The sequence below is a fragment of the Puma concolor genome, chromosome A2, assembly GCF_028749965.1.
Source record: "Puma concolor isolate L17-30 chromosome A2, mPumCon1.1.hap2, whole genome shotgun sequence".
Taxonomy (NCBI): domain Eukaryota; kingdom Metazoa; phylum Chordata; class Mammalia; order Carnivora; family Felidae; genus Puma; species Puma concolor.
Window position 1 is genome coordinate 100514689 of NC_141668.1, and position 134274 is coordinate 100648962.

Genomic DNA, 134274 nt, shown 5'->3' on the forward strand with positions numbered 1-134274 from the left:
TGAAAGTGGGGACACAATGTATACAAGCTTCTGCCAGTCTGACTTCGAGATCGTGGCCTGGCCATTGTAGATAACAGGTTGGTTTCCTGAGCAAATAATTGCCACAGATTGCGGGTCCTATTTTGTCTTTGAATTCAAGTTCTACCACATGTAGAGAGGAGCACAGGGCCTCACTGCACTGATCCTATTTGAAAGTTCCCAGGGCCCTGGCTGCTGGTAACTTAGGGCCTTCACTTAATAGTGCCATTCAGTTGTCCTGCCTCCCTTTAGGTCTCTGCTGCTGACAATTTGCCATAGAGGCCTGGCCTGCCTCTCCTATTCCCAGTGACACCTGCCATACCTCCTAAATGTGTCATGCAATTTATTTTTCTTCCTGGCCAGTTACAACTTGACATACGTTTGTCAATTATCCATTCTAATTATCCATTACCCCTCCCTCACTGGATTGAAGTCTACACTTCAAACTAGAGGGTAAGCTACCATGTCTGTTTTGTTCACTGCTATTATCCCCAAGGACCACAAGAGTACTCAACTGAAAGAAGGTGTAGACACATATTGGTGGAATAAATGAAATCCATGTCCATCATTCAGGCAGACTCCATGTGAGGAGAGATGAGCTTTGCACGGGGGACTCCAGGTCGAGCCCAGTCGCTCGTGTATTTGCTTCCTGTGACAACCCAAAAGCCCAGGTTCTGGGATCTTCCCTCATCAGGGGCAGCTGAGTAGGCCTGGGGCATGTCTAGTCCTGTCCCAAACAACAGATCAGAGAATTTCTTGCAACTGCCAGTCACATCCTCCTTGAGAGTTTTTGTACTAGAGTTGTCTTCACCTTGTTACTTTTTCAGAAATTTGTGCGCTCTCATGGTCTTTCCTCGGGGAAACAGCCTGGCCAGCCAGCCCTTACCCTATTACCAATTCCTGGAAGCAACCAGCCATCATCTAGAACCAGGTAGAGGACACACAGGAGAGATACCAGGCTAGGAGGAAAGCATCGCAAAGTTTCACCTTTTTTGTTTTTAATTTTTCTTAATGTTTATTTATTTTTGAGAGAGACAGACAGAACGCGAATGGGGGAGGGGCATAGAGAGAGGGAGACACAGAACCTGATGCAGTCTCCAGGCTAAAGCTGTGTCCCCTGCCTGTGCTTGGATCCCTGTGCCTAGGAGTGCTTGCCAAAGAGGGCGTGTCAGGAGCGTGCTCGCGCGCGCGCGGGCGCGCGCACGCGGGCGCGGTTGCTTCCAGGCCGGGGGCGGAGCGCAGAGAGGGCTGAGCTGTAAGTGCTCCCCGTACTGGTTCTGCGACCTCAAGCCGCACGGAGACCCCACCTCCCCCCACCCGGGCCTGCTGGGAACTAACGCCCTCCCTGCCCTCTTGACCATCTCACGGGGGACGTGCTGCTGACTGGCGCCTGCGACCTGGTAGCGGGACACACCCAGAGAGGACTCGGAGCCATGAGCCGCCAGCCCCGGAGGGTGGCGGCCCTGCTGCTCGGGCTGCTCCTGGAGGTAGGGGCTGAGGTGGGGGCCGCGCTACACGGGGGCACCTCTTGGATTGGCTCGTGGAGCGCAACCACTGCCAGGGGCTGAGCGCGGTGCGATGCCCAGATGCCCCAGAAGACCATCTGTGAGAACCCTAAAGGTCCAGGGGCTGAGAACCACAGCCTCCCTCCAGTACCTTCATAAGTCCCAGGGCTGAGTATGTAGGGATCCTGGTAACAAGGTCCCATCAGGGTTTCCGCCTGCCCCTCTCTGTCTTCCCCTTCCATTCCCACCCGACCCCGCCTGCCCTACCCCACCTCCCCTCCCTTGTGCTCAGGGGTTCTTGTTGCTCTCCTTTCTCTGGTGGTCTGGAGGACTCAGGAGTGACCTTTATGCATTGTAGCCATCCCACCCTGCCCTTTCCCTCCAGGAGGAGGGCCCCAGATCCAGTGGGGGGTTAGGCTCCAGCGGGGGGGGGGGGGGGGGGGGGCGGTGGTCCAGGAGCTGCGCAGGCGCAGAGTCAGGCCCGCTGTGTGCAGTGGGTTGGAGGGTGGAGGTGCGAACATGCAGACCTGCAGTTGTGGGAAAACGTCAAGGCAGGGCCAGGGACGTCGCAGCCAAGAGCAGGAGGAAACATTCCTGCCTGTGAAAATGAAGCACAGGGACCTCAGATTCCAGAGAAACATTCCAGGGAGAGTCAGGGTGGTGGGCCTGAGTTGCTGGAGGCCAGCCAGGGACTGTGTTGAAAGGGTTGAGAGTGGAAGCAGCAAGTGAACACAGGCCTCCTGCCTCCCCCCTCCACACCCGCTGCCCTGCCCCGCCCAGTCCCGCCCCGCCCCGCCCCTGGTGGGAGTCCCCATTAGCACTCCCTGTTGCACCCTCTGATGGGGAGGGGGAGATCCCACCCCGCTTTTGGCGAAAGGGGGTCCTCTATCTTGGGAGTCAATGGGACTCTGGGGTAGGAGTCTGGATTAGGGGAAGTGCAACTCCCTGTTGAGCTCTTCATTTCTGAAGGCAATTTGCATTCAATCAATGAACTCTGAGCAAATGGGCCAGGAATAAGTGGCGCTTCTGTGTTTTAGAGGGTGGTCCAGACTCTTTCCTACTTGGAGATGTGTGTTGAAGAGAACTGGGTGTTGTGGATGGAGTTCAAAGTCATCTTTTTGGGAAATGTTGGGTGGGAACGTCTTCTTTGCACTCTGGCGAGGAAGGTGGATGGAAAAGCTCCTTGTTCCAGGCAGACTTGTGAGTTTTGTTCTTCCTATCCGTGGGGCGTGGTGCTTCACGGTTCCATAGAGCACCTCCTGTCTTGCATTCGTTCCGTGTTTCAAGAGTTTCAGACCTTAGGAATCACATCTCCTCTGGGACTCACCAGGCAGCACGAGGGAGAAGTGACTCAGAGCCCACCAGGTCCCTAGAAGCCAGTGCGTGTGTACTTGAGCAGGCAGTGCTCGTCTCTCAGCCTCCTTTGGAAATGAGGTCTTGAGCAAACGCTCTTTCATTGCATGGGTTCTACCTCTGTCAGGTTGTTGGGGTTTGTGTTTGTGCGTTACACTTACAGTGCGTTACACTGTGTAAGTGTCTGCGGTGCCATGTCCTGTATGGAGTCCTGACCGTGTTAGGGACCCAGTTCTTTCCAAAGGCACTGTTTTCTTGCATTGGAATTTCTCATTTCAACAGAGTTTTCCAATCCTGTCTCAAAGGCTGAAAACATCCTGAAGGCAGCACCGTGACCTTACTGAAAGCAAAAGTCTAAGAACTGAGGCTTTCCCAAACTTACATATCAATCTGACTGGTACTTTATGTTTTCAGTAAGATGGTGTGGTGTAGGCCACTTTCAGCAGCTGAGGCTCCTAAGCATCTATTTTGTCCCCAGGGGGTGAGTTGTCTCTGTCAGGAATTAAGGAGATTATTATTATCTTTAATATCATTATTTTCATTATTACCATTATTATTATATTTTGCACAACCCATTTCATGGAATTTGATACATGAGCTAGATATCTGAGACATTTTCTTCTTAAATTAGTTGCCCTGAATTTCATCTAAAATTGGTTGTTGTCAGAGTACCTTTGATGCTTTTCAAGTCTTGAACCGCCTCCATAAACGTGCTGTCCCGGTTGCCATATATGTGAGGAGGCAGAGTCTCTTGACCTGAAGCACATCAAAGTATCCAGGGAGATCTTTGGCAGCCTCTCACAGTCCACTGCACCCTGGCCTGGTTCGTGGCCTTTGTTTCTTTGTTCTGCTTGCACTGGTTTCATGGTACTTGTGGAGCAGTGAATCCTGCACCCCCTGGGATAAGGTGGTTCTTCCATTGTGGCCCTCCCTGCAGCACTCTGTTCTGGCACTCTGTTCCTAGCCGGCACCACCCAGAATCAGGCAGGGAGGTTTTCTTTTTACCAGCGGGAAGTCCTGAGTAGGGAGGGGGAGCCGGACACTGTCTGGGGAAGGACGGGATACCTCCCCTGCCTCACCATCCCCAGCAGTTCCCTTAGGTGCTGGCCACGAGAGGACTGCCTATGCGTGTTTGTTTTCCTTGGTCTTACCCCACCTTGGTAGAGGGCTTAGCCTGTTCCAGGCACTGTTCTGAGCACTTTAGAGATCTTGGCTGTTGACACAGAGTACCTCGGCAAGGACTCTCGTCCCCATTAGTATTTCCAATGGAAGATGTGAAAGAATGTGTGCCTGGGGTCACTGCTGTGAAACGGGAGGACTCGAGGCATGAAGCCAGGCAGTCGGGCTCCACGTGAGCGTGCTGCACCGCTGGCTTTCCCACTGCTGCCTGTTGAGAGGCAGGGAAAGCATTTGCACGTAGCGTGCATGTCCTGAGAGCAGAGGTGGGTTTGGAGACGTGAGTGTCCCCTGAAGCAGTGAATCCAGCAAAATAGGCTCTAGGGACTGAGTCACGCTTTCTGTGGGGAACCCTATGATTTCACATCCAGCCTGAGAGACTTTGGAGAGTGACATGTGGGGCTCTTAGTGAGTGTGGCGGCACAGCGGGGGGCATGGGTCAGCGGGACCTTCCTAGGACACCCCCCCCCCCCCCCGGTGCTGTGGTGCCCCTGAAACCCAGGCAGGGCTGGAAGGAGGAACAGGCTGTTGATGGCACCATTCCTTCCGCAGGGAGGCTTCTTGGGAGCTGGTGACTGAAGTGACCTTTGCTTTGGGGTGAACTCAGAGTTCCCCCTCTGAATTGCACAAGAAGCGGCTGAGGGCCCTCATTTCACGCGGTCCACACTCCCCGTCGCCCCGTGTGCCAGTCGCCAACGTCGCAGGCGCCCAGGTCGTGAACGTGGTCCCCCAGTATGGGAACCCCAAAGTCGTTTCTGCGTCCTCAAATGCTAACGTTCTCTGCTTGTGTCCTGCACCCTGGCTGGTCCGAGACCCTGAGCACAGTGCCTGCAGGAAGGGTGAAGGGTGCGAAGCTGTCTCCTGGTAGGTAGGGTAGGTAGCTGTGGTGAGGTCGTTCCCGGTGGCCTGCACTCAGCTGCAGGGCACCTTGGAACCCAAAGCCACCACGTTTCCAATGGGACAAAGTGCGCTGCAAGGGGAACCTGGGGAGTCATCAGGCCCTAAGGGTAGGCAGTCATGACCTTTATCCGTGGGGCTTTTGATCAGAGAGCCCTCTTTTCTAGATATTGTCAGGGCAGCCTCTTTGGAAGACAGAGGACAGGTTGTGGACACTTGTATAGCATCCTTCCCGTTGGTATGTGTCGTAAGGGCTCTGACCTTGCGGAAATGGGCGTGGATGGATGGAGTGGACTCCTGAATGGAAACTTCCCGGGGCGCCTGGGTGGCTCAGTGGGTTCAGCTTCCGACTTGGGCTCAGGTCATGATCTCGTGGTTCCTGATTTCCAGCCCTGCGCTGGGCTCTGTGCCGACAGCTCAGAACCTGGAGTCTGCTCTCAGATTCTGTGTGTGTCTCTCTCCCTCTCTGCCCCTCCTCCACTGGGTTTCTCTCTCTCTCTCTCTCTCTCTCTCTCTCTGTCTCTCTCTCAAAAATTAATAAACATTTAAGAAAATTAAAAAGAAAAATTAATATAACTTTCCCCAGGGTAGGTGCTAGGCATTCTGTCACATCCATTCATTCACTGGATGAGTAATGAACTCTACTGGGTTATATTATTATTATTATTATTATTATTATTTTAGGCTTTTTTATTTGTTTTGAGAGAGAGAGAGAGAGAGAGAGAGAGAGAGAGAGAGAATGTGTGTGCCTGTGAGCAGGGTTAGTGCAGAGAGAGAGGGAGATAGAGAATCCCAAGCAGGCTCTGCCCTGTTAGCTGTTTTTTTAATGTTCATTTTTGGGAGAGAGAGTGAGAGACAGGAAGAGAGAGAAAGCCAGTGGGGGAGGGCCAGAGATGGAGAGATAGACACACAGCATCTGAAGCAGGCTCCAGGCTCTGAGATGTTAGCACAGAGCCTGACAGGGGGCTTGAACCCACGAACCATGAGGTCATGACCTGAGCTGAAGTCAGAGGCTGGCTTAACCAACAGAGCTATCCAGGCGCCCCAACTACTGGGTTACTTTCCTTAAGGGAGTATCTTTCTAATTCTGCCCTGGATCCCAAACTGGAAACCTTTAAGTGAGGCTCCCATGTGTCTGAAAGTTGTTCCCACAAAAGGACAACCCTTCTTAGGCTTGAAACTTCCAGAGAGTGTTGGAAAGTGAATGTTGTTTTTTGAAACTAAGGAAAATAAGAGGATTACTAAGTAGTTTCCTAAAGTTCTGTGTATTTTGATGTCTGGGAGTCTAGAAATTAGAACCAAGTCATGTTTAAGTGTGTTTTTGTTTTTTTGCCAAATACTTCTTGTGCCCTGGGATGCCAACAATTGTGGCAGCCCTTGGATGCCAATTCTCTGAAATAAACCTTTTCAGCCCTCCCACTCTGTAGAGTGGCAACTGGCCACTCTGTAGAGTGGCAATCCGGGCAACATGGGATTTCAATGAAAAAGAGGACTGTAGGGAGTTTGTTATCGCTGGAAGCTCCATAGGTGGCTGGGAGCTGGTGGATGGCAGTTGAACCTAGTGGTAAGGCCTTGTTCTGAAGCAGGGAAAACCTGTCTCCAGGTATGTGAGGAGGGCCAGGGGCCTTGGGACCAGACTTGGGGCTCTAACTGGCCCTTGCTTTCTTTTGGCTTGTGCGCAGCTATAAGGCCAGCTGGGGGGAAGTGACTCTAGAAGTCTATTGATTGGGCTAGTGGTCACTTGATTATCTAGCCATGGGATGACAAGTAATGTTTCTAGAATTCACGTTAATCATCTCCTGTTGATGAGGCCTCTCAAATGCCACCCTTCAGGAAGCCTATCTTGATCACCCTATGTAAAATTCCAACCCATTCTCCTCCCAGACCCCTTGCTCAGACCAATTCCCTCCTTCCTGTGTATCTGTTACTTTCAGAATCTGATGCAATTAACTTTAGAGGGGCAAAGGTTTTCTCCATTTTGTTGACTGAAATATCTCTAGCTCCTAGAATAGTACCTGCCACAGAGTAGGACTCAGTAAATATTTGAATGAGTTAATAGATCCTTGAGTAATGACCTTGGGTGAAGGAACTGAATAGGTGTAAGGTAGGAGAGCGGAAGATCATTGATTAGCTGTGGACTCTGAAGCGTGGAGTGCTGTACTAACCTGTACTTCCTTAGCTGTAACCTATTTGGACACCTGCAGTAATGGAAACAATGCATCCACTTTTTGGGCAACTTAATTGTTAAAGTTTTCTGTTATATTGAGGAGAAATGTCTACATTATTTTTAACCTGGCTCTAGTTCTGCATTCTTGGGCTTTTCAGAAGAAATAGAATCACAATGTCAGCCCCTCAGCATTTGAACACAGCTTATTATAGTCCCCAGTGTGTTCTTCTCAAGGTTCATTTCCTTCTGTCATTTCTCCAAGGATGTGCTTTTGAGTCCTCTCATGGTCCTCACAGCTGCCCTTTGAAAAGTCTGTCAAACTGTGAAAATAGTTGGTCCTAGGAAAAGTCCACTCAAAGTAAATCCAGTGTTTTTTTAAAAAAATAATAATGTTTATTTTTGAGAGAGAGACAGAGATGGAGCATGAGCAGGGGAGGAGCAGAGAGAAGAGAGAGACAGGAATCCAAAGAAGGCTGCAGGCTCCGAGCTGTCAGCACAGAGCCTGATGCAGGGCGCGAACTCAACGGACCGTGAGATCATGACCTGAACCGAAGTCCGATACTTAACTGACTGATACAGCCAGGTGCCCCCAAAGTAAATCCACTTAAGGACCAGAATTTTGTAGTTAATAGTGAGGGAAAAACAAAGCCCAAATTATAAAAATAAGTTAGGGGCGCTTGGGTGACTCAGTCAGTTGAGCATCTGACTCTTGATTTTGGCTCAGGTCAGGATCCCAGGGTTCTGAGATCGAGCCCTGCCTCAGGCTCCACATGGAGCCTGCTTAAGATTCTCTCTGTCTTTCCCTCTTCCCCTCTCCCTTGCTTGTGCAATCTCTTTCTCTCTAAAATAAAAAAAAAAAAATTAAAATAAGTGAATTTTATCTAAGTATTCATTTTTAGAATTTTAGAATTTTTTACAATTTTAGAATTTTAGGGGTGGGGGAAGAGATTAATTTTTGTGACAAAAAATATGTGATGAATAATATTCAAGTCTTCACTTGACATTGAAAGTCAGAGGAATGATCATAGTAAATTTTTTTCTTTTTTTTTTTTTTTTCCAAAATTATTTGCTCTAGTAACCAACCCTCCACCCACAACGTACACTTCTAGCTTCTCTTGGTGTTTTTTATTCCTACCATTCTCCTTTGAGCATCTGTTGGGTCATTATTGTGGCTAAACTGCCAGATTCTTTGTCCCTTTCATAGGCTTCATTAGGTACTGCATCTTTGTGAGATCTGCGAGATCATTTTGCTGTCCATTTGTGTGGTATTTGTGTTGTACTTTCCTATGATCCTGTCATCAAAGATTGATTCCAGAGCTGCTTTAGTTAAGTGGGCTGGGTTGTTGGTGCACTGCTAAGAAAGAATGAGTTCAGTGGTAAGTATATTTTGCCATGAAGCCTTTGGCTTGCCTCCTATGTCTTCCCATTATGTCTTATTTGAACGTTCAGGACACTCTGTTCTATAGGCGTGATCTGACTGGCTCTATCAGAACCCTCCTGTGGACCTTGTCATATGCAGATAAGATAAGCCAAGAGATTCACATTGAGTTTTCAGTGACATTGAAATCTTTTTGACAAGGGCTCCTGATAACCCACAAGTCCTCACAACAGTTGTGGAGATGTATACTATAATTTATATTTTTTAAGACTGAAATTGAGGTCTATATATTTATTGTAATTCAACTCACATTAACATTCTTTATCTCATCTTGTTAAACTTGTCAACATCTGTTTGGGTGGTGTCTCAGTCCATTTGGCCTGCTCTAACAAAATTGAACACAGAAATTTCTTTCTTATGTCTCTGAAGGCCGGGAAGTCTAAGATCAAGGCCCCAGCATGGTTGAGTCCTATGAGGGCCATCTTCCTGATTCATAGCCAAACACCTTCTGGCTGTGTTCTCACTTGGTAGAAGGAGCAAGGGGTCTCTGTGGCGTCTCTTTTATAAGAGCACTAATCCCATTCATGAGGCCTTGTTATCTAATCACCTTCCAGAGGCCCCACCCGCTAATACCATCACATCAGGCATTAGGATTCCAATCTATGGATTTTGAGGGGAAATGAACATATGGATGTTAGCAGATGATGACATGACCATGTGTTATAGAATCTCCACTGTTTTCTAATTCTAATTCATAATGCTGCTATTAACACTGGGGTGCATTATGAATAATAGCTTAATTACGGAAAGAGCCCACAAGTCCATTGATTCATGAATGGGTAAAGAAGATACGGATGTATATCTATGTACATACACACAAACACATACACATATGCACAGACAGATACAATGGAATATTACTCAGCCATCAAGAAAAGTGAAATCTTGCCATTTGCAATGAAGTGGATGGAATTAGAATGTATTATGCTAAGCAAAATAAGTCAAAGACAAATCCCATATGATTTCACTCATGTGGAATTTAAGAAACAAAACAGATGAACACATGGAAGAAAGAGGGCAAACCATGGAACAGCCTCCTTACTTATAGAGAACAAAGTGAGGGCTGCTGGAGGGGAGTTGAATGGGAGCATGGGTTAGATGGGTGATGGGCATTAAGGAGGGCACTTGTTTTGATGAGCATTAGGTGTTATATGTAAGTGATGAATCACTGAAGTGTACTCTTGCAACTAAGATTACACTGTATGTTAACCAACTGGAATTTAAATAAAAACTTGAAAATAAAAATAAATAGACAAATAGATAAGATGCTGGTGATGATGTGATAACTAGCAGTTACTAGTTTGCTTAGTATGTGTCAAAAACTGGTTCTTAAAACTGATACTTGTAAGTTTTATCTTTATTCTCTTTTCTTTATCTCTCTTTTCTTTATTCCCTTTTGTTTCCAGCTTTACTAAGGTACACTTGCCAAATAAGTTTTATGTGTTTAAGGTGTATGATGTGATATTTCGATATATGTATGCATTGTGACAACATTACTACCGTCAAGCTAATTAACGTATCAGTCACCTCACATAATTATCCTTTATGTATGTGTGGTGAGAACACTTCAGATCAACTCTCTCAGCAAATTTCATGTCTACAATACGGTTTCATTAACTGTAGTCACCATGCTGTACCGTGGCCGTCCAGACCTTATTCATCCTGCCCTGAATATTTGTACCCTTTGAATAATATTTCCTCATGTTCCTCTTCTCCCATCTTGATGACTACTGTTCTATTCTCTGGTTTCATGAGTTTGATTTTTTAAGATTCCATATATAAATGGAATACTGTCATATTTTTTCACGTGTCTGGCTTATTTCAATTAATATACTGTTCTCCAGGTTCATTCATGTTGTGAAAATGGCCGAATGCCTTTCTTTTTAAAGCAGGGATAATGTTATATTTTTTCCATATAACTTTGCAAAGATACATTCATGCATTGACACTTTGGTTGTTTCCTTAGCTATTGTGAGTAATGCTGCAATGAACATGAGGGTTCAGACATCTTTCCAAAACAGTGATTTTATTTCTTTTGGATATATACCCAGAAGCGAGATCACTGGATCACATAGCAGTTCTCTTTTTTAAAGTTTTGAGGAAGCTCCCTAGCATTTTCCCTAATGGGTGTACCAATTTATATTCCCACCAAGAGTGTACAGCCATTCTCTTTTTTTTTAAGTTTTTGTTTTTTTTGTTTTGTTTTGTTTTGTTTTTGTTTTTGAGAGAGAGAGAGAGAGAACATGAGCTGGGAAGAGTCAGAGAGAGAGAGACACAGAATCCGAAGCAAGCTCCAGGCTCCGAGCTGTCAGCACAGAGCCCAACATGGGGCTCGAACCCACAGGACTGTGAGATCATGACTTGAGCCAAAGTCAGACGCCTAACCGACTGAGCCATGCAGGCACCCCGCAGCTCCCTTTACTTCACATACTTGCCAACAGTTGTTATCTATTGTGTTTTTTGATACTAGCCATCCTAACAGGTTTAAGATGACATCTCATTGTGGTTTTGATTTGCCTTTCCCTGAAGATTAGTGATATTGAGCCTTTTTTCATTTACCTGTTGGCCATTAGTATGTCTTCTTTGGAAAAATATCTATTCAGGTACTTTGCCTATGTTTCAATTGGGTTACTTGCTTCATTGCTATTGAATTGTATGATTTCCTTGTATATTTTACCTATTAACCTCTTATCAGATAATATGGTTTGCAACTATTTTCTGCCATCCCATAGGTTGCCTTTTCAGGTTATTGTTTCCTTTGCTGCACAGAAGTTTTGTTTTTGTTTTTGTTTTTGTTTTTAGTTAGACATAGTCCCCCTTGTTTACTTTTGCTTTTGTTGCCTGTGCTCTTCTCTTGGTGTCATATTAAAAAAAATCTTTGCCGGGGCGCCTGGGTGGCTCAGTCGGTTGAGCGGCCGACTTCAGCTCAGGTCATGATCTCACGGTCCGTGAGTTCAAGCCCCGCGTCGGGCTCTGTGCTGACAGCTCGGAGCCTGGAGCCTGTTTCAGATTCTGTGTCTCCCTCTCTCTGACCCTCCCCCGTTCATGTTCTGTCTCTCTCTGTCTCAAAAATAAATAAACGTTAAAAAAATTAAAAAAAAAATCTTTGCCAAGACCAGTAAAAAGGAGCTTTCCCCCTATGTTTTCTTCTAGGAATTTTGCAGTTTCAGGTCTTCCATTTAAGTCTAACCCTGGAATTATTTTTATTTGCTTGAATTTCTTGAAGCTTGTGTCGTGAACATGAATCTATCTTGCAAAATGTTCCATGTGCACTTGAGAAGAATGTCTATTCTGCTGCTGGTGGGAACTTCTATCTATGCCTGTTAGGTCCATTTGGTCTATAGTGTTGTTCACTTCTGCTGTTTCTTTATGGATACCCTCTGTGTGATCTATATATTATGGAGTGGAGTCGCCTAGTATTATTGTATGCCATATATTTTTCTCCTTCAGATCTGTCAATGTTTTCTTTATACATTTACATGTTTTGATGTGGGTGCTAGTATATTTATAACTGTTATACATTGAATTGACCCTTTATCATTATTTGATGACTTTCTTTCTCATTTGAGAAAGTATAGTATAGAAAGTATAGTATAGTGTAGAAAGAAAGTATAATTTGTCTGATATAAGCATATATATATATATGAGCATAGCCAGTCCTGCTCTCTTTTGGTTACCATTTGCATGGAATATCTTTTTCCATCCCTTTACTTTGAACCTATGTGTGCCTTCAAAGCTGAAGTGAGTCTCTTGTATGAAGCATATAGTTGGGTCTTTTTTTTTTTTTTTTTTTTAATATATTCAGCCACTCTGTGCTTTTTTTTTTATTTGGAGAATTTAGTCCATTCACATTTAAAGTTGTTATTGATAAGAACTTTCTCTTGCCATCATGTTCATTGTTTCTAAATTTTTTCATAGTTTCTTCATTCCTTTCTTCCTTTCTTGTGGTCTTCCTTTGTGATTTTTTGATTTTTTTTTTTTTTTTTTTTTTTACATTTCCAAACCACTTTTTTTTTTTTTGGTATTTTATTTTATTTTATTTTTCAATATATGAAGTTTATTGTCAAATTGGTTTCCATACAACACCCAGTGCTCATCCCAAAAGGTGCCCTCCTCAATACCCATCACCCACCCTCTCCTCCCTCCCACCCCCCCATCAACCCTTAGTTTGTTCTCAGTTCTCAACAGTCTCTTATGCTTTGGCTCTCTCCCACTCTAACCTCTTTTTTTTTTCCTTCCCCTCCCCCATGGGTTTCTGTTAAGTTTCTCAGGATCCACAGAAGAGTGAAACCATATGGTATCTGTCTTTCTTTGTATGGCTTACTTCACTTAGCATAACACTCTCCAGTTCCATCCATGTTGCTACAAAGGGCCGTATTTCATTCTTTCTCATTGCCACGTAGTACTCCATTGTGTATATAAACCACAATTTCTTTATCCATTCATCAGTTGATGGACATTTAGGCTCTTTCCATAATTTGGCGATTGTTGAGAGTGCTGCTGTAAACATTGGGGTACAAGTGCCCCTATGCATCAGTACTCCTGTATACCTTGGGTAAATTCCTAGCAGTGGTATTGCTGGGTCATAGGGTAGGTCTATTTTTAATTTTTTGAGGAACCTCCACACTGTTTTCCAGAGTGGCTGCAGCAGTTTGCATTCCCACCAACAGTGCAAGAGGGTTCCCGTTTCTCCACATCCTCTCCAGCATCTATAGTCTCCTGATTTGTTCATTTTGGCCACTCTGTCTGGTGTGAGGTGATATCTGAGTGTGATTTGGATTTGTATTTCCCTGATGAGGAGCGACATTGAGCATCTTTTCATGTGCCTGTTGGCCATCCTGATGTCTTCTTTAGAGAAGTGTCTATTCATGTTTTCTGCCCATTTCTTCACTGGGTTATTTGTTTTTCTGGTGTGGAGTTTGGTGAGCTCTTTAGAGATTTTGGATACTAGCCCTTTGTCCGATATGTCAGTTGCAAATATCTTTTCCCATTCTGTTGGTTGCCTTTCAGTTTTGTTGCTTGTTTCCTTTGCTATGCAGAAGCTTTTTATCTTCATAAGGTCCCAGTAGTTCATTTTTGCTTTTAATTCCCTTGCCTTTGAGGATGTGTCAAGTAAGAAATTGCTACGGCTGAGGTCAGAGAGGTTGTTTCCTGCTTTCTCCTCTAGGGTTTTGATGGTTTCCTGTCTCACATTCAGGTCCTTCATCCATTTTGAGTTTATTTTTGTGATTGGTGTGAGAAAGTGGTCTAGTTTCAAACTTCTGCATGTTGCTGTCCAGTTCTCCCAGCACCATTTGTTAAAGAGACTGTCTTTTTTCCAGGATATTCTTTCCTGCTTTGTCAAAGATTAGTTGTCCATACGTTTGTGGGTCTAGTTCTGGGGTTTCTATTTTATTCCATTGGTCTATGTGTCTGTTTTTGTGCCAATACCATGCTGTCTTGATGATTACAGCTTTGTAGTAGAGGCTAAAGTCTGGGATTGTGGTGCCTCCTGCTTTGGTCTTCTTCTTCAAGATTACTTTGGCTATTCGGGGTCTTTTCTGGTTCCAGACAAATTTTAGGATTGCTTGTTCTAGTTTTGAGAAGAATGCTGGTGCAATGTTGATTGGGATTGCATTGAATGTGTAGATAGCTTTGGGTACTATTGACATTTTGACAATATTTATTCTTCCAATCCATGAGCACGGAATGTTTTTCCATTTCTTTATATCTTCTTCAATTTCCTTCATGAGCTTTCTATAGTTTTCAGCATACAGATCTTTTACATCTTTGGTTAGATTTATTCCTAGGTATTTTATGCTTCTTGGTGCAATTGTGAATGGGATCAGTTTCTTTATTTGTCTTTCTATTGCTTCATTATTAGTGTATAAGAATGCAACTGATTTCTGTACATTGATTTTGTATCCTGCAACTTTGCTGAATTCATGTATCAGTTCTAGCAGACTTTTGGTGGAATCTATCGGATTTTCCATATCATGTATAATATGTATAATATATACATGTATATATAATATCATGTCATCTGCAAAAAGTGAAAGCTTCACTTCATCTTTGCCAATTTGGATGCCTTTGATTTCCTTTTGTTGTCTGATTGCTGATGCTAGAACTTCCAACCCTATGTTAAACAACAGCGGTGAGAGTGGACATCCCTGTCGTGTTCCTGATCTCAGGGAAAAAGCTCTCAGTTTTTACCCATTGAGGATGATGTTAGCTGTGGGCTTTTCATAAATGGCTTTTATGATCTTTAAGTATGTTCCTTCTATCCCGACTTTCTCGAGGGTTTTTTTAAGAAAAGGTGCTGAATTTTGTCAAAGGCCTTTTCTGCATCGATTGACAGGATCATATGGTTCTTATCTTTTCTTTTATTAATGTGATGTATCACATTGATTGATTTGCGAATGTTGAACCAGCCCTGCATCCCAGGAATGAATCCCACTTGATCATGGTGAATAATTCTTTTTATATGCTGTTGAGTTCGATTTGCTAGTATCTTATTGAGAATTTTTGCATCCATATTCATCAGGGATATTGGCCTGTAGTTCTCTTTTTTTACTGGGTCTCTGTCTGGTTTAGGAATCAAAGTAATACTGGCTTCATAGAATGAGTCTGGAAGTTTTCCTTCCCTTTCTATTTCTTGGAATAGCTTGAGAAGGATAGGTATTATCTCTGCTTTAAACGTCTGGTAGAACTCCCCTGGGAATCCATCTGGTCCTGGACTCTTATTTGTTGGGAGATTTTTGATGACTGATTCAATTTCTTCACTGGTTATAGGTCTGCTCAAGCTTTCTATTTCCTCCTGATTGAGTTTTGGAAGCGTGTGGGTGTTTAGGAATTTGTCCATTTCTTCCAGGTTGTCCAGTGTGTTGGCATATAATTTTTCATAGTATTCTCTGATAATTGCTTGTATCTCTGAGGGATTGGTTGTCATAATTCCATTTTCATTCATGATTTTATCTATTTGGGTCATGTCCCTTTTCTTTTTGAGAAGCCTGGCTGGAGGTTTATCAATTTTGTTTATTTTTTCAAAAAAACAACTCTTGGTTTTGTTGATCTTCTCTACAGTTTTTTTAGATTCTCTATTGTTTATATCTGCTCTGATCTTTATTATTTCTCTTCTTCTGCTGGATTTAGGCTGTCTTTGCTGTTCTGCTTCTATTTCCTTTAGGTGTGTTGTTAGATTTTGTATTTGGGATTTTTCTTGTTTCTTGAGATAGGCCTGGATTGCAATGTATTTTCCTCTCAGGACTGCCTTCGCTGCATCCCAAAGCATCTGGATTGTTGTATTTTCATTTTCATTTGTTTCCATATATTTTTAAATTTCTTCTCTAATTGCCTGGGTGACCCATTCATTCTTTAGTAGGGTGTTCTTTAACCTCCGTGCTTTTGGAGGTTTTCCAGACTTTTTCCTGTGGTTGATTTCAAGCTTCATAGCATTGTGGTCTGAAAGTATGCATGGTATGATTTCAATTCTTGTATACTTATGAAGGGCTGTTTTGTGACCCAGTGTGTGATCTATCTTGGAGAATGTTCCATGTGCACTCGAGAAGAAAGTATATTCTGTTGCTTTGGGATGCAGAGTTCTAAGTATATCTGTCAAGTCCATCTGATCCAATGTATCATTCAGGGCCCTTGTTTCTTTATTGACCGTGTGTCTAGATGATCTATCCATTTCTGTAAGTGGAGTGTTCAAGTCCCCTGCAATTACCACATTCTTATCAATAAGGTTGCTTATGTTTGTGAGTAATTGTTTTGTATATTTGGGGGCTCCTGTATTCGGCACATAGACATTTATAATTGTTAGCTCTTCCTGATGGATAGACCCTGTGATTATTATATAATGCCCTTCTTCATCTCTTATTACAGCCTTTAATTTAAAGTCTAGTTTGTCTGATATAAGTATGGTTACTCCAGCTTTCTTTTGACTTCCAGTGGCATGATAAATAGTTCTCCATCCCCTCACTTTCAATCTGAAGGTGTCCTCAGCTCTAAAATGAGTCTCTTGTTGACAGCAAATAGATGGGTCTTGTTTTCTTTTATCCATTCTGATACCCTATGTCTTTTGGTTGGAGCATTTAGTCCATTTACATTCAGCGTTATTACTGAAAGATATGGGTTTAGAGTCATTTTGATGTCTGTCGGTTTCATGCTTGTAGCGATGTCTCTGGTACTTTGTCTCACAGGATCCCCCTTAGGATCTCTTGTAGGGCTGGTTTAGTAGTGACGAATTCCTTCAGTTTTTGTTTGTTTGGGAAGACCTTTATCTCTCCTTCTATTCTAAATGACAGACTTGCTGGATAAAGGATTCTTGGCTGCATATTTTTTCTGTTCAACACATTGAAGATCTCCTGCCATTCCTTTCTGGCCTGCCAAGTTTCAGTAGAGAGATCGGTCACGAGTCTTATAGGTCTCCCTTTATATGTTAGAGCACGTTTATCTCTAGCTGCTTTCAGAATTTTCTCTTTATCCTTGTATTTTGCCAGTTTCACTATGATATGTCGTGGAGAAGATCGATTCAAGTTACGTCTGAAGGGAGTTCTCTGTGCCTCTTGGATTTCAATGCCTTTTTCCTTCCCCAGATCCGGGAAGTTCTCAGCTATTATTTCTTCAAGTACACCTTCAGCACCTTTCCCTCTCTCTTCCTCCTCTGGAATACCAATTATGCGTATATTATTTCTCTTTAGTGCATCACGTAGTTCTCTAATTTTCCCCTCATACTACTGGATTTTTTTATCTCTCTTTTTCTCAGCTTCTTCTTTTTCCATAATTTTATCTTCTAGTTCACCTATTCTCTCCTCTGCCTCTTCAATCCGAGCCGTAGTTGTCTCCATTTTATTTTGCAACTCATTGATAGCCTTTTTTAGCTCCTCCTGGCTGTTCCTTAGTCCCTTGATCTCTGTAGCAAGAGATTCTCTGCTGTCCTTTATACTGTTTTCAAGCCCAGCATGTTTTTCTGTTACTAATTAGTATTCACTCATTACAACTTGAGAAGCTCCCTTTAGTATTTCTTGCAAAACACGTCAGTGGTGGTAATCTCCTTTAGCTTCTGTTTGTTTCAGAAAGTCTTTATTTCACCTTCATTTCTGGAGGACGGCTTTGCTGGTTAATATATTCTTGATTAGCGTTTCTTTTCTTTCAGCACTTTGAATATATTATCCCACTCTTTTCAGGATTACACAGTTTCTGCTGAGGCAGAAATATGTCTTATGGAGGTTCTTTTGTATGTGATGAGTCTTTTTTCTCTTGCTGACTTAAAAATTGTCTTTTTGGCTTTGGCTTTTGATAATTTAATTACAGTGTGTCTTGATGTAATCTTTGGGTTGATCCTGTTGGAGAAACTTTGAGCTAAAGGAGCCTGGATAGCTATATCCCTCCCAAGATCTGGGAAATTTTCAACCATTATTTCTTAAACAAACTCTCTATCCCTTTCTTTTTTACTTTTCTCCTTCTCAAGGTCCCATAATGCATATATTGATTCACTTGATTGAGTTCTATAAATCCTATAGGCTTTCTTCACTTTAATTCACTCTTTTTTTCTTCTGACTGAAATATTTCACATGACTGGTCTTTGAGTTCACAGATCCTTTCTTCTTGATCGAGTAGTGTTGGAGGTCTCTAATGAATTCTTCTTTTCATTCATTAATTATGTTATTTTCCTCTCTGTTTAAAATTTTACTTATTCACTCATTTGTTCCAATATTTTATTTAAAGTCTAGCTAGTTAACCTATACTGTAATATTGGTTTCAGGAGTAGAATTTAATAATTTGTTACTTATATATAACACCCAGTGCTCATCCCCACAAGTGTCCTTCTTAATGCCCATCACCAATTTAACCTATCTCCCCATCCACCTCCTCTCCAGAAGTACTCAGTTTGCTCTTTGTAGTTAAGAATCTCTTATGTTTTGCCTCCCTCCCTGTTTTTACCTTATTTTATTTTTCTTCCCTTTCCCTATGTTCTTCTGTTTTGTTTCTTGAACTTCACATATGAGTGAAATCATATGGTATTTGTCTTCCTCTGACTTACTACCCTTAGCATAATACACTCTAGTTCCATCCATATCATTGCAAATGACAAGATTTTATTCTTTTTCATGGCTGAGCAATATTCCATTGTATATATACACCACATCTTCTTCTTCTTTTTTCTTAATGTTTCTCTATTTATGAGAGAGACAAAGACACAATGTGAGTGGGTTAGGGGCAGAGAGAGAGGGAGACACAGAAGCAGAAGCAGACTCCAGGCTCTGAGCTGTCAGCACAGAGCCCAACACGGAGCTTGAATTCACGAGCTGTGAGATCATGACCTGAGCCGAAGTTGGACTCTCAACTGACTGAGCCACCCAGGCGTCCCATACATCTTCTTTATCCATTCATCAGTCCATGGATATTTGGGCTCTTTCCATAATTTGGCTATTATTGACAGTGGTGCTATAAACTTTGGGGTGCATGAACTCCTTCAAATCAGTATTTTTGTATCCTTTGGGTAAATACCCAGTAGTGCAATTGCTGGGTTGTAGGGTAGTTCTATCTTTAACTGTTGGAGGAAACTCCCACTGTTTTCCAGAGTAGCTGAACCAGTTTGCATTACCATCTATAGTGTAAGACGGTTCCCCTTTCTTTGCAGCCTTGCCAATATCTGTTGTTTCCTGAGTTGTTCATTTTCACCATTCTGACAGGGATGAGGTGGTATCTCATTGTGGTTTTGATTAGTATTTCTCTAATGACGAGTGAGTTTGAGCATTTTTTATGTATTTGTTAGCCATTTGTAAGTCTTCTGTTGAGAAGTGTCTCTTCATGTCTTCTGTCCATTTCTTAAGTGGATTAATTTTTTTTAAATTTTTTAATGTTTGTTTATTTATTTATTTATTTATTTATTTATTTATTTATTTATTGAGAGACAGATAGAGAGACAGAGAGACAGACTGTGAGTGGGGGAGGAGCCGAGAGAGACGGAGACACAGAATCTGAAGCAGCCTCCAGGCTCTGAGCTGTCAGCACAGAGCCCGATGAAGGGCTCGAAATCACAGGCAGTAAGATCATGACCTGAGCTGAAGTCGGGCACTCAACAGACTGAGTCACCTGGTTGCCCCTTAACTGGATTATTTTTTTGTTGTTGTGGTTGCATGTTCAATTTGATAAGTTCTTTATAGATTTTGGATACTAGCTTTTTATCCAATATGTCATTTGTAAAAATCATCTCCCATTCCGTTGGTTGCCTTTTAGTTTTGCTGATTATTTCCCTCAGTGTGCAGAAGATTTTTATCTTGATGAAGTCCCAGTAATTCATTTTTGTTTTTGTATCCCATACCTTCAGCAACATGTTTAGTAAGATGTTGCTCTAGCTGAGGTAAGATAGGTTGCTGCCTGTTTTCTCATATAGGATTTTGATGGTTTCCCATCTTACAATTAAGTCTTTTATCTATTTTGAATTTGTCTTTGTGTACGTTGTAAGAAAGTGGTCCAGTTTCTTCCTTCTGCATGTAACAGTCCAGTTTTCCCAGCAGCAATTGTTGAAGAGACGATCTTATTTCCAGGGGATATTCTTTCCTGCTTTGTGGATGATCGGTTGACCATACTTTTATGGGTCCATTTCTAGGTGCTTTATTCTGTTCCACCGATCTATGTGTCTGTTTTTGTGCCAGTTCCATACTCTCTTGATTAAAGCTTTGTGATACAGCTTGATGTCCAGAATTGTGATGACTCCCACTGTGCTTTTCTTTTTCAACAGGACTTTGGCTATTCGGGGTCTTTTCTGGTCCCATACAAATTTTAGAATTGTTTGTTCTAGCTCTGTGATAAATGCTGGTGTTCTTTTAACAGGGATTGCATTTAATGTGCAGTTTGCTTTGTGTGATGTAGACATTTTAGTGATGTATGTTCTTCCAATCCATGAGCATGGGATGTTTTTGCATTTTTTATTTTTAGTCTTCTTCAATTTCTTTCATAAGCGTTCTATAGTTGTTAGAGTATAATCTTTTACCTCTTTGGTTAGGTTTATTCCTAGGTATCTCATGGTTTTGGTGCAATTGAAAATGGGATTGATTCCTTGATTTCTCTTCCTGCTTCTCTTCCTGCTCTTCTTGCATTATTGGTGTATGAAATGCAACTTATTTCTCTACTTTTTAAGTGTTATTTGAGAGAGAGAGAGAGAGAGTGCAATCAGGAAAGAGAGGCAGAGGAACAGAGAGAGAGAGAATCTCAAGCAGACCCCATGCTCAGCATGGGGCCTGACATGGGGCTCCTTCTCACGACCATGAGATATCACCTGAGCTGAAATCAAGCGTCAGTCGCTTAACTGACTAAGCCACCCAGGTGCCCTCTGATTTCTATTCTTTGATTTTATATGCTGTGACTTTGTTGAATTTATGTATCAAGTCTAGCGATTTTTTGGCAGAGTCATTTGGGATTTCCACATAGAGTATCTTATCTCTGTGAAGAGTAAAGTTTTGATTTCTTCCTTGCCAATTTGGATGCATTTTATTTCGTCTTGTTGTCTGATTGTTGAGGCTAAGACTTCCAGTACTGTGTTGAACAACAGTGGTGAGAGTGGACATCCCGGTAGTGTTCCTGAAAAACTGAGAGCTTTTCCCCCATTGAGGATGATACTAGTTGTTGGCCTTTTGTATCTGGTCCTTATGATATTGAGGTACGTTCCTTCTATCCCCACTTGCCTGAAGGTTTTTTGTATCAAGAAAAGATGCTTGTATTTTGTCAAATGCTTTTTCTGTGTCTATTGAGATGGCCATATTGTTCTTATCCTTTCTTTTATTAATGTGTGTAGCACCTTGATTGACTTGCAGGTACCAAAGCAGCCCTGTGGTCCAGTAGTAAATCCCTCTTGATAGTGGTGAATGATTCTTCTCATGTACTGTTAGATTTGATTTGCTAGTATCTTGTTGAGAATTTTTGCATCAAAGTTTACCAGCGATACTGGCCTGTAATTCTCCTTTTTAGTGGGGTCTTTGGTTTGGGGATCAAGGTAATGTTGGCCTCATAGAATGAGTTCGGAAGATTCCCTTCCTTTTCTATTTTTTGGAACAGTTTCAGAAGATTTGGTATCACCTCTTCTTTAAATGTCTGCCAGAATTCCCCCTGGGAAGCCATTCGGCCCTGGACTCTTGTTTGTTGGAATATTTTTGATTACTGATTTATTTCTTCAGTGATTATAGGTCTGTTCGAATTTTTTATTTCTTCCTGTTTCAGTTTTGGTAGTTGATATTGTTTGTAGGAATTTCTCCTGTTGTTTCAGATTGCCCAATTCGGTGGCATAGAAGTGCTCATATTATTCTCTTATAATTGTTTGCATGTTTTATTCAATGTATTCTTCTGCTAGAGAATTTCTGTTTGATATTTTTATTTTCCTTTTTGTTGCAATGTCTGTTTGTTCATGCACTTCCCCCCGATTTTGTTGAATTGTCTATTTGCATTTCCTTGTACCTCCCTGAGCTTTCTTAAGGTAATAATTTTGAATTCGTTGTCAGAAACTGCATATATTTCCATTTCTTGGGGCTTTATTCGTTTCCTGTTGTGATGTCATAGTTGCCTGATTCTTCGTGATCCATGTCACCCTGCACTGATGTCTGTGTACTTGAAGCAGTTAAGCACTTCTTCCTGTCTTTACAGGCTGGTGTTAACAGGTACAGGCCTTCTGCTGCTGTGTCCCCAGACTGATGGCACTATCTGTAGGATTGCAGTCGAGCAGAGCTAAGCCTGGTTACCTGACTGTTGCCGGGTCACCGTTGGGTCCAACATTGGCAGGCCTGTTACCATGGGCATGGGTTGCTGTGGATCCTGCCTGTACCTTGGGTGGACAGGACTGCTCTGGGACTATGGTTGAGCAGGTCTTGAGTCTGGTCACACGGCCATTTTCAGGCCTACAGTTGATGAGCCTCTTACCAGGGAGAATATGGATGGCTGTGGCTCCAGCTGTATCCCTGAGCATGCTTCCACCAGGTCCCTAGTTGGGTAGCACTGCCTTCTGGACCAGGGTAGAGCAGGGTGGGAACAGGATCACAAGGCTCTACAGGATCTACAGTTGGGACTGAGGTTGGTAGATCCCCCAGTGGGGACTCATACAGACATGTGTCCTCCAGTTCCCTGAGTATACATCATTGCCCTCAGACCCCCATAGATCAGTCCTGGAACTGAGTCCGAAGGAATCCACAGCTAGGAGTCAGGTCAACAGACCTGCTGCCAGGGGAAAACGTGTGTTTCCAGGTCCCTGGGCCAGCAGGAGTGACTCTTTACCTCCTTATAGTGGGGTTGGGGTTAGGTCTCAGGGCACCTCTGGTGCACTGAGGTCTGAGGTCAGCAGGTATGATAAAGGGGTCACGGATGGATTGTGGCTCCCCGGGGTCCTTTGGCAAATGTGGTTGTTTCAGGAGCATTGTGAAGCTGGGTTGGAGCCACATCCATAGGGACAGGGCTACTTCCAGTCTGTAGCTGGGACCACTGCCCATGAGCATACCACTAGGGCACTGGCCTGCCTTCACCAGGTGATATTTCATGGTCTTAGGCTTCATTGGGGTTTTGCAACTTTCTACTTGGATCCCAAAGTTCCCACAAGCAGACTTTGTCCGTGGCTGGCTGCCAGGTGATTGTGTTGGGGGATGAGCTGGGCACCTCCTATTCTACCATCTTGCTGACGTCCTGCAGGCACTGTTGTAAGCACTTGACGTTTCATCTCTATAACCTTCCTCTGAGTTCAGTGCAGCATTACATCCATGTTGCAAATAAGCCAAATGAAGCACAAGAGATTAAGAAGCTTGACCGAGATTTTCTAGCCAGAGCCAGGATTCTAACCCCATCAGACTGACATCATAGTCTGTTCTTAAATACTGTGCTTCACCTCTGCCTCCAGTATATAAATTTATATCATGATAGAATTTTCTTCTGTTTCAGGTTCCTTGTGGCCTGGCTTGGAATAGGTTCCTGCTGGCTGCCTCATGTTCTGGGTTTTTTGGTTATTAGAGACTGAAATTCAATCTTCTTTTCCTAAGTCATGTGTCTTTATTGTAAATAGGATGTGGAAATCTAGAATACGGTAATTTTGGTTCGTGGTATCTAGAAACAGATAAGCTTAAGAACTGAAACGTGGCTCCAAAAACAGCATGGCTGATTGGCTTGTCTTTGTGGCCTTTTGAGTCCTGTGCAAATTATCATCATCCATTTTGTTGCAGTCAGGGGCTCTGTGCCATGACCGGGGGTCCGGAGGGGTTTGGCAGACTGTGTGGGAGCTGATGATTCCAGACACATCCTGCAGAGGTGTTTGGGGAGTGCAGTGGCTTTCTGCCTCCTACGTGCATGTCTGGTCCCTGCATAGGTAAAATGGGAGGTTCCTGGTACACAAATTCATCGTCTCATCACCATGTACAAAGAGCTAGGAAAGGAAAATCTACCAGGAAACATTTTAGAATACATATAAAAGAAAACAAAAAGTCAGTTTTGGTTCATGAGCTATTTTGAGTATTTTCCAATTTATATTTATTTGCTCTATTTTATTTTCATTAGTAGAGCTCATTGAAAAAATTCTGGTGTAAGGATTGATTATTTCCTTAGGATTAGTTCTTGAAAGGTCCTTGTAAGAAATTATGTGAATGAAGTTTGAGTTTCTTTTTAAAACTTACCATAAGGAATTCTGCTCTTAGCCAAGGGCATGCTGTTCATAGGAAAATAATTGAGCACCACAACTATAATTAATAATGAAGTATAGGGCAGGGAAACCAGGAGAAGCCTGTACCTAAAGAGGATTTGGTACTTTGAAAAAGGGCCATGGGGGTGCCTGGGTGGCTGAGTCAGTTAAGCATCTGACTTCAGCTCAGGTCATGATCTCAAAGTTTGTGAGTTCAAACCCCACGTTGGGTTCTGTGCTGACAGCTCAGAGCCTGGAGTCTGCTTCAGATTCTGTGTCTCCCTGTCTCTCTCTGCCAAAAATAAATAAACATTACAAAAATAACTAAAAAAAAAAAAAGAAAAAAAAAAAAAGAAAAAGGTCCATGTATCTAGAACAATGCACTGAAACAAAATGGACCACCACCAATTAGAGCTAGATTTTACCTGGTGCCAGAAACGTGCTGGGTGTTGTTCTCATTGGACACCTGACCTGCGTTCCCCACAGTAACCCTGTGGGTATCATTCCTGTATTTTCCAGATGTGCAAAGTGAAGTTGAGAAGGTACGTGATTTATCAGAGATCACGCATGTGGTAAACGGAGGTAGTAGGAGTTGCGTTTTGCAGTTTTTATGTGTGCAGAAACTGAAACACTAACAGTTAGTGATTGCCACAAGTCCGCATCTTAATGTCTGTGCAGTGTTAGCCTTCCGGGGCTGGGTGTTTGAGTTGGGAAGAAGGAGGGAGCAGCAGGTGTGACAGGGGGGTGTGTGGAGGCATCGCAGAAGCTGGGGGTGTCCACACAGTCCCTGCCTTCTTCCCCCTCCCGCCTTCCCTTCCCAGATCCCAGGTTTTACTGCTTTCCTTCTTCCTTTTTTTTCTAGTACTTCTGCAAAGTCTGCAGACAGACTGATAGTTTTTTAAGAGACTTTAAAAAAGCACATTTCTCTGTGTAACTTTTTTTATTTTTAATTTTTTTAACGTTTTTATTTATTTTTGAGACAGAGAGAGACAGAGCATGAATGGGGCAGGGTCAGAGAGAGAGAGAGAGCCACAGAATCCAAAGCAGGCTCTGGGCTCCTAGCTGTTAGCACAGAGCCTGACGCGGGGCTTGAACTCACAGACCGCGAGATCACGACCTGAGCTGAAGTTGGATGCTCACCCGACTGAGCCACCCAGGCGCCCCTAATCACTCTTTTTTTTTTAAATTTATTTAAAATTTTTTTTTTTCTGTGTAACTTTAAGTTTCAGATGGATTTTTCTTTTGTCTTAGATTCATGTTTGATTTTGTTTGTTTGTTTGTTTGTTTGTTTTAAGTAGGCTCTGTGCCCAGTGTGGAGCCCAGCGCTGGGCTTGAACTCAAAACTGTGAGATCAGGACCTGAGCTGAGATCAAGAATCCGAGGCTTAAAACATAAGAGACTGTTAAAATTAAGAACAAACTGAGGGTTGATGGGGGGTGGGAGGGAGGGGTGGGTGGGTGATGGGTATGGAGGAGGGCGCCTGTTGGGATGTGGAAACCAGTTTGACAATAAATTTCATATTAAAAAAATAAAAGAATCCGAGGCTTAAATGACTGAGCCACCCAGGTGCCCCTAGAAGTATGTTTTAATGTCATGGTTTAACTTGGAAATAGCATCTCTGTAAGAAAATAACTTCGCAGCAGCTTTTCTCTTTTCCAGCACCTAGCAGAGCATCTGCTCCCCTGGTGCTCTTCCCTCTCCGTTACCTTCCCAGATGGCTCGCTTGTACCTTTGATGTGGATGTCTCCTAGGTTTGGTTGAGGACCTTCTATTCTTATTCTCTGAAAGGTCTCTGGGAGTCTCATCCACAGCTAAATTTTCCGCGGTCGTGTTTATGCTAAGTTTCCAAAATTTCTATCTCTAACCCCAGAATTCCCGGCTGAACTCCAGCCTGTATTTATCCAGTTGTCTAATTGAAATCTCTGCCATGGTAGCCGAGAGGTCTCCCAGACCCTGGTTCTGAAACAGCTCACTCTTTCTTCAGATGTCATCTGTTGTCTCCATCTCGGTGGCCATACTGTTCACCCAGGATGCTACTCCAGAAACCCGGGGCTGTTCCAGCCCCACTTTCTTTGCATCCTGTACTGTCTCCAAGTCCTATTGATTCTTCCTCCTTCTAATTTCTAGAATGCTCCTCCCCCATGCCTCTATTTTCTCTAAACCTCAGTCGAGGCTCTTCAGTCTGTGTGCCATTGTCCTCCATCTACCTGTGTAATCTCTTGAAACTGTAATCCAACCTGTCACTTCCCTACTTGAAATACATGAATGCGACTAAAATTCCAACTAATCTTAATCACGGTGCCTTTTAGGGCCCTGTCGGTTCTATAGATGGTATGTGGTTGAGCTGTCCCATCCCAAGCCTTTCTGACCCCATGCAGTTGCCCTAACCAGGTGCTGTTGTCCAATAGTGAGATAGCGGGCATTGCACATTTTTATGTTTCATCTTTTGAGAATCAACTGATCTCTGGGTAGGTTTTGGAGCCTGTCTTATCAGCAGTAAATACGCGAGGAGGAATGCCTTTGTATGGGTAGTTCTCTCTGCCTCTCCTTTTTACCAGTGATCACATTTTTTTGGACGCTTTTCATTTTGGAAGTGGCAGAAGATAGGAGGGAAAGAGACCCAAGATGATAAATTTTGAACAGGGTGAGTAGCAGCCAGGGTTGCCAAGATGCATCCCTCCAGGACGTGCCCGTCACAGCATAGTCTTTCTGAGTGGTGTTCCCTGAGTTGTACAGTGCACAGCCTGTGATGCTGAAGAGGACAGACCTGGGAACAACCCTGCTGTGAGGCTCCAGGGTCTGGAAGGAAATGATGCCTGGCTGAGAGGCCTAGGAAGAATGTGATGAAGGTATGGGTGCACAGGAACATGTGCACAGAGGAGTGTGTGTGTGTATGTGTGTGTGTGTGTGTGTGTGTGCATGCGTGTGCGTGTGTGTTGAGGGTAGAAAAGGAAGCTCAGTGTTACCAGTGAAGTCAAAGACTGAGGATGGGACTTCTAATATGGTCATATATGACTTAACATGGTGTGTCTATTGCTGGGGGCAGGGATAGTAGGGTTGAGAACAGGGGGTGGAATCTTAGGTACACTTGAGGGAAGTAATCCACTTCTGACCCCCAGTTTTTCATTGGTTTCTTTAAGAAACATATTTAAACAAAAACCAAAATTGTTAGGCTTAGATCTATAAATATTATAGCCTTCATCAAGTACAAAAAGATTGAGATGGAGGGAGGTGGGTGGGGGATGGGCTAAATGGGTGATGGGCATTAAGGAGGGCACTTGTTATGATGAGCACTGGGTTTTATATGCAAGTGATGAATTATTAAATCTACTTCCAGAACCAATGTTACACCATATGTTAACTAACTAGAATTTAAATAAAAATTTGGAAAAAATATTATTTCTTTTTGTAGTAGATGAATTGGAGCTTACAACCTGTAGTTGTAACCTAGTAATCCTGGCTTAGGGTCTGTATCATAGGTAAATGTCCTCTGTGTCCCTTGCTGGTCTTTTGTTTTCTTCATTTCAGAAGGAGCCCTCTTACAGAGGTTTGTGTTTATGCAGATTCCATTAGCACACCCTGGCTCCTCCTCCCAGGTGGTGCAAAAGTAGAAATGAAAATACCTCCTCATTAAATTCTGCAACATAGTGGAACTAATTATTAGGAATTACATTTAAAACTGTCCCCCAGGGGCACCTGGGTGGCTCATTCGTTTGAGTGTCCAACTTCGGTTCAGGTCATGATCTCTAGGTTTGTGGGTTCGAGCCCCGTGTCGGGCTCTGTGCTGACAGCTCAGAGCTTGGAGCCTGCTTTGGATTCTGTGGCTCCTTCTCTCTCTGCCCCTCCCATGCTCATGCTTGTCTCTCTGTGTCTCTCAATAATAAATAAACATTAAAAAAATAATTTGTAAAACTGTCCCCCAAACCCCTCCTTGGAAAAAAAAATTCTTGAATCCAAAATGTAAAAACTAGGCAGTATAACAGATGAACTTCAGGTCTTTTCTAACACTGCCTCCTGTTCAGGTGACACAAATATTAGGAATGAGGTTATGAGATGTAATTAACTCTGTGTCTATACTGTGACTCCCTGAATCCTTCCAAGTTGACTTTAGGAAGATTGGCAGTGGAAACGATGTTGTCAAGCATTTGTCATTTTGCTGTAGCTACAACAAATAAAATAGGAGGACACTAACTAGGAGGAAATTTTCAGAAGGGTGTGCTTACTGTAAATGTTGGTTTCTGCTGTTCCGTATCCTAATTTCACTTTGATTCGGTGAAAACTTGCATTGACTTGAGAAGTGGTCCCACTGCAGGAAGCATGGCAGATAGTTGTCACAGCTCCTGTAAACTCCTACTAATCTCCCTGGTAACCACAGCCTGGAGTGCCTCGGTGACAAGAGGTCCGAAGGAATGCTGGGACGAAGCAAGGCCTGTGTGCTCTCTGTTGGTAATTTGCCAGTCAAGCCAGAGTGCCATGTTTTCCGACTAGAACCTGCCCACTTGCTTCTGCTTCTGTTCTTTCCTCCTCTGGGAATACCCTTTCTGTCTTGCGGTTCACATTCCAAATACAGCCTTCTCCAAGAAGCTTGTCCTCATGCTCAAGCCAAAGCAGTCTCTGATTTTCCAAATTCATAGTTGAAACATTGCTTTATGCATTATGAAAGTCAAAACAGTGCATTCTGGTTGTGAAATAATTGGAAAACAGAAAAATACACAAGGAAACAGGAGCAAGGTTCTCCTTATTCACCTTTCTTAGAGAGCAGCTGTTAGCATCACATAATGTGTTCCATCTGGCCATTTTCTCTGCATTTTTTATACAGTAGTTGCAACATGTATGCCGTCCTGCATTGTCCTCTCCTGAGCACTGCCCTTCCATTAACAAATACTCATACACATTTCAGTGGCTATATAATCTTTATTATATGGCTATTGATGGAGTCATCAGTTCTCATGTTGAATGTTTAGCTTGTTGCCTGTTTTCCTATTTTTAAAAGATTTTTTAAAATATTTATATTTGAGAGAGAGAGAGAGAGAAAGACAGTACGCTTGAGCAGGGGAGGCACAGAGGGAGAGGGAGACACAGAATCTGAGCTGTCAGCATGGAGCCTGACATGGGGTTTGAACTCACAGGCTGGGAGATCATGACCTGAGTCAAAGTCGGGCGCTCAACTGACTGAGCCACCCAGGTGCCCCTGTTTTTCTATTTTTTAAGAATCCTAAAATAAGATTCTTTGTGCATTTGGGATTTTTTTGAAGGATACATTTCTAGAAATGGAATAACCAGACCAGAGTTTATTGACAGATTTAAAGACATCGGATTTGTCTTGCTAGACTGATTTTCAGAAAGTTGTTTTTTTTTTTTTTTTTTTTTTTTTAAGCAAACTCATACTTCTAGCAGTGTATGTGACCATAGGGTCAAATGTATCTTTGCTTATTTGACCAAAAAAAAAAAAAAATACCTTTTCCATATGTTATGAGATAAGAGTTTTAAAATATTAGCACTTCCTGGCATTCATTGGGTATTGGCAGATTTTCTCTCTCAGAGAGAGGCTGGCAGGTCCACCCCCGTGCTCGTGCTTGGTAGATTAGCTGTCTCGGCTGATGCTGGACCTTCAGTTCTGGTGACTGACTTCTGCAATGCAGAAAATGAAATTCCTTAAGGAGTTACTGGGTTGCCTTACAAATGAAATGCTGTGCCCTCTCCCAAGCATCGGAATTCCCTGGTAATACCTGCTACTCATTTGTCAGGCTGCTTGACCCTGACCATGTGGCTCTCAGGCACCTGTGCTCTTGGAAGTTGCCTGGTCTTCATGTAGATGGTCCAGGGACTATATTTCTGGTCAGGGCAGTCAGTCCCTGTAGTGACCATGATGGGAATGGGCTAGGAATAGACCCTTCCTCATTTGAGAGCAGCATTTTTTTTTTTTTTTCAGAAAGGAGGGGCATAGAGGATTTTTAATGTATAGGCCTTTTTATTTTTATTTTTTTATTTTTTATTTTTTTTAACGTTTATTTATTTTTGAGACAGAGAGAGACAGAGCATGAACAGGGGAGGGGCAGAGAGAGAGGGAGACACAGAATCTGAAACGGGCTCCAGGCTCTGAGCTGTCAGCACAGAGCCCAACGCGGGGCTTGAACTCACAGAGTGTGAGATCATGACCTGAGCCGAAGTCGGCCGCTTAACCAACTGAGCCACCCAGGCGCCCCAATGTATAGGCCTTTTTAAAGTTCATTGATTTATTTTGAGAGAGACCAAGTGGGGGGAGGGACAGAGAGAAGGAGAGAGAGAATCCCGAGCCAATTCTGTGCCATCCATGCAGAGCCTGATGCAGGGCTTGAACTCACAAACTGTGAAATCATGACCTGAACCATGATCAAGACTTGGACGCTTAACTGTGCCACCCAGGAGCCTCTAAGATTTTTTTAAAAGAGGGATTTTGTATAGAAAACTTCCACATTCTCTTGTTTGGAAAGAAGGTGAAGGGAAAGTGTCTTTCATAGAGTTGGATCCCTGTCTGTTTAGAAGGTAGTGTCTGGGGTAAAGGAAGTAGATAAAACAATACTCAACAGCAGCCACTTCCTTCTTTTGCTTTTGCTCCCAGGGTGAGTTGATTCTGCACAAAGTGTCAGCAAGCATGGACCTCACCTAATAGTCACCCTGGGGTGAAGATGGAGAACATACCAGCAGACCCTATTTCCAAGGGTAGAAAAAAGGGCAAAGGTCTCTAAGAACATGGCGCCTTGCTCTAGTCCCAGTGGCAAAAGTGATGTTGGAGGGTCATTTCCTTCCTTAGCTTTTGTCCAGATGAACCACAGACCTGGGCATTTTAGTAGAAATTAAACGATTAAATGATTAGGGGACTTGGGCTGCTTGCTAGCCTTCTTGTCCTGTGACTATATGAATGGGCCTTTGTTTAGCAGCCTGGGTGTTTCTAGTACTTGGGAATTGTTTATGATGAACTGATTCCGTCTTCCTCATCAGACCTTTAGGTAATTGGAGGTTTATTTGGAACACCTGCCTAGACTATCCATTATCTACTGGAAGATCTCTTGGATGTGGCATTCTCCCTGCCAGGCAGGACTTCACGTGACGTTCCCCAGTCCTTGCACCTCCCATCTCTCAGTCCTCACAAGTGCACCTGTGCCCCAGGCCCTGTATCTCCAGGTAATCACCCCAGGCTGTTCATACCCCAAAATGGTGATAAAACAAGATCCCTCCTCCTGCTAATAAGACTGTGGATTTTGTGAGGTATTAGGAGATGCTGGGATTTGATTATCATGAAGTACCTATTACAGAACCCATAATGTTCCCCCATCTTTCATATCGTCTATCTAATCTGTCCTTGTAAGGATGCTGAGAATTATGGAATATGTTTCTCAGATTTCTATATGCAGTCTTGGGCCAGGAGGAATACGGGAAATTCCAGCTCGAGGATGATAAAATTAAAGGTGATTAAAGTCCATTAGACGGAGTACACATAAAAGAGAGCTTTATAATTACCAACAGCCAACTTGGTCACCCACATACTGTATATTATTCGCTTGCCAACACAGAGAAGTCAGCCTGTTTGGGAGAGTATGTGTCATCTGGGTGTTAAATATTAAGTTTTCTGCTAATGGAACAAAGGTAGGTCACTGTGAGGGATGACAAATATACATTTTCACCTGTAATGTGAGAAAATGAGCAGGGAAGCTTGCGAGGCACCCTCCTGGATATCCTGAAGTCCTGAGGGACAGACTGAGCCTTTGAGGTCAAGTTAGTTGGCAACCAATCTTCTCAAACTGAGGACACTGATGTGCTAGGAGAAAAGGAAGACACAGCATCAACTTAGCATATCTACCTGGAGCCTCCATTTAACTCCAAGTTTTTAGGGAGGAAGAAAGGTTGTCCTGGAATTTATAAATAACTGAAAACATTATGCATGAAATGTTATACTGCTGTATCATGGAACAGAACGCAGTAGGTGTGAGTATTGAAGAGAAAGCTGGAGATGTCAAAAGAATTTGCATTCCATTGGAGACCACATCTTTATTCACCTGCTTGCATTCCCAGAGTCTGGTGTCCATGCTGTTGGGCACCATCATGGGTATTTTGGTAAAAAGGTTGAAGTGTATTGACAAGGGAAGAAGCTGTGATGTGAAACTGCTGGTGGGATTTTATGGGAAGTTGGTAGAAAGGGATTCTGTGCGCAGAAGACAGTGATTGCAAATGCCTGCAGGGCCCAGGAGGTAAATGAACATGTGTGGCTGACTCGATCCATCTCCTAGGGAGTGGCAGGAAGTGTAGACAGCTAACAAAGGCCTCATCCTGTAAAAGGTGTGCAGGGAGGTAGGCAGTGCTCAGTACCATCTGACAGGTTTTTGGATTTTTTCCAAGTTGGAAGTCTAGATTTTTCTGTAAAGTTTCTTTACGTTAAAACTGTTGTGGACCAAACAAAACATATCCTTGAGTGGCTAGTGGAGATGACCATTCTCAACTCAATTTCTAGTAAGGGCTTGAATGATTGGCATATTTAGTTCTGCATGTACAGAGGTCTCTGTAAAGCTGTTTTCTTGCTGTTACTGGAATTTGCATGATTCTGTAACTCCCAAGAAGCTGGCAAGATTTTTTGGTATAGAGGGGCTTAAATTGAAATAATAGGTTCCTATACCTACATGTCAGAAAAGAACAGTATTGCACTATAAAATCAGCCCAAATGTCCTGCCTAACATCAGTGACTTCTGTGGCATCATAGTTTGAAAGAGACTCAGAAGTCACCTGGCTCCTGCCCAAGGGGGAGGCGATCTTGGTCCTGCTGGGATTCTGTTATCTGTGCAATCCCCTGAGTCTCTTTTGTCTTTCTCCACAGCCTCAGAGATGTGATGGGGTTTGACCTGGATGTTACTAGGCATTAGACGAGAGCCATGGAATAATGCCCAACCCAGTATTAATTCCTGGAGTTGTGCGGGCTCCTCCCACATCCTTACAGCTGACCTGGGGCTGCTAAATCCAGGGATTATGAACTGCCTGGCCTTCTGCCACATTGGGCAGTTGGCATAATGTAGGTCAAGAGAGCTGAGTCTCTTCTCTCACTTTGCTGCTCACATGCTGAGTTGTCTCAGCTGTTCCATTCATCCACACTGAAGGCTGCCCATCTCCCCAGGACCTGGAGGCATGCTGAGGAGAGTGCCCAATATTAGCTTCCCTCAGCCTCTGGAAAAAGACCATAAGTCCTACAAGGTGGCCTGCAAGGCCCTTCGCTCCTGCTGCAGACTCTTCACCACTCCTCTTTGCTGTCTGTATTTCAAAGCCAGGAGCCCTAATTCAGGTTTTTGTTCTTGTATATCTGTTTTGAGTATAATGTGTTTGCATATTTTTATTTTTATTTTTATTTTTAATTTTTTTTTCAACGTTTATTTATTTTTGGGACAGAGAGAGACAGAGCATGAACGGGGGAGGGGCAGAGAGAGAGGGAGACACAGAATCGGAAACAGGCTCCAGATTCTGAGCCATCAGCCCAGAGCCTGACGCGGGGCTCGAACTCACGAACCGCGAGATCGTGACCTGGCTGAAGTCGGACGCTTAACCGACTGCGCCACCCAGGCGCCCCTGTTTGCATATTTTTAAATCAGTTTTTTTAAATATAATTTATTGTCAAATTGGTTTCCAGACAACATCCAGTGCTCCTCCCAACAGGTGCCCTCCTCCATGCCCATCACCCACTTTCCTCTCTCCGCCACCCCCCCATCAACCGTCAGTTTATTCTCAGTTCTTAAGAGTCTCTTATGGTTTGCCTCCTTCCCTCTCTGTAACTTTTTTTTTCCCCCTTCCCCTCCCCCCTGGTCTTCTGTTGAGTTTCTCAGGATCTGCATATGAGTGAAAACATGGTGTCTGTCTTTCTCTGCCTGACTTATTTCACTCAGCATAATACCTTCCAGTTCCATCCAAGTTGCTACAAAAGGTCATATTCCATTCTTTCTCATTGCCACGTAGCATTCCATTGTATATATAAACCACATCTTCTTTATCCATTCGCCAGTTGATGGACATTTGGGCTCTTTCCATAATTTGGCTATTGTTGAGAGTGCTGCTATAAACATGGGGGTACAAGTGCCCCTATGCGTCAGCACTCTTGTATCCCTTGGGTAAATTCCTAGCAGTGCTATTGCTGGGTCATAGGGTAGTTCTATTTTTAATTTTTTGAGGAACCCCCACACTGTTTTCCAGAGTGGATGCACCAGTTTGCATTCCCACCAATAGTGCAAGAGGGTTCCCGTTTCTCCACATCCTCGCCAGCATCTGTAGTCTCCTGATTTGTTCATTTTAGCCACTCTGACTGGCCTGAGGTGGTAGCTCAGTCATCATCAGGGAAAGAAAATTAAGTCAGCTTTTAATTTTGGAATAATTTTGGATTCACAGAAAACTTGCAAAGCTAATACAGAGTTCCTGTGTGTTCTCTTACCCAGTTTCCACTAATTTAACGTCTTAGTTAAATTAACGTCTTACACTGCCGTGCTACATTTGCTAAAATAAGACACGTACATATATTACTATTAATTGATCTTCAGGCTTTATTTGAATTTCACCATTTTCCCTACTAATTTCCTTTTTTTTTTTTTTTTTTTCTACTCCAGGATCTAATCCGGGACGCCATACTGAATTTAGGCATAATTCAGTTTTGCCAAAACTTCCTGCTTCCTGTCATCACCTTTCCCTTTTCATTAGGTGTTTGCTTTGTACAACCATTCTCAGCTTGGGGAACACCCTGGGGGTCACATATTCATTTGCATGGGTTAATGATTAAACCCAAGAGCCTCAACCCCCCTGCCAAATGATAGTTCGATTGGCTTGGAAGGCATTGCTCCCAAAACGCTTGTGACTGGTGGCTTCTCAAGAGCCTTGTGGATCAGAATAGGAGCAGGTGGTGCCCAAGCAGTGTTTATCCATCCCTGAGCTTTGTGGGACGTGTAACCAGTGTGTGTCACAAGCTGGGCCTCCAGCTGCAGTCGCGTCTATTTTATTTTTTCAGTCACACCAGAGTGTAATCATACCTGTGTTTATCTCTGGGTGAATCCAATTATGCTCGCTGGCCAGAAGGGGTTGGGGGTGGGGCAGGAAAGAGTACAGGTCTCCTGCCCCAGCTTGTGCACCTTTGTGCCCACGTGGGACCTGTGTTGGTTGTGTGCTGCTTTGTGTTGGGGGCGGTGGGACACCAGGAGAGCATCCAGGGACAGGTGCTGGCCGGGAACCACGAGTTCTTCCACATCGCAGCAGCAGGGGCTACAATGGTCCAGAAGGATGCTCTTCCTGATGAGACTATTTCTCTCCTAACCTGGTCTTGCCTCAGACCTTCTTCTTCAATAGAAGTGGTGATCATTGGTAATATTGACTCTAAGTGGCTTTTGCTGTTGAATTAACAAGTTGATTCTACTTTTCTAAATTATTTTTTTTTAAAGTAATAATATAAATTGGAAAGGTTAATAGAGCCAGAGTTTAAAACTAACAACTCCCTCATACTTCTGCTGTTGTGGTCTGCTTCTCAGAGGCATCTATTTTCAACCTTTTTAGCTGATTCTTTTAATATTTGCCTTCAAAGTTTAAAACATACACATAGACTTCTAGCTCTTGATTCAGTGGTGTCAGACATCTTTTCCATCTCTCTTCCTCTCTCCTGTGAGTATGTTTGGTTATATCAACATACATATACTACTGTATTATATGTGTGCGCACACACACACACACACACACACACACACACATACATACCTACACATATATATAGTATTTGGTTAAATCCATACACAATATCCTCATTTTTATGACTTTAAATTTTGCTGACTGGTGCCAGGTAGAATACTAATATTTCACTTGTTTTATTGCACAACCTTTTTGTTTTTCCTTGAGTTCAAACTGGCCTCTTGTTTTCATTAGCTTAGTTTATTTCACATGTTTGGCTGAGCTCCCAAGGGGTCCACCAGCTCTACAGAACTCCTCAACAAAAATTTCCAGAGTTAAATATCAGATTGTATCTGTCAGTCCCACTTGCCCTCTGGGGAGATTCTCCTGGAAGTCTCCACTCCTCTATGCCAATCACTACTGTTCTCCTTGGGAAGACCCAACGGAAAATTTTCATCACATTCCAATATCAGAAAGACTGTCTCGTCTCTGAAAATTTTTTTTCCATTCGATGGATCCTGCAGTGTTGTAGCTGATCATGTTTCTGTCTGTGTAGACGGCGGCCATCTCCTCTCCCCACGCTGACCTGAACTGACAACACCATGCCATTTTGTGTACTTATCTTATTCTAGTTTCATATTTTCCTCTCCTGCTTTCCCTTTCACTCAGCTGTTATGTTTTTTAAAATGTATTTTAGAACTCAACACAAATTCATACATGCAAGTTTTTCTTATAATTTTTAAAATTTAGAATATTGTTCATGTCCTAACGGAAACCCATACCCATTAGCAGTCACTCCCCATTCTGCCCTTCCCCTCACCCAGCCCTGAGCAACACTAATCTGCTTTCTGCTTCCTAAATTTACTCATTCTGCACATGTTATATAAATTGAATCATAAACGTGTGGTCGTCTTTGATTGGCTTCTTCCCTGTTACAGCACGTATCAGTAGGTTGTTCCTGTACATTTGAGTTGATTCCACTTTTGGCTGTTATGAGCAATGCTTCTACAAATATTTGTGTACACGTTTTTATGTGGACATATAATTTCTCTTGAGTGTATACCTAGGAACGAAATTGCTGAGTCTTATGGTAATTCTGTTTAGCCTTCTCAGGAACATTCCAACATTTTTTTTTTTTTTTTTTTTTTTTGTAAATAGCTGTACTATTTTATATTCTCACCAGCAGTGTATGAGGGTTCTCATTTCTCACATCCTTGCCAACCCTTGTTATTATCTGTCTTCTTTATCATAGCCATCCCAGTGAGGGTGGGGTATCTCACTATGGTTTTCACTTACTTTTCCCTGATGACTCATGATGTTGAGTATCTTTTCATGTGCTTCTTGGCCATTTGTATATCTTCTTTGGAGAAATGTCTATTCAAATCCTTTCCCTACTTAAAAAATAATATCTTTATTGACATATAATTCACCTACATATCATTCACCTATTTAAAGTATACAATTTAGTGGTTTTTGATATTCACAGAGTTGTGCAAGTATCACTACAATCAGTTTAAGAACATTTTCATCACCCCCCCCCAAAAAAAATCCTGTAGTCATTAAGAGTCTTTCCTTTGTGTGTTTTAAAAAAAAAAATTATTAAAATGTTTTTAATGTTTATTTATTTTTCAGAGATAGAGCATGAGTGGGGGACGGGCAGAGAGAGGGAGACACAGAATCTGAAGCAGGCTCCAGGCTCTGAGCTGTCGGCACAGAGCCGGATGCAGGGCTGGAAGTCAGAAACTGCAAGATCATGACCTGAGCTGAAATTGTACCCTTAACCCACTGAGCCACCCAGGCACCCCTCTTTTTTTTTTAACCTCCGCTTCAGATAGGCAGCAGGTAGAACACAGAATAAAGGTAATCCTTGAGGCTGACAGAAGCAAAGTGATGCTGATGGTTGCTCCTGAACAGTCCAGTGGTCTAGCCAGTCATCACCTCGGACACGTGGTCATTCCGCTCCTGCTCCGGGTGGGCTGAGGCAGCGTGAAGACGCAGAATGTCATCAGCAAACAATTCTGGGCCAAACACAAGGACAGAATGAAGGTTCATTTACTTTATGAGCTTCATAGAAATTTATCGGGTAGCCCGGGAATGTAGCCAACTCTTATACCATTACTGCTGTATGAAAATGGATCCTAAATTTTAAATCACCTATTTGGAAATAGACTTTTGAAATATGATCTGTTTCTAAATTAGGATGTACCTGTGTTAATTCATTAGTGTTCTTTTCAGTAGCTTTCCCATCACATGGGGGACTGTGTGTGTGCAGTTATGTGTGATATATGTATATGTATGTGTGTGATACGTGTATGTGTGTGTATAATCATGCTTATCCATTTATGCTAGCTATTGTCCATTTAGTTGGCTCTGCAACCATTTATTGAGCCTGCCAATGGCTATTGTTGTCCCCAGATCATGGCAGGAAGGCAGAATACCTTGGGACCTCTGTCCTTCAAAACTTCACAGTCTGTTGGGGGAGAGTATGAACTCCACACAGGCAGGGTCTGCTGTAAGCACTGGTTCTCAGCCAAAAAGGAAGGGGCTGATTATTCAGATGTGAATTACTCAGAGCCTCTGTTTCTCTTCCTTTTGGCCTCACACTTGGCCATTTCACAGCTCATTAGTTTTGTTTTAAGGACAAGTAGAGAGAGAGGAATAGGGAGAAACTGAATTCACTTTGTTTGAAGCGTTGTGGTAAAGGAGTAAATACCAATTGAACTGTCATTCTTTTTTTTTTTTAATTTTTTTTTTAATGTTTATTTATTTTTGAGACAGAGAGAGACAGAGCATGAACGGGGGAGGGGCAGAGAGAGAGGGAGACACAGAATCGGAAACAGGCTCCAGGCTCTGAGCCATCAGCCCAGAGCCTGACACGGGGCTCGAACTCACGGACCACGAGATCGTGACCTGGCTGATGTCGGACGCTTAACCGACTGCGCCACCCAGGCCCCCTGAACTGTCATTCTTAAATTACCTGGGGATTTCATCTATGTTGATCTTGATTTCTATTTTATTTTATTTTATTTTTAAAGTTTATGTATTTACTTAGAGAGCACGCAAGCTGGGGAGGGGCAGAAAGAGGGAGAGGGAGAGAATCTCAAGCAGGCTCCACACTGCCAGTGTGGAGCCCGATGTGGGGCTTAAACTCACGAACTGTGAGATCATGTCCTGAGCTGAAATCTGGAGTTGGATGCTGAATGGATGGAGCCACCCAGGAACTCCTCTTACTTTCTATTTTTATAGATAGTTGATTTTAATGGTTTTAATTTTTTGAGCAAAATTAATGCATGTATGTGGTTAAAAAAGGTATGAAGGGGCGCCTGGGTGGCGCAGTTGGTTAAGCGTCCGACTTCAGCCAGGTCAGGATCTCGCGGTCCGTGAGTTCGAGCCCCGTGTCAGGCTCTGGGCTGATGGCTCAGAGCCTGGAGCCTGTTTCCGATTCTGTGTCTCCCTCTCTCTCTGCCCCTCCCCCGTTCATGCTCTGTCTCTCTCTGTCCCAAAAATAAATAAATGTTGAAAAAAAAATAAAAAAAAAAAAAGGTATGAAGCAGAATGTGAGGCCTTCTCTTCACCCTATTACCTCCCAACCCTAGACCTTCTCTGCAGAGGGAGTTATCTTTAGTTTCTCTTGTAGCCCTATGAATTTTTATTTTCTAATTTGTATACTCAGATACTTTGTTAAAAGTACACGGATCATATTATACATGTTTCTTCTTTTTTTCTTAAGAGATATTTCTTAGAGATATTTCTATATCAACGTGTATAAACCCACTGCATTTCCCTTAAAATTAAAGAGTGCTCCTTAATGATCGTGACTTGTTTAATCAGCTCCTTTTGAAGGACATTTAGGTACTTTCTAGCTTTTTACTGTTACACACAGTGCCCCGTGAAACTCTTGGACGAGTGTCTGTCTCATGCTCTTTTGCAGGCTTGCATTGACAGGTTATTACATTTGTCATTAAACCATGCAAGGTCATAGTTTACAGTGATTCTTAGCTGGGCTGTGGAATTGGATTTGGATTGTAGTGTGAGTGATCGTATGTGGTTTGGGTGCAGCCTTGTAGGAAAAGCTTACACTCAAATTTTGAGAAAATACTTGAGGATTAAGTTAGAGAAGGACCGAAATATATTGTCCATTTCAGAGTGTTGAACTTACTCTTTGCATCTTTACATTACTTTGGAGGCTGGATGGATGGAGACTAAATTTTTCTTGGGCTTGGAGGTGGATGGGAGGACCAGGGTAGCGGGGTTTAAGAAGATACTTCCAAGTGGGAGACAGGTCGCTATGCAAAGTGCAGACTGCACAAGAGATAGCATTTGTGAATAGCACCTACCCATTCTGGTTTGTAGAAATAGACTTTTCCACGGTTCACGTTCTAGAAGCACTCGTACAGTAAGAGAATCCTGAGAGACACAATCCCTAGGTTAGCAGTGAAAGTTCTTCACCGCATCAGCTGGAGAAGAGAGGTGTCTTGAAGTCCAGGAGGTCTGAGGGCAGCTGATGGGAAAGGGGATGTGACAGAGTTAGACTGGAGCTGGAGGTCCCGCTGTATGTTCTGCCAGGCTCACTGTGAGCTGCAGTTTCCCAGGTGGGGCCCTCTTGGCCTCCTCACTGGCTTGTGGAGAGGAGCTAAAGAGAGCAGTGAAGGGTGTGGGCAGATTACTCCCCTGATGGATCCAAGCCTCCACCCAGCACTTGGCATAGCTTTTCGCCCATTGTTGGTGAGTGGATTTTGGGAGAGTGAATTTCTGTGGGGGGTTTGAGGATTGGATTTTCATTTAAGCACCCTGTACATGCCACATAATGTACATGTGGTAGCATTAGGGAAGCAAGCCTGAGTTACACTGATAGGTGCCTGCCTTTGTGTTTAGGAGAATAAGAGACACTGAGCCCCAGGTAACACTGAACTACTGAACTCACTGTAATTACAAAGGAGAAGCCCAGGACGTGTAAATGGTAGGGTCAGACTGTTTTGGGGGTGGCCCCCAGAGTCCCTTCTGCAGAAAGCCTGCAAACTGCCCTTCTGCATTCAGACTTAGGAAGAAATTCATCTTTTTTTCTTAATTTTTTTTTTTTTTGAGAGAGAGAGAGAGAGAGACAGAGTGCAAATGGGGGAGGGGCAGAGAGAGGGAGACAGAATCCAAAGCAGGCTCCAGGCTCCGAGCCGCCAGCACAGAGCCCGACATGGGGCTCGAACCCACAAACTGCGAGATCGTGACCTGAGCCGAAGTTGGACGCTCAACCGACTGAGCCACCCAGGCGCCCAGGAAGAAATTCATCTTTAAGTGGAGACCTGATGGAGAGTGGCAGTTAGCTGATGTTGGGGTGGGTGCTAGGGAGTCATTGTGGGCCTGCACTGGTCAATTGTGAAGACCCAGGGAACTGTTAACAGTATGCACCTTTCTGGGGACAAAGGTGCTTGGCATGAGAGGAGGCATATGTCGTACCACCTTCTGAATGTGGATGATCCCAACATTGTTCAGCCTCTCATTGTGTTTAGCCAAATCTCAGCTCTTTTTAAGAGCTTCCTCCTTACAGTCCAAATCCAGACTTAGAGCAATCTGTATGTCAGCAGACAATCCAACGCACTTTCCCTCTAAAATATAAGCCAAATAGGGAGGCTAGTACACAGCCCAACTTAGGAAGTCCTTATTTACTTTTTGGCATTTTGCTCTTGAAGTGCTGTGCTTATGAATCTTTGCAGGCATTTCTGTCGACAACAGAGAAGAAGTTGGTATTTTCTCACCAGTCTGGTGGTTAGCTTTTGGATCCGTTGGCAAACAAAGATTTAGTTCCGACGTAATGTAACAGTAAATGTCTGTTATCCATTTGGGCGGCTCTGTGGGATGTCGTCACTTCCTGTGATATGTATCATACAAGCAAGGGTGCACCAGTGATAGATCAGGTGGTTGCTGAGCTGATCTGCTGACTTTTTCATAAGGTCATTCTTGTACTCTGCAGGCACATTGTTGAAAGGGGTGACTTCCCTGGATTAGGCCCTTGGGGCCCTTGGGGAGAGTATCTAAAGGCTTCATGTCTATTCAGTGCTTCCTTTTTTAGCCTTTGGCCCATAAGAAAGGTTGATTATTAATTTGTTGCCGGCAAGTAACAGTAGCTCTACTATTTCCACCTGTTATCACTGCTTTCAGATCATTCTAATGAAATCTCCCAGTCATCAGTTTTTGAATGAATGATGTTTGGTGGCATTTGCAAAATTTGTCACATAAACTTTTTTGGCTGGCACCTGTGAATTCACTTTGTGCTGTTCTGTGCTATAAAGTTGCAGCTCTGAGTGTTTTTAGCAGCTAAGAACACTTTCTGAGCGGAAAAGAGATTGGTTTGCCTGCAGGTAGGCTTTGGGCTCCTTTGGTTTGGGATTGTCTGTGGCAGGTTGGCCAAGTCTTGGCAAAGCTGCTAAGCACCCTTGTCTTTTTTGCTCTTGGAGATGCAGTAAATGATAGTGCTGAGAGCAGAGGGGTGCTCCAAGGTATGATTTCTAGTAAGGTTTATTTTGGGAGGATGGAATGAGGTCTTTCATGCGGTTTCAGGCATCATTTTCGTTTCTCCTAGGCAATGAGATGATGCCTAAAATAAATCTCATTCTGGCTCCCTGTGGGAGACGCGACAGACAGAGCAAAGAATGGGATTATGAATTATCGTGACACAGGAAAGTGCGACATCTGTCCACTGTCAGAGAAAACACACAGATTTTAGAAACCCACCGGCTTTATTCAGACCGCAACTCTCCGCTTGTTTCCTGTGTTGCCTTGGCCAAGTTAATTCACCTCTCAGAGACCTTCATTTACTTGCTTCTAAGTACCTCTACTGCCTAACTCTCAGGGTTGTTATGCTGTTAAGTGAGGTTTTACCTGCAGAGTACCTGGAGGATAAGAGGCATTGCATCAATGGCAGCTACTATTTTCACCTTAGAATTGAGCTAGCATGAAGAGATGCTCTGCCTCATTAGTTGCTAGGGAAATTCCAGTTAAAACCACAGCGGGATACCAGTACAGTATCAGAGGGCTGAGATCAGAAATAGTAGTCATGTTGGTGAGGATGTGGAGAAACTGGAGCCCTCACACTGCACGCAGGAATGTAAGATAGTGCAGCTGCTTTGGAAGACAGTGTGGAGATTCTTTAAGAAATTAAACATTGAGTCACCATATAGCCCAGCAATTCCCCTCCTAAGTATCTACCCGGGAAATGAAGACATATGTCCGCACGAAGATCTTCATGTGAACGTTCATAGCAGGCTTGTTCATAATAGACCGAACAAGGAAACAACACAGATAAATAGAGAAGCAAAGTGTGGTGTGTCCATTCAATGGAATAGTATTCAGCACTAAACATGAGTGAGCTGCTGACAGCAACAAACACAGATGGACAGAATCCAGACATAAAAGACTAAGTTTTATCGTTTCATGTAACTACCTGAACCTTGTAGAAAAGGCAAGAGAAAGCTAGAAGGCTGATCAGCGTTGCCCAGGGCTGGGGAAGGAGCTAGAACTGACTGCAAAAGGACAAGAGAGAACATTCTGGGGTGATGGAAAGGTTCTAAAACTGGATTGTGCTATTGAATGCACAAAGTATAAAAATTTCTAAAATCTCACCAAACTGTGCATTGAAAATGGGTGACTTTTATGTTTGCAGTACTGTGATTTATATTAAGAAATACATACTTGGTTTTCATCCCAGTAAAGGTGTCTGTTGTTATATTAATACTTGACGTTTGGGAGGCACGTAAGCATGGGGGTCTGGTTGCCCACAGAACCAACCATGTGGTTAAAGGGTTGGAACTTTCAGTCCCTCCTCTGATCCTCAGCGAGGGGAGAGAGGTTGGAGGCTAAATGATTTGCTAATGGCCAATGATTTAATCAATAATGCGTATGTGATGAAGACTCCATAAAACCCCGAAAGGACTGGGTTCAGAGAACTTGAGGTGGGTGGACACACAGAGATTTGAGGGAGAGCGATGCATTTAGAGAGGGCGTAGAAGCTTCATACCCCGTCCTTTTATCCTGCCCTATGCATATTGTCCATCTGGCTGTTCCTGAGTTCTATCTTTTTATACTAACAGTGATCTAGTGAGTCAGGTGTTTCTCCGACTTCTATGGGCCATCATAGCAGATTAATGGAACCTCAGCGGGGGGTCGTGGGAACCTCTGATCCAGAGCCGGTAGATCAGAAGCCTAAGTGACAACTGGTGCTTGAAGGGGGTCAGGGCACTCTTGCAGGACTGAGCCCTTAACCTGTGGGATCTAATGCTATCTCCTGGTACATAGGGTCAGAGCTGAGTTATTATTGTAGGACACCCAGGTGGTGTCACCAAATTACCGGGTGGTGTGGGGAAAACCCCCACACATCTGGTATCAGAAGTGACGTGAGTATGGTAGTCGTGTGAGAGTAATGGAGAAACACAAGAGGGTAGGTTTTCCAAATGGCATATGAATTAAACCTCATATTGAGCTAGAACGTGGATCACATGACTGTCTCATAAATTATACTTTATGTTGATAATTGTTTTAAAAAATAGCATGGTCGTGCAGCCTGGATGGTTCAGTCAGTTAAGCATCCTACTCTTGGTTTCAGCTCAGGTTATGATCTCACGGTTCATGAGTTTGAGCCCTGCGTCAGGCTCTGTGCTGACAGTGTGGAGCCTGCTTAGGATTCTCTCTTTCCCTTCCCTGCTCTCACTCTCTCTCTCTCTCTCTCAAAATAAATACATAAACTTAAAAAAAAAGCATGTTTCTCAAAACTCTCATGTTCAAATGGCACGAGTAGGAATGCCTGTGTACCCAAGTGTTGTGAGTCTTTCAGCGGATCCCACCTTTGACGCTAATTTAGGACTCATGTGCCACCTGCATCTTGCTACAACAGCTTCTGATAATATTGTTACAAGAATTTCAGGCTCAGTTAGAGGGAGATTGCAAAGCAGCCCAAAGGAAATCGCACTTCCCAAAATACACTATAGAGTTAGGCTTATATTGTCCCATTTTTCCTATAAACACAGATTTGTTTTTACATTGTTAAAATTATGTAATGTATTTTAAAATGACTGCATAAAATGAGAGTTTTTTTCATGATGTTAAACTTCTTAGAAATACAGTTTTAATTGCTGTTTCAGTACACTCTTTCTAGCCTTGTATATTATTTTTCACAAACTTTGTTCATCTCTTACATCTTATTTAATTTATGGTAGGATGATGTTCACTTTTGTTAGCCAATTATATTTCCTCATTTTAAATATCTCTTTATGTCTACTCTGCACTTCTTTATTGGACAGTAAGTGATCTGCTTTTTCAAGTACAATTTAACAAATTTAAAAACAGAATGTTCCATACGGAAAGCTTAGAAACTTGATTACCAAGATGAACAATGGAAAAAAAAAATCATCTCTAATGCCACCAGAAAGGTAATTTATTGTCATTATTTTGGCATATATCTTTACATATTGTTTTCTCTGTCCTATGATGTGCAGCAAGTATATGCTGTCCTAGATATGCTCTTTATTGGCTTTATTTTTCTTAGCAAAATGCTCCCATACAATTGTATATTTTTCTGGTATCTGATAGTATATGCCTACTAATATATCTTTTGGATGTATTATAATTTTGTTAACCAAACGTACATTGCAAAGGGTTTTTTGATATATATTGAAAATTGTCGTGAGACATTATATTCCCAACACTATTATGTGATATGTCTTTACCCTCTTGTCCTCATCAGTAGTTGATACTGTTTTTTTTTTTATTAAACAATTTGGTAGCTAAAACCACATCATTATAGGGGCGCCTGGGTGGCGCAGTCGGTTAAGCGTCCGACTTCAGCCAGGTCACGATCTCGCGGTCCGTGAGTTCGAGCCCCGCGTCAGGCTCTGGGCTGATGGCTCGGAACCTGGAGCCTGTTTCAGATTCTGTGTCTCCCTCTCTCTCTGCCCCTCCCCCGTTCATGCTCTGTCTCTCTCTGTCCCCAAAATAAATAAACGTTGAAAAAAAAATTAAAAAAATAAATAAATAAATAAAACCACATCATTATAATTTATACTTATTTGATTACTAATGAATTTTGTCTCAGAAAATAGCTTTATTGACCGTTTTTGTTTCTTCTTTGAAGAATTTCCATATCTATTACTTTTATTTATTTTTCCTATTGGAATTTTTATCTTTATTATGTAAGCTTTTTATTTAAAGATACTAAGTTTATTATATTTTCATACCTTATTGTTTGCCTTTTAATTTTGGTTATTGATTAATTTTCATTTCCTGGACCTGAGGATTTTTACCTACTTGAATTAAGGACCTTGACTGAGTTCCCCTACCATTCCTTCATGAAAAACTAAGGCAGATAAAGCTAACAAGGAAGCTTTCTTCAGAATAAGTTATGAGAGTCCACAGAATTTTCCAAGGGATATGTAGCTGGGCCTAATTTGTGTCTTATAGTCTACATGTCCCCAGAATCTTCAAGATAGTAATAGACAGTGTTATATATCTAATAGTTATTTGCTGGCTGATTGGTTTCTTCTGTAAGACATCAGACGATCTTTTATTTCTGTTATTTAAAGAGTTTCTCTGCTTTCTTTCCTTTAATAAATGTTGCTTGTGAGAAGCCTCATACTTTTATTTAAAAAAAAAAAAAAATCAAGGTTCCTTGGAGGCAAGATGTTCCTGAAAAAGAGAATATCCATAAGCCCAAGGATTAACTAATTAGCACTTAGGAAGTTGATTAAAATTCCAGTACAAGAATTTGAGGCATGCTGACTCCTATTTATTGTTTGAAATTCAGAGACCTTGATATAATTAGCTGTTACTCCCTCCATAAATTCTTGCTCTGACTTCCACAAGGCCTCCTGCTGCCCTCTCTCTCTGTCCCTGGTCCTGAGCATCAAGCCCTGTCAGCATCCAAGAGGCTCTCTTTGTTCAGAGTCTGTGCTGAGTGTAAATGCACTCTAATTGGGCTGGAACAGAATGCAGCCTACATCCGGTGGTGTGTGTTTCAAGTTCAGCTTTTGACGAATGTGAAAGGAGCACCGAGGTGCAGCCGGGCATCTTTCCCCTTTGACAGAGAGTCCTCAAACTGATTTTCCCAGGGCCTTCCCACCATGTTGAAGAAAGTTGAGGACTTACTGGTCCAGGACAGACTGGTGAAATAAGTTAAAAAAAAAAATCCTTGGGGCGCCTGGGTGGCGCAGTCGGTTAAGCGTCTGACTTCAGCCAGGTCACGATCTCGCGGTCCGTGAGTTCGAGCCCCGCGTCAGGCTCTGGGCGGATGGCTCAGAGCCTGGAGCCTGTTTCCGATTCTGTGTCTCCCTCTCTCTCTGCCCCTCCCCCGTTCATGCTCTGTCTCTCTCTGTCCCAAAAATAAATAAACGTTGAAAAAAAAATTAAAAAAAAAAATCCTTGCTTTCCAGGTGTCAGTGGGATCAGTTCTGTTAGTGAAACACTACTTTTCCAGTTGGCTATTCATTTAAAGATCCAACTCCATCCCCCTTTGAGCAAAAGGAGAAAGGGTGGGATTTAGATAAAATCCAGTGTTCTGAATCCTTTAGACACTCGAGTCCTCACTCCTGTGTGTCCCAAAGTCACAGGCAGCTTCATTCTGTCAGAGTTGACTGTGTGCTGTTGTGGTGCAACACTTCTGTTAAGTTGGAGTAGGAGAAGGTTGTACCATTTTATTAAACGGTGGCATCTGGGACCTCCTATTTTCAGCACAGATAGATTCAGAATAATTTATGTCAGTGTGAGGATTGCTGTTGGGGATTAGCAAAGGATATGTTCTTTGGGCTTATTTAGATCCTGGCTAAATATGGATGACTATATTTAGGAGGGCTCAACTACATTTATAGACATCCTAGTCCTTGAATAATAGAGCACTGGGGTTCTTCGCTGACTGCAGATGTCTTACAAACCTTTCCAGTTTAAACCTTAGATTACCCTTCACTTGCTCCTTATGGTAGATGTTTTCTCACAATCCGGCATATTCTGCTTTGTGAATGTTGCTATTATTTATGATATCTTTGAAAAAGAGATGGCTATGCTTATTACTTTCATTATACACATGGGAGGAGTATTATATTATGAGTGCATTGAGGGCCTACCGTTTGCCCAGATCCTGGTAGAGAACCCTGGCTGTTGAAGATGCCTAGACGGTAGCAGAGAGCAGCTGACAAGACCTCTCCTAACAAATATAGTTTCTGTTTCAGTAGATGGTCAATCCCTAAGAATCCATGATAGTACCTTTGTAGAATGAGTAGGCCTACATTTTGGGTGGACAGTGGTTTTTTTCCCCTAGTTGATATAGTTAAAACTTGTTTTAGGGCGGGGTTTGTTTGCTTTACAGAGATTTTGGAAAACTAAATAGTGTGCAAATGTCAGATATTACATACTTAGAATCTTTGTTCTCAGAAGATTTGAAAGCATTGCTTCTCCTTGGATGATCATAGTAAAGTGAGTCATGTGTTGCAGAGAAGTAGGAAAGCTTGTTTCAGGGCACACATTTAGAGATGGAATTCCTGGCTGGGTGTGAGATTCAGTGGACTATACGCTGATCTGGTCAGGCATTTTGATGCATTCAATCTCAGTGACTTCATAAAGCCATCTTATAAATTCAGCAGGGAAGACAGATGATCCTGTTTTAGAAATAAGACAGCTGAGGTGCAGACTGACTGACACCATGACTGATAAGTGGCAGTCAGCTTGAGAACCCAGCTATGTTCTGATTCATCTTTCTTCGGTGGGATGAATACACCCTTACCCCTTGATGTGGGTGTGTTTTCCTAGTGGACCCTAGCACAAAGACTTCCTTCTGCCTCTCCCCATACCACCCATCCATTTGCTCACGAAGTCACTTCTGAGAGCCCACCACTATTGGGAATGATCTGGAAACCCTCCTTACTCATCCCTCACAACCTCCCATTTGGCCACATGTCCAGAGCTCCAGCTGTCTGGGTCTGCCCTGAATCCTGGTGCTTATGCTAGATTTCGGGTTTGGAATTGATAGGCGAATCATGGTTTTGTTGGTAGACTTTCACTTGGCGGAACCGGCTCTCAATCCTGGGTGGTTTCTAGCAGGGATCTTCCTTTCCGCCTCCGACCCTACGGTACCTGATCTTCAGTCCTACCATGAAGCTCTTGGGTTGGTGTGCAAGCTGACTTTGACACCTGGGATTCAGTTAACAAGCATTTAGTGAAGGAAAGACTCGATGATGAAAATTCCCAGAACTTCTTAGTCCTCATTCAGTGTTTTCAGCTGACTCATGAAATATGTCATTCTGTGTTCTTCCAATTATCCAGCTGTAAAAAGGAATAATACCCCATTCTAACTTTAGGGAAGTATTATCTGTGTGTATTATTATATAATATTTCTTATACAAGAAAGCTGTTGTAAAAGTCCAGCTACCAAAAATAATGAAGAAGTTACCTGGATATTTGCAAATGTCAAAAGCTTAAACAAGCTTCAAGTAGCAGTAAATGAAACTATGTTTTAATGGTAAATAGCTCAGCTTCAAAAGTGTTTCTCTCTTCTGCTTCAGGAAATGTGGCTACAAAATGTTCTGTTTGGTAAAGATTATTTTTATTTATTTTGAGAGAGAGAGAGAGAGAGAGAGAGAGAGAGAGAATGAATGTGCACAAGCAAGGGAGGGCAGAAAGAGAGAGAGAGAGAATCCCAAGCAGGCCCCACACTGTCAGCACGGAGCCCAACACGGGACTCAATTTCAGGAACTGTGAGATGATGACGTGTGCTGAAATCAAGAGTCAGTTGCTTAACTGACTGAGCCATCCAGGTGGCCCCACAATAACATTTTCTGAAGAGAATCTTTTCTAAAGGAACAAATGGAGGTTGATGCTTTTCAAACTAGGTTTTATTTGACTAGCTTAATGAAAAACGGTAAAAAGGTGATTAGCAAATAACTGTGAACGAACGTAATGACCAAGGAGGCCCCAGTGAGGTTACTGAAGATCTCAGCAAAAACACCAGAAATAACATTTTGAGATCAGAGGGAGAATGGGATGGAAATAGTGTCCTAACATCTGAGGGCATTGGGAGGGTGTGAAGAGGAGTGTGTTCTCCTCACAAGTTTCTTGTGAAGCTCTTCTACCTTCCCAGCTGTTTGCTGTGTCTGCTTCCTTCCGGCAAAAAGTGATGTGTGCGTGCAGTGCCATGATAGTCCTTAGTGGATTTTTGTGGTCTGAGAAGAGTAGATTCTTTACAAATTCCTTTTAACTTAACTTTATTTTTCTCAACATGAAAGAATTTTACATGATTTCAAAGTCAAACTGTGAATAAAAAAGTATACACAGAGAAATGTGTCATCACTCTCTCTCCCATCTCCTAACCCAGCCCCCATGGGGTAAGCGTTCTCATTAGTTTTTACTATACCTTTCCTGTAATTCGTTTAGTAAGAAATTAATCAAATGTAGAATTTTCCTTTTCCGTAACAAGGAGCATAGTGGATGCACACTTTTGCCTATTGTCTTTTGAGTAACACTGCATCTTAGAAATCATTTCATACTGTTTCCGAGAGACCTCGGAACAAGAGACCTCTTGTTGGCCACGTTGTGTAGATTTATCGTAGTGTATTTTACCAGCCTGCTGTGAGTATCTGTGTCATTTCCAAGATTTTGCTATTAGAAATAATGCCATGATCAATAAACCATTGCATATTATGTTTCATATTTGTGGAGAGATAGTCAGTGGTTAAAGAGAAATACATTCATCGTTTCCCAGACACTGCTAGATTTCCTTCCCAATCCTCATGTCTGATAGTGCCTGGGAGTTGTTCTGTATTAACAGTTTGGTGCTTTTCGATACCCTGTCGTAGTTCTGAAGTTCACACATACCGCCATAGAGCCCATACACACATCTGTGCATGTCACATGCCCCACCACATGGGCAGCTGAGTGTCAAGGGCAGAGAGAGCCTCCTTTCACAGAGTCTGTCAGGCTGTTAGTGACAGATCTGGGAGCAGGATCCTGATGTCTTGGTCTGGATCTCTCTCTGCCACCCTGTAGTCATGGGGCAGTATGGGGAGAGGTGAGTGTCAAGTTCTAAGAAAGTGTGCCTGTCTCCAATAGTGATGGAGAATAAAGAAGGAACATTTAACATGCCACCTGGAAGAACGACCTGGTTGCTCAGCTTATAATAGAGGACTCTAGTGAAATAAATTGTAGTTTAGGGCAGACACTTGAAATTTCTCTTTCTTGCCAAAATAAATTAATTTCTTTAGCTGTCTGAATTTCCTTTCCTGAACTGGACAGGAACTAACAGAGTCTAAATTAAACTCATTTTCCATTCATACAGCTGGGTCACTTTGGGCTGTCCGAGTGTGCTTCTGGGTGTCCTAAAGCACATTTAAACCACCCCCCCTCACCCCCAGTGTTTCACGCTGTTTTCATAACCCATCTGATTTAGCCAGTGTAACACATAATATTTGCTTTCGCCTCTCCACTCTAGAGTCAGGGTCTATTTCTGAAACGTCTTGAGAGCTATTCGGGAAGACTGTTGCGGGAAGGCATCGCCATACACCTGCTAGCACTGGGCAAGGCAGAGGGCAGATGGTGGGGTCAGGCTGGGGAGTTGGGTGAGACAGACCCTGCCTTGCCCAAAGAAAGCTTTGTTTTCGTGACGCCTTTCCCTGTGTTCCCACTGGTAGATTTGCACTACTATTTGGGAGGTATTGTTTATACATAGGGTCCAATGAACTGGATCATGAATGTAGGAAGTTGTGAATTTAAAAAAAAAAATGGTAGAACAAGCCGAAGAATTTTAAAAATATCTTGTTTAGGTCCAGGACAGTGTTTCTGCTTGGAGTTCTCACTGAGCACTTGGTGCCGTCGGCTTGCTCTCACTTGTTGGAGGCGTGTGAGGCAGTCTGTCCACCAGGGCAGCATTTGCACCTGCTGTGCCCCCCATAACGTCAAGTGTGACACTTCCTTGGAAAGCACTCGGGAAGCTCTTAGGGTCTTTCCTCATCACCCTCCCTGTTTCTCATCCCTGGAAATGAGGGCAGGGGGCGGTACTGATGCTGGCAAGTGAATCCTGCTTTACACAGTCTGCCAGATGAGGATCTCCATGGGAGGAGCCATGATTTGAATATGCCTTTTGGAATATTCTGAAATAGAAAGATCTGGAAAGGTCAAAACTGTGGGAAATACCTTTCAAACACGAAAGTTGGGGAGAAATTGAAATAATTATAATATTTTAGTTCTAGCATATTTTAGATGTTGGAGTATCGTAATATGTGAATTTTAAATTTTGTTAAGTTTATTTATTTATTTGGAGAGAGACAGACAGTGAAAGGGGGGGGGCAGAGAGAGAGAGGGAGAGAGAGACTCTCAAGCAGGCTCTGTGCTGATGTGGGGCTTGAAACCACAAAACCGTGAGATCATGACCTGAGCCAAAACCAGAAGTTGGGCACTTAACCAACTGAGCCACCCAGGTGCCCCCGTACTGTGTGAATTTTTAAAAACAGATTGTCTTTAGTTTACTTTTTAATGAATTGGTCATGCCCATGTATGTAGGGAAATAGAAAGCTAGAAAAATTACAGGCAAAGAGATGTTTTCCTATGTTTTCTTCTTCCCTTTTAAGAAATATAAAGAAATAAAAAGTCATTGTGGAGGGTGGATCTCCCTCTGATGCAGGGTCTCCCCCAACCCTCTGCTTTCTACACTTCAAGATGTATCAACTTACCTTTCCTTGTGTCTTTTTGTCCAGTCGTCTTAACAATATGCAGATGACTTTCCACTGACAAAGGTTTTCTTCTATTTTCAGTGTACAGAGGCCAAAAAACATTGCTGGTATTTTGAAGGACTCTATCCAACATATTATATGTAAGTATTTGCATTTTTCTGTTGTTTTGATCTTGTGGTCACATCTTTCTCTGGGAATTATTTCTTTAATAGGTAATAGGACAGCTTATAGGATGGGGAACAGTCAGTTTGGGGAGGTCTTCACCCTTGGTTTCACATGCCTCTGCTCATGATTGTGCAGGTGACTTCCCTAAGGACATTCGGCCTGCTCCAACCACTTACTTTGAAGACAGCATGGAATACCATGTGCTTTGTTCTGTGATGCATGTGGGCTCATACACGATTGGACAAGAGGGGCAAGGTGTCTGAGCAGGGCCAGAGTCATGTTGGTTTAGACAAATTTTCTGAGGTAAAGGGAGCAGTGGGAGTAGAATTTTGAACTTGAGCTGGATAGGGAAAAAGTCCTTAGCTCAGCTGCTGGACTATGTGTGCGTGTCCGTGTGTGTGTGTGTGTGTGTGTGTGTGTGTGTGTGTGTGTGTTGACAATGAATACAAAGATCACCTGGCCTGTCTCCACCCCCCCCCCCCCCCCAGACAGGTACAGTCAGCCTTTCATGGCTCTTGGCTTCAAGAAGGATGTTTCTTCCTATGCCCTGGGTGCCTGCTGGTGTTATTCTAATTAAAGCATTGTTGTCTTTTACCCTGTTGTTTTTAAGGGTTTTTTTTTTTTTTTTAATTTTTTTTTTTTTCAACATTTATTTATTTTTGGGACAGAGAGAGACAGAGCATGAACGGGGGAGGGGCAGAGAGAGAGGGAGACACAGAATCGGAAACAGGCTCCAGGCTCCGAGCCATCAGCCCAGAGCCTGACGCGGGGCTCGAACTCACGGACCGCAAGATCGTGACCTGGCTGAAGTCGGACGCTCAACCGACTGCGCCACCCAGGCGCCCCTAAGGGTTTTTTTAAATGTCTGCTGAGTTAGCCACGTACTATGCTGAGCTACCTGCCTACATGGTCAGACTAACTCTCAAGGTTACCAGTTATTATTTTTATTGTATTTTGCAGTTCCATAGGTTTTGAGAGGAATGCCCCAAACCATTTTTTCCCCAAACTCCGTTATTTTTGGTATTGAATCTTATAAAACATGATAATTTTCAGTAACATATGTAATCATAGTAGAAACACTATATATTTTAGTGTATAAGGAGATTGGACAGGAAATAATAATAGTAGCAAAGAGTGTTATTTGTTAATTGGCCAATAGGTACCTTTTTATTACCTGCCATTTTGGGGTGAGTTTCTGATCTTGAAGAGACAAATATAGGAGGAGGAAGGTTGCCCACCCGTGAATGGGGACATGTTGACAAGCAGGAGTCCTCAATGCCCAACATTGCAGGGCTCCTGGCAGAAAGCCTCTGCAGCTGCAAAAAGACAAAGCCCACTTGGAAAAATCAAGCAGCAGCCTAAGGACTTTAATTACAGAGTTGTCAGCTTGAATAAAAATGGTTATGGGATGGCATGGAGGTAAAATATTTAGATTCTTAGAACAGTGGATATTCCTTGGGAAGCCCAGTTCCTTGATTCTGCTCCATATGCAAGATATGGGACGTCTTCCTATGTGTTCTTCCTTGAAAACGAATCTTTCTCAAAGTGTTCTGTAGATCAGCTGAGGAGCCATTTCTTGTTTTTTTACAGGTTGGGAGTTGGAGGTCATTGCTGTTCTTGTATTTACTTGTTTGTTTGTTTGTTCCTTTATTCATTTCCTTATTCGCTCCATATTTGGAAAGTGTTTTGTATTGACAGAGAATACAGAGATAAGCCTTGTTCTTGTCTTTAGTGTGGTGGGTCTGCTGGTTTGGATCCTCTCATCTGTGGGGGCTCTAAACTTTGGAAAGTAAAGTCACTCAATTATTAGAACACTGAGGCTCAATATAAAACATAGTAATAGTAACACTGAGAATTTACTATAGCCTAGACATTGTCCTCTGCCCTTTCCATAAATTAATGTCACTTAATCCCACAGCCACTTGAAAACTCCAGCCATACTCACTAGTCTTGCCTGTGATCTCTGTTCCCACTGCCTTCATGTGAATCCATACCTGCATTAATGCTCTTCTGACCCATTGCATATACTTTTTTTTTTAGCCAGCTTTAGTGAGATATAATTGACATATAACATGGTATAAACGTAAGGTGTACAACGTGATTTGATATACTTACATATTGCAAAATGATTACCACCATAGCTTTCGTGAACACCTCCGTTATGTCCCATAATCGCTATTTCTTTTTTGTGGTGAGAACACTTAAATTGACTCTTTTAGCAACTTTCAAGCATATAATGTAGTATTGTTAGCTATAATCACTGTGCTGTTCATGACATCCCCAGAACTTATTCATATGATGACTGGAAATTTTTACTCTTTGACTCATACCTCATTTCCCCCACCCACAGACTCTGGCAGCCACCATTCTACTCTCTTGTGATGAATTTGGCTTTCTGGATTCCACAAATAAGAGATCATATGCTATTTGTCTTTCTCTGACTTATTTCACTTACCATAATGCCCTCAAGGTACATCCATGTTGTTGAAAATGGCAGAACTTCCCTCTTTCTTTGGGGTGAGCTATATTTCACTTTATATATACACTGCATCTTCTTTATGTATTAATCTGTTGATGGTCATTTAGATTGCTTCTAGATCTTAGCTATTGTGAATAATGCTGCAGTGAACATGGGAGTGCAGATGCCTCTTCGAGATCATGTTTCATTTCCTTTGCACACTTAACCAGAAGTAGGATTCCTGGATCATGTGTTGTAATTTTATTTTTAATTTTCTGAGGATTCTCCATACTGTTTTCCATAATGGCTGGACCGATGTCTAATCCCAGCAATGCACAGGGTTCTGTGTCCTCACTGACACTTGTTGTCTCTTATCTTTTTGCTGGTAGCCATTTTAACTGGTGTGAGGTGATACCTGTGTATGGTTTTGATTTGCATTTCCTTGATGATGAGTAATGTTGAGCACCTTTTCATGTACTTGTTGGCCATTTGTTTATCTTCTTTGGGAAACTGTTCATTTCTGCCCATTTTTATTTTATTTTATTTTATTTTATTTTATTTTATTTTATTTTATTTTAATTTAATTTAATTTTATTTAGTAAATGTTTGTTTATTTTTGAGAGCGAGAGAGACAGAGCGTGAACAGGGGAGGGGCAGAGAGAGAGAGAGAGAGGGAGACACAGAATCCGAAGCAGGCTCCAGGCTCTAAGCTGTCAGCACAGAGCACGACGCGGGGCTCAAACCCATGAATCATGAGGTCATGACCTGAGCCGAAGTTGGACTCTTAACCAACTGAACCACTCAGACGCCCCTGCCCGTTTTTAATTGGATTATTATTATTGTTATTTTCCCCCATTGAGTTGTACAAGTTCCTTGTGTATTTTGGACATTCACCCCTCATCTGAGAAGTGGTTTACACATATTTTCTCCCATTCCATAGATTGCCTTTCATTTTGTTGATTGTTTCTTTTACTGTGTGTAGCTTTTTAGTTTGATGCAGCATAGAGCCCTTTAGCTGATGTTTGCTTTTGTTGTTTGTGCTTTTGGTGTCATATCCAAAAAAATCTTTGTCAAGACCAGTGTCGAGGTGCTTCTTCCCTATATTTTCTTCTAGGATTTTTGGCATATCAGGTGTTATAAGTGTTTGATCCATTCCAAGTTAATTTTTGTGAGTGGTGTGAGACAGAGGTTTGGTTTTATTGTCTTGTATGCATTTTTCCAGTTTTCCCAGCACCATTTGTTGAAGAGACTGTTCTTTCCCCATTGACTGTTGGCCTCCTTGTTGAATGTTCACTGATGATGTATGGAAGGGTTTACGTCTGGACTCTCTGTTCTGTTGGTCAATGTATGTATTTTTATGCTCATACCATTTTAGGATTTGTTTTTTCTATTTCGGGGGAAAATGCCCTTGGAATTTTGATAGGGATTGCATTGAATATGTAGATAGATTTCTATCTTTTTTCAGTCTCTTCTCTCATCAAGGTCTCACGTCTTTCTAAATTACTGAGATTTTCTTTCACTTCCCTGCCTAAAAACATCAGGAACAAAGCCCAAATTCTTAGCCACCTTTAAACCATAGCTTTCTAAGATATTGCCTGGTTTTATCTCCTTTATTAAGAGTCCCGGGGCACCTGGGTGGCTCAGTCAGTTAAGCGTCCCACCTCGGCTCAGGTCATGATCTCACGGTCCGTGAGTTCGAGCCCCGCGTTGGGCTCTGTGCTGACAGCTCAGAGCCTGGAGCCTGTTTCAGATTCTGTGTCTCCCTCTCTCTCTGCCCCTCCCCCGTTCATGCTGTGTCTCTCTCTGTCTCAAAAATAAAATAAACATTAAAAAAAAATTAAAAAAAAAAGAGTCCCATGAGGGCAAGGACCAGGAGTTTTGAATATTTGAACAACCAGTGCCTAAGATAGTGCCTGGCACACAGCAGGCACCCCCAAATGTTGAGTGGGTGCATTTCCTTCCAGTCCCCACCATCAGGCCAGCACTGACTTCTGCAAGCCAGTTCTCTGGCTGGCAGGCTCTTCGCTGGCTGGAAAGCCTTCCTTCAGAATTCCTTCCTTCTTCCTCATTTTGGCTCTGATATAAAATCTTTGAGAGTCTTCACACAGTCTTGTGTGCCCTGTGAGTGCTCCCAGGATGGGCCACAACCTGTACATTTATTTAACCCCACTGGTTGCCACAGTGCATGATACTGGCTGTTTACTTTCATCTTGGCACAGTTTATTTCCTGCCTGTTGATTCTCCCGTTTTTATTTCCCATGTTGTGGCACCTTTTCCTTAATCATAGACTTTAAGTGCTCCAGGGTCCAGAAGATCAGGGTGCAAATATTTGTTCTATAACTTTCTTTTAAATTGAGGTGAAGTTCACGTAGCAAAATGAACCATTGAAGTGAACAATTCAGCAGCATGTAGTATATTCACAACATTGTGAAGTCACTGCCTTTCTCCAGATCCACACATTACAGTCACTCCACTATTATATAGTGGCCCTTTGACCTTCTCAGTTAGCTTCTTCTTGAAATGCAGACATGAGTGTTGACCTGGCTGTATAGCATGGGCCTGTGTATGGTCAGCACTGAAATCATACACAAATATATACACACCCAAGGCCAGCTTGCATCTCCTCTGTGTGTGTATACAAGGTTGTTTCTTCTACCAACTGAGCTTGCCACTTCATTGCACCAGCAAGGTATTTGACACAGGTAAGATTTCTTCCCTACTTTCCATCAAGTTGGGGTAATGGTGCATTTTTATCCAAGAGGAGGAGGAGAAGTGGCTTGGATAAATTCTACTCCATCCACGTTTATGCTGCTTAAGGATAGATTTGCTACAGGCCAGATGCTAGGCACAGAAAGAGCACAACCCCAATTAGAAGCACTTGGGCCTATGGAAGACATGGGGAGCACGGTGTTCCCCAGAGCCAACTGGATCCATCATAGTTTCCATGGTGTTGGCACAGATGGTGGTGCAGGTTAAGGCGGCTTATGGCCAGCTTGAGCTCGCCTTCACAGGGAGCCTGAATGTCAAGAGCCAACATCCAGGCTGTGCCGTGCGGTCTCTCCACTGGATAACCAGACCTGCCTCTCGTTTAGTGTGCAAGGTACGGCTTGAGGGGCTGAGATGGCTGCACTCTGTTCATTCCATCCACAGACATGTGTGGAGCGTCTTCCAGCGTGTCTGTTGCTGGGATACAGCGGTGTAGGGCCGGGATGGTGCCTGTGCCCCAGGGAGCCGCAGTGTAATCATGTGTGGCTGAGCAGTTCTTTTTGAAGCACCTTTAATATTCAATCTAAAACCCATGAATTGTAACAGATCTCACTTAAAAAATACATTCCTGGTATCTTCTACCTTTCATTTCTTCTGGGTATAGTGCTTTGTATGAAATTCTTCAAAGTACGTAATTCCTTGACGATATGTAGACTCAAGATGGTGTCCTCTTATTCTATGACAGGACTTTTTCCCCCTGCAGAAAATATATTCCAAACAACACCTCTGTTTTGTGCTTACAATTTATCATGGACTGCATTAGGGAGAGGACATTTAGTTTGCGAACTTGTTTTAGAGATTTTACTTTTGCATTTGAAATCTGATTTTGTTTATCTCACCAGAAATCCTATATGGCATCCCTACTTTCCCTGCCTCTCTGTGTGCTTCTGAATTTTATTCCAGCACTACAGTTACCAAGCTAATAGAGGCTATTTTTTTAAGTCAGTTAGGTTTCCACTGTAGCTACCTAGACACACATCTGTCTCTCTCTGGCTCTCCCTTCAGTCAGTTTTTTAATTTCTTGCACTTGTGTTTTTCTTAGTGCCTGTTGAGCTAGAAGTCTGCATACATAAACGTACAAACAAAACATTACCCTTGTTTTTGAAGAACAAGTCCCTTGGAAATCCGAACAGAGAAGCCACGCGTTTCAGACTTCCTATTTTTTTTCTTTCCCCCTGCCCCTCACTCTACTACCTTTCTTTCTTGTTTACAGGCTGCCCTTCCAAAAGCCTTTAATTAAAATGTGCCTCTTTTTCTACTTTGGTTCAGGGCTTCCTTGTCGGTCCTCCTGGCAACAGGAGCTATTTTGAACCACTCAGAATAGCTGGGTGGTCATGTGGACTCACCGAATCCAGTTCCTTTGCTTTCAGTCTCCACTTGAATTGTTCTTCTGTCAGGGGCTTGCTCACACAACCCTCCACCCACCCCCACCCTCCCGCTTTGTCTACACAGCATAAAACACCATGAGAGCTGCAGGAGGCACGAGGTGGGGAGATAAGGGAAGGTCCTTGCCAAGAAGCATGTCCCGGGGTAGAGGCAGGCACAGGGCCACACACATCCAAAGGAGCACTCTTGTCCTCCCTATTTGTTTAGAGTCCAGAAAGTATGCAGTCAGAGGTGGCATTTGTCACCGAAGAGTCTAAATGCAGTGTCACATTCTGGAACTTGCTTTGATGCCCAGGTAGCGGTAGGAGGCACTGAATTCCTTGTCGGGTGCCTGGGAGCTGGTGTCCTGTCTCAGGTAGTGTACCCTCTGCTCCTGAGGGTGCGGAAGGACAGTCATGCCGCACAGGAGAGCTAGTTCTGGGCCCTCCTGTTCTCACCAGCTGAGCAACCTGGCCGATCACTTGGCTTTAGGCCTTCTTTCTCCCGTTAGAAAGTAGCTGTGGTAATGGTAGCTGCCACATTCAGTTGCAGTGAGGGTTGACACTGCTGTGCATGTTCATAATGTGTGTATCATCACTGATATGGCTTGGGGAGGGTCGGGGGTCTGTGTCCATAGATGACATCATGGGATCCCTGACTTCATATACAAGGATTGCTGCCCCAGAGGGACAGGAAGATTAGATGAGCTTGTCTCACTGTGAGACATGCTCTTGGTGACTCTCGGAAGGGCCCTTCCCAGCCTGGGTCCCATATCCAGAGGTTGGCACAGGGTGCCCTTGGTGCTGGATTGAATAGCATCATGGCCATAACCAGCCCCTTCCTGGGCAGTTGTGGGGGAGGACCTCGCAGATCAGGAGCAGTGTCTCTCCTCTGTTCAAGCTCTTTCTGCTGAGATTTGCAGTCTGAGGCTTGTCCCGGAGACTCTCTTGTCCTCAGTCGCCATCCATGGACGGACATGTATCTTCAAAACCAGAGGTGGGAGACAGCTTGCAAAGCAGAAGTAAGTGCAACATGTTCCATGGGCATGTAGATGGGTAGGTTTCCTAGGGTGGGGCTAGGGACCTCAGGGCCTCCTCCAAAGTGGACAGTGGTGTACGAGCCTCGCATGGAAGGCTGGCAGTGCCTTACAGCCCCAGCTCACTGTATAATGGTCACCAGGATCCACCCATATTTCCATGTCTTCTTCAGACCAAGACAGAGTAGAGCGTGTCCCCGTGTTTTCCCACACTGTAGCTGACACAGGGTCCTCTACAATGTCAGGGGAATTGTGAGGGAATTAATGACAACACAAGGACTGAAAATAACAATAGCTGACATGTACTGAGCGCTTACTATGTGCAGTGCCCTTTCTGAGCTTGGTGTATGTGTGATCTCCTTCAGAAAGCTTTTGATAGTGGCCTCTCTTCCTTTATCTCTGTTTCAGCTGAGGGATGTGTATCCTTCTCTGGTCCTTTGCTACCGTGTTCCATCATCAGACTTACTGTTGCCAAAGTAAAACATTGGTTGTCTTCTTCCTCCCTAGCCTGGGAATCTTTTGAGGGTATGAGTTCTGTCTTGCTGATTTCCATATCTCTGTGCTAACACAGGGCCTGACACAGAAGGTGTTTGGGGCACATTTAGTAACTGAAACAAATGGTGGGGGGTGGAGAAGGCAAGAGTGAATCACCGTCAGTCTTTGGTGATGGAAAATGTTTTAGGGACTGGAAGACAAGACCTTCTCTAGTCCTACTCTGCCATTAGGTTGCAGTGTTATTGTGGGCAAATCTGACTTTCCTGAGTCCCAGTTTCCTATGCTAGGTAATCTCGAAGGTCTCATCCTGCTTATTCTATGACACCTACTTATTCTATGGCTGTCTGTGCAGAGTAATTTACAGCATAGAGAATAAAAGGTGAATGACCGAGGAGGCTTATGTATTGTAGCAGAAACAGCATACCAATGTGGGATGGATTTCAGTGTAATAGGGGTCCACCCTTCCTGCCAAATACAAAACAGCCACTTAATATTTTCTTTCAAAGCAACGAGTCATTTTTCTTCTGCAGGTCTTAGTATTGACACAACAGTAGGAAAAAGAGGTTAATCACACAGTCAGCCAGCAGGATGGATCTAGGCGCCTGTGACCACTTACTGTTTCAGATTCTGAGGTTCCTAAGATATCTTCCTAGGAGGTGCTGAGCTGGAGCTTTGCGACAGTCATGTGTGTGAATGCTTATTCAGACAATGACTTTTTTTTCATATGATTTTAAACAGGCCACAGGAAGCTGGTCATTTACATGTGCATGTTTCCTGGTCTTTATGAATAGAAATGAATCTAGTAATCCCTTCTGGAAAATTGAGGGTACGTTAAAAGTGAGTTGGGTAATCTTCACTAGACAACAATGATTTTGAAGCAAGATAACCTAGTGGCCCTCTGGATAGCTGGCAAGTGGGAAAGGTTTGACCCAAAGGTGGTCCTTGATTTATCTGTATTTTCATAGAATACTAAGAAAACCTCAAGACCATACCTATCCAGTTTTACAAATGAAATAACTAGCAACAGGAGAGGTTAAGCCATTAACCTGGGTTTATGGCTTCTTTAGGGATCTTTTGCCTAGTGGTCACATCTGTGGCTGGAACAGAGGTGTAGAGTATTTGAATTCTAGATGTTTCTTTTACCCACTTAGTTTAGTTTAGTTTATTTAAGTTTATTTATTTATTCTGAGAGAGACAGAGAGAGTGATCGGGGGAGGGGCAGAGAGACAGAGGGAGACAGAGTCCCAAGCAGGCTCCACACCTGTCGGGCTCACGAACCTCAAGATCATGACCTGAGCTGAAACCACGAGCCGGATGCTTAACTGGCTGAGCCACCCAGGCGCCGCTTACTCACTGATTTTCATTGTGGGTTCAGATCAAAGAGAATCTGGGGAAATTTCTCAGAAGTCACCTCCACTGAGACTCGAGGGAATCCACACCGCACCTAGCTCAAAGGAGAAAAGGAAAGGGAACAGTGTTTTGGTCAAATACATGGAAAGTGTTTTGGTCAAATACAAAAGATAGAATACATGAAAGAGAATTAATGAGTACATCATCAGGGTCATGTATTAATTCCTCTAACATGTATCGAGTCCCTGCTATTTCCACACCACCACTAAAGGGGCTGGAGAGTGAGTGGGAGGGACCTTGGGACATAAAGATGAGGGAGCCAGGACCTGCCATTCCGGAATTCATGGTCCATAGCTTATCCGGCAGCAGCATGTGCCCAGCACTGGGGAGCACTGGGTAGAGGTCATTCTTTCCAGTACTGCTCTTCCCTTGTGACCAGGCCTTTTCAGGCCCTGTTCCCAAGTCTCCCATTGGAGTGTTGAAACTTCTTTTAAAGTACTCACATTACCCTGGTTTATTGTGTCTCTCTAGGTTTATTTCTCTGCTGTCAGTAATTAATGGTCTGAGTGCATGAAGTGTTATTTGCAGATGTCACATCTATATCCTAGAAACAGGATGTGGAGAGCCAGAACCAGGCCAGGCGGGGCCACCTTAGCTGCCTGCTAGACTTTTAGGTGCCAAGGTCATTTCCAGGGGCACTGAGACATTCCAGGGCCACCTCCGATCATTACTAGGCACTGGTGTGCACCACCCTCCCTATTGTGTTGTCAGACCCTGAGCCTGATGGAGTTTCCTCTCTGTGAGGTCAGCTGGACTCCATGTGCCCTGCTCTCCTCCCAGCAGCATTGGGAACTTGAGGGATGTACAGAGTGGAAAGAAGTGTGGGGTGAGGGAGCAGGCGTGCCTCCTTCACCATGCAGTCCTCACCCGCCTCTTGCTGTTCTGCCATGATGAGGCAGCTGAACACAGCCTTTACTTAGCAGCCTTGGGAGGGGGAGGTGTCTGGTCTAGTCTGGGGACAGATACTCTAAAGAAGAATTTTTCTTCTTCCTCAGTTCTTATTGTTGGGCTTAGCAAGGAAGATTCTTGGTGGAAGTTGGCATTTTCTTGTCCTCAGAACAGGGAGAAAGATTTCCCTGATTATTCACCCTTCACATCTCTAGACTCCTGCTGTGGTCTGAATGTTTGTGTTACCCCAAAATTCATATGTTGATTCCTAAGCCCCCAAGGTGATGGTACTAGGAAGTCAAGCTTTTGGGAGGTGGTTAGGTCATGAAGGCTGAGCCCTCAGAATGCTTTTTATAAAAGAGGCTCTGAAGAGATCCCTTGTTCCTTCCACCATTGAGGGAAGACACAGCAAGGAGGCACCAGCTATGAACCAGAAAGAGGGCCCTCACGGGGCGCCTGCGTGGCTCAGTCGGTTAAGTGTCCGACTTCGGCTCAGGTCATGATCTCACAGTTTGAGTTTGAGCCCTGCGTCGGGCTCTGTGCTGACAGCTCAGAGCCTGGAGCCTGCTTCACATTCTGTGTCTCCCTCTCTCTCTGCCCCTTCCCTGCTCATGCTCTGTCTCTCTCTGTCTCAAAAATAAATAAACATTAAAAAAAAAAAAAAGAAAGAAAGAGGGCCCTCATGAGAACATGATCGTGATCATTGATCTTGGACTTGCCAGACTCCAGAACAGTGAGAATTAACTTTATGTTGTTTATTAGCCAGTGGTATTTTGTTATAGCAACCCAAATGAACACAGACAACCCTAAAATGCCTTATTTCTGTATATATTGGGTAACTTGATTTTTTGAGTTTACATATTGTATATAGTCCTCTGAATCCATATACAAAACAACCTCATTATTTTTTATAATAGAGTATTCCCTGGGGAGTCACCGTAACCCACACATTTCCCTGTAATCATTGTATGTTCAGGTAGTGTCCATTCTGTTTTGTTTTGTTTTGTTTTTACTACTGAAGGTCCAAATTCCATTTCTAATTTTCTAAAATTTAACATGGTATTCATAAATAATTTTTAAAAATTTTTTAATGTTTATTTATTCTTGAGAGAGAGAGAAAGTCAGAGCATGAGTGGGGGAGGGGCAGAGAGAGAGGGAGACACAGAATCTGAAGCAGGCTCTAGGCTCCGAGGTGTCAGCACAGAGCCTAATGCGGGGCTCAAACCGATGAACTGTGAGGTCATGAGCTAAGCTGAAGTTGGATGCTTTACCAGCTGAGCCACCCAGGAGCCCCTTTTCAACCTTCTTTGTTGAGAGATTTTATCATGAACAGATTTTGCATTTTGTCAAATGCTTTTTCTACATGTATTGAGATGATCATATGATTTTTATCCTTCATTTTGGTAATGTGGTATATCACATAGATTTGTTTGTGAATGTTGAGTCATCCTTGCATTCCTGGAATAAATCGCACTTGGTCATGGTGAATAATCCTTGTAATGTATTGTTGAGTGTGGTTTGCTCATATTTTGTTGAGAATTTTTCCATCTAAGTTCATCAGAAATATTGGCCTGTAGTTTTCTTATTTTGTAGTGCCCTTTGGTCTGGTTTTGGTGTTAGGATAATGCTGGCCTCATAGAATATATTTGGAAGCTTTCCTTCCTCTTAATTTTTTTGGACTAGCTTGAAGAGAAGAGGTATTAACTTTCCTTTAAATGTTTCATAGAATTTACCTGTGAATCCATCTGGTCCTGGTCTCGTGTTTGTTGGGAGTTTTTTGATTACTGATTCAATTTCATTGCCAGTATTGGTCTATTCACATTTTCTCTTTCTCAGTAATTTCAGTTTTGGAAGATTGTATGTTTCTAGGAGTTCATCCATTTCTTCTAGGTTGTCCAATATGTTGACATGTAATTTTTCGTAGTAGTCTTTTACAATCCTTTGCATTTCTGTGGTATCAGTTGTTACTTCATTTCTGATTTTATTTATTTGGGTGCTATTTTATTTCTTGAAGAATCTTGCTAAAGCTTTATCAGTTTTGTTTACCTTTTCAAAGAGCTAGTTTTTGGTTTCATTGATCTTTTCTATTCTTCTAGTTCTTTTATTTCTGCTCTGTTATTTATTATTTCTTTCCTTCTACCGACTTTGGGCTTTGTTCTTCTTTTTCTAGTGTCTTTAGATATAAGGTTAGATTATTTACCTGAGATTTTCCTTATTTCTAAATGGAGTCCTATAATTTCTCTCTTAGAACTGATTTCACTGCATCCCAAACATTTTGGATCATTGTGTTTTCATTTTTATTTGTCTCCATGTATTTTTTTATTTCCTCTTTGATTTCTTCATTGACCCATTGGTTGTTTAATAGTATGCTGTTGATTCTCCACGTTTGTGTTTTTTCCATATTTTTTCTTATAATGGATTTCTAGTTCATACCATTGTGGTCAGAAGAGATGCACTACATGATTTCATTATTCTTCCATTTGTAGAGATTCGTTTTGTTGTCTAACATGTGAGCTATCCCAGAGAATGTTCATGTGAGCAAATTTTTAAGTAATTCACTTGGTAGCAGAAATGGATTTGCACAGACACAGGGCTGTTCTTTGTAAAATTCCATCTAGCATGATGTGTTAAAAGATAAACTGGGGCATATTAGAAAATGTTAGCATTTATTTGTGTAAACATCCATCCAAATTGGGCAATCCCATAACGGAAGTTGTTAGGAGCACTCTACCAACAGGAACTTGGGGCAAGGATTTTATAGAGAAGCAAATCAAGGAAATTATTTAATGGGCTGTAATGTAAGTGGTTGCATTATTTGGGAGACCCTAGCTGTCTATTTGTGAGTGGTTCTTAACCTTGAGGCATTTACAGGAATTGACTCTGGCTTAGGTTTTGGTTTGCTTACATAGGCTGTGATGCCACCTCAGTTGATGGCCTCTTGTTTGATTATCTTAACAGGTGTTTTGTGACTTTCAGTGCAGATTGTGCTCAGTGGTATTATGCAATCTTATCATCCACGAATCCAAACGGTTCTGAGTTCTCCACATATCTGGTCCCAGGAGTTTGTAGAAAGGATTTCAGTGTGCCCCACTACTTGATAAACATCTCTGTACATACTATATCTTGATATGCTTGAACTTATTTTTGTCATGGGATGATTTTGCAGAAATGTAATTGTGTTAGCAAAGGTTATGCTTATGTTATATTTTAGTAAATACTGCCAGACTAGCCTCCCCAAAGCTCTCATGATATAATCAGCCAAGAATGTATGAGAGCACCTGTTTCCAGCCATCTTCACCAGCACTGGGTGTCATATTGTCATCAAAGTACCCTTTGTACTCTGAGTTCATGGTAGTTAATGTGCTATTTCATCTCGAGGAGTCTCCTTTCTACTACATTGTCACTTTTGCTTAAGGCCAGGCACTTATGATGTGCCTGGAGCCATGGTAGGCACCCGGGCAGTACCTAAAGGAATGACATAGGACTGCTCTTAAGCTCGGGGTCCCGTATGGAGGACAGATGCTGTTAACGATGAACAATAATACAGTACGTGATGAGAACTGTATCAATGGAGATCTAGCAAAGGGGGAATCATGGTGTATGTGGGAGAATTAGGGGTGGTGTTAGGGAAGACTTCACAAAGCTGACCTTTGAAGGGTGAGGAGCAGTTTCAGAGGCTTTAGTGAAGTGTAAGGCATGGAAGTATGAAGATGCATCATATATTTGGGGAACCACAAGTCTAGAGTTCAGGGTGCCTGGCAGGTGGCAGGGGATGAGGTGGAAAAAGGAGGGTGAGGCTCATTGAGAAGGGTCTAGTGGAGACTTCCTTCTGCACAGTGCATCAGCTTGGTCTGTCAGAAAGCTGTCAGGACAGTACACGGCTGAGAGCCATGTAAATGAGGCGGTTGTTGTCTCAAAATGAGGAGGTTATTGCTGTAGTCAGGGCAAAATATGGAAGGTCTGACCCTATGAAGACAGAGCTAAAGAACACAGTGGTGGGCTGGAATGGTATTTCACAGAAGAACCAGTGTGGGAATAAAGGGACTCAGTTACTCAGAGGTCTCCATTTGGGCAGATAGTGAGAGAGATCATGCAAAGGACAGGTTTTAAGGAGGGATTTAGCAGAGGAGGGAGTAGAGGATGTCAGCTATGTCCATGTTGAGTTTGAAGTTCTTGCAGAACATCCCAGAAGCATGGATCGTGGGAGCTTTGTTTTTGTAGCTCAAGAGGGAGTCCAGGGATAGAGTGTAGATTTAAGAGTTCTGAGCATGTAAATAGGAGTTCATCACCCAAGTAAAAGTAAAGCTGAGAAAGTAAGCCAGGTATCATCTTGACTCTAATTTTTAAGATTTTTGAGCTAATTGGCACTAGAGTCTGTCTGCTTTAAAGATTGTAATGGCAAATTCTTATCATTCCATTTGTATTGTTATGGTAGTTCTATTTAAATAAAATGACATGTATTAACAGATTTAAATTCTGTAAGATCATAGGACTTCACTTCTGTTTTTCATTTTCCATGTTAATTCACTCTTCTTGCCAGAATTTAGTTTTCCAGTCTGAGAGTTAATCCAGAGCTACAGGAATAAGTCCTTTGGTTTTCAGGACAGAGTTGAATGAAACTGATTTTAAGTGATCAGATCCTTTCTGTCTGAAAGGAGAAAAGATGAGAAACCTCTCCCAGAAACACAAGGTTAGAGTCTCCGAACTTGGAGTTAGCAAAAGTCAGCTGTGGTTTCAAGCCTCCTGGTCCATTTTACCTCATCTCCTCACCTCAACAGTGGGTGCAAGTGCTCTGAGGCATCAGCGATTCAAGGGCTACATGGCAAGGGAATGAGCCCTTTGTAAGCCATTTGGTCTGTTACTTTTAGGACTTATCATAAGCATTTATAGTATTTTCTTCCATGGCAAAAGTAAAAATTCCCTAGGTAATCCCCATATGCCACCCTAAGGACAACCAGTCCTGGTTTATTCGAGATGTTTTCTAGTAAAAGATGTGCCTCTGGAGAAACAACTCGTGGGGCAGCTGTCCTTCCCACCTTCTTCAGAGCCCAGAGATGGTTGACTTTGCCATGGGGTATGTCAACCAGATCAGAGTTAAAATATCATCAAAGCGGGACCTTGTCTCAACAGATAGGCACAGCCCTGCCTGTGACACAAAGTCACACTGGGAAAGAAATGATACTGACATATCAACAGTCAACTGACATTGACAGAAAGAATGAACCATCAGCTCATCTTCAAATCTGTGAAGTTTTTGTCTTGACAGCCAGACAGATGAAAGGCTTAAAATGTGTGATTGGAGAGATGAAAGTCCTTTAAAAAAAAGTCTTTCTCTCACAGATATTCACTATCGCAACTGATCCGAATATGTGTATTACTTTGATTGTGATGATTGTATCACAGGTGTTTTCGTATGTCCAAACATCTAACTGCGTGCATTAAATCTGTGAAGTTTTTTTGCATAACAATTATGCCTCAGTAAAAGTGCTTTTTTAATTGGCAGAAAAATAAAAACAATAAACCCCACCACATGCACGCACTCACATGCACAAGCACAAACTCGCACCTTACTCCTGCTCTCTTGACTGGGTGCCGAGAAAGGAGGAAGAGACAAGAGCTCTCCAAATTTAGATCCTTTGGCTCTCAGTCCTGGCTGTGTACCAGACTCACCTGAGAGGAGTGATTCACAACCAAAAGGCATGGGTGTTTTTTAAAGCTACCTGATGGTTCTGGAGAACCATTTTCCTGAGTGCTCAACACAGAGTGTGAGCACTTGGAGAGCTAGGTGCTCCCCCTGGACCTCGTCCTTCCCTGTTTGCAGGGGAGACTTATTGCTGTTTCATTCAAATGGAGAACTTTCCCATAGTAGGTTGGGGTCTGAAAGGCAAGCCAGAGCTATGATCTGCCATGTTATGGCATCCTAAGGCTGAAAATGAAAAATTATATTAAATAGTATATCATAAAAAAGCTTGTTATAGGAAGGTAGAATTGATGGTGACTAATAGATTTTAGGATGACAGACTCAATTTTGGGCAAGAGATGGCTGTGACTCATTGATATGCATCTGGAAGTGATGCTTCAGGGAGTTGGTGGGACATTTCAGGAAGATACCTTGTTTAGGAGAGAAGAGGCGGGACTACTCAGGATGTCGATATGCTTAGGAAGCAAGCAGCCCACCGGGTTGAGGTTTTAAAAGGGCATGTGCAAAAGATGAAAAGTGAGCTCATCACCCAGGGCATTTGCTCGAGAAGGGGGCTCCTAGGTGGAGGCTTCAGGAGAATCATCTAGAGGAGATTATTAAAGGGATATTCTGTGATCATCTGGAACTAATTTGGGTTTACCCCTCAATGTCCTGTGAGGTTGGGATCATTCTTTTCAAAGGGACCATAAGACTGGGAGATCTGCAACTTGACAGTGTGCCTCAGTTTCATGGGGACATTTAATAGCCTCTCACATGATAGCTCAGCGATGAGACAGGGAATTCTGCTCTAAATGGGCCAGGTGGGTGGATCTGTAACTGGTATAAGAGCTGTCCCTATAAATTAAGATTAATAAAATACCAACATGGAAGGAAGCTCTAATGGAGCTCACCATTGGCTCCGTCCTCAATACTTTGTCACTGATTTGAGTGACAATATGGAAGGCATACTGTAGCAGTCACACTCACAAGCTGTAGGGAGAGGAGGTCTTGGATCCTTTCTTCCTTCCAACTTCCTCTTTATTATAAGTGAATATATAATTCACATACTGCTTTCTTTTCATCCAGGCACTGAACGCTCTGAGTGGTCAGCATATAGGACAGCTGGTTAGTGTCCTAGAACCCACTTAGTGCTGGGTCTGGGTGCTCAGGTAGCCACTCCTCCTGCATGGTGTGCAATTTCAGTCCACACCCCTGCCCCCCACCCCCACATCCCACGCAGCTAGGCCAGGACTCATTTAGCAGGGTGGGTTTCTTTCTTTCTCTTCCTTTGATTTTCTTTTTTTATTTAACTGTAAAATACTTGGGGTTTATTATTTCCTCTTTATTTATTTAATTTTATTTTTAATTTTTTAAAATTTACATCCAAATTAGCATATAGTGCAACAATGCTTTCAGGAGTAGATTCCCTAGTGCCCCTTACCCATTTAGCTCATCCCCCCCTCCCACAACCCCTCCAGGAACCCTCAATTTGTTCTCCATATTTATGAGTCTCTTCTGTTTTGTCCACCTCCCTGTTTTTATATTATTTTTGTTTCCCTTCCCTTATGTTCATTTGTTTTGTCTCTTAAAGTCCTCATATGAGTAAAGTCCTATGATTTTTCTCTTTCTCTGACTGACTCATTTCACTTAGCTTAATACCCTCCACTTCTATCCACATAGTTGCAAATGGCAAGATTTCATCCTTTTTGATTGCCGAGTAATACTCTACTGTGTGTGTGTGTGTGTGTGTGTGTGTGTGTGTGTGTGTGTGTGTATATGCCACATCTTCTTTATCCATTCATCCATCGATGGACATTTGGGTTCTTTCCATACTTTGGCTATTGTGGAGAGTGCTGCTATAAACATGGGGGTGACGTGCCCCTTCGAAACAGCACACCTGTATCCCATGGATAAATGCCTGGTAGTGCAATTGCTGGGTCGTAGGGTAGTTCTAGTTTTAGTTTCTTGAGGAACCTCCATACTGTTTTCCACAGTGGCTGCAGCAGCTTGCATTCCCTTTCCTTTGATTTTTTTACTCTAGGCAGCCTGTCAGGCTTTCAGAAGATCTCTGGTTCTAGATTTCAGCATTAAGGTGTGGCAAGAGTCCGTTTGATGTTGAGGCCCAGGCCTCATTGTCCACCTGACCTTACTGGGCTGTTATTGGACACTGCCGTGCCCCGTCATCTGCTATGGGAGCACTGTAGACAGGAGGAACACAATGGGCTGGGTGAGGTTGCACATTCCCAGGTCCCAAGAAAACGTGACTCCCATTCTTCATTTAAATGACAGAAGACTCAAAGGCACAGTGAATGCTTAGAGTGACAGAATGAGGTTCCGGAAGCTCCTGACCGACTAAATAATAGACCAGATTTCAAACATGAAGTTTGATTAGAGCTAACTATTAGATCCTATATTTAGGTCCTGTAGCCCCTACTGTACAGGATGGGAAGATACAACTTACTGAGTGAAAAAACTGGACTGTCGCTATGATTCAGCTGGCTTAGAATATTGGTGCTAAGGCTGCGGTAAGTGTACAAATGAGAGTGAATGGACATTCTTCCTGAGGATAGGAAACTGAGATTGTACCAAAACTATACTCGATATGTTCCTGGAGAGGAGAAGACTGTGGAAACTGTGAGGATTCTTTCAGACGTTGATGGGGCTGCTTATTGTGTGATGGCCCTGGGAGGTGGGAATAGGACCAATGAGGGCCAGACGTGGACTCTGCCTGAGGAAGAATGCCCCAGAATCGTGAGAGGCGTGCACCTCAGGAGATCCTGCAGTCGTGAGTGGACAGTCTCTGTGGGAGGGGGTGGAAGGGGAAAGCCCCTCCCATGCTGCGGTCAGAGGGAGAGGTCCTCCATACAAGGAAGGCACAGAGTTCTTCAAGCTCTTGCAAGATGTGTCAAGGAGATTTCCCAAGGGCACTGGGTGGGCCAAGGATTAAGCTGACCTCTGCTTTGTCCCTCACCCCAGAGTTTCACTTGCCTTTTGGAGTTTTCTCCAAACCTTGTAGGCATGTGTTTAGTTTTTCTAAAGAGTCCTGTTTCTCACAGGTTAATTGAGGGTCTTTGATAATGTTGAATATATTTCCTGATTTGAACTCCGTAAGGCTTCAAGCATCTGCCATGTGCTTTGCTCTGTGGGAGCAAACAAACGATAATAAAAGGAGTGTAAGAGGAAGGCTAGCTATCAGGATACGTACAGCATACAGTTGAGGAGAGCAGACCACCTGTCAAAGTAAGACAGTCAGGATTGGACAGGGGACATGCGTTGTACTGGCAGAAACGTAGAAGGAAGGGGGTGGTTTGCTGAGACTTAATATAGCAGGTGATGGAATAGATTGGAATTTTAAATGAAACAGTGTTGACAGGAAATTACTTAAAACTCCAAAGTTTTCATTTGTTAGCAATGCCCTGTTTTTTATTTAACACCAAAAATAAATTAGCAAACCCCACACACTCCATTTCTAGACCCCCACTCTGAACGCTCATTTTTGTTGTTCCTCCAGATGCTGAGATGATTTTCCATGAGTCAGCTTAAAATTATTTTTTAATATTTATTTAGTTTTGAGAGAGAGAGAGAGAGCACAAGTGGAGGAGGGTCAGAGAGAGAGGGAGACACAGAATTGAAAGCAGGCTCCAGGCTGTCAGCACATAGCCCAGTGCGGGGCTCAAACTCACGAATCGCGAGATCATGACCTGAGCTGAAGTCGGAAGCTTAATTGACTGAGCCAGCCAGGTGCCCCACCATGAATCATTTTCAGTATATATTACCATTTTACACCACATGAAAGGGTTCACATATGAATATCTGGCCTGTTTTCTTTACTACAAAGATTTTGTGAGTTGATTAATGTTGAACATTCCCTGCCCCGGTATGTTATCATTTTCTGCCCTTGAGATTTATGTGACTCAACAGCAAAGAAAAAATATGTCCAGTGGCCAGACCCCTTCCCTCCTGGGCAGTGCCGAGCATGACATGTGCTTACTTCTTAGACTCCTGAAACTCCCAGAGGAACCATTCTGTTCTATTTGCATTTAATCGCTACTATGACACATTTCTAACTTTTGGCAGATGCGTTTCCAGACATATGCTTCCTTTTACATTATGTATCCTCAGGACCTCACTACCGATCCTTTACTGGAGGACAGGCTAGACAGTCTCCTTTTATCTCTGCAATATACTTAATAACAAATTAACATCCACGTCTCTGATCTCATGAGAAATGTATGTTTGGCTCATGGATACATTGAAGAAGGCCTGGCTGACAGGAAGCTCGGCCAGGGACCCACTGCAGCTGGTGGACGTGCTGTTTCCACACCTCTGCGGCAGCAGTGTGTGTCTCTGAGTCTAAGCTTGAAAGGTAGATACGTTTAGTTAAAAGTCCCATTTGTTCTTTTCTATTGCAAGTCTGAGGGGAGGCACACAGAGTGGAACAAGAAGGAAAATTCTCTTGTCTCTGTCCGGACTTCCTCTGTGGCCCGCACAGTGAAGGTAATGAGCATAGTTAGTCTTGAGCGGGCTTTTGGAACACCAGTGCCATTTGAGACTTAGGCACTAGACCTGATGTGTCAGACGATGGCTTATTTAGTATGCTGGACTGCCTGCTAGTGTTTCCTACTTTTTTATTCAGCTCAGCGTTACATTTAACATTCCTTTTGTAATCACAGCCATTTGCAATGCCAATAGGTGTGTTCTTGGGGCCCTACTTTACCAGCAGGTCCACTGGGAAAAAAAAGTAGCAGAGAGAAATGGGTAAGAGTGTCACCCCATGGGTAATTGCGTGCTCCTTCAAGAGTCTGGCACTCGCCAGTATCCACACTGGGAGCCAATCCAGGACTGCAGAATGAGCAAGAGTATGTTTGGACTGAATGGGTCTTCAGCTAAGCAAGGGAGCATAAAGGATGCTCTGTTTTGAGCAAAGAAAGCAGATAATTAGTTGACCACACATATTTGCTGCTAGTGTTCCAAATTTGGATCCTGAAAAGTAAGAGCACTTAGACATTGAATCTTGATAACAGAGAGTAATTTGAATTAGGAACTCAAAATCATTATGCTTCTGCCTTCATTCTTGGGCTGAGGGGAGTGTGTGTGTGTGTGTGTGTGTGTGTGTGTGTGTGTGTGTGTAGAATTTGAGACAAAGGCTTGTAGGGGTTCTTGTCTTACATGTTTTCTCTAACCTGGGAAATAGGACGCTGCAGGGCTTAGGTTTCAAAGTAGCAAACGCTTGCTCATAAGTACAGCTCTGGAGGGCAAGCATTTTATCAAATTCAGCTCTTGAAAGACGATCATTCACCAAATGTTTATCCCTATACCTACCTTCCTTCTTTATACCAAGTTCGTGTTTACCTGAGTTTAGCTGAGTCTGCCTTCAGCTCTGACTGTGCCTGAGGCAGCTCTGGTTATCATTAGGGGTAAAACCCAGAGAGAGATACACAGGAAATTTCATGGCGGCAAAGGCGGCAGAGCCATGGAGAGCAAGTATTCTGAGCCGGGAAGAGAACAGTCTCATTTCTCCCAATCCACAAACATCTGCCATCTCTGTTCTCTACCACTCGTCAGCCACCTCCTCCCTTCGTGGGGTGCTCATAAGCAGGCAGGTGAGCAGGGGCCATTCCTGCTGGAGGGGGCCTTCCTGAGAGTTGCATCTTCCAGAATTGGATCGTTGCAGGGCAACTTTTAGTAGAGTTGGGAGCAAAAATGCAATAGCCATTTGACCAGTATCACCCAGGCAGAAGTCACGGGGGACCTGAAAGGACCTCAGCCCAGCACCGCTGCCAGCAGGAAGTGACCTTCTGGTTGGACCTGATGCTGCCCACAACCTACCAGGAGGGTAAAGAAGCTGATACAGACACAACACAACTTGAGCTTGTCCACTTTTGGGGCTTACACAACAGAGCTTTGAGGAAACAGCCTTCGTGGTGCAGCCTACTACACACACGTCTGTAAGGGTATATATGTGGTCAAAAGAGAAGTTTCGCAAAACACTTCTTACGTGTGATGTCTTAGGATTTCTTTAAAATCGATCTTTGCCTCTGTAAAATGGATATCACAACCTAATAACCTGATTTCACAATCCATTAGTCGGTCACAGTAGCTAAACAACACTGTTCTGATGTATAATTTATTACGGCAGCATGGAGAGTCCTTTCCAAACGAACATCATACTTTTACCTAATCTCACATCTTACTGTATTATTTCTATCTGTAATGATTAAACTATCTGCTAATTGTGGAGAGTTATTGACACAGAGTGGTACAGGCATTTAGGGGAATCAATATGCTGTCCCTAGTTAAAGCATACTAAAGAGTGGTCGCTGAATTTCCATCTGTCACCTCTGCCCCAGGGACTTCCTGCTATTTACCCAGGGATTCTATGCTGGTCTCTGTTTCTGTGGTCTTGCTGAGTTTCCCTCTTTTCCCTGTCACTTCCTTGGGGCTTGGTTTGCCCTTTGGGAATGGCTCCTGCCACGTTAAACTTGCCCTTCACCTCCTACATTTTCTCAACCTCTTTTGCTTTCTTAGGCATCTCTTCACTGCTCTGCTTCTCTCTGCCTCTTCAGCTGGTTCGTTCGCATGAGCTACATGATTGTGGACTCATTGTTAGTACAGTCACCACACATCATCACTGGGATGGCTCGGCCCATAGCAGCTTGTAAAACCAGGGCCCAGGAAGAATGGGCAAACCAAATAGGGATAAAGAAGTTACCCTTCGGTAATGGAAGACTCCATATTACCTACGAGGCAGTGTCTGTGCTAAACACTTTCCTGGAATGCTGGTCAAGTCCATTCTTGGCTTTAGCAGATAGTGCCCTGGACTTAAAAGACACACAATATCCCTAATGCCTTGTTTCCCGAGATTATTTCAAACATGAGGCTAATAATACCTTGTATTATTACCTTACCTTGTATATAGAAGCTTTGGGTATTATGACAGTGGTAAAGCACCTCGAAGTTCTCATAACCTGTGACCTTTGTCCTTACTTGTCTTAGTATTCTGTTGCTACATAATAAATTACTACAAACTTATTACAGTAAAACCTTGGATTGCAAGTAACTCATCCTGCAGGTGTTCTGCAAGACAAGCAAACATTCCTAACAGATTTTAACTTGATAAACAAGTGATGTCTTGCAATATAAGTTGTACATGATGCTGAATGTCACGTGATCACAACTGAGCCAGTGGTTCTTGAAATTTGCTTTGATTGTACGAGTGCTTTGGATTACAAGTAGGTTTCCGGAATGAAGTATGCTCACAAACCAAGGTTTTACTGTATATTTATTTTCTTACAATTTTTATAGATCACAAGTCTGGCCATAGCATCTATGAGTCCTTTGCTCTGGGTCCCACAAAGCTGAAATCAGGAAGTTGGCTGGGTTGTGTCCTCATCTGTAGCTTGGGGTTCTGCAAGTTTGTGCAGGTTGGTGGAGTTCAGTTCCCTGTGCTTGTCGGACTGAGGTGCCAGTTTCCTCATTGACCGGTTGGTGGTTGCAGTCAGCTCCTGGAGACCACCCTCAGTCCGAGCCATGTGTCCCTCTGACAACACAGTAGCTACTTCTTGAAGCTAGCAGGAGAGCCTTAAATAACATACAACCTTACATAATATTCTCTAATCATGGGGGTGGCCATTTCATCATATTCGTAGGACCCTCCGCACTCTAGGGGAGGGGATCGTGCACACCACATACACAAAGGGGTGAGAATCTTGGGGCCATCTTTGAAAGCTGCCTGTCACATTATCACATTGATCATGAATCCAACATAATTGCTGAGGATTATCTTTACAGATGCATGATAGAAAGGAGTTTCATCTCTTTTCATTTATTAATTGTTTGGACTCCACCTACCCTAAAAGCAAGAAGTCCTTTTTCTCCCTTGAATGCTCCCCCCTTTCTCCACACAGATGAGCGTGCACGTGCGCACACACATACACACATGCACATGAGCACACACATATTGGTTACCCAGGACCATTGAGATTCTTGAGGAGGAGGGCACCACGGGGTCACTGTGGATGATGCTGTGCATCACATTAGCAGAGGGTGCTGTTTGTGCAGTGCTGGGTCCTTGCTGGTCCAGCCCTGGCCCAGATTCCCTGCCCCACCCCCAACCCCCTGAACAGGGCCATTCATCTCCTCTCACGCTCGATGCTTAACCACTCTTCTCCACAATGCAACCACAGTCCCTGTGCAGCTGGGACTAGAGGCGCAGCAGGTCCAGCCACCCCAGAGCCACACTCCTCCACCACTGAGGCCCTTGTGCTGGCCCAGGTCATTGCCAGGCTGCATTTCTGTGTGGTCTCTGCTCAGATGTCACCTTCTCAGTGAGTCTTCCCTGAACTCCTTGTTTAAACTTGTGTTATTATCTACTGCCCCCTCTCCCTTGCTCTCAGCCTACCAGCTCTTACTTTATTTTTCACCATAGTGGGACTTACTGCCATCCAACACAGTTCATGTGTTTTTTTTTTTTTTATTTATTGTTTGCCTCCCTTTTCTAGAAAGAAAGTTCCTCCTCGGCAGGGACTTCTGTCTGGCTTTTCATTGTTCCATCCCTCACGCCCCATCCCAGGATCCAGTGCAAAGCTCAGCTCCTTAGTAGCACCTTGGTGTGGCTTTTTAATGGATGCATAGATTATAAGAACCCATGGCATTTTTAAAATTTATTTTTGTTTAATTTTTTAAATATTTATTTTTGAGAGAGAGAGAGAAAGACAGAGCGTGAGTGGGGGAGGGGCAGAGAGAGGAAGACACAGAATTGGAAGCAGGCTCCAGGCTCTGAGCTGTCAGCACAGAGCCCAACACAGGGCTCAAACCCACGAACTGTCAGATCATGACCTGAGCCAAAGTCGGACGCTTAACCGACAGAGCCACCTAGGCACCCCTAAATTTTTTTAATTTAAGTATGATTCATATACAGTGTCACATTAGCTTCAGATGTACAATATGATGATTCAGCAATTCTATACGTTACTCAGTGCTCATGAGAGTAAGTGCACTCTTAATCTCCTTCACCTATTTCACCCTGCCCACCTACCTCCCCTCTGGGAACCACCAGTTTATTGTTTGTATTTAAGAGTCTGTGGATTTATTTGCCTCTTTTTTCCTTTGTTTGACCAGCAGCATTTTTAGACACACACTTCAGTGTTCTACTATGTGTTGATTGATTAAGGCAAGTTAAACAGATAACCTTATGTCACCGATGGACGGAAGCATCTCATGGAAATCACAACAAGTTCTACCTAGTACGTAGAAGTCTGTGTTTGTGGATTATGGGAGGACTGGATGTGAAAACATCTGAATCATATGGAGAATGTGGTACTGGTGGTGGTGGAGGTGACTGGACAGGAGTCTCTCGGATAAGTTTTGTCCTTGAAGTGATAGATGTAGCAGCAGTTGGGTGCTGGGTATTTAAAAAGATAGACACAACAGGGCTCCTAGGTAGCTCACTCAGTTAAGTGTCCTACTCTGGGTTTTGGCTCAGGTCATGATCTCTCCGTTCAGGAGTCTGAGCACTACATCGGGCTCTGTGCTGATGGCATGGAGCCTACTTGGGATTCTCTGTTGCCTTCTCTCTCTGCCCCTCCCCTGCTCACAGTCTCTCTCTCTCTTTCAGAAATAAATAAACATTTCAAAAATAATAATAATAAAATAAAAACATGGACTCAAGCCCTGGGAGCCAACCAAGGAGAAACGGCATAGGAACTCAGGTCTGCTGAGTTTCACTATAACTCCTAACTCTCCATCTTAACTAATCTTTGCTAATATTTCCCAGGGAGCTATTTTCTACACAATTATTCATAAAGCAAACCAATTTGTACCAGAATTATCTACAGATTCAGTGTCTAAGATCCTGGATCAAATTGTGTATTTCTCCCAGCTATTTTTTAAAAGAAGAAAGTCGGCAGGAACCTAGATGACAAATATATGATCATCCAACATTACTGAGAAACAGTCCACCTTCTCCCTTTTCCCCACCTACTGCCACATGGACTCAAGTCACTGCAGTGACAGTTTCTCTGTAAATACCAAGGTGCAGAATCAAGGGGCTTCAGCTTTCATAGTCGTCTCTCTTTTCCAAAAAAAGGGGGTGGCAGGCATCTTATAGGAAGCTGGGTTGACTCCTTGGAGCCTGCACTGAGTCCTAAGGGCCTGGACTGGGCAGCTATTCTAGGGGAGGAATAGCCCCTGAGCCCCACCCACACCCCGCAGGGCCCCAAGCCTCAGGCACCGTGGAGGGGAGGGGGCAGCGAGACAAGGACAGCCCTGTCAGCAGAGTGTATAAGGATGCAGCACTATAAAGGGATCCTGCCCTCCCACCACTTTCACTGGGAAACTACAAAAACTCAGATATGGGGAAACTGAGGCTTGCAGAGGTCCAGTGACTTGCCAGAGTCCCATAGCCATTAAGTGGCAAGACCGGAACTAAACTTGCTAATCTGTCTGACTTCATAAGCTCTGCTTTGAACCTCAGGGGACTTGCCAGTGCCGTGCACCCAGCTTTGGACCATCATCAGGGATCAAGTGCTGAGCAGGGTCTACAGCATGTGGACACGGGTCTGTTGTTGAACTTCCTTCCCATTGCAGCGCTGGCGTGACTCATGCTGGTCTTGGTTCACAGGCCCCACCAGAAGGGAACCATTGTGATTCAGCATCTGGAGATGGGTAGTGAACCCGGCGCTTTGACTCACACTGACCTGCACTGGCCAGATCCATCTCTGCACCTTCTGTTTGGGCCACCAGACAGCACTCAGTTCTGGTTGGTGACATGCAGCGGTGGCGTTTCTGCCCGTTGCCCTGAGTCGGCCTGGACCTCATGAATGGTTCGGCCTTCCTTCCGACCCAGGACACTGACTGGCCTCTGCCCCCTCTCTCCTACAGATGCCGCCCTTACGAGGACTGCTGTGGCTCCAGGTGCTGTGTGCGGGCCCTCTCCATACAGAGGCTGTGGTATTTTTGGTAGGTCGCAACCCCTCCTGGTCTCGAATGCCTTGGTCTACCACCCACCCCCGCAACGGCTCTGCCAGCCTCAGTATTGTCACGTCACCTTCACCTGAGGTCTTGGTCTCGGGCACAGCCTCTGTGAAGCACACAGGTATGTTCAGGTTGCCTCACCGAGTTTGCAGAAAGCTTGTTCCCGTTTTCACAGAGGGTGGCTGGAAAGAAGAGTTTGTCTTTGGGAGGTAGGCTGGAGGACTGTTGTTCTCCAGAAGCTGCTGTGCCAGTTTCTGAGATGGAGCTGAGGATGACTGTCCGAAAGATTCAGAATTAGCCGACTTGCGATCAAGTCTGTGCTGCCTAGAAGTCATTCCCACTCATGGTGTCAGCTGAGTAGATAACTTTCAGGACAGACAGCCTGCATCCTTGTCCCTCTTCCAGCTCTCCTGGGGGAAGTCTGTAAAATTCTACCTTGAGAGGGGATGAGGGAGTGACGCTGACGGAGCATCCTGGAAGGGGAGAGGTGCAGTTTCCATTAATAACAGGATTCCCCAGGGGATTGCCCTCTTCAGCGGGTGCCTGCTCAGGGGTGTGTCTAAAAACGTATTTGAGTCTATAGTTGAGAGACACTGCTTCAGATCTCAGGGACGGCAGGGCATGAGTGGGAGAGGATGTGCCTAAAACCAAAAGAGCATTTCCTGCACCCACACGCCCTCTCCTCTGCTCCACTGCAATGGTAGTGTCATCCAGGCAAGCTCCACAAAGGGTTAAGCCTTAAGCTTCTCTATGACTTTTTAGATTCTGACATCACTGACTTCCAAAGACATTAAGACTTTTACTAATAAGCATGTTACAGCAGCCACTTGAAATTTTTTTGTGAGGTCTTGTCTTTCCCTTCTGACAACTGTTCCCAAGTTTGATTAGGGAAAATGCCAGTAAGTGGCATTCCACATGTCACATTGTCTTTGATAGGAGAGCCTGCTTCCATATCACCATCACCACCTCCTTGATGGGGCATTGGCCATTTGGGGGCTCGACTCACCTGTCACATCGGGCCCTGGCCCGGCCCCCCTTCGGGTTGGCTTGGACATCCCCTGTCTTGATGTCACTACCTCTGGCAAGCCCTCCTGAACCAAGTGCCATATTGGTGCCTAAAACTCTATAATAGAAGGTAAATTTTTTTTATCCTAAGATCTTCTGAATGTAAACATCTCTGAGTACACTTCAAGTGAAGTGGGCCAGTACCAAAGTAGGGACCGGGAGGATCAGGATAGGTGGTATTTCAGAGCTTTGCCTAGCTTCATGCATGCTTTCCCTCAGAACTTTCCTCCATGGGGCCTTGTGGTAGAAGGAGACAGGACTGTCCGGGGCAAGAGTCCTGAAATGCTTAGGAAGTTATGCCAGGTTAGCCTGAAGAACCAGATGTTCCTAAAAATGAAATGTTCCTAAAAATGAAAAAAACTTGTCAAGGTTTAGGTATCAGGTGATTAAAAAAAATTTTTTTTTATGTTTATTCATTTTTGAGAGACAGAGACAGAATGAGAGTGGAGGAGGGGCAGAGAGAGGGAGACAGGATCTGAAGCTCCAAGCTGTCAGCACAGAGCCCAATGTGGGGCTTGAACCCACAAACTGTGAGATCATGACCTGAGCCGAAGTCAGACACTCAACCAACTGAGCCACTCAGGCGCCCATCAGGTGATTTTTTTTAAAAAAATTGAGAGTGCAGGAGAAACATAAGGGCCTAGAAGCTAGAGCATCTTCTGTTGGCTTTCCCAGGAAACTTTACCTGAGCCAGCAGTCAGGTGCCTTTTAGAGGCCAGCCAGGGTCACTTATCAGAGTTGGGACACGTTGGTAAGACAGCATGCAGTGAGTGAGCGGAATCCCTGCACAGAGACATCTTGAGTGCCATCAAACAGGGAGTGCCAGATGACAGAAGAGGAGATTCTGACAACAGGTTCTAAAGTGGGGATACATCCAGAGAACAGCTGGAGATGTGAGTCTGAGGTGCCCCAGCTGAAGTCAAAGGATGCTTGGGTCTGGCTCCTATGCATTCCTTCTCTCAGTAAACATGAAGGGTCTCGTACACACCAGGGTCCCATGGAGAGGCACTTAGGGTAGCCAGGCTCCTAAAAGAAGCAGGTGTCTAAATAGGTAATTCTATGTGGAGGGTTTTAAACTCGTGTTCTGGAAACACAGGATGGAGCCTCTGATCCCAGAAAAGTTGGGAAAAGCTACAAAGCTTCTGACTGGGTGTCAGAGAGGGTGTTCTGTTCAAAGGGACCAGCATGTTGATGGGACAAGGAGGTAAGAAGAGCCAACATAGTGAGAGAGTGGCAGAAGAGTCATGTGGGAGGCAGGTGTTTGTGGGGGAAGCATAGGGGATAGGAATATGGAGCTGGACATAGAGGGAAGGAAGGGCTACTCTCCAACCTTGGTCCCACCTCGTTTTTAAGGACTTCTGTCTCCTTACCATAGAACAAAGGTTTTGGAGGAGAATGCTTCCAAAAGTCCCCCCGGTTCTAAAATCTTGAGTAATCTTTGACCAACACAGTCTGAATGAAATCTTCATGGTTTGAAGAACTAGAGCAGTAGCACCCTTGAGTAGAGCTGGAAAGTACACTATGAAGGAGTAAAAACCAGCAGGGTTATTGTGTGCGTGAGCCCTGCCCCGGGGGCTCCCACGCACCTGGGTCTGCATCATGGTTCACCTGATGCCTGGGACGTGCATCCAGGGAGAGAGCTGCTGTGCTGAGTGCTGGGGGGAGGGCAAGAAGGGATTGAAAAAACACATTGAACTGAAGAAACCAGATTACCTTGGATAATGGAAAAGGCATGAATTTCCTCTCTTAATCCCCGTAAAGCTTCCAAAACCCGCTCAGCAATGAAAGGGAACATCTAGAGGACAGTCAAGCTTTAGTGCTTCAAAGAACAGCTTTTCTTTACTATACTCCTCTTTTTCCCCTTCCTCTCTTTCCTTGTTCTATAAGCTCATTTTCCTGACCCCTTGTCAGTTTCTCTCTTAAAATAAGTTCTCTCAGACCAATATTTCAATGAGGAATGAATCTGATGATTGATACCTAAGCTGGTAGTCAGTCTCCTACCTTTTGACTTGTTCTGTCCCTGCCTGGTACTTACTTGGTCTCTGTTAGTCTAAGGTGCAATATCAGATGAGGTGCCTCAGTATCATTCATATCTGGCTAGGAGAAGAATAATCCCATGTGATAGTGGAACCAACACTGTGGCCTGTCCCATGGAAGAGACCCCTATCTCAGATTTCTTGTGCACTTTCCAAAACCAGGGAGCCCATCTCTTGGGAGTGAGTGGTAGCACTGTTTGAAAAGCACTATGTATCCTGTACATAAACCCTTACGCACAGTCAGTCTCTCTGTGCTCAGATACTTACAGTTCAGCCCACTGTTGAATGTAAGATCACCATTGAGTCCACCCCAGGGAAATTAGTCTTAAGAGCCGAAACAGTTCCCTTTGTGATTCCAGCATCTCGGTGCCGAGATGCCAGGCCCCTGCACAGTGGGATTCTTTGGTATCCCAAGACAGCAGCCCCCTCGGCCTCTCCCCCGTCTGCGGCTCACAGCCATCCTCTGGGGCCTCTTGCTGACCCAGCTGGCACACATGTGCTGTTCTTTCTACCCAGAATGTGCCTTCTCTCCCCTTCAACTGGCCTCTTTCTTTCCATCCTTCAGAACTAAGCTCAGATACTGCTTTGAAGGAAAAGAAGTTTTTTGGGTCACCTCGCTATAACACATACCCTTGTTTAAAACCTCGTGTTGCACTGAATTGTACACGTAAAAATGGTGAAAATGGTCACTTTTACATTATGTATATTTAACTGTATACACACATGTGCACTTGCGCGCGCGCACACACACACACACACACACACACACACACACACGCACTTATGACGGCACCTTTGGTTTTCCTTCTTAGCACTTACCAGAGTTGTAAATCAGTGATTTTGTAAATTTGTTGTTTGCCGTCCCCCTCCTCTATCACAATTCAGGTTTAGTGGGTGGGAAGGGACTTTACCTTACTCTCTATAATGCGCAATGTGGTTCTAGGACCAGAGCAGGTGCTTCAACATTATTGAATGAATAATGAACTAGAAGACAGGTCCGATAGCCACAATTTCAGCCCTTTCCCAAATCATTTCCTGACTGACTGATGGACTTACACTTAACATCGTATTCATATTCTTAAAGACTTTATCGCCTCCTTTTTTCTTAAATTTCGTTTTTGTGTGGTCACATGCCTTTGACCACAACGCAGCGGGCTCTCCTGCTCATTCATCTTTCACAAGGCAGTAGGCTGCCCACACAGTGTGGGCATGAGTGAGGTTCTGGAAGGTTCCACGAGTCCCATCACAGTTTCCCAGCCGTGTCTGTGCAGGACAGACAAGTTGGCCCTTCTCAGAATGACTTCCCATGTTTCTAGAAATACAAGGTATAGTGCAAATGTGAGGTGGGAAGAACCATTTATCCGTTTCTCAGTCATTTATTGAATGCCAGTGATGTGACAATATCAGAGAATTTTCAGATGAATTAGACAAAGGTCCTGTCCTTAAAGCAGTCAGCTCTACTCTTCATTAGACTTTAAGGTCACATAGGAGGTCAGCCATACTTAGAACATAGAGATTTTATATCTGCGGCTCTTTTATGGAGTATGAGTACTTTCTCTAGTCCTGTAGTTTTTCTATAATTAAGGTGTGCTCTCGGAAGGTCACCATGTAAAATTTCTTTCTGAATATTCACGTAATAATGGAGAGAAAATGGCTAGAAAGGATAAATGTTCTTATCCGTGTTGCTTTCCCAGTGAAGAATGGAAAATGGGGGACATGGGCAGCGAAGCAAAAGCTGGGTCAGCCATGGCATTCAAGCAAGGTTGAGAAAGCATCTCCTGTTTTGACTAAAATTGAATTGAGGTAGAGCCATGGACAGGAAAGAGATGGCACCAACCCTTGGAAGGCAGCTAAGCATTTGGAGCTATTGGAGACAGAAAGCTCACTGAGAGACCTTCTCAGTGTGAGTGGGCTGCATTCAGGGGCATCCCAGAAGTCTGCAGGCCAGTGGTCTCCCTGGTGTCACCCACCCAAGAAGGTCCTGGGGGAAAAGTCAGAGGAAGGCCAGCCTGAGGAGCCGGGCACTGAGCCCCGCCTTCTGACCCTAGCACGTGGGAATCAGTGCCCACGGATCTCCCAGTCCATGGGCCCAGGCCAGCCACTGTGTGCCCTGAGCCCCACCTCGCTGCTGCACCCTGAACCCCGGCTCCCGGCTGTGCCCTGAACCCCAGCTCCCTGCTGCGCCCTGAGCCCCGCCGCTGCGCCCTGAGCCCCGGCTCCCCGCTGCGCCCTGAACCCCACCTCGCCGCTGCGCCCTGGACCCCAGCTCCCCGCTGCACCCTGAGCCCCACCGCTGCGCTCTGAGCCCCGCCGCTGCACCTGAACCCCAGCTCCCCGCTGCGCCCTGAGCCCCACTGCTGTGCCCTGAACCCCAGCTCTCTGCTGCGCCCTGAGCCCCACTGCTGAGCCCTGAGCTCCAGCTCACCGCTGTGCTCTCGCTCAGGTTCCTTTTGATGATGGGCGTGCTCTTCTGCTGCGGAGCTGGCTTCTTCATCCGGAGGCGCATGTATCCCCCACCGCTGATCGAGGAGCCCGCCTTCAACGTATCCTACACCAGGCAGCCCCCCAACGCCACTCCAGGTCAGCCCACCCCTCGTCCTTGTCTCTGCTCTGTGCACTTTTTGTGTCCTCTGCAAGCATTTGTGAAAGTCACTGCTATGGAATATGCTAGAAGAGAAAATTCAGCATCATTTGATCAGCATCAACATGATCACCCTCACTGTGCATTTGTGTCGATATAAAGTGCAGCGTCTATTGGGCTGTATGTCTGTTACCTCATATTCTTACCTAATTAGTGGTGCACCTTTTATGCATGTTTTTGCAGTTCCTATAACCATATTGTTTGCTCCCTGTCATCACCCTTAAAAATTATTTCGTGTATACATTTCTATACAAGCAGTAGGGTCCCTGCCATCATAATGCATTGGGACTAAATATTAATTATGCTACTAAATGGTGATTTGCTTAGATATTCTGTCATTGCTGACCATTTGTTTTCTCTTGGTTTGCTTTTTATTCATTCATTCAACAAGTATTTACTATGCATTCACTTGTATTCTGAGTACTTATAAATAGAGCACATTTTTGCACAAGTTACATTTGGCCTAATTAGGGAACATTACCCAAAGTGATGCCACAGACTCAAAAAAAATTAGTGGTTTCTTAATTCTTACAAAACTGCTTTCCCTATCTAAAATTCTCAGGTACTATGGAGGGTGATTTCAGGCCTCCCTTGGGACACAGGCTGGTTCCCTATTGTTCACATTATATGTGAGATGTTTTCCTTCCCTTTGAGGGCACCTTCTGAGAAGGAAGGGATATCAGGGTGGCTGTGCATTGCTCAGTAGAGCTCCTGTCTTTCAGCCACTATGTGCTGAGGTGAGGTGACAGGCGTCCTTCCTGTGTTTGCTGCCTTGCTGGACACAGTCTCCACCTAGGCAGTGGAAGGCAGGGGCTCTCTCTTTTCATTGCACACCCCAGGTAGGCACAATTCTAGGAGCAGTTCTTGCCTTGGTTTTTATGAAGTTTCAGTCATGCAGGATGAATATGTCCTAGAGATGTACTCTACAGTGTAGAGCTTATGGTTAACAGCACTGTATTGTCCACTTCAAACTTTATGAAGACGGTAGCTCTTACATTAAGGGTTCTTAGCACCATAATAACAGTAATAAATTTGGAGGTGATGAATAGATTTATGGCATATATAGTGGTGCCGACTTCACAGTGTGTATTTATTTCCAAACTCACCAAGTTGTATCCATTAAATAGGTTCAGCTTTTTGTATATCAATCATAAATTAAAAAAAAAAAAAAGCATTGGGGGGATTGAGTATAAGTTTTCTCACTCCTGAGGACATGCTGTTCTCAAGATGCAAGGGGAGTGGAGACATTTATTTTTTAGGTCTTTTACAGTTTTCTTCCACCAGGTACTCCCCAGGTTTTTTTTTTTTAATGTTTATTTATTATTTTTGAAAGAGAGACAGAGTGAGAGCAGGGAGGGGCAGAAAGAGGGAGCACAGAATCTGAACCAGGCTCCAGGCTCTGAGCTGTCAGCACTGAGCCTGATATAGGGCTTGAACTCACAAACCGTGAGATCATGACCTGAGCCAAAGTCAGAGACTTAACCGACTGAGCCAGGCGCCCCTCCCCAGTTTTTTTTTTTTTTTTAAGGTATCACCTTTATTATTTTTTTAACGTTACTAAAAGATCTGAATATGTATTTTCCGTAACAGTTCAGAGGCTGCTCTGCATTAAAAGCTTTCAACCAGGGTTAATACCACTTTTCACGTGTAAGTGGATTTTTATTCTTTCATATTCCAGCATCAGGTGAAGTGCAAATTTTCCGTTAAAGTTGGGGGGGGTGCAAAAATCAGATTTCATCTGGATTAGTCTGACCCCATCTTCCCCCCCTCTCCCCCCTGCTCAAGAAAGAAACAGATCAGAGAAATTGGGTCAAAGGCTTCTAAATTTCTTTTTTTTCTGTCGTCACTTCCTGCTTTTCTCTCCCGGGTGCTTTGCCAAGTGCATTAACAGCATTGACTGTGCTGAATTTTAATCCCTTCTGTATACTTTGGGCCCCCCCAGTGAGCCCGTGCTTCAGTACGATTTACATCTCAGGCACCAGGCAGTCTCATGTCTGCCAGCTGAGGGAACTGGTCAGCCTGCGGTCGGGATTCAGAGTGGCCACGCTTGGAGCCCGGAGTCCCGGCCTGCCGGAACTGCTCACTCAGTCCATACGTACTGTACAGCTGCTGAGGTACAGCAGGTGCATGGGACACTGCAGTGCAGCCTGGGTTCCAGGCCTCACCCACTTGTGTGTTGCACAGTTTGCACAACTGTGTGTGAAAGCCTGCGCAGTTGCACAAATGGTCACCAACCATGGTGAGAGCTATGGAGGAAAACTTCAGGATGCAGGGAAGCCATGTGTGTGAGAGACTCAGTCTGGTATACGGGTGGATGGGACTGAAGAGTATGAATGAATATTTAAGTGGCAGTGAGTGGGGAAGGAGTGAGTGGGGAAGGGACCAAGAAGAGAGGCCCTGTGGTCTTCCTTTCCTGCCAGCTTATGCCCGCCAAGTCTCTGGAGCTGCAGAGCTCCAAACAGCTGCTGTCCGTCCTGTGGCCACAGCACCGACTGCAGGACACTAGAAGATGGCATAAATGTAGGGCAGGAGAGTCCCAAGTAAAAAATATCAAGTCCCTTTGTAGACAGTGGAGAAAGACCAGAATTGCCAGTGAGCAGCTGTTCAGGGCAAAGCCCAGCCTCTCAAACATCTCGGGCACTGTGGTTTGATCCCATTCTACCTTGTAGTTGGAGGCATTTGGAGAAATGGGAGGCATTCATTTTCTTCCAAGGCCTGCCATGATATAGTTACCATTGGAGCTGATGAAAGGGCCCATTCACCACCTGCTGGGAGACATTGATTTGGGTGCCTCCACCCCTCTAGAGTAAGTCGTCACCCTCTTTCTTCCATTTGTACATTTCATGCAGACCCATAGCAGTATGAAATAGCCAATCCCCAGATATACCTATCAGAGTATCTTAAGAAAATAAGACTTGCTTTGTGCCATAGGAGTGTGTGATTTCCATAATTTCACTACCAAATCAGGGTCTGTGTCCTCTGTCACAGCACTAAGCTTGGAAGCAATGTAAGCGCTTTGATATGATTGTTTAGAACTAGTCATAAAAAAATAGGGCCTGTTGGGTTTTCAGTGATTCCAGTGTAGATACCCCCTTCATCCTGTCAGTGGGATTCACGCCCTCTGCAGATGTTTGTTGAGATCCTGTAATGCTCAGGGCACCGTGCCCTTGGGAGATATTCAGGGTAAGAAGGCCATGCAGGGCGTGGCAGTCTAGGAAGAGAAACTCCATGCACTGACATCATATGATAGGTTCACAGGATAAATATTATGCAGAATAGACCGCTCAGGAATATGGTATCTTTGTGAGACACAAGCCAGTATTTGTGGACTTGCTGGGGTGGCTCCCTTTCTCCTCTGTTGATCTGGGTGGGGGGAGTGGATTTGGTGAGCTTTGCTTATGCAGGAAGAAGAAAAGGCAGAAGGTTTTAGAGAACCTACTAGCTCACTGGAGGACGGGGGAGAGTGGCAGCTCACATCCTGGAAGCAGCTCCCCAGGCCAGCGTGGCTGAGTGGAGGAAAGCAGATCTACACCATTGCAGACCTGCTCCTACCTGGGACAAGGGGAGGACTGTGACCTCATCATCGTGGTTCTAGGGGGCTGATGCAGGTTGGAGCAAGACCCAGGGGAAGATACTGACAAACGAGGTGTGTAACTGAAGTTCAGAAGTAGGGCTCCAAGTCCGCCCAGGAACCAGAAGAAACCAAGGCTGAAGCTTAGGGCCTACCATTAGCTCATTTGTGCCTTGAGCTAGGTGAGGGATCTGCAGAGAAGCCGTGGTTTGGGAAACAAAAAGAGGCACCTGGACAGGGGCTTAGGAGGCCTAAGGTCTGTGATCAGAGTGGGCCACGTCCCTTCTGAGCCTCAGCACTTTATCTGCAAATTGGAATCATATAAAAAGAGGTTAGAGTGGAAGAGAGCCAAAGCATAAGAGACTCTTAAAAACTGAGAACTGAGGGTTGATGGGGGGTGGGAGGGAGGGGAGGGTGGGTGATGGGTATTGAGGAGGATACCTGTTGGGATGAGCACTGGGTGTTGTATGGAAACCAATTTGACAATAAACTTCATATATTGAAAAAAAAAAAAATCACTCCTCATTTTAGTTAGTCTTTCTATATAGAGGTGGCCAAAATGTCACTGAAGAAAGCCAGAGCTCCCTAAATGCTGTCTCCCCCCTGGCTCCAATCTTTCCACATCAGGCTGCTGACAGGGCCCATTGGACATGTCCTCCTGGGTAGGGAGGAAAGATAGACTTCACTCATTCATTCAGACATTAGCTAACTTGGCAGCAGCCGCTGTGTTCACACAGGAGGAAGGGTGTGACGAAGACGTCCACACTGCTGCCCTTTCACAGCTTGTGGCACGAGGGGTGGGATGGGGAAGAGGGTCAGAGGTACAAGCTTCCAGTAATAAGGTAAGTAAGTTCATGGTGACTATGGTTAACAATACTGCATATTTGGAAGCTGCTAAGAGGGTAGATCTTAAAAGTTCTCATCACAAAGGAAAAAATATATATGTAACCACGCAAAGTGATGGATGTTAGATAACTTTGTGGTGATTCTTTTACAATGCATACGTCTATATCAAATCATGTTTATATCTTCAACTTACACAATGCTCTGTGTCAGTTATACCTCAGTACAACTGGAAGAAAAAAGGAACTTTGAGAACAATCAGAAAAAAACATAAAAGCCGTGGTAAAGCAGAGTTGTGGGTCTGAAGGAAAGCAAGCAGGGCCTGGATTTCAGGAAGGTCTGAGTGGTGGCCTGAACTGAACGTGGTGCCCACAAGATGAATGTGGGGACGGGGGAGGAATGGGGGCTGCCAAGAAAAGGATGATTCAATGATGGCCTCTCTTCTTTATGGGATATTATGTGGTCACCAAAGTTAATGGTCAAAATCAAGGCCATGTAACTAGCCAGACAACTGTAAAGCCATGTTCAGGGAAGAGGGCAGTGGGTGACGTGTTATTTTGAGTAGTTGATTCCGACTGTGTAATCGCACAAACGCATAGAGAGGGATCAAAGAGAACAGTCAGTAATGACATCGGCGGTGTTAACGCGATCTGAGTTTTCTTGAAAGATGGTTTGATTTAATACTGGTTAATGTGACTAATACTGATTTAAAAAGATAGAAGATGCAGCATTCCATCCAGTATTCCACTGGGAGATACATTTTTCTTCCTTTCCAGCAGTGCATTTATGGTGAATTTGTTGATGGTTTCCTGACTGTTCTAATGTCTCAATCTTGTACCAAATCTATGTCTCAATCTTGTACCAAATCTCTCAACCTGCAGTGACTCTAGTGGTCTGACTGAATAACCCCAACTGCAGGAAAATGGAAATAGTGGGGAGTGTGTTTTGACAGTTTAATAACCTTCCAAACCAGGGCTGAGACACAAACAGAGCTGCTTCAGTTCTGGGGCAGCCTGTTTTAGAGCCAGGGGAATAAGCATAAGTGTTCAATGTGACGGTGCTTCGGGTATGTGGAGACGGTGATGAGACAGCCCTGCAGTCATCTGTCGCGATCTCTGACCTCTGCAGCTCTAAGGTGTTCATGGTTTATTTTCCAAAGAAACACTGGGTGAAGAGACCCAGGTGGGTCGGGGGTGGGAGGGACCCTGTGCTTCCCAGGGACTCTCAGCCATTCCCCTCCACTGTGTTGCTCTCGGGCACCCCCTTCAGGATAAAATTAGTTTAGGAATTTATGTTTTTGGTGAACGAAAGTAACTGGAAATCTTTAAGTTATTTGTTTTAAAAGTCACAAATGCCTGTGTACTGATACTGATATACTTTTCACAGCTACCAGGGTTCTCCTTACCAGTTCGTCCCAATGGCAGAAGGTGACTAGCTGACCAGATATTTAGGGTTGATGGAGAGGGGGGGTTTGAGATCGGTTTCATCTAGTGAAGCCCAAGAATTATTGCCTCACAGCATTGAGTTCCTCCTTGATACTTTTTTCCCAGAAAGTTCCATGTGTCTGTCTGATTTTCTGCCTGTGTGTCTCACTCTTTCTGCCATTGTTACTCTGATAATTCTTTCGAACTCTGATGCCACCTTTTTTTTCTATGACAACTCAATTGCTATTTCTTACCATTTGCATTACTCAGTTCATGTAAAGTAGATACATCTAGAGTGTTCCCCCATATAAAAATGGGAGTTTAATTTTTTTCCTGCCATTTGAAAATGTGAGGTTTTTGTTCCCTCCATAAAAGCATTTACTATCTTTAGCTACTATAGATAGATAACACACTTCACACAGAGTGCAATTCAAAAGGAAAGGCATTTTTTATAGCCTGTCCTGTTGGTAGGCAGCTCATGTTGTTACTTTAATAATGACAGCATTCCCATCTATAATCTTTGATCACCCGGGACAGAAACTTCTAGCACAGTTAAGTCTCCTGCTTCTTATTCTGCACTCTGGCAATGACAGACAGAAGACAGAGTCTGAGCACCCAGTCCACGTTCGTAAAAACTGCTCCTACCTCCGGGAGGATGACACAAGTCTGAAGTGTGTTCCTTACATGGTTCCAGCATGCAGAGCTGGTCAGACAGACTGTCCCCACCCCCTTTGCTTGCAGTTAAGGTCCTTAGCTTACCTTTCAGGTCTGCTTCTTCACCTGTCCAGGTCACCTCCCCGGTCTGTCATCGTGAACTTTTCTCCCTAAATTCTTTGAAATGACTTTAGTCATTTCAGAGTTGAAGTAAGGACGCACTTGGGTCAAACTAGACAGAGGGCAGAGAGGTGGCAGAGAGGTCCCCAAATGATGGTGTGTACCCACAGTTTCCTTCTGTCACCTGCCAAATGTGTTTTTAGCACAGGTGCCGTGTGTTAAGTGCTGTGCTTAGCCTCAGTGCCATACAGTGGATATTAAACAGATGACCCCTGCCTCTGGGCTCCTGAAGGACAGTGAGATGGTGTGATGGCAGCAGGAACTCCTGACCTCTGCTCTAGTAGAAAAACGTGGAAGCTATAGATCCCACAGTTAAAAATGATGAAGTTTGAAATTCTTTCTCTCTTATTTTACACATTTGGGTCGTCTGTGGAACTTCAGCCAAAATCCAACATGCATGACCTGCCTTTTACCTTTTCAGTTGACCTTTTATAAACTTTTAGTATCCTCTAATACATTTTCTATTTTTTTTTAGACTTTTAATGTCTCAGGGAGGTACTTTCAAATGATGTGAGATATTGTTTTTCTGTCTGCTGTTTGTTGTAAATTGATATTTTAACCCTTACATCTCGGTGGAGGAAAAGCTGGTGGGAAGGTAGGCTGGCTACTCATTTGAGACCCTTGAAGGTAATCGTTATTCCTGAAAACAAAATGAGCTTAGCACTGGGTTTGTGGCCGACAGGGATGTTTTATTAGCTCCAAAAAGGAAGAGAGAAAATCCTATGACGTGACTGACAGAATCCTATAGGTCATTGGGTTCGAGCCCGCCTTCCAGCTGATGAGCCAGTTCTCTGTGCTCTGTTCCCCACCCCCAAACTGGCCTCCCATTTGTCACCAGACACTGCAGTGAAAGAAAGTCAGCTCCAGTGTTACTTTTGCCGTCCGTGGGTGACTCTGCCCAGCATTTTTGTTTGTGAGGCTTCTCCAAACCGGGGAAGCACATGATAAGGCGGGAAGAGGAAATAGCATGTCTGTCCCAGGTTCGGTTGATAACGACTGGCAGAGGGGTAGACAGCAGGGACAAAAGGAATGCCACTATTGAGTTTGATGGTTTATTATACATGTTTGTAGTGTTTACTCTTGGGATTAAGAGTAACATGTCTGCATTCTAAATCCGCATCAAAGATGGTAATAAACTTTTTTCAAAGACAAGAGAAACATGGAGGAGTTATAAAAGCAAACTATGATGGCAGTAGAAGACTACCTACAATATATATTACAGTGACTCTAAATGTGTTAAAGTATCATCAGGTTGTGTTAGAAACCCAACTTCTTACTGCTTTAAAGAGAGACGAAGAACGTAACAGAAAAGGAATAGGAATTCCTTAGGGGGTGTTTAGCAGAGAAGTAGAATGATCAAAGGTGATTTGACAGCAGCGGTGGCCTGGGCGAGGGTGGTGGCAAAGAGCGGCGTGGGGTCCTTCTGGGCTTAGAGCTCACAGGACCTACGGAAGAGTTCAGGTGAAGGGAGGGACCTAATCTCTTTATGACTCCGATTTCTCTTCTGAGACGGAGAATAATAATATGTTATGAAGATCAACAGGTACTTCTAAAGTGTCTAGTTCTTGCTACTCAAAGCTGGGGCTGGTGGCATAAGTGCCTCCCTAGGAGCTTGTTAGGAGTGCGGACTCTCTCGTGGTCCCCCAGACGACCTGCTGCGTCAGCATCTGCATTTTAACAAGATCCCCAGTGAGTAGAATAGGACCGCACAGGGGAGTACTAGGTGTTGGATAAGGAACAAAATGCGGGGGCCAGTGATGGCAATAAGTAATCTCATAGAAGCTAAGCGTCAAAATCTGTGGACGAACCATTGAGATCCACAGGACCGGAGTAGAATTTAGTCCATGTGTCTGCTGGGCTGATGTGACGGCCGTTGTTCTTTTTCTGCCTTGTGTTCTAGGATTTGCTCTGTGGAATACCACTTACCACTGAATTCTTAGCAGTTACTTTGGCTTCTGTTTCAAAACATTGTCAGAAGTGAGCAAAACTACTTTCTTCCCTCAACTTCTGATTTATACAACCAGGAAAGAAAAAGTCAAGACTTTTGGTGGAAGGGTTTTTTTTTTTTTTTTTTTTTTTCCTACTTAACCTTGCTCACAAAGCTTGGTGACACATTGGGGCCCCAGTGTTCACGTGTGTCTCAGCTGTGTTTCAACTGCATCATCTCTATAAAACCCTGACGGGTCAGGATGAAATTATTAGGTACCTAATACAGATATTCCTTTTAACTCCTTCCCCCTGCTCCCAAAGAAGCAGTAGATTAAGCCCCCCCTGTTTTCTTTGTGATGGGTAATACATCCAAGTCAGTTCTTCTTCTGGTTCCCTTCTTTCAGCTTACCGATATTTTTTTTTTTTTTTTTTTAATTTTTTTTTTTTTTCTACGTTTATTTATTTTTGGGACAGAGAGAGACATAGCATGAACGGGGGAGGGGCAGAGAGAGAGGGAGACACAGAATCGGAAACAGGCTCCAGGCTCTGAGCTATCAGCCCAGAGCCCGACGCGGGGCTCGAACTCACGGACCGCGAGATCGTGACCTGGCTGAAGTCGGACGCTTAACCGACTGCGCCACCCAGGCGCCCCTAGCTTACCGATATTTTTTACCAGCTATTTATCTTTGAAGACATAATCCATGATTTTCTGAATATATACACATATATAAAGGAAGACTTTTTCACACTATTAAGATAATTGTGTATTGTGAAGACATAACTTGAGTTATATGTATTGAATAACTTCAAGTGTGTGAAACAAACACTTAGAAATGAGAGGAAAGAATGTGGAGTGCCCTTGCATTACTATTGACTTGACCGAAGTATAAAAGTTAATGGAGCACTTAAAAGAATTTATTGACTTGTACACCACAAAGAAAATCAGGGTAGGTTTACAAAAGCAGAAGTCACATACCTCAGGGTCTGGGCTAGGATGCTCTCGGGTTCATTTCTGTCTTCATGCCTCTCTATCAGATCTTGGGAATGTGACTCAGTTTCCCTAAGCTTCAAGCTCCTGACTGTGAGGCTGAGATCGTAAGAGACCTTCTTAGGGTGATTGTGTATGAGTTGATCCGTAGACTCTGCTTAGCTCCGGGCCTGAGGCAACGCTCCCTAAGTGACAGTAATTGCTTCTCCTACTGTTTCTAAACCTTGTAGTTTTAAGAAATCTATAAATGAGCAAATAAGTCATCTGCTCCCACTTGGGAATAAAAGAATACCCCCTATGTCATTAGCTGAGCAATGAAGGAGAGAAGTGAGGGAGGACCCCGAGGGCCTGGTCTTCACCCCACCACATCCCAAGCCTCCGCACCCAATCTTCCCAACTCAGCAAGGGGCTAGTCTGTTCTGCCAGTTGCTCAGGCTGAAAGCCATCATGACAGTTTCTCCTGTCTGCCCCTCTCCTGCTGCCTCCTTTTATCCAGATTACCATAGGAGCCTCCTCACTAGCCTTCTTGCTTCCCCCTTCCCCAGCTTTGGTCTGTTTCCAACAAAGCAAACGGTCAAAGAGAGGTCCCGGCTTCTACTCACAACTCTCCAGAGGCCACCCCCCCACTCCCCTGTTCACAGTCAGAGGCCCTTACCGTAGCCAATGAGGCTCCTCTCTGTCTCTTACGTCTCCCCCTCCTGCTACTCTTCCGTTCCCACATACCTCTCCTGCTCCTGTCCTCCCGGCTCATTCCACTCCCACCACACACTGGCCTTTGCTTTACCTCAGACCTACCGGGCTGTGATGTTGGTGTCTTTTGCACTGTGATTTCTTCTGCCTAAAAGACTCTGTGTCCATCTAAACCCACCCCGCCATGTATACGTGGTGTGCTTCCCATCACCCTCCCCCACTGCACTCATGGTATGCTCCTTCATAACCCTCACCCCAGGTTCACATGGTGTGCTCCCCCATCCTCCTCCTTCTAGGTACACATGGCTGCTCCCCAATCACCTGCCCCCCACCCCCCCCGGCACGTACCTGTGGTGTACTCCTCATCACCTACTGCCCCCAGCTACACATGGCTGCTCCCTCATCACCCTCCCGCACCATTTACACATCGTATACTCCCCCACATACATCTCCTCCATCACCCTCACCCCAGGTGCAAGTGGACCCGTGTGGCTCCACTTAGGTACAGATTTTTTTTCGATACATAAAGTACAGTACTGTAAACGTATATTCTCTTCCTTATGACATTCTTCTAACCTTTTCTCCAGCTTACTTTATTGTAAGAATGCAGTATACAATACATATAACATACAAAATATGTGTTAATTGACGGGCTTTGTTGTCATTGAGGCTTCTAGTCAACAGTAGGCTATTACTAGTTAAGTTCCGAGGGAGTCAAAAGTTATGCACGGATTTTAACTGCACAGGCAGTCGGTGCTCATCACCTTGGTGTTGTTCGAGGGTCAACTGTATTTTGGAATTTTTAAGTCTCTTGAAGGCTTGTCACTTACAGGGAAGAGTTGGAGGGTAAATTACAGTTCACCTGGTCAGTTTCAGTCTCACCTCAGTGGCAGCTACCGGTCCTCAACTCAGGCCCCTTGAAAGGCCGCTGGGCACATATTCCTTGGGGAGCTTTCACATAGCAAGCAGGAGCAGGGTGGGCAAAGGGACCCTGTCCTCCAAATATAGGTACTGTGCACTCTGATGGTGTTTGCTGCTACTGACTAAAGAGGCAGGCAGCCCCTGTCACACCTCCCCACGCTGTTGCAAGTGTCTCCCTGCTCTGGCTGAGGTGGCCTCCAGGGCACTTATGTGGCCACTGCCCTTCTCCCCATCCCTTCCTTTTTCACTTTTTCCCCTTTAAGAGCTAGACAGTAAAGACCAGGATGTTCCAAACCAACTGCATACACCAGAAAAGTTAGAAAGAGAGCGTGCATCCCAGGGAAAAGCTCAGAAATGACCTGAGAAGTCCATAAGTTTATACTTCAGGCTTATTCTCAGCACAGAGACAGCCTACAACAATTAACTTTATAAAATAAAAATAAAAATATTAGCAAAACAACAGTAAACTGTCGGGAAGGAGAGGAGGATGTTATTTCCATAGTTACCACATTATTAGATTCAAATGTCTGATGTTCAACAACAACAAAAATCACAAATCATACAAAGAAACAGGAAAGTATGGTCCATTCAAGGCAAAAATTAAATAAAGAGACTGTTCCTGAAAAATATCTAATGGTACATCTGCTAGACAAGTCTTTAAAATACATGTCTTAAAGGTGCTCAACAAAAACAAATAGCTCAAAGAACTACAGGAATATGTGGAGAAGGTCAAGAAAACAATGTATAAAAAAATGGAAATATCATTAAAGCAATAACCTAAAAAGATAACAACAAAGAATTCTGGAGCGAAAAGGTACAATAAGTGAAATGAGAAATTTACCACATGGATTCAAATACAGATCTGAACAAGCAGAAGGAACAATCAGGGAACTGAAGACAGGACAATGGACTTGATCAAGTCTGAGGGACAGAAAGAACAAAGATTGAAGAAAAGTGGACAGAGCCTAAGAGTCTTGTAGGGCACCATCAACCAGACCAACATATGCATTGTAGAAGTGTCAGAAATAGAAGAGAGAGAAAAAGGAGCACAGAGAATATTTGAAGAAATAATGTTTGAAAACTTCCAAAAGTTTATGAAAAACATGAATATAAACATCCAAGAAGCTGAACAAACTCCAAGTAAGAGGAACTTAGAGAGCCACACCAAGGCACATTATGATCAACCTTTCAAAAGCCAGAGACCAAGAGAGAATATTGAAAGCAACAAGAGAGAAGTGAATCATCACATACAGTGGATCCTCAATAAGACTGTAAGCATATTTCTATTTTTTTTAATGTGAGTTTTTTTTTAATTTACATCCAAGTTAGCATATAGTGCAACAATGATTTCAGGAGTTGATTCCTTAATGCCCCTTATCTATTTATCCCATCCCCCCTCCCACAACTCCTCCAGTAACCCTCTGTTTTCCATATTTAAGAGTCTCTTATATTTTGTCCCCCTCCCTGTTTTTATATTATTTTTGGTTCTCTTCCCTTGTGTTCATCTGTTCTGTGTCTTAATATCCTCATGTGAGTGAAAGCATATGATATTTGTCTTTCTCTGACTAATTTCACTTAGCTTACTACCCTCTAGTTCCATCCATATAATTGCAGATGGCAAGATTTCATTCTTTTTGATTGCTGAGTAATACTCCAGTGTGTGTGTGTGTGTGTGTGTGTGTGTGTGTGTGTGTGTGTGTGTATACCATATCTTCTTTATCCATTCATCCATCGATGGACATTTGGGCTCTTTCCATACTTTGGCTATTGTTGATAGTGCTCATAAGCAGATTTCTTATCAGAAACTATAGAGGCCAGAAGGCAATGAACTAATATATTCCAAGTGCTAAAAGAAAAAAATCTGTCAACCAAGAACCCTGTATCTGGGCAAAACTTTCCTTCAGAAGTGAGGAAGAAACTGGGGTTCCTGGGTGGCTCACTCAGGTAAGCGTCCGACTTCGGCTCAGGTCATGATCTCACGGCTCGTGAGTTTGAGCCCCACGTCAGGCTCTGTGCTGACAGCTCAGAGCCTGGAGCCCACTTCAGATTCTGTGTCTCCCCCTCTCTGCCCCTCCCTCACTCACCTCTGTCTCTGTATCCTTCAAAAATAAATAAACATTAAAAAATTAAAATAAAAAAAAAAGTGAGGAAGAAACTAAGACTTTGCCAAATAAACAAAAGCTGAAGGCGTTTGCAGCCAGCAGACTTGCCCTGCCAGAAATGCTCAAGGGAATCTTGCGAGGTGAAATGAAAACACACTAGAGAGTAACTCAAAGTCATATGGAGAAATAAACATCTCAGAAAAGGTAAATGCCTTGGCAATTATAAAAAGTATTATTGTAACTATTGTTTATAATGCACTTTTTGTTTTCTACACTGTTTAAGAGACTAATAAATTTAAAGAAAAAATGATTAGTAGTGTAAAAACTAACATTAATGTAACATCAGTTTGTAACTTAAAATCTTGTTTTCTATATAATTTAAGAGATAAATGCAATTATGGAAAGAGCCTAAATGTCCATCAACTGATGAATGTATAAAGAAATTGTCGGGGCGCCTGGGTGGCGCAGTCGGTTAAGCGTCCGACTTCAGCCAGGTCACGATCTCGCGGTCCGTGAGTTCGAGCCCCGCATCAGGCTCTGGGCTGATGGCTCGGAGCCTGGAGCCTGTTTCCGATTCTGTGTCTCCCTCTCTCTCTGCCCCTCCCCCGTTCACGCTCTGTCTCTCTCTGTCCCAAAAATAAATAAAAACGTTGAAAAAAAAAATTAAAAAAAAAAAAAAAAAGAAATTGTCTATATACACAATGGAATACTACGTGGCAATGAGAAAGAATGAAATGTGGCCTTTTGTAGCAATGTGGATGGAACTGGAGAGTGCTATGCTAAGTGAAATAAGTCATATAGAGAAAGACAGATACCATATGTTTTCACTCCTATGTGGATCCTGAGAAACTTAACAGAAGTCTATGGGGGAGGGGAAGAAAAAAAAGAGGTTAGAGAGGGAGGGAGTCAAAGCATAAGAGAATCTTAAAAACTGAGAACAAACTGAGAGTTGATGGGGGGGGTGGGAGGGAGGGGAGGGTGGGTGATGGGTATTGAGGAGGGCAGCTTTTGAGATGAGCACTGGGTGTTGTATGGAAACCAATTTGACAATAAATTTCATATTTAAAAAAAAGAGATAAATGCATTTAAAATAAATAATTATTTATATTTTAGGGTACATCACATATGAAGATGTAATTTTGTGACATCAGCCATTGAAAGGGAAGGGACAGAATTGTAAAGGAGCAGAATTTGTGTATGTTATTGAAATTAAGCTGGTATAAATTCAAATCACAGTGTTTAAAATTTTTTAAAGTTTTTTTGTGTGTGTGTGTGAGAGAGGGACAGAGTGAGAGCAGGAGAGGGGTAGAAAGAGAGGGAGACACAGAATCTGAAGCAGGCTCCAGGCTCTGAGCTGTCAGCACAGAGCCTCATGCGGGGCTTGAGCTCATAAACCATGAGATCATGACCTGAGCTGAAGTCAGATGCTCAGTCGACTGAGCCACCCTGGCGCCCCCAAATTACAGTGTTTTAACATTAGAGTGTTTCATATAATCTCCATAGTAACCACAAAGAAATAGCTATACAATATACACAAAAGGAAATGAGAAAGGAATTAAGCATTTCACTACAAAAAATCAACTGAAAACAAAAAAGATGGTAATGTAAGAAATGAGGGACAGAAAAACTATAAGGCATATAGGAAACAAATAGCATGAACAGAAGTCTTTCCTTATCAGTGAATACTTTAAATACAAATGAATTAAACCCTTCAATCAAAAGAGATTGGAAGAATGGATAAAAACACATGATCCAACTTATATGCTGTCTACCAGAGACTTTTTTCAGGTCCAGTGACACAAACAGGTTGAAAATGAAAGGAAGAAAATGTATTCCATGCAAACAGTACCTAAAAGAGAGCAGGGGTGGCTATATTAATATCATGCAAAATAAAGTTAAATAAAAAAAGTCCTAAGAGACAAAAGATATTCTATATTAAGAAAAAATTCAATACAGCAAAAACTGACAGAATTGAAGGGAGAAATAGCCAGTTGTACTATAATAGTTGGAGAATAACGGATAGAAAAATCAGAAGATAAGGAAATAGAGGACTTGAACAAAATAAATGAACTAGATCTAGCAGACATACAGAATACTCTACCCAACAACAGAATACACAGTCATACACACGAAACATTTTCCAGGGTGGACTGCATGTTAGGCAGCAAATGAAGTCTCAATAGATTAACAAAATATATATCATACAAAGTATTTTTTCTGACCACGACATGATGAAGTTAGAAATTGCTAACCAAAGGAAAAATGGAATATTCACAAAATTGTGAAATTAAACAACACATTTTTAAACAACCAGTGGATCAAAGAAGAAATCACAAGGGAAGTTATAAAATACTTAGAGACAAATGAAAATAAAAACAAAACATAGCAAAACTTATGAGTCCGCAAAAGTGATGCTAAAGGGAAGAGAAACTTTATAGCTATACACAGATTAAAAAGCGAGAAAGACTTCAGCAACCTAAATTTATAACTTACAGAACTAGACAAAGAAGAACAGACTAAACACAAAACTAGCAGAAAAAAAGGAAATGATAAAAATAACAGCTAAATGAAATAAGGAAGAAAAATAAAAGGACAAATAAATAAAAAAATGGTTCTTCAAAAAGATCAATAGAATTGACAAACCTTTAGCTAGATGGACTAAGAAAAAAGAGAAGGCATAAATTACTAAAATCAGATGAAAGTGTAGGAGTGCCTGTGTGGCTTGGCCAATTAAGTGTGCAACTCTTGATCTCAGATCTTAATCTCAGGTCCTGAGTTCAAACCCCTCACTGGGCTCCGTGCTGAGCATGAAGACTACTTAAAGGAAGGGAGGGAGGGAGGAAAGAAATGAAAGTAGGGACATTTCTACCTTCTATAGACATTAAAGGATTATAAGAGAATGCCATGAACGTTGTACACCAAAAAAAAAAAAAAAAAGGATTAGCTTGGTAAAAAGAACATATTTCCAGAAACACACAACCTACCAAGACTAAATCACAAACAAATAGCAAATTTGAATAGGCCTATAATTATGAAGGAAATTGAGTCAGTAATCAGAAAATTCCCAACAAAGTAAAGCCCTGAACCTGGTGATTTCACTTGTGATTTTTACCAAAAATTTAAGGAAAAACCAGTAACAGTCTCTCTCAAACTTTCCCAAAAATTGGAGAGGAAGCAACTCTTCCTAACTCATTCTGTGAGGCCAGCATTAATAACCCTGACACCAAAGCCAGACAAAGACACTACAAGAAAAAATTACAGGTGATTATTGTCCCCAGTAGACATTGATGAAAAAACCCATGACAAAATACAAGCAGACAGAATTCAGCAGTATTTTTAAATGACCAAATGGGACTTACTCCTGGATTGCAAAGATTATTCAACAAATAAAAAATCAGTCAGTATAATACACCACATCAACAGAATGAAGGGGAAAAAAAATACATGATTATCTCAATTGATGCAGAAAAAGCATTTGATGAAATTCACCATTTTATGATAAAATACACTCAACAAACAGGGAATAGAAAGAAATAACCTCAGGGTGCCTGGGTGGCTCAGTCAGTTAAGCATCTGACTTCGGCTCAAGTCATGATCTCACAGTTCGTGAGTTCGAGCCCTGTGTCAGGCTCTGTGCTGACAGCTCAGAGCCTGGAGCCCGCTTCGGATTCTGTGTCTCCCTATGTCTCTGCCCCTCTCTCCCTCTCAGAAATAAATAAACATTAAAAAAATTTTTTTTAAAGAAGGAAACTACCTCATCAAAACAATAGAAAAAAATCAAGGAAACCAAGAGCCAGTTTTTTGAAAAGATAAAATTGGTAAACCCTCAGCCAGATTCATCAAGAAAAAAAGAGAAAGGACCCAAATAAATAAAATCAGAAATAAAGGAGAAGTAACAACTGACATTACAGAAATACAAAGGATTATAAGAGAATACTACAAAAAATCATATGCCAACAAATTGGACAACCTGGAAGAAATGAATAAATTCCTGGAAACATATAATCTTCCAAAACTGAGTCACAAAGAAATAGAAAATCTGAACAGACCAATTACTAATAATGAATTTGAATTATCAATCAAAAAAACTCCCAACAAATAAAAGCTTAGGACCCGATGGACTCACAGGTGAATTCTACCAAACATTTAAAGAAGACTTAATACCTATCCTCAAACTATTCCAAAAAATGGAAGAGGAAGGAGAGCTTACAAATACATTCTACAGGGCGAGCATTACCCCAATACCAAAACCAAAGACACCACACACAAAAAAATAATAATAAAATAATAATAAAGAAAAGAAAACTGCAGATGATATGATCTCATATGCAGAAAATTCAAAAGATTTGGGTCTGGGTGACTCAGTTGGTCAAGCATCTGACTCTTGATTACTGCTCAGCTCATGGGATCGAGCCCCAGGTTGGGCTCCATGCTGAGTGTGGAGCCTGCTGGAGATTCTCTCTCTCTCTCTCTCTCTCTCTCTCTCTCTCTCCCTCCCCCTCCCTCTGCCCCACTTCCCCACTCACACACTCTCTTTCTCTCTAAAATAAAAAAAAAAAAGAAAATTCTAAAGATTTGACAAAAAAAAACTTCTAGGTATAATAAATGAATTCATCAAAGGATCAGGAAACAAGTCAACACAAAAATCAGTTAAATTTCTATACATAAGCAATGAATGATCTGACAAGGAAATTAAAAAAAAAATTCCATTTACAGTAGCAGTAAAACATAAAATAATTGAAAGTTTAACCAAGGAGGTGAAAGACTTGTACAGTGGAAACTACAAACATTGCTGCAGGAAATTTTAAAAGACATACATAAATGGAAACTGATCCCACGTGCATGGATTGGAAGACTTAATATTGTTTAAATGTCAGTACTACCCAAAGCATTCTACAGAGTCTGTGCAAACCCTTTCAAAATCCCAATGACGTTTTTTACAGAAATAGAAAAAGCCATCAACCTCAGAGGACCCTGATTAGCCAAAATATGCTTTGGGTTCCAGAGTTATGTGCCACAGAATCATGAGTACATTTTGGGGAATGTTTCTGAAATCACCTCTCTCAAGTCTGTGGACACATACCTGTTCTTGCCTGGCCTTCTCTCTCTGGTTTTCACACATACAGTGAGGTGTTCCTTTTGCCCCTTATGCAGATGAGTCAGAACTGAGTCCGTCTCCTCAGTTTCTCTTCTCCATGGGAGCCTGAATGGCCAACCAAGTCAGTGTCTTGTCAGGACTCACTCTTTTAGCCAAAAGAGCAGAGATCTAGCAAATGTCTGCTGGCGTCGCTACCCGGCCAGGAGTCTTTAGCGGCTCAGTGAGGGTCTATCCTCTGTTCCTGCTGCCCTTCCACCTCCACCACACTCTTTCCAGCATGTTCCATCCATGTGTTTGTCAAGTGTTTTCACCCAAGCGTTCATATTCCTGACGAATACATAATTTATCCACCTTCTATCTGTTCTATTTCTTTAATATTCCAAGTGCCTCTCCAACTCCAATATTTCAGTCCCGTCCTAATTCCCAGCAATATCCAGGAGCTATTACTGTTAACATAAAAAATGCCAATTAAATTGGACACACTTGGGCGCCTGGGTGACTCAGTCGGTTAAGCATCTGACTTCGCTTAGGTCACCATCTCACAGTTCGTGGTTCGAGCCCTGCATCGGGCTCTGTGCTGGCTGCTCAGAACCTGGAGCCTGCTTTGGATTCTGTGTCTCCGTCTCTCTCTGCCCCTCCCCCGCTCATGCTCTGACTTTCAAAAGTGAATAAACATTGAAAAAGGTTTTTTTTTTTAAATAAATAAATACATAGGACACACTTGCCAGTGCTTCTTATTATCCTCCAGGGTGAGTGGCCCTGATGCACAGATACACAGCCCGATGCAGCCCCATGGCCTGTGACAGGGAATTCAGGTCATCATTGAATGCCTCTGTCCTCAGGAGTGATGGGCAGGGTTGGTGCAGGCTTGTGGAGCTGGGATAGCCTTTTCTTCCTATCATATCAGAAATAAGTGTTTCTTAGGAAACTGCCAAGTGTGCCTAGTACAGCAGAGCGGGGACAAAGTCCAGAGCTACGGCACCAGTCATCCCTCTTCAGCCGTTCATCTCACACATTTACGGAAAATCACATGCCAAGTGCCATTCTGGGCTCTGAGGGTTCCAAGATGAATGAGCCTATCCTCATGTGCAGGAGGCTCAGAAAATTACACTGCTCTGGAGGCAAAGAAGACAGGGTACCTAATCCAGCCAGAAAGGGAGGGGCAGGCGGTGAGATGGAGCTTCCTGGAGTTGGTGATTCTGGTCTGAGACTTGAAAGACAAGTGGGATTTAGCCACACAAGAGGCTAGGATCGGGGTGGTGTGGAGACGGAGGAGTGTTCTGCATGTGGGACAGCCAGGAGATGCTCTCTGGTGAGGGTCAGGGAAGAGGTGAGCAGGATACAAGCAACCAGACTCTTGTTAGGAAGGGAAGAATAAGGCAGGGCGGTAAGAAACAAGACTGAGGTAGGTAAGAACCTGATTATGGAGCGTCTGTTATCCCTCATAAGAGAACTTAGCTTATAGTCCCGTGAGTGAACTGGGGAATATGGCGACCTCGACCAAGAGCGGGAACAAATATAGGAAGTCTGAGTCATAGTGGAAAGGTTGAACTGCGTGCCTCCTCTTTAGGCAGGTTTGAGAGACCTGCCTAAACCTTGAGGAGATGGGTGTAGGAAGTCAGGATATGGGCTCTGATTAAACTGAGAATGCTGGCAGGAGCCCTGGAACTCGTGAGGGCTACCTCCAAGTGCGGGTAATTACAAAGACACGTGGAAGCTGTTGGGAATTGGGACAGCCTGGGGCTGGTAAGCTTTCCACGTCTCGTGGGTCACATGGTCTTCCTGAGGCTATCTCCCCCTCTCCCTGCATGTTCACTCCAGTCTCTGCTGCCAGCCAGATTCTTCTGCATCTCAAGTAAAGATTGGCCCAGCTCAGTTGACTTGTGACAGGATCACTGTTAAGAAGGCTTGGCCGCCAGACCATCCTTCGGCATAGGTGGGATGGTTCAACTTAGGATGAGCTGCTGTCAACTGATGTCTTTAAGATATTCTTACTCACCTTTGCTGAATCTAGAGTCCCTTCTCAAATCGTGCGGAGACTCTCAATGAGGGAAGAGATGATGGCATTAAAGAATGCAGTGACCTCAGTTCTCTGGAGACAAGACGATGTGCCAGGGATCAGAGTGCAGCCCAGGTGGGAAGCCTGTGTCATGACAGTTCTTAGTCAAGCCCTTGATTTGGAGGATGGAGACCACAATGTAAGCCCGTTAGGTCACTAGTCTTCTCTGGTTTTCCCATCCCTCTTTAGCCTGAACTTCCAACCCCCGTTCATCACCCTCTTGTGAGAGACACTTGTCCCAGTGGAAAGAGACTAGGCTTTCCAGTACACTCTTGTGTTCAATCCTGGTGCTTCCAAATATCAGCTGTGGGGCTTTGGCAAGTTACTTCATCTTCCTGAGCCTCCGTGTCCTCAAGAATATGTATAAAATTCTATCAGATCCCGTTTCTGTCCCCTTACTGTCCCCCTACCATACCCATATAACATGTATGCATACCCATGTGTACATACATGTAATACAAATGTAATAGACATTGGCATTGCAGATGCTCAATGCTTGAAACAGGAGGGGCAGCTGTGAGGCTGACATTGTCTAACTCACCTCTCTGAATCCTCTCCTCTCCGACTAGCATAGAAACAGTCTTCCTGTAACTCCAGCTTCTTCACAGAATTCTCTGTCTCTGACTGCACCATCTGCCATGAGCCTTCAGTCCCGAAGGGCTATTTCTCTTCTCCCGTGTCCCACCTGCATAGGGTGAAGAGATGGTACCTGGCTTCCACCCTTGTTTGTAAAGTCCCTTTCACATTGAACTCCATGCCAGTGGGCTCTGTCACTCCTTCTCACTATTTTGCTACCATCTGTGGCCATCTCTTCTCTGAGGATTTGGGAATCTCTGCTCAAATAACCTAGCACCAGGTTCACTGCATATAGAGGTTTGCTGCTGGGAGCACCCCACTTCTTCCCACGCAACCATGGGTCCCCCTGTGCTCCTTCTCATAGCTGCTGCCTGTACAGGTCTGTTTGCACATTCAACAGAACAAACCCGTGCCCTCTTGTGCACCAGGCTCTTTGCTAGGCAGTGGGCTGCAAATGTTGAACCAGACCTATGAGGTCCCTGCCTTCACTGAGCTTATATTCTTCCTGGAAATCCTTTCTCTTTCCTGTAAATGTGTCCCTACACCCTTCAAACAACTGCAAGCATTTCCCATCCTTAAAAATACGTCTTTCTTCTTCCTGCTTCCCTGTTAGCTACCACCCACCCCCTCCTCTAGTCGTCTCCTTCCGTCCCCTGAACAGCCTTTTCCCCACTGCAGTTCGTGCCTGTCACTGTGCTAAAACTACCTATTGATGAGAATTCCCAAATACCAACCATATCCACTGAAAATTTGCAGTTCTTATTTTGACCTCTGTGAGGCATTATTGGAAAGTACCAGTCACTTCTTCCTTAAGGATTCTCCTTTCCCTTTGCTGCCATGATCCAACCCCTGCTTCACTGGGTGACACCTTTTCTCCCCAGTCTCCTTTGCGTCCTTCTCCTCCACCTTCCATGCTTTGTGTTCTGTTCTGTCTTGAACGTTGGTCTTTGCTATGGTTCTCTTCTCAGCCATCTTTTCTCTCTCCCTGCACTCTTTCTGGGCGGTGGTAACCAAATCTATGTTTTTATTCCCACTTTTACACAGGAGTCTGGAAGCTGCCTCAGCTCCAGCAGGCCCAGCATGAAGCTTTCATTGGCCTTACCCTTCCCCTGCACCCTCTCTTTCCCCTGCACCCTCTCCTTCTCTGCACCCTCTCCCCTGCACCTTTCCCCTGCACCCTTCTCTTTCCCATGAATGCTCTCTTTCCCCTACACCCTCTCCTTGCCCTGAACCCTCTCTCCTACACCCTCTCTTTCCCCTGCACCCTCTCCCCTGTACCCCCCTCCTTCTCCTGTACCTCTCATTCCCCTGAGCCCTCTCTTTCTCCTATAGCCTCCCATTCTCTCCTCCTCTCCTGCTCTCATAGTCAAAGACTTTCATCTGGTCTTTTCCAAACCAAAACAGTTGCTTGGCTTTTTAAAATCTTTAAGTAACTTTTTATTTGCATAAAATATACAGGGGTCCAGAGATAAAGAGGTCATAATCTCTATCCTTGGGAAACTCTTGGTCATGGCTGGTCACGGGCTTGTAAACAAATGCATCCCAAGCATGTGGGAGATGTACCGATAGAAGCAGGTGCTGTCTGTTGGGCCATCCAGGTGTGAGATAAGGTGGCAGTTGATGAAGGTGGCATTTGTGACTTATTGCTCTCCTGCTGACACCCTGGGCATCCTCCCAGTAATCTGACCTTTATTCAATTAAACTGTGGCAAGACAGATTTGTGGGGGATGGGGAAAGGTGGAGGGTGGGGGTTGCCCTACCCAATCAATATGCATACAGGATGACTTCACTGACACTCCCAGTATCTTTATGGCTTAAATGAGGCCTAACTCAAATAGACCTGAGTCTACCCACAAAATTAGCCTAGCCCAGGACATACCCAAAGCTCACATTTTTTTCTCTATTTATATATTCAGTATTCTGTAGTGTTATCAACATGATCAGCATAAGCATATCTAAAAAATAGACTCTACAACAGCAGCTCAAATATTTCTGCCCATTAAAATGAGAGTTCGGCTAGATCTGGGACAGGGTGGCCAGCTTGTTCCCTCTTGTCTCCTTCTTCGCTCCCCACAATACCGTGTCCTGCATCCAAGCCTGCATCCCGTAGCCTTGCCCTTGGAGAGCTTCTCTTCCGGCAATGCCAAAGACAAATAGATTCCGTAGATGCATCCACCCGCCCCTCCGGCTTCTGCTCCCATAGGTTGCCTCCCTGTCCATGAACTTGGGCTCACCCGGATGACAGGTAATCGCCACCCTGATAAAATGTTAACCCAGCAGAAGGGAATGGAGACCACGCTTCAGAATGTACCTCAGCAAACTGGGTTCTCAAGGGGTTTGTGGAGCTGCCAGCGATAATTCTAGCCAGGAGTCAGGAGACCACGGTCCTCCTGCGGTAGATAGTTGCAAGCTGGCCTACTTTACTTGCCTGGCTTTCTTGACTCTAAAGTGTGCACGGGGTGGTCTGTGGATAAGTTTTCAGCACATGCCTCCCCAGCTCTGTGCAGGGCTTCCTTGGTTTATCACTCAGGCTCTGGTTTAGCGACACTGGAGGCCCACCCACCCCCAACATGCCTGATCCCGTTACCATCTGTCCCGTCGCATAGCCAGCCTGGTGAGTCTATGTGTGCCCTTTCATCCGTCTGCACCCTGGGACAGCAGGAGTGCCATGAGGCCAGGGACTCGCGCGGGGCTCGTGCTTGTCACCTATCCCCATATCTGGGCATGCTAGCCCTCCATACGTGGCAGCCGAGTGAACTGTTGGCGTGGTGGTTCTCCATGGCCCCTTCAGCCTGGCCGTGCCCTGGCCATGATGGGCAGTGGGTTTTTTTTCTGCTGTCTCACATCCGCTCATCTGTCTTTTCAGGGGCCCAGCAGCCGGGGCTGCCATATTACACGGACCCTGGAGGACCAGGGATGAATCCTGCCGGGAATGCTATGGCGATGGCTTTCCAGGCCCAACCCAACTCACCCCAGGGAAGCACAGCCTACCCACCGCCCCCTTCTTACTGCAATACGCCCCCGCCCCCATATGAACAGGTGGTGAAGGCCAAGTAGCAGGGTCACCTGCCTGTGCGACCTCACAGGGGAACAGGGGGGGCACTGTCACTCCACCTCTCTGTCCCCATCAATGTTTGCTTCCAGGAATTGTCTTCTGAGCCACTAAGGGCAAATTCCTCTTTGATACCTTCAAATCAAGCACAGCCCCCTTTCAAGTGTTCCATGGAGGACCGATATTTGAATTCACCCTGTGTCTCCTCTGTTACTTCTGTTTCTGATGTAATCCAAGCTCTGGCAGAGTGTGGACAGTCCCCGAGGGTTGACACCTTAGATCCTCGGGGAAGAGACTAAGGAGGATGAGGCAAGGCAGGGCTGGTGTGTGCAGGAGAACACAAGTGAGCACACGGAAGGGACCGCTGCTAGCCTTGACAGCTTCCTCCCAGGCACGCAGCAGGCAGCTCGTGGAAACGAGGCCCCACAGGCTCCACTCTTTGAGCCCCTCATCCTGTGGGCCTTCCTCTTCAAGAAGCCGTTAGACTTGTGGTGTAGAAGAAACTTCTTAGCACTTTCTATCTCCGTTTACTTCCTAAGAATGAGGGAGGCCGCCCTTCTGCACAGCCAGGGCTAGAAGAGCTCTCTTCCTCAAGATGACAGGATCCAGAATCCGGCCAAGTTGGATGTCTACACTTACCTGAAAATGACTAAGTAAAGTTACTTAAGTTTATGAGGAATTTCTCTCTGCCTCAAACTGGGACATTGCATTTTATGAGCTCTTGGTCTGACTTGGCAGAAATAAAATGTTTCCCCGTTTTTTAGTGAGCTTGCGGACACTCCTGTAGAGAGAGTCCTGTCCTTTGAGGTCAGACTCAAGAGTGTCTTTTCGGACTGGGAGCCACCCTCTGGCTTTGTCATGACCAGAGGTCTCCACACCCTTCCCCGAGGCAGCCCCGGCAGTGGGCTGTGATGGACATTTGCAAAGCAGAGAGGCACATCTGGCTGGGAAGTCACATCAACCCCTGGGAGAGAGGAATCCCAGCAGGGTCTGGCCGGAGGTTTTGAGCCTGGGGCAGCAGGCCCCTGCAGTGGTTTGTTTGATCTCAGCAGAAGTGTGTGTCTGACAAGGGGAAAGCTTGCTGGAAAAAAAAGAGGAATGCAAAATCCCAGGACTGCAGGAAGATCTCTTCAAAAAGTACAGAATAGATCTCACTGACAACTAAATCAACATTAGAATAGAAGATGTGGTTGGAAATGCAAATCCTGGCTAAGAAACAGATCTCACCCTGGGATCCAACAGTAGCCCTAGTCACCGGGATGCAGGGAGGTCCTGTTCCTCTGCAGTTAGTGATGCTGACAGTGCGTTTAAACCCAGATTGAGATCTGACCGGTTGTGTATAGGAAGGCAGAGCAGCCTAGCCAAGGTGGGTAGATCCCTGTGTGTGTTTAGTAGTGGGATAGGGTGGGGGGCAGGGGCTTATTTTTGTAATGAGCTAATTGGAGCCTCTTGCGAAATTGTTACGCATTGAACTTGAGCAATTTTGTTACTCATTGAACTTGAGCATGGGAACATCCCGCTGCAGTGGATGCTGAGTCCCCCAGACCAGGAGTCCCTTTCCTACTGGGATCTCTGTATCAGGGGAGGGCGTGAAATCGGGATGGGGCCGCAGTGACGGCTCTGACTTACCTTCCCTCTAAAGATGGAGAGTCTGCCAGCCTCCCAGGGAATTCCACAGGAAACGCTTGGAGCCACACGAACACCGTTGGAAACACAGTTTATAAACACAGATGCTGCTGCTGGTGTCTTTCAGCCACCCTCCTGTGACCTCTGAACTCCTGTCCCGGACTGCAGTTCCTCCCCACACTGGAGTCCTGGATTCAAGTGAGACAACAAAGCACAACGTTGCCGTTTACAACCAAGGACAACCACAGGGGTCCAGAAGGTTCCTCTTCCTCCAGCTCATTCGTTTTGCACTTTTAGTTTGAATTTCTCCCTTCCCTTTTTTTTTTTTTTTTTTTAAATAAGCACAGTAAGAGATGCCCCTGGAATTGGATCCGGGTGCAGTTGAATAGGCACCCAAATATCCATGACTTAATTTTGTTTATCTTTTTTGATAGCAAATGATCTCAGAGACTGGATGATTTAGGTAGTGCTCAACCACTTTGTATTTTGTGTTTGTGAAGAAAAATTTCGTTTTCCCTTGAACCTGGATGAGAACCCTGCTACAGTGAACACCCATACTGTGTGTAGAAATTCCACATGTGGTGACATTTCCTGGCCATTCTCATTTCCTCTGTGCCGTCAGTGGACTGTGTCCCCCTCCCGGAGTGAGTCCAGCTCCTGGCGTGTTGATGTCTTAGAGAGTCAGTGGTTAGGAGTAAACCGGGAGCCAATCTGTGCTTGTGTTCTCTCTGCAACATTTGGCTTCTTTCGCTTTTCTGTTCTCTTTTGATAGGGTCCTGTTTCCTATGTATGCAAAATAAAAAATAAATTTGGGCACGTGCTTTGATTGTTTTTCTGGGAAGGGGAAAAGCAGGTGGAGATGATGTTTCTAATGAAGAAGGGCGTACAGAAGGCCCTGCTTCAGCCCGGTGAGGGTGGAGCGGAGTGGGGTGGGTGACCCACTCAACCTCAGGAGCCCCAGAAATTAGATGCTGTCAAAGAACATTTCAGGAAGGTTTGGTGCACCAACATATTTGAAAAATCTAAGGAAAAAATTATCTGAAGTGGAAAGGCAGAAGCATTAATGAGCTAAACTCACAGGTGATACCAAGGTTAGTTATCCAAAGGGCCTGGATCTGCTTTCCATAGGTAGCTGATTTTAACGATGCTGCTCTGTGGGGTCAGAAACTGTATTTCTGTCACAGATCTATGGAAGGATATAGTTGCTACGGGCAGGCTGCATTTTAGATGAATCATTAATTGAGCTGATGTTTATAAAGAAGCATTTTGTCTGAAAACAGTACAGGAAATAAGCCAAAAGAAGTCACGCAGCTTGCTCATGGTGAAGTCTAGGCTAATTTACACACCTAACCTGGATACCTCATCAGGTCGTCAAACTTCCCCCAGTAAACTGGAAGCAGCCTTATTTCCAAGTCAAAGGTCATGACTTGAGAAATGCAAACTGACTGCTCACTTATATCTGTTCCTCCCAAATTTCACTGAACCTCAAAAAAACCTGTAGTGGCTTTCACGGTGAAAACGTACAAGAACAGAAATTCTGAGTGATTGCTGAAATAGAAGATGGCAGGGAGGATTGGTTGAGAAAACTTGAAGCTGAAAATGTTCAGAGAAGGTGGCTGGGGAGGTGAGAGCTTTACAGAGACTCCACAGCAAGGCCAGCAGGTGCAGAAGGCAAGCATGGCCAGGGCGTGCACCTGATGGGTGTTCTGGAGAACAGCTATGCCTGGGGTGCTGTGTTTTCTGCCCCTGGCTCCCAGGTGAGGGGAATAGCTAGCTGCAGGAAGTGATGGCCCTGAAGCCTGCTTTCTCACAAAGGGGGCGCTCTGCATCGTAAGGTGTTGGGAGGTGGGCTACCCACCATTAGTTAACTTTCACAAGTGAATTAGGCATTTTCGAATGAATCAGTCAATGAAAACACTTTTAGTCTGGGCTACCATCCCTTTTCCACGGTCCCCAGACCTTGATCCAAGGTCATAGGGAGATCCCTTGCAAAGTGGAGATTCAAGGACGTGGGACAAATCATGACCCAGTCACCAGCACCACAGATCCAGAAGTTTTCTCTGGCACCAGAGGAAAGGAGCTCAGCCAAGCTTTCTCCTGTCTTGTCCTACACCAGGCTTTCCACCCAATGGCCAAGCATCTCAGCCTTAATAGTTTGAGTTCTCAACTTCTAATCTTCTTTGAATGCCAAAGAGGAGAGCACAAAGTAGACGTGAGGGCAACCCACATGGGCATAACTACGCGATGTGGTATCATGTGCTCTGAAGATGCACCCACAGCCTTGCTCAAGTCCTGAGTCTGCTGTTTGTTAAAGGTGTGTCTTCAGACAAATGCCTTCAGTTTCAGTCACTCAAATGATTGCAAGTCTGTTTCCTCAACTATAAAACAAGAATGATACCACCTGTTGCTTACACCAGGCGTGTCCCAGGCACACTGTGGATATTCAACAAATGTTTAAAGTCCTCTGTTCTCCCTCATGCTCCATTTCCTTGAGGAGGAAAAATTGAAGCACAGTGGGAGAGAAAGTGAACTCCCACCCAATCCTTTGTCCATCTGTCAGCAGATGAGACCCAAGGTGTAGGGGAGAAGATCTTTGAATACATTCTCCATGTATTTTCCATCTTTCAGACAGACCTTGATTACGTGAAGATAGACGACAAAGGATGTCCCATACACCACCACCCCACATGTCACCGTAGTGTTCTCCTTAATGGTGAGTGATGCTCAGTAATGGATTTTGAGCCAGTCAGAGCTGGGAAGGAAAAACCTGGGGCAACCATCTTTTTTCCTCACCATTTATTTAAGATGAGATTGGTGAGCACCCCAGAATAAGCCATGAATTATATAAGCAATCAATTATAAGCAATCTCTTATAAGCAATCGTATTACTTTGGGTATTTCTTTTGCTGTCTCCTGACCCCCCACAACTTTTTACCATAATGTTTCTGTTTTGGATTGGTTGTCTTGCACTGTCCAGGAAAGATCCTGCTCCATTTCTGGACACAAAGCCCCCCTAAAAATGGTGTGGTGGGTGCAGGGATGATTATCAACATGCCTGCCTCCCCTCCACCACCCCTGAAGAAAGGTGAAGGGAGGGAGTTCTTGTGCAGGTCCCAAGAGTGTAATGAGGGAGAGGAGCATCACTCCATCCCTTTTCATCAGTAACAGGAATGCTGGAGAGAGCTGTTTTCATCTCTCTCTCTCTCTGGACTCTGGAAATCACAAACAACACCGAGGCCACCACACCCCTGGTACTTTTAGATGCCTTTAGATCGATATCCTAGTCCAGCATCATCCATCAAAGCACACTGGGAGCCAAATATGTTACAGTAAAATTTCAGTAGCTCCATTACAAAGAAAAAAAAGTGAAATTTATTTTCGTATTTAACCCAGTAAATCCAACTACTATCATTTCAACATGTAACAATAGAAAGTTTAGTAAAAAGAAATGTTGCTCCTCGGGCGCCGGTTGGGCATCCGACTTCGGCTCAGGTCATGGTCTCCTGGTTCGAGGGTTCGAGCCCCGCGTCGGGCTCTGTGCTGACAGCTCAGAGCCTGGAGCCTGCTTCGGATTCTGTGCCTCCCTCTCTCTGCCCTTCCCCTGCTCGCCCTCTCTCTCTCGCTGTCTCTCTTTCAAAAAAAACATTTAAAAAATAATGCTGACATTTTTTTCTCACATTACCATCAAAATCCAGCGTGCATTTTATACTCCCTGGCACAATCTCCACTTGGAGAAGCCACATCTCGAGTGTGCGACACCTCCACAGTGCCAGCGGCTACTTTATTAGACAGTGTGGGGCAAGAGTAAGAAAATGCTGAGCGCTGGGGCTCCCAGGTGGCTTAGTCAGTTGAGCATCAGACTTCTGATTTTGCTTAGGGGAAGATCTCATAGTTCATGGGTTCAAGCCCTGTGCCCAAGCCCTGTGCCTGGCTCTGCGCTGAGGGCGCAGGGAGATCCTGCTTGGGATTCTCTCTCTCTCTCTCTCTCTCTCTCTCTCTCTCTCTCTCTCTGCCTCTTTCTGTCAAAAATAAATAAACATTAAAAACAAAAAAAGAAAATGCTCCACTCTTAAGGTCTTGCTGGTTATTTACAACATAATTAGGTTATTTATAAAGTTGAAGGTAAAATTCAAGCTCCTGTGACAAGGGTTGATGACTTCTGGTGAGCCAACACAATTCTCTACACACAATTCTAACCCAGTTCTCTAATATTGCAGATCCCTGTTACAAAACAGCACAACTCAGTCTTGGGAGCTAAAAGGTTGAATTGCTTCCTGGCACTCTGTTGGCTGAGCATGAGGGTTGCTGTGCTCCGTTGCAGCTCACTGTTTCATTCTCATCTCCAAAGGTGCTGGTCAGTCCTGAAACAGCATCCAGGTGCTGCTGAGGAATACCCAAGAGAAGAGAGAGCAGTTTCGTGGAACCTCAAGAGTGCTTCCCAAATCATGTGTTCCTAGTCTGGTAGATGATGCCGGACCAGCCCTGAGGCCTCCTGCCCCAGGTGTGTACCCAACCATAAGCCCATCACTCCTTGGGTTCTCACCAGGTTCTCCAAGGAAACTCAGATTTCTCTCGAAGGAGGACAAGGCAATAGTTCCACCACTCCATGCCTGTCATGGTCAGGAAGAACTTTCCAGTGTTGACAGTGTGGATGCACAAGGAGATCCAAGATACAGATTGCAGAAATCCTGCCCTCTAGCCAGAGGACTCGTCCCTAAAAACCTGCTGGCCACTTGAGTGTCCTTAGGACAAGTTTCTCCTCTCAGATGTGACAGGGGTGTCCTAAAGGCGTCTAGAACCTCTTCCATCTGACCTCTATGACTGAGCCCTAGAATATAGGTACAGAGAGGGACAGCGATGAAGGCGATAGTAAGAGGGGGATGGGATTGGGATCAGCAGAGGGCTCCCCTCTCCTGGGGCCAGGCTGGCTGTCCCCAAAGGCCATGCTGTCCTTTGCTACCCCCTGCCAGGATAGGCCCAGTGGGGAAAAGCCCTCTGTGGGAGCACTTGCCTAAGTACTCTGGCCTCTGCGGGCGCCTTCTCTGTGCTCCCCTGGGGAGCCGCAAAGCCAGGGACCCTCCTTCCAAGTGTCTCCTCTCCCTCACAGAGACTTGGAAGCCGAGCAGGGATGGTGTGTTGGTCTAGTGCTCCGAAGGAGTATCTCAGTTCTGGGAAGTCGTGGGGAGGGCATGTCTCATGTCCACCTTACAGCATTCTGGCTCTCTTTATTCCCTTCTCGGCTAGGTCTCTGCCCGTTGTATTAGCCCCCAAACCTGGTAGGACGCGCTGGGCGCGCTGACCTTGAAATTCAGCTCCCTCTTCCCGCCTTCTGCCTCTGGTCCTGTCACTCTCTCCTCTGAAAGCCAGGCCTCATCGCCCTCCGGCAGGGGCGAAGGCACCGGCTTTGCGCTCTAGGAGACGGACGCAGGTGGATAGAAGTTCTTGGCTCGCGCCCTGTCCTGGAGAGATCAGGGCCCAGGCGGGACCGAAGTATGACGCTGAGGGGAGGGAGGCAGGGCCAGGCCCTGGCTGCTGCGACCCAGCGTCATCAACCCACGGCTGGGGTCCTGGGAGCTCCCGATGTCTCCGTTTCCTATTCTAAGAAATGGAGCTACGGAGGCACACAGGGCTGGGGGGAGGACTAAACAGAGCACGCTGGGGCGTGGCGGCGCCTAGCGGAGGGGGGTCGCAGGAGGAACCGGGAGGTAGGCCAGCCCCACCCACCCGCAGAGCTCAGGGCCTGGGGGTTCTCAGAGGCGGCTGCACGGGCGGGGCCGGGGGCGGGGCGGGGCCGAGGGGGCGCCGGCGGGCACCCAGCTTGGCGCATCTTGACAAGGTCCCTGCTAGTAATTTTCATTCAAAAGAAACCAAACCCATGGCTTTATTTTTAAATCTTAAAAAAATACTTTTATTCTTTGAGAGAGGGAGAGAGCATGAGCAGGGGAGGGGCAGAGAGAGGAAGACACAGAATCTGAAAACTACTCCAGGCTCTGAACTGTCAGCACAGAGCCTGACAAGAGGCTCAAACCCCCAAAACCCTAAGATCATCACCTGAGCTGAAGTAGGTCGCTTACCCGACTGAGCCACCCCGGCACGCCTATTTTTGAATCTAATTACGAAAGTAATACGTGCTCAGTACAGAAAGTGTAGACCTAAAAAGGAAAGCACCAAGGAGAAGGAAAATCTGGCAACTGCCCCAAGGTAACAGTTGGATGTGTCCCCAAGGCTTTCTAGCTGTCTTGCTTCCACGACACAGACCCGGATCAAAATGGGAATCTTTTGTAGCCTGTTTTTCGCCAGTTTTTCATGGCATTAAAACATTCTCCTACTTCTTCGCTTTAATGATTAAATAGTAGCCCTACCATATGGGTGCTACACATTTTCTTAAGCTCTGTCCTGTGATCTCTCAGGTTGTGCCATGTTTTTCATTGTTAAATAACAAAATAATCTACACATTCAAAAGAATGAGTGTAACTTAGCATAAGATGTTGTGAAAAGAAAAAGAAAAAAGAAAAAAAAAAAAGGAGCCTGAGTGATTCAGTCAGTTAAGCCTCTGATTTCAGCTCAGGTCATGATCTCATGGTTGGTGGGTTTGAGCCCCTCCTTGGACTCGATGCAGACAGCTTGGAGCCTGGAGCCCGCTTCAGATTCTGTGTCTCCCTCTTTCTCTGCCCCTCCCTACCCCCCACTCTCTCTCAAAAACAAGTAAACATTATAAAAAAAAAAAAAAAACAAACAAACAGTTGTGGAAGATGCTGGCTAGATGCTTAGAAGAATCCATTCCTCTTCAGCTGCGCCCACCTCCCCCGGGTCCTGGCAGCCAGGTGGGACCATGCTGGTGGTGGAGAGAGGATACAGGGGACCCAGGCCCCGCGGCTCTCCCTCTCTTTCTGGAGCCCAGCTGCAGAGTCTCACACTTGGAAGATGGAAGAATCTGGGCCCCTGGATGATTGTGGAGCTGAGATCGCCTACAAACTGCCGGGAAGTTGGCTCCAGTGAAAATCAGTCTTCGCTGTGATGACTCACAGTTTGTCAGCGTAGCTGGATGATGCAGACCAAGTGTAATAGTATGAACACACCACACTGCCTTCTGACTTAAGAAAGCGGAGGGCCTTATGAGTCTCTATCCCACTGCATCACGTACCATCATCCTACATATTATGTTAAAAATCCCCTTGCTTTTCCTTATACTTTTACCAGACATGTATTTTGATATCATGCTTTATGATATCAATATAGTTCTCCAACTTGCTTTTTTGCACAAGTTGTTGCTAATTTTTCTCTATTGTGAAAATGCTATGCTGAGCGTGCTTGCTACTAATTTTTATGTGAACATTTATTTCCTGAAACTGCTGGGTCAAAGCATATGTACGTTTTTGAGGGCTCTTGATACATATTACCTTTAGAAAGATTTTACTGACTTACTCCACCAGCCTTTGCCAACACTCTGTCTGATTATTAGTCCACATAATGTTGCCAATTTTATGGGGGGACAAGAAACCCCATTTTTTTTTTGGTTTGAGTTTGATTATTTTATTAACATGTATCCCTCACCAACTGTGGGAAGTACCTTCTTGAAGGGTGTGTGGTTGGCAAGACCAGGGGTGGCAAGATTAAGCTCTTACAGAAAAGAGGTTAGGAAGAATATGCAATATAGCATTGAATATATATTTATAAAATATATATGCAATATAGCACTGAATACATATAGCATTAAATGTATAGATACACAAAATACAGCATTAAAGATATATTATGGGTGGAATAAATAGAAGTCTTTTAAGGCATCCACTTACCTCTCTCTCTGCCACTCCTCCACTTGTGCTCTGCCTCTATCTCTTAAAAATAGACATTAAAAAAAAATTAAGGGGCACCTGGGTGGCCCAGTTGGTGAAGCATCCGACTTCAGCCTAGGTCAGGATCTCGCTGTTCCTGAGTTTGAGCCCCACATTGGGCTCCTTGCTGACACTTCAGAGCCTGGATCTGGTTTCAGATTCTGTGTCTCCCTCTCTCTGCCCCTCCCCCACCTGTGCTCGGTCTCTCTCTCTCTCTCTCTCTCTCTCTCAAAAATAAATAAACGTTGAGAAAAACAACTTAAGGCATCCACTTACCAAACACCAGCAGGCAACTCTTCTCCTGAATGGCCTTCTTCAGTTCATTAGCCAAGTAGCAGCATCACTGTCTGAGAGCAGTGTCTCCTCTGTTCTTTGAGGATACACAGACCCTACCTCTTCTTCAAGTGTTCAAATCACCTCAGACTCTGGCCACATCAGTCTTCATCACCATTCTTCGGTGAGCATGCCTTACTCACCATGAGCTTTGGAGTCAAAACATTTCTGCCAGTTGGTCACTGGGTAACCTTGAATGAGGTACTTGGCCATTCTGAGAATCAGTTTCCTTCTCTGAACCATGAGGATAGAAACACCTCCACTGCTGTGTGGTTTATCTAACCCCCATTCCCTTGCCTGTCTGTTCTACAGAAGCTGGAAGGGCTGTACATCATATTCAGTTTCCCATCATATTCATATAGGTGATCATGTAATACAGTTTGGGACAATGAAAGATACCACAGAAGTCTATTCTGGGGCTTCTGGGAAAGATCGAACTTGTCTCATGAATGAGACTGAAGTTGGTAGCACTGCCGCATGCCAGTTCGTTCAGCTCTCTTCATGGATGTGATATCTGAAGCTGCAGCAGTGATCCTATGACCAAGATGGAAAGATTATCACTAAGATCATCACAGAGGCACCTGCTTTCACAATGTTGAATTACTTAACCCGTGGATGATTTCTTACCACCGAAAGAAATGATTAGATGTTCTGTTCAAAATGTGCTTCATGGGTGGTGGTGAGAATTATGAAAAGTAATTTTTTAAGACTAAATACAGTACCTAACGCTGGTAAGTACTCAATAAAAGGTGTCATATGGTTATTAGTCGGGTTAGTGGTACCAACTGACCTCAGTTGCCACCAGATATTTTCAACTCTGATGTATGAGTCTGGCCAGGGGTAAGAATATGTTTGTTGAAGGTCATTTTTGTGGCTTCAAACTCACCTCAGTGACCTTGGCCAAGTCTTGAGCTTCAGTTTCCTCAGCTTTTATAACAATGATGTCAAAATTACCTTTCAGATCTGAAAGTTTTTCATTCTATTTTTTTCCCTTGGAAATCTTTTCCATCACAGTATGTGGGATCCAGAATGACAGGACCAGAGAAGGAGTGGGGGAGAGTGATATTTCTAGTTATATGTACACAATTTGTAAGTCACTTGGGGCATCCTGGAACTCCCAGCTAGGCCTCCTTACATAATGCAATACGAAGTACCAATATCATCTAAGAAGTAATCATGGGATTGAAGAAGATGGCAGCAGAGTAGGAGGACCATAGGCTCACCTCGTCCCATGAATACAGCTACGTAACTATTAAATCATCCTAAATACCCAGAAATTGGCCTGAAGACTTGGCAGAACAAACTCCACAACTAACAGTAGAGAAGAGGCCACATTGAAGAAGGTAGGAAGTGTGAAGATACTGTTGGAGAGAGAAACACATCATGGCCTCTTTAGTGGGGATGGAGCTGTGCTCATGGAGAAGAACAAGAAACAGAAGAAGAGACTCACAGGGAAAATGAACCTCCCACAGCAATTAGCTTGGAAAGTGACAGGGGATGAATTTCATGAGTTCTTGCAACAAACAGTAGGGTTTAAAACCTGGAGTTTTAAAGTCAGCATGCTTGGTTTGGGAGAGCTCAGAGGCATTGGGGCTGCTCTTGGACAAAAGGCAGACAAACAGCTGGGAACATACAGCATTGAAACAGCCATCTAAAGAGTACCTGGGACACAGTGTGGTAGTTATTCATTCATCTCAGAGCATGTCTGAGAGAGACAGCATTCATAGAGATATCCCTCTGGGAACAAAGAAACTGGCAGGTGCCATTTCCCTCCTCAGCCCCTCAGCATAAATACAGAGCCACCTGCCAGAACCAGCACAGCACAGACACTCATTACCTAACTTATTACACCAAGACTGCCTCCCCCCTACTCCTGTGGAACTACCCTTCCCAGTCATACCTGCCCCAGAAGACCACCCAAACCTGTGCTCACACTGTGTCTTTCCACTCACAAGTTTTGCAGAGCCTCAGTTCTGGTGGCGGTGGTGACAAGACTAGTTTCATAAACACACCAGAGCATCCCACATTCAGACCAGGGACCAAACACTGCCCACAACAGGCAAAAAGAACTTCTTCAGATGACTAACCTGAGGATAAAGTGGCCAGGACATAACAGCAGAACACATGCAGCAGACATTGGAGACACTCCTGGAAGTGCCAGGCCCTGGGGAGCAGGGGGCACTACACAGCAGAGCCCTCTTCATAAAGACATTAACCTCAAGGAAAGGAGATGTAGTTGACTTTCCTAACACACAGAAACAGCATAGAGACTTAGACAAAATGAGAAGACAGAGAAATTTATCCAAATGAAAGAACAAGACGAGGCCACAGAGATCTTTAGTGAAAGAGATGTAAGTAACATGCCTGATAAAGAATTTTAAGTAATGATCATAAGGATACTCACTGGACTTGAGAAAAGAGGGGAAGACATGAGTGAGAACCTTAACACAGAGATAGGAATAACATAGCAGAAATAAAGGGCAAAATAAACGAAATGAGAAACATGCTTAATGGAATGAGTAGCAGGCTGGAAGAAACAGAGGAATAAATTAATGACCTAGAAGACAGAGTAATGAAAGTAATTGAGTTGAATAAAAGAGAGAAAAAATATGCAAAATGAGAATAAGAGAACTCAGCGATTCCATCAAATATAATAACACTTGTATTTTAGGAGTCCCAGAAGAAGAGAATGAAAAGGGAGCAGAAAATTTATATGAAGAAACAATCGTTGAAAACTTCCTGAATCTGGGGGAGAAAACAGACATCCAGATTCAGGAGGCACAGAGAACTCCCATCAAGATCAACAAAAGCAGACACAAACCAAGACTTATTGTATTTAAATTGGCAAAATATAGTGATAAAAAATTAAAGCAGCAAAACAAAAGAAGATAGTAATTACAAGGGAAAACCCAAATTACAAGGGGGTTTTTCAACAGAAACTTTGCAAAGTTGAAGGGAGTGGCATCTTACATTCAACGGACTGAATGGGAAAAATCTTCAGCCAAGAATATTCTATCCGGCAAGCTATCATTCAGAATAGAAAGAGAGATAAACAGTTTCCCAGACAAACAAAAACCAAAGGGTTCATGATCACTAAACCAGCCCTTCAAGAAATATTAATTAAAAGGGACTCTGAGTGGAAAGGAAAGACCAAAAGTGACAGTATAGAGGCAGGAAAAATAAAATTTCAGTAAAAAAATTACTTAGTAATTACTCAGTAATTCAGTTACTAAATCAAACAATACATTAAAAAACAATTCACCACACAATCAAGTGGAATTTATACCTGGCTCAATATTTTCAAATCAACCAGTGTGATACATCTCATCAATAAGAGAAAGGATAAGAACCATATGATCATTTCAACAGACACAGGAAAAAGATCTGACAAAGGACAACACGCATTCATAATAAATACCCTCGACAAAGGTGTTTTAGAGGGAACATACATCAACATAATAAAAGCCATCTATGGAAACCCCACGGATAAAATCATCGTTAATGGGGAAATACCGAGAGCTTTTCCCCTAAGGTCAGCAAGGAGGCAAGGGTGTCCACTCTCACCACTCTCATCACTTCAACATAGTAGTGAAAAGTCCTAGTCACAGCAATAAGACAACAAAAAGAAATAAAAGGCATCCTAATTGGTAAGGAAGAAGGAAACTTTCACTATTGGCAAATTAATAGTGTACACACAAAAATAATGTACAGAAATCAGTTGCATATATATACACCAACAATGAAGCAGCAGAAAGAGAAATTAAGAAAACAATCCCGTTTAAAATTGCACCCAAAATAATAAAATACCTATGAATAAACCTAAGCAAAGAGGTAAAAGAACACTCTAAAGACTATAAAACACCGATGAAAGAAATTGAAAATGACACAAAGAAATGTAAAGACATCCCATACTTATAGATCAGAACAACAAATATTGTTCACATGTCTATACTACCCAAAGCAATCTACACATTTAATGCAATCTCTATCAAAATACAGATATCACTATTTGTATTTTTCACAGAGCTAGAACAGACACTCCTAAAATTTGCATGGAACCACAAAACACTCCAAATAGCCAAAGAAACCTTGAAAAAGCAAAACAAAGATGGACACATCACAATTACAGACCTCAAGTTATATTACAAAGTTATACTAATCTAAACAGTATGGCAATGACATAAAAACAGACACATAGATCAATTGAGCAGAAGCAAAAACCCAGAAATAAACCCTAACTACATGGCCAATTAATCTTTGAAAATCGGGAAAGAACGTGCAATTAAAAAAAAAAACAAAACTCTGTTCAACAAATGGTGTTGGGAAAATTGGACAGCAACATGGAAAAGAATGAAACTGGAACTTTCGTACACCATACACAAAAAGATAAGTTCAAAATGGATTAAGACGTAAATGTGAAAACAGAAACCATAAAAATCCTAGAGGAGTACACAGGCAATAATCTCTTTGGCCTTGGCCATAGAAACTTCTTTTTAGATATGCCTCCTGAGAGAAAGGAAACAAAAGCAAAAAATAACTACTGAGATTACATCAAAATAAAAAGCTTCTGGGGGAGGAGTTAAGGTGGCAGAGACCCTGGGCTTTCTTTGTCAAGAGCAAAACATAGCTGTAGTGAGTTCAGATTACTTGGAACACCCAGGAAATAGATCTGCAGAATGGCAGAAGGATCTCCACAGTTGGAGAGAGACAGCTTGGCAGATGAGAGGTGTGTGGATGTCACTTGGGGGGAAGAAAATGGTGGAGTCATGGAGAGGAAGAAACATTTACTATTGAGAAACAAAAGGAGAGAAAGAGAGTGGTTGAGAAAGTGCAGCATCAAGTTAGCACAGAGGATAACCTCTTGGGACCGCAGACTGGGGAGTGACAAGTACCAAGTGTCCCAGTTCTTTTTTGCAAACAGCTTTTGCAAAACCGAGCTCAAAGTCTGAGGTTTTGGAAGTGCATGACATTCTCCAGAGTGGAGCCATGGCATGCACTCCTGGGGAGGAGGGAGCTGGCCCCAGAGTGTGAAGCATGGTATAAACATCTCTGGGGTGCACTTGGAAAGAATAGTCCCCCTCCTGGAGGGGACTGGAGTACTTGTGGAAGATGGTTTATTGCCTTCCCAAGGACAAATGATCCTGAAGGTGCCAGCCAAAGGCCTTTCATCAACAGGGTGGAGAGGATCTACTCCAGAGGAAAGGGTGGATCCTTGCCGTGTCCTTGAACTTTGGGTTTGGAAACCCAGCCTTGCACCAAGGAGAAGGCACAGGACTGCCATGGCTCAGAGCAAGCTGACTGTCCTCCCTACTCTGTGCGGGCTGCCTGTGTAGCAGGGGTTCACATCCCTGGTCTGGGGATGAAACATTGGGGTGGCACCATTTCCGCCTCCCCACCCCAAAACCAACATGGTGGGACTTCAGAGAGCAATACAGCAGCCCTCAGTGGAGGCAGAATCTGCTTGCATCAAGTCTTGCCCTTCTGTGCCTAGCAATTGCTTATTTACTAGGGCAAGACTGACTCTGAGCCAACGCAGCCAGCCTCTCCTGCAGACTGGCGCAGCCACCCCCCATCCTTTTTTCCTTTTGGAATCAGGCTGATAGATTCTGATTTGTTTTGTGTCATTTCCTTTTATCGTTTTATTATTTTTTTAATCAGGCTTTTTTAATTCTTTTATTTTCCCTTCTTTTCTCTTTTCTTCTGATTTTTTTTCTTTCTTATTCCTTGGAATCAGCCTTATAGTTTTTTTGATTCTCTGTTTGCTTTTGTTGTTGTTGTTGTTGTTGTTCCCTTTCCTTTTCTCTCTTTATGGAATTGGCACCACCCTCCCCCCCACCCTGCCCCAGTTGTTTCTCCAGAGTTACATCAGCAAACAAATCAAAGCACACCTAGTTAAAGGTCCAAACACTCCACCACTGCAAGTAGGGAGTTCTGCAGAGGACTGATCAGTGGGAAAGAGCAGCCAAAATGCAACAGCAGAGTACATACAGCATATATGAGAAACAGTTCCTGGAGTGCCAGCCCCTGAAGACTGTATGATTCCTTTTTAATATAATAGTGCTTTCAGGTGCAGGACACATACCAAGTTTTCAATGCATGCAAAAGACAGAAACTTAACAAAAAACACAAGATGGAGGAATTCTCCCCAAAAGAAAGATCAAGATGAAATCATAGCCAGGAACTTGCTCAAAACAGATATAAATGATATAGCTGAACAAGAATTTAAAACAGCAGTCATAAGACTACTAGCCGAGCTTGAAAAAAAGCATTGAAGACACCAGAGAAACCCTTACTGCAAAGATCAAAGACCTGAGAACTATTCAGGATGAATTTTAAAATGCTATAACTGATATGCAAAATAAATTAGATACAGTGACAGCGAGGATTGAAGAAGCAGAGGAGAGAATAGGTGAAATAGAAGATAAAACTATGGAAAATAATAAAGCTGAAAAAAGGGAAAGGAAATCATTAAATCATGAGGGGAGACTTAGAGAATTAAGTGATTCCATGAAACAAAATAATACCCATATCAAAGGAATCCCAGAGGAAGAAGAGTGAAAAAAGGTGGTGGAAGTTTTATCAGGACAAATTATATCTGAGAACTTGCTAATCAATTATGTCTGAGAACTTTGGAACGAAACAGGCTTTCAAGTCCATGAGGCAGAGAGAATTCTCCTAAAAAAAAAGGAAAACAGGTCAATGTTACAACGTATCTTAGTGAAATTGCAAAATACAAGGATAAAGAGAGAATTCTAAAAGCAGTGAGAAACAAAAGGCCTTAACCTTCAAGGGTAGACACATAACGTTAGTAGCAGACCTGTCCACTGAAATGTGGCAGGCTGGAAGGAAGTGGCAGAAAATAGTCAATATGCTGAATTGGAAAATATGCAGCCAAGAATCCTTTAACCTTGCTGGTCATTCAGAACAAAAGGAGAGATAAAGAATTTCCCAAACAAAAACTAAAGAAGTTCGTGACCACTATACCAGCCCTGCAAGAAATTTTAAGGGGGACTCTGAGTGGAGGAAAAAAAAAAAAAAAAAAAGACCAAATCAGCAAAGACTACAAAGGACCAGAGAATATCATCAGAAACATCAAATCTAAAAATAACACAATGGCACTAAATTCATACTTTTCAATAACCACTCTGAATGTAAATGGACTAAATGTTCCAATCAAAAGATATTGAGTATCAAAATGGATAAAAGAACAAGATCCATCTATCTATTGCCAACAAGAGACTCATTTGACACCAGAGAGCACCTGCAGATTGAGAGTGAGGGGATGGAGAACCATCTGTCATGCTAATAGAGGTAAAAAGAAAGCTGGAATAGCCATACTTATATCAGACAAACTAGATGTTTAAAACATAAAGGGGCGCCTGGGTGGCGCAGTCGGTTAAGCGTCCGACTTCAGCCAGGTCACAATCTCGCAGTCTGTGAGTTCGAGCCCCGCGTCAGGCTCTGGGCTGATGGCTCGGAGCCTGGAGCCTGTTTCCGATTCTGTGTCTCCCTCTCTCTCTGACCCTCCCCCGTTCATGCTCTGTCTCTCTCTGTCCCAAAAATAAAAATAAAACGTTGAAAAAAAAATTAAAAAAAAAATAAATAAAACATATGTAACAAGAGATGAAGAAGGGTATTACATCATAACTAAAGGGTGTATCCATCAAGAAGATCTGACAATCATAAATATTTATGCCACCAACTTGGGACACCAAAATACAAATCAACTAAACAGAAACATAAAGAAACTCATTGATAATAATACCATAGTTGTAGGAGTCTTTAATATCCCACTTACAATGGACAGATTACCTAAGCAGAAAATCAACAAGGAAACAATGTCTTTGAATGACACACTGAACCGGATGGACTTAACAGATATATTCAGAACTTTTCACCCCAAAGCAGCAGAATACGCATTCTTCTTGAGTGCACATGGAACATTCTTCAGAATAGATCATGTACTGTGTCACAAATCAGCCCTTAACAGGTACTAAAAGATGGAGATCATACCATGTATCTTTTCAGATCACAACTCTATAAAACTTGAAATCAACCACAATAAAAAAATGTAGAAATCCCTCAAATACATTGAGGTTCAAGGACACCCTACTAAAGAATGAATGGGTTAACCAGGAAATTAAAAAATACATGGCAGTAAATGAAAATGAAAACATGACAGCCCAAACCCTTTGGATGTAGCAAAGGCAGTCCTAAGAGGAAAGTACACTGCAATTCAAGAAGCAAGAAAATCCTAAATACATAACCTAAACTTACACCTAAAGGAACTAGAAAAGGAACAGCAAATAAAGCCCAAAGCCACCAGAAGAAGGAAAACAATAAAGATTAGAGCAAAAATAAACAATATAGAAACCAAAAAAAAAAAAAAAAATGAGTAGAACAGATCAATGAAACTAAAATCTGGTTTTTTGAAGGAATAAACAAGAAAAGAGAAAGGACCCCAAAAAATAAAATCATGAATGAAAGAGGCGAGATCACAGCCAACACCACAGAAATACAATTACAAGAGAATACAATAAAAAATTATGTGCCAATAAAGAGGACAATCAGGAAGAAATAGACAAATTGCTAGACACTCAAACACTACCAAAACTCAATCAGAAATAGAAAATTTGAACAAGCCCATAAAGAGCAAAGGAGTTAAGTCAGTTATCAAATATTTCCCAACAAATGAGAGTCCTGGGCCATATGCCTCCCCAGGGGAATTTTATCAGACATTTAAAGAAGAGTTAATACCTATTGTTCTCAAACTGTTCCAAAAAAAAAAAAAATAGTAATGGAAGAAAAGCTTCCAAACTCCTTCTCTGAAGGCCAAAATTATCTTGATTCCAGAACCAAAGATCCCACCACAAAGGAGAATTACAGGCCAATATCCCTGATGGCAAAGAAAAAGTCAAACTTTCACTATTTGCAGGTGACAGTATACTCTATGTAGAAAACCTGAAAGACTCCACCAAAAAACTGCTAGACCTGATATGTGAATTCAGAAAGTCAAAGGATATAAAATCAATGTATAGAAATCAGTTGCATTTCTATACATCAATAATGAAGCTGCAGAAAGAGAAATCAGGAATTGATCCCATTTACAACTGCACCAAAAACCATAAGATACTTAGGAATAAACCCAACCAAAGAGGTAAAAGATGTATACACTGAAAACTACAGAAAGCTAATGAAAGAAATTGAAGACACAAAGAAATGGAAAAAACATTCCATGCTCATGGATCAGAAAAACAATTATTGGTAAAATGTTGATACTACCCAAGAGCAATCTACACATTCGATGCAATCCCTATCAAAATAACACCAGCAATCTTCACAGAGCTAGAACAAAGAATTCTAAAATTTGCATGGAATCATAAAAGACCCCAGATGTCCAGAGAAATGTTGAAAAAGAAAAGCAGAGCTGGAGGCATCAGAATTCCTGGCTTTAAGCTTTATTACAAAGGTATAATCATTAAGATAGTATGGTACTGATACAAAAACAGACACACAGATCAATGGAACAGGATAGAGAACCCAGAAATGGACCCACAAATGTATGGTCCACTAATCTTTGACAAAACAGAAAAGAGTATCTAATGGAAAAAGTCTCTTCAGCAAATAGTGCTGGGAAAACTGGACAGCAACATGCAGAAAAAGGAAACTGGATCACTTTCTATTTGATCATGTCAAAATAAAATTAAAGTGGATGAAAGACCTAAATTTGAGACAGGAAACCATCAAAATGCTAGAGGAGAAAACAGGCAACCTCTTCTACCTTGGCCTCAGCAACTTCTTTCTAGACATGTCTCAGATGGAAAGGGAAATAAAAGTAAAAATAAACTATTGGGACCTCATCAAGATAAAAAGCTTCTGTACAGTGAAGGAAACAATCAACAAAACGAAAAAGCAATTGATGGAATGGGAGAACATTTTTGAAAATGACAGATAAAGGGTTAGTATCTAAAATCTATAGAGAATGTTTCAAATTCAACACCCAACAAATAATCCTGTGAATAGGCATTTTTCCACAGGAGACATCTAGATGGCCAACAGACACATGAAAAGATGCTCAACATCACTCATCATCTGGGAAATACAAATCAAAACCACAATGAGATACCACCTCACACCTGTCAGAATGGCTAAAATTAACAACTCAGCAAACAACATATATTGGTGAGGATGCAGAGAAAGAACACTTTTGCACTATTGGTTGGAATGCAAACTGGTGCAGCCACTCTGGAGAAGAGTATGGAGGTTCCTCAGAAAATTAAAAATAGAACTACCCTGGGGCACGTAGGTGGTTCCGTTGGTTAAATGTCAGACTTTTGATTTCATCTCAGGTCATGCACAGTTCATGAAATCTAGCCTCGCATTGGGCTCTATGCTCACAGTGTGGAGCCAGCTTGAGATTCTCTTTCTCCTTCTCTCTCTTCTCTTCCCCACATGCACTCTCTCTGTCTCTAAAAATAAATAAGTAAACATTTTCAATTAAAGAAAACAATTTTTTTAAATAGGGCACCTGGGTGGCTCAGTCAGTTGGGTGTCCGAACTTAGCTCTGTTCATAACCTCACAGTTTGTGAGTTCAAGCTGACAGCTCAGAGCCTGGAGCCTGCTTCAGATTCTGTGTCTCCTTCTCTCTGTCTTTTCCCCGTTTGACTCTGTCTATTTCTCTCTCTCGAAAATAAATAAACATTAAAAATTTTTTTTAATTAAATAAATAGAACTACACTAAACCCCAGCAATTTTGCCACTAAATATTTATCCAAAGGATACAAAAATAATGATTTGAAGGGGCACATGCACCCCAATGTTTATAGCAGCACTATCAACAATAGCTAAATTATGGAAAGGGCCCAAATGTCCATCAACTGATGAATGGATAAAGAAGATGTGTGTGTGTGTGTGTGTGTGTGTGTGTGTGTGTGTGTATATATATATATATATATATATATATATATATATGATGGAATACTACTCAGTGATTGAAAAGAATGAAATCTTGCCACTTGCAACAATGTTCATGGAACTAGAGTGTATTATGCTAAGTCTGTCAGAGAAAGACAAATATGACTTCACTCATGTGGATTTTAGAAACACAGCAGATGACATAGGAGCAGGGAAGAAAAAAAAGATAAAGACAGAGAGGGAGGCAAACCCTAAGAGACTCTTAAATACAGAGAACAAACTGAGGATTGATGGATGGGTGTTGCATGGAGGGATGGGTAAATGGATAATAGGCATTAAGGAGGGCACTTGTTGGAATGAGCACTGGATTTTATATGTAAGTGATGAATCACTAACTTCTACTCCAGAAACCATGATTATACTATATGTTAACTAACTTGGATTTAAATAAATATTTTTAAAAATAAAAAAAAAAAAGAAACACAACAGGTGAACATAGAGGAAGGAAAGAAAAAAAAATAAGATAAAAACAGAAAGGGAGACAAAACACGAGGGACTCTTAAATACAGAGAACAAACTAGGGGTAGCTGCAGGGGGGAGATGTATGGAGGGATGGGATAAATGGGTGATGGGCATTAAGGAGGGCACTTGTTGGGATGAGCACTGGGTGTTACATGTAAGTGATCAATCACTGGTTTCTACTCCTGAAGCCAATTCTACATTGTATGATAACTAACTTGAATTTAAATAAATAAATTTTTAAAAATAAAAATAAATATAAAAGTTTCTGCACAGTGAAGGATACATTCAACAAACCCTTATATAAGGAAACTTTTATAATGTGAGAAGATATTTGCAAAGGACCTATCTGATAAAGGGTTAGTATCTTAAATACATCAAAAACTTATAAAACTCAACACCTCAAATTGAATAATCCAAATAAAAAAATGGGCAGAAGATATGAGTAGACATTTCTCCAAAGAAGATATTCCTTTGGCTAACAGACACATGAAAAGATGCTCAACATCCCTCACCATCAGGGAAATGCAAATCAAAACTACAATGAACTATCACCTCATACCTGTCAGAATGGCTGAAATCAAAAACATAAGAAACAAATGTTGGTGAGGATGTGGATAAAAAGGAACCCTCTTGTACCTTGGTGGGAATGCAAACTGGTACATCCACTATTGAAAAAAGTATGGACTTTTCTTAAACGGTTAAAAATAGATCTATTCTATGATCCAGCAATTGCATTAACTGGGCATTTGCCCAAAGAATACAAGAACACAAATTCAAAGGGAGACATGCACCCCTATGTTTATATCAGCATTATTTACAATTGCAAAGACATAGAAGCAGCCTAAATGTCCATAAATTGATGAATAAAGAAGATTTCATATGAAATCTTGCCATTTGAAATGACGTGGATGAATGGAGCTAGAGAGTATAATGTTAAATGAAATAAGTCAGTCAGAAAAAGACAAATACCATATGATCTCACTCATGTGGAATTTAAGAAACAAAACAAATGAGAAAAGGGGAAAAAAGAGAGACTGAGACATACTGAGAAATAGACTTGGGGTGCCTGGGTGGGTCAGTCAGTTAAGCATCTGACTTCGGCTCAGGTCATGATCTCACAGCTTGTGAGTTCAAGTGCTGAGGGCTTAGAGCCTGGAGCCTGCTTCGGATTCTGTGTCTCCCTCTCTCTCTGCCCCTCCCCTGCTCACACTCTGTGTCTATCTCCTTCCAAAATAAATAAACACTTAAAAAATTTTTTTTTAAATTAAGAAACAGACTTAACTATAGAGAACAAACTGATGGTTACCAGAGAGGAAGGGGGATGGTGGAGGGGTTAAATAGTGACGAGGATTAAGGAGTGCACTTACCATGACGAGCCTAGGGTGATGTATGGAATTGTTGAATTACTATATTATACACCTGAACCTAGTATTACACTGTATGTTAACTAACCGGAATCAATAAAAACTTAAAGGAGTAGTCATGCCAAAAAATGTTTATGCTGGATATATAACTGAATCTAGTGCAGTGTTGTCCAATTGAACATTCTAGGACTATGGAAGTGTTCTATATTTGCACTGTGCAATACAGTAAGCACTAGCTACATGTGGCTACTGGATGCTTGAAATGAAGCCAGTGAGATGGAGGAACTGGATTTTTAAGTTAATCTTCAGAAGGTAATTTAAATTCACATATTTATATGTGGCTACTGGCTACTATATTGGAAATGTAGCTCTAGAATCTACACCTAACCCCCAAGTTACTCAAAATGGGAGATGGGAGAACAAGTTAAGTGACACCTAGGGGAAAGAATCAGACACATCCGTAAGACAATAATCCTGGAGTCCTCAGAAAGTCAATGTCATTAAAAACAAAATTTAAAAAACAGGTGACAGTTGATGGGAGGATTATCCTCGGTGAGAAGAGATGAACAAAATGTAAAGCATTCACCTAGATTGGATCCTGACTGGAAAAAAAAAAAAAAAACAATACAAATTTAAAAGATAGATATAGTGTGGTATTATAACATTATTATTAGCTTTTCAGGTATGATGTTGGTATTGGAATTATGTGGCAGGTTATTATTTTTAGAAGATGCATAATGAAGTATTTATGAGTAAAGGGTCATAAAATCTACAACAACTCGCTTTCAAACGATGTAACAGATGTATGTGTCTGTGTGAAGAGAGAGAAAACTAAAGCAGACACAACAATTTTTTTTAATAGTCTCGTCATGCATGATATCTCTTCTAAGAGAGTAGAAAATGTAACTACTGAATTGAGTGACTTACAGGATTTCCAGGCAGAATCTTAAGGATGCTGTCTGGCTTCTTCTTAGTCGTTAGAATACAGGCATACCTCCTTTTATTGTACCTTGCTTTATTGTGCTTTGCAGATATTGCAGTTTTTACAAATTGAAGGTCTGGGGGCGTCTGAGTGGTTCAGGTTCAGTCAGTTAAGTGTCCAGCTCTTAACTCAGGTTATGAGTTAAGTTCAGCTCAGGTCATGATCTCATGGTTCGTGGGTTCGAGTCCCACATCAGGCTCTGTGCTGATGGCACAGAGCCTGCTTGGGATTCTTTCTTTTTTTCTCTGTTCCTACCCCACTTTCACTTGCTCTCTCTCTCTCAAAGTAAATAAATAAACTTTAAAAGAAAAAGAAGAAAAACCAAATTGGAGATCTGTGGCAGTCTCACGTCAAGCAAGTCTATCAGCACAATTTTTTCCAGCAGTATTTGCTCAATTCATGTCTCTGTGTCGTATTTTGGTAATGCTCAGAATGTTTCAAACTTTCTCATTATTATTATATTTGTTATGGTGACTATTGATCAGTGATTATGACTTAATGTAAGCTGACATGATGGTTAACATTTTTGGGGAGAAATGAAGTATTTTTAATTAAGATATGTACAATATCTTTTCTTATACATAAAGCTATTGCACACTTAATAGACTTCAGTATAGCGTAATCATAATTTTTATATGCATGGGGATATCGAAACACTCATTTGACTCACTTTAGTGGGACATCTACTTTATTATAGGGGCCTGGAACTGAATCTGCACTATCTCCATGGTATGCCTGCAAAATGTATGCCTGCAAAATGTAGGAGATGAGAAAGAAGCTTAAAAGAGAATTATTGAACTTAAGAGTCAGGACTTGCTGGTTTTGAAAATTCTCAGACCTTCAGATGGCAAATAATATTAAACTTAAGAAATGGCTTCCAAGCAAAGATAAAACTCAGGATACTGTCAAAAACACATGATATAGGGGCGCCTGGGTGGGCTCAGCTGGTTAAATATCCAACTTCAGCTCAGGTCATGATCTCATGGTCCGTGAGTTCAAGCCCCATGTCTGGCTCTGTGCTGACAGCTCAGAGCCTGGAGCCCGCTTCAGATTCTGTGTCTCCCTCTCTCCCTGCCCCTCCCCCACTCATGCTCTGTCTC

The 134274-nt window shown here is 43.5% G+C and overlaps 1 protein-coding gene across 1 annotated transcript; it reads left to right on the plus strand.

Annotated features, from left to right (window-relative positions):
- Window positions 1-1223: 1223 nt before the first annotated feature.
- VOPP1 (VOPP1 WW domain binding protein) lies at window positions 1224-112036 on the plus strand. Its single transcript, XM_086697060.1, has 5 exons — window positions 1224-1505; window positions 52613-52671; window positions 79676-79753; window positions 85313-85449; window positions 109412-112036. The coding sequence occupies exons 1-5, from the start codon at window positions 1452-1454 to the stop codon at window positions 109600-109602; spliced, it is 519 nt and encodes a 172-aa protein (XP_086553186.1). The 5' UTR covers window positions 1224-1451; the 3' UTR covers window positions 109603-112036.
- The last annotated feature ends 22238 nt before the right edge of the window (window positions 112037-134274 follow it).

Coding starts and splice junctions, on each gene's coding strand:
- VOPP1 (XM_086697060.1), top strand. CDS start 1,452: ATGAGCCGCCAGCCCCGGAGGGTGGCGGCCCTGCTGCTCGGGCTGCTC. Junction 52,672..79,675: donor CTCTATCCAACATATTATAT/GTAAGTATTTGC, acceptor TCTCTCCTACAG/ATGCCGCCCTTACGAGGACT. Junction 85,450..109,411: donor GCCCCCCAACGCCACTCCAG/GTCAGCCCACCC, acceptor CTGTCTTTTCAG/GGGCCCAGCAGCCGGGGCTG.